The 121896-nt window shown below is 35.8% G+C and overlaps 1 protein-coding gene across 5 annotated transcripts; it reads right to left on the bottom strand.

The window, feature by feature from the left end:
• Positions 1 to 344: 344 nt before the first annotated feature.
• Positions 345 to 87102, bottom strand: Ca-alpha1T (Ca[2+]-channel protein alpha[[1]] subunit T). Of its 5 annotated transcripts, none has more exons than XR_015535285.1 (38): positions 85916 to 87102; positions 82418 to 82551; positions 80698 to 80795; positions 67380 to 67551; positions 57867 to 58149; positions 54223 to 54315; positions 52983 to 53161; positions 51028 to 51218; positions 48943 to 49256; positions 48452 to 48679; positions 46914 to 47064; positions 46108 to 46421; positions 45367 to 45518; positions 44536 to 44739; positions 29987 to 30143; positions 26090 to 26245; positions 25028 to 25177; positions 24355 to 24484; positions 23297 to 23478; positions 22715 to 22854; positions 22094 to 22243; positions 21257 to 21437; positions 20070 to 20307; positions 18690 to 18951; positions 17835 to 18027; positions 17319 to 17468; positions 17032 to 17193; positions 16193 to 16411; positions 15461 to 15653; positions 15088 to 15239; positions 14013 to 14122; positions 12710 to 12840; positions 12429 to 12578; positions 11702 to 11994; positions 10358 to 10595; positions 9706 to 9953; positions 6074 to 8374; positions 345 to 5302 (listed from the first exon to the last, which is right to left on the bottom strand). XR_015535285.1 is itself a non-coding variant. In XM_087349393.1 (37 exons), exons 1-37 carry the CDS (start codon positions 86009 to 86011, stop codon positions 7352 to 7354), a joined length of 7617 nt encoding a protein of 2538 aa, XP_087205519.1. In that variant the 5' UTR covers positions 86012 to 87102; the 3' UTR covers positions 345 to 7351. The 5 variants fall into 5 exon arrangements, 3 of the variants coding, with proteins under 3 accessions (XP_087205519.1, XP_087205522.1, XP_087205520.1); XR_015535286.1 differs by having other exon boundaries at positions 6357 to 8374; XM_087349393.1 differs by having other exon boundaries at positions 345 to 8374.
• Positions 87103 to 121896: the final 34794 nt, after the last annotated feature.

The following is a 121896-nucleotide window of genomic DNA, read 5'->3' as shown; positions in this document are numbered from 1 at the left end:
GATTGACAAATCAAATGATAAGTCTGTAAATGTACCTGAAACAATTATGAATGTATGCTATATACTCAACACATAATCTATCTGTCATACATTCTACCTGAAATATTTTATATTCAGCTTTATGAGCGTTTGAGATCTGGTATTTGAACTAATCACAAGAAGAAGGGTAAATAATACGATGATAAATTCTTACCAAATATTATCATGTTGCCTTAGTTTCTATAAACTATTACAAAATTAACAAATACTTATTATTGGAATTATCAGTAATAAGTATTTTTTTGTAATTAGGTGTAGAGTTTTAAAACATTTTAATATGTAACAATAAACTGTATACAAACCACTGTTCTCAAGAATGTGGTTTTTATTTCATTTCTTATTTATAAATTTTCTTGACTCTAAACAGGAAGTAAAACAAAATACAAGAATGAAACATAACCAGAATAGATATCACAGACGCTCCAAGTTTGAAAAGTACGGATACAACCAACCAACCAGCCAATAGTGAGTTAAAAGCAACAGATTATTTGGTGTAAAACCTCTGCTTGAAGGATTTTACTATTTTTTTCTGTCGCAATGATAAAGGTCTAAGTTGATTATGGGCAACCTGTATCTTGTTTATATGTTTTGAATAGACATAAAAACTTAATCAACAATATATGAAATAAAATAACCAAAATAGTTTAATTAGGATGAATGAAACTATCAGACTTAACAAATGTGGGTAAACTTGTGCAATACAAACAAACAAACAAACAAACACACACACACACACACACACACATATGAAGAATATGCTACAATTCTTTGTCCATAGGAACTTTACTCTGAAATGTCTCAATACTAACATTATAATGGTGGCTCATATTCAACTGGCCAGCTGTATAACTCTACAATTCTAAAATCTGATTTGAATGGCTTTCTTAATTTGCCAGACATTAGTGAGGTTTTACATTTACAAAGTTTCAATAAACATACTTGAATTTAATCCCAAACACAATTCCAGGAACACCACAAAATCAAAAAAGTTGTAGAATTCTCAATCTTTTCCCACACATATCTTGTGCTGTCATGGCTGACTTTGTTTTATTCATAAATACCCAGAAAACTGAAAGAGTACAAATTATCAAAGTACATTCACCAAATACGAGAAGACAAATATCCAAAAACAATGTTATAAATATGAGCATAGAAGCCACTGTTACGACACAGTCAGGTCTGGTATGAAAGGAAGAGTCCATTGTTTTCTGAGTCATTGTAACACTGCGAGATTTGGTGTAATTGTTGGAGCTTTGTGCTTAAGTCGAATGTCTTCTAAAGCAACTGTTACTGAACCTGAATCTTAAGTGTTACCTATCCAAAATTATTTCATAATATGGCCACCTGATGTCTGTGACATGAGGCACAATCCTTATATTGCGTATCTTCAATATAGTGTAATTTTTCTGACAAAACAAATTGTAGGTTTGAACTGTATCTGCAAACATGGAGTATAAACATATTTTATAATTGCAATTAAAGTGTTAATCAACAGATCTGTAGAAAATTTATAAGAGCATTTTGATGACCCTTTCTCAAACAGCATCACTACTGCATAAGTAAATTTTTGAAATTCAGATGTTACACGTGAAAAACAACATTGGATTGATCAGATTTGTAATCATTTCTAAGGATCCAGGGGCATTAGGTTCTTCAATAATAAATTAAGTTAATTTGATGAAAGAAATGAAAAGCCAGTGTTATAAGTGAAAAACAATAGTATCTTGGTAATTGTTCAAAGAACTGCTTGAAGTTACAAGCCCAACAAGTCATACAGAAATGTGAATATCGGAAAGAGACGCAGGACAACTTGCCAGTTGGATTCCTAATTTACACTCAAAGATTTAATTCGCAAGTTCCATCAGTTAAGATGCAATTTAGAGAGAAGTTTCACAAACTTACTATGCTGAAACAGATCTTAAAATTAATACAAGTTAAAACCAGGCTAAGATCTTGATGACTCATGTTCAGTTCCTGACAGGGTATCATATTTTTCTCCAGGGGATCTACACAATTTCCTATTCAATGAGTGCAGGGGGTAAAGTGGTCAAGGCATGTGATTAAGTGCTAACAGCAGCTTGTAATGTCTCATAACATTTGCACAGCGCTTTGTGCATGAATTGAGTGTCTTCTGAGGACCAATGCTACCACACAATCTGGTATTTTGTGATGGGTACAGCCACTGAGGTTAAGAATGTATGAAGCTACACCTCCATTCCCCTATATGTCTTCTTTGATGTGGAATTTAATTAAGCATGGGGATAAGATTTACTTTAGTCCACTTTAACCCCATCCTTAAAGTCAACTTGTCACACTAAGCTTAATAGCTACTCCAACAACAAAAAAATTTAAAACGTGAAAAGTAGTCAAACTCAATGTTACACAGATATAATTAGCCTTTGCTTTTGTGTTTTATGCTGACATTACAAAGCACATCTATTTATCACGCATTATCTTCATTACTTCTGTTAAGAGGCTGGTAGTTATATTTCTACTGCTGTCCAGTGTTGAAAACATTATTGATCACAAACTTGAAATTCACTGTAGAGAAATACAGTACATACAGTGGTCTATACTACTCCTTTAAATGTAGTATATTGTCAAAGATAATTTGAATGTTCTCTCTAGTTGCTTTGTTCTTTTGTTGGGAGGTTTATAGACGTAATGGACCACTTTGGAGAATACAACTGGTAGATGCACTTTGTAAATTAAATCACAGTAAATAGCCATGACCTGATTAAAGATATTATTGCTGCTTAAGATTGAGAAAGCAATAACAATTTCATAAAACTGTTGCACAGATAAAACAATTTTACTCAGGCTTCCAAAATGTGGAATATTCACACTATCAAACTACATTAGTAAACATGGAGGTGACCTTATGTAGACATATAAGATGGCTTCATAAAAATAGTTACAATTATAAGAAGAGTAATTTTGATATTATTTATACTGTCTGGTATGTTTATAGTGAATAAATGTAGGTTTTGAAGAGAAAATCATCTTAAAAGTGAAACAAAGGTACAACTATATGACATGAAGTAATCTACTGAAAATCATGAAGGCAAATGATATTTAACAAAGATACCGTTGTACCAAAGCACCGTGTAGTTAAGGCAGACGATGTTCTATTACAGACTCTTACTTATTTAACTGTACATTATGAAGAAGAACAAGTGGACCTAAAACTTGTTTCACTATTACCTATGACACAATTAAATGTACATTAATTGTAAAAATAACTAGTCACATAAATTATGTAATTACACAGAACTGAAGATCTGAGGGACAATTTGAACTCTGATAGGTACAGTTTTGGTATCATCAGTCATATCAAAGCCACAAAATTCTGTATAATAATCATGTAGCACATAGTACTATTATAAATTTAATAATCATATTGCTTTGCTAATGACTTCATTTGAAGTGACGATATTTTTAAGTGCATGGTACAATGAAATCAAAGAAGTTACTTCAGTGAAACTAAATTCATATGCATATAAGCTACAGAACTAATTTGGTCTAAAAATACAAAATCATGACATCGGAAGGTTAACTTGTTCTAGAGCAGGGGTTCTTAATCCCTAGCTTTTTTATATCTTTCATGAGGACTACACGAATTTTTGTAATATTGTATCCCCATGTTTAATGAATAAATGCATTAAGTTAACTAACATTTATGGAAAACTGGGTAATACGTGGACCCATTTCCAATATTAAGTTAGCCATAACTGCGATAACAACATCTGTAATTTGGCAGACTGTATGTGAATAAGAAAATATGGATGTGGGCCCAGGTCTTAAAAAGTTGTAAACCCCTGTTCTGGAGTTACGACATATTTGAGGAGTAACTTATGAAAATGATTTCATATTTTTGAAGAAGAAACCATGTTAAAGTATTGCCTAGTTACAATGACGAGTCAACAGTATAAAAAAGAAGTTGACAGAAAAAAATAATAGCAAAGCAGAGGTTTTACTGAAGTACTACCTATAAAATATGTATGTTTCCAGAGTAGAAGACAGTCCTGCCTGAGTCGGGATTCTCACTTTTCAAGTACTTTTGGAATTACTTGTAATTTTTGGGACAGGCTCACTGACTTCACAATCATTCCTGCGTACAGTCAAATGTCTATAAAATGAGAAAATTAATGAAGGAAAATCTTTTGCAATAAAGTAGTGCATTACTGGGCAAGATTATCAAAATTAATTTGCACACACTAATTCATTTCTATTGGTCCTAAATTAAGTCTACTCTATAAATGAGATTTTGAATTTTCAATGTATTTTGCCACATATTTTACACAATAACTATTCTTCGTGGATGTCAATTTGTTTTAGTAAATTAATTGTTTTTATTTTTAACTACAGTTGTTTGTGAAAAATTAATTTTATTATAAATGATTTAATCTACATCTCACTGCTGAAACAATTTCATGAAATAAAATTTATGGAGTAAATATGATTTCTTCTGTTTAAGGAGTTTGTTAATCCAAAACAAGAGTTAGCATAGTTAAGCAGATTCCTGATTTATGCAAGTCAGATTAAATACTCTTACTTTTAGAATTATGTTGATTTTCTTTTATAATGTTAAATCTGCAAATACTCATGCAATAGATCTTTAATGTGCTAGTCTTATATTTTACGTGGGTTCAATCATCCTTTCATATCATCTTGATGAATTTAATCATATTGTCTATTCCACAGTCTGCACAGAAACCAAAATAATGAAAGTTTTTTATTATTATCTTCAAAATTTCAGTCTATGTATTTTTTCTGCCTGGATTCTGTGTGAGAGCAATATTCTCACATCCAAATGGGTTTCAATTTGTTAAAAAGTAAAAACTTTCATAGAAACAAATTTCTTCAAGTCATTTCCCTTTAATTAAGAAGTATATTACTTTCATAAGTTCATACAGGGTATACACAAAAGAATGGCGCGGTTTCAAAAGTTAATAAAAAATTTCTCACCTTACACGGGCGCAACATACACCATCAGCGGCGGCAACTGTCCAAGTTTCTCATGCGTTAATTACAATCCTTCAAACTCATCCCAGACCCGGTGTAGCATTTCCGCTGTAATGACCTGCAGTGCATGCGTTATCCGATCATGAAGTTCATGGATGGACGTGGGCAATGGTGGTACATAAACGCTGTCTTTAACGAACCCCCAAAGAAAGAAACTGCACGGTGTCAGATCTGGCGAACGGGGTGGCCAAGGGAGAAGATTGTCGTCTCCATTTGCAGCAGCACGTCCGATCCAGCGCTGTGGAAAAACACGATTGAGAAGCACTCGTACATTCCTGTGAAAATGGGAGGGAGCTCCGTCCAGTTGTAGAATGTAATCGTCATAATTGGTATTCAGTTGGGGTAACAACCAGCTTTCCAACATGTCCAAAAATGAGTCGCCAGTCACAGTTGCACCATTCTTTTGTGTATACTCTGTATAGTTTAAAATCCATTTTTCTAATCAGCAGTTACCTGTTTAAATCAGAGTAAAAGATTTATATTTTCCAACTTCTGCAAGCAAAGGACCCAGAACTCACATATTCATACACTGGCCACAACATTTCTATGTGGACAGGTATTTGTTTCCTAGAGTATCCTATACTGACTTATTATTGTGCGAGCACACTATTTTATGAATTTATCTAAACATCTTAAATTATTTTAATAAAAAGTGTAAAAAAACAATGTTTAATAATAGAGCATTTGACTGTCATATAATTTGAAAACTAATTTGTAAAACTGGAACTGTAAAATCCTAAATACTGTATGTTATAACATGGTCCCATAGCCTGACCCAATGCAGAACTCTCAGAAAGGCATTTTAAGAGATTGTCACAATTTGAAATAGTTCTATTTGGAATAGTCCCCTACAACAATACCCACAGTTTCCTTTAAAAGACACAATAACTTTAAACTAGGAGGCAATTAGTGGTTACTCAAATTGCCAAGGAGCCAAACCTAATTATATTCAATTTTAGGTTAATGAAATATTGATTTTGGTTGAGGTTAGTTCATTTGAGAAACTCACAGTTGTTTGAGGTTCCTTAGAGATTACATATATATATGCTGCTTCTGTCTTTAACTATGGTTGAAACTATGCTGCAGATGATGTCCATTAAGTATGGAACATTAACGTTTTAACCTTACAACAGTCTTTTTTTTTTAAATCATAAAACATTATACCACTATTACCAACATATGGAAAGTAAAATTCTCAATTGGTAAACTTCTATGTGTACCTCAGAATCAAATCACATTAAGATGTCAAACATGCTGAAATGGATTAATTTGTATTTAAAAACATTATTTACCTGTGAAGATGACTGTCTTGTGGGTTGCAGTGCTACTTAGTCTGGTGGACATTCATCAATGTTTCAAAGATTTCTGCTGCCTCCATCATCATCATCATCTTGGCAATGATTACCCTGATGAAGGAAGCAGGAAGGACCTGTGAAACGTTTTTAAACTTCTACCAGAGTACATGGCATTGCAACCCAGAAGATTGTGATATTCATACTCGGCACTTGTCATTATGTTTGGTTCGACTCCCTGGAACTGATGAGATGACTGATATAAGAGAAGTTTTATGTTCAATCATCAATTCTTCTGCACTTTAAGGTTTACCCTCCTTAACTGATTAATGTAGGCCTGACTAAGGCAACAGGCAAAGAAAGTTTACACTGTAAGATGCAACAGACAACTCTATCATTGGGAATAGGGATAAAAATATTTTGTGAAGTTAACAAACTTCCTAGCACTCAAGACAATGCAATAATCACAGAATTTTCTGCTGCTGCATACATGTTTGTATACACACACACACACAGGACAGATAATTAAATTAAAATAGTTCCCAAGACCAAGTCACATTTTCAGTTGAAAGTTTCTTGCGAAAAAGAACAAATTCTTCTAAGAGACACAATGTTGTCTGAAAATTTTTCATTTGAGGTTTATAGAATTTATCTAAATTGTAAGCTCTATTTTGTATGTGTTTAATGCTACCAATTAAATAAGTTGTGAAAGGGGTTTGTGTGTCTAAGATTTTTCTTTTCCTGAATTCCTACAGCAATGGCATAACACCACATTGATCTTGCTGGAGTGGGGTGGGGTGGGGGGGAAATTGGTCAACTTATATAATATTACTGAACATTAAAACTAATTCCTCCATTTCCAAAGTCTAAATATACACAAAAATAAAAATATATGTAGTCTCTAATTATCTGTATAATAGACCAGTCTCAACAGCAATCAATGTTTCCTCATGAAACACGCATTCACTGCACGGGAGTGAATTTTATTTTTTCCATCACTTGTCGGAACTTTGTGATAACGGCAGCAAGAGCTGCTCCTCACAACATTCCTCTGATGAAGCACTTGCTACAAGCCGTTCTTTAGATCCATTACGTTCATCACCAAATGCCTGTGCATTGCTTTCACCTTCTCCTTGCTCGTCAGCATCATCAGCTTGCACTGAATACAGTTCACTACTCAACTTCATGTCCCTAACACAGCCGATCACCTGTCCTTCTACATTGCTCATGTCAGCCTCTCTAACCTGCTGCTTTACATGGGCAGGAACTGCTATCGTCTCAGCACTGGTTTCAAGGGGTGACTGCTGTGTCCAAGCATCATCAGGATCATCCTCAACTGACAGTTGGGAGGAACTTGGAACTGTATCTGTTTCAGATGCATATGGCTGCGTCGTGTCTGAACTTGTCTGTCGAGGATTTGTGTCTCCACTAGTTGCGTCTGTATCCGGTGGAACGTCAGATGAAGATCCACTCGCGCTTCTCAAATTAAACAAATTCTTGGGTGTAGATTCAAATCCTGTTTCAGAATCAACACTTAAATTTACAGTGGAAGTCCTTCTTCTAGGAATATCTTCTACTACTTCGTCGAGACTATCCCGAGTATCAAAGTCTGTTTGTCGATCCTCATCTGGTGTGGTGCTGGCAGACCTCACAGAAGGAGGTAACTGAAGGCTAGTTGTCTGTGTGGCAGCCCTGTATGGTGGTGGGACCAACATTACAGCTGGGGAAACACATTCTGGCGACACATCTTCAGAAGGAGCAGCAGATGATGGACTTCCCAGAGTGATGTCAACTCCTACCTGTTGCTGACTATGCGGATGCAGCCACAGTTCATGTCGGCTGCCTCGGACACTCCCGCTGCTTACTAGCAATTCAGAGAGATTGAGTCGCTTTGTGCTACCCATGTCCCGTAGCTGGAGTTTTGGAACAGATAAAAAACCTGGACCTGCTGGTGGATCACTTCCAACTCTTCTGACTCGGGCTTTCTCTTCTCTGTCTTTTGAAGCATCAGGAAGCAGCTACATAAAAAACAAAACATTCAATATTATACACCTTCATTGCGACGTAAGTGGGAAACTGAAGAAACATTAACTCTGAGAAAAAGAACTGAGTTTTAGCTTTGTTATACAGAAATAGGGCATTTAAATGCCTTCAATACATGTATTATGGGGCTGGCTGTCTGATTTTAAGTTGGGGGACTTAACTTGTAATTGTATTCATATTGAGAAATGTCTATTATATATGAAAATATTAATGTTCAGGTATTGTAAAGAGTTCTTGGGTGAAAGTATACTGCCAAATTATATAGTGCTTTGTTTTAATAATGTTGTTAAATCCAACTGATGACAAAAAATAATCTCTTTGACCACTTATATTGCCATTCTGTCCCATGTATTGAAGCAGCCCACATGCCAAATGTAGTCACTGACAGTGGGAAGTTTTTGAGTTCTCTCATTTTCATCACAAAATTGTCCTTTTGCTGGTGGTATATGCGCATCTGTCAGTATGCATACATCTCACTTGTCTCCCCAAATCTTTGCTATTAAGACACCTCTCACCTTAACACGTATGTCATGCCCTTGAGTGTCTCATCATCGTCTCTTGGCATTTCTTTACGATATTGTCTGACCAGTTAACAGTTCTGATGTGCAGGTCATAAAATAAAACTGGACAACAGGAAAATATGGCCAATCCCTTCCATGATCTTGGTGAAATGTTCTCTGACACGTGTAAAACTGTCAGTCATTTGTGTTACATTTTGCCTGTCCTTTCTAAAGCATACAGTCATACAGTGTAGCTAGTCATGCCATAACTAACTAACTAGATGGCTTACCGAACCCGAACGTTCATCACCGAATTAACCAAAGCCCTCCACCAGACCAACAAAATCCAGTCTCCTTCAACTCCTATCCCCCATAGATCCTGCCTGAGATTATCCTCCCATCTATGTCTAGGTCTCCCCAGCGGTCTCTTCCCTTCAGGTTTCCCAAACAGTACCCGGTGCACACCTCGTCCCATCCATGCGCGGTACACGCCCCGCCCATCTCATTCTTCTCGACTTAATCACCCTGACAATATTGGGGGAGGAGTACAGATTTTACCTGGTCCTCCAGGTTGGGAGTTGGGCGTAAGGCCAACAACCTTTCACCGTAAAAAAAGCATCGTTACAAAAAAATTAACAAAAGCATCGTCATGTCATACTATTTGTACATCTGGTGGTAAAGCAGGAAACCACCATCGGTTAAAAGTGTTACTGTGGCATGCCAGACAAAATACTTTGTGCCACATTTCAGGTATATTCACAAATACAAACATTGCTCCAGACACAGCACACTGAAACATTATTCACCCAAGCGCTTCCTTCATCTTGTTGTCGGTCTGGTCGCCTTTCCTCCATATATGACAAATTGTAGGCGGCTGTGTAGCCTGTGGCAGGGTACGCTGGAGGAATGCCTGGAGGGAGAAGAGCAGCATCTTGGGAATGAAATGTCTGTCGTCTCCGTGAATGGCGCTTGTAATGACTGCTATGATAATAGCGATGGAAATCCCCAGAGGCGGATGATCCACGTCTTTTCTCACAGGGCTGCAACATGATGTCTGTAAGAAAAATCAAATTGTAGTGAAAGTATTCTTCTAATATTTTCATAATATACACAAACATAAAATACAATGTCCATTTTCCTGACCTTTTACATGTTTATATGCAATTTAAAGATTCAGTGCAAGCTGTGGACAGTTTTTGTGTTCATTCAGTTAATCTACCATTGGACGTCTCAGAAAGGTTCTTAACTGAAGAGTCCCTCTGATATTCTCTTTGTGACAATAATGCAAACATGTAACGTAATGTCCTTGATATGGCTATGTCAGTATAAGAGGAGCCACTGTATAAATTGGCACACCACAATAGTAATCTGGAAGCTATAAAACTGGTTTCACATACCACTACAGCCCTTCACACATCAAATGTGAATCGTCCTTAACATGCGAACATTTACACAAACCTTCCTGTGTGTCCAGACTTCCACAAGGTGACGAGAATGTAAAGTTGGCCGGTAGAGAAAGCACTTTACTGAGAGGCTTCTTCATTTGTTGCTGTTCCTGCTGCTGTTTTTCATGATCAAGTGACATCTCCAGAGCCTGTTGCAGACGCAGTTCATCCTCTTCCTCCTCCAACACCTCCACTTGCTCTGCTGCCAACTCACGTTCCAACTCTACCTCCATGTCTAACTCGTCCTCCATCTGCATTAAAATGTCAATATAATAACTCCAATCTTTGCCATTTTATTCTTAGTCAGATTTCTGGTTCTGACTGCAATGAGTATGAAAATGATTGTCCTCTGGGATGTAGTCCTGTAGAAGTTTAACGACATTTAAGGCATATTTGATGCCTCCATCATCAAGGCGATTACCCTGATTATGGAGGTAGCAAGCACCTCTGAAATGTTGGTAAAAATCTACCGGACTACAGAGGGCAGTCATCTACATACTCAATTCTTGTTCACATGCTCAACTTCCACTGAGAATTGGGTGAAGACAAATTTATAACCTCAACTGAAACTTTATCTGTGGGAATGCAGAAAATTTCCAGCTCTAGTCGTAGTCTATGTTAAGCCGTAGGTTCCCTACGTTGTTAACAGACCATAATTTGGTAACTTTGCTCTCTCTCTCTTTGACTTTATTATAAGGACAGTCTGTACAAGTTAGAAATATTACAAGTTACATTAAAATTCTAGTACTGATTATTCATTAAACTTTATTAACTGCATTATGGCTTATGTGAGGGTGAAGCCAGCGAAGAGGCCTGCAGTTAAGGAGTTTAAACTGCCTACTCACATATGATAAAGGTTAACAGTACTTCAGTTCCGCGCCGTAGCCGCGCTGTCCGAGGCATAATGCTTCGGACCGGTGATATGGAATGCGCACTGGTTCGGGTCTCGGGGTATAAGAAATTTTCTCATGAGATTTTTGACCAGTGTATGGGACCAGTGCCAACCCAGCATCGTGAGGAAATTGGGGAGCTACAATGGGTAGCGTAATCTGGTCAGGAAAGGTAGCAATGGCTGGGGGTTCGTCGTGCTGACCACACGTCACTCTATATCTGGTTGGATGATCGTTCACCTCTGCTTAGGCATGTGAACGTGAGGCCAGCAGTCAAGCTAGTCAGCTTTGGCTCTCTGGAGCTGTTACGCCACAGATTATTATTATTATTATTATTACTCGCATATGATAAAGGTTACCAGTAATTCACTGTCCATATTAATTTTAGAGTTATCAATTGTAGCATTCCTTAAAATTCAACATAACTTATCACTACCAGTGAAATAAATCTACAGATTGTCACTTACATGTTTATGAGATTCCTCTAGGTGCTTCATCAGTACAGCCACAACAACGTTGACAAGAACAAACTGGGCCATGAGAACAAAGATAACAAAGAAGATAGGAGCGATGACAGTCGACACGCAGCAGTTACGAACGCAGTCTGCTTCATCGTCACAGTCATCGCGGAGGGTGTCCTTCATGATGCCATTCCAATTGTCTCCTGTTGCTACTCGGAATAATGTGAGAAATGCCATACCGAAGTTGCTGAAGTGGGCATGCTCTCCAAGACCTTGACATGGATATTTTTCGCTGCATTCTACATGGAATAATGAAGAAAAAGTTACCGTAGAAACATTTAAAATCCAGTTTAAGACAGATATATTCTTAAAAGTAAAATCGAGGGACTTACAAGAATCTTTACATTTTTAAATGCTTTTTACGATCACCGATTGTGAAACCGAGTAAATAAAAACCAATTACAGAGACGGGGACCTGCTCAAAGCTCACAGTAATGTGTGACCTGACAGAAATACTTCATAATTAATGTGAGCTACAAAGAATATGAGGATCAGCTGACTACAAGGACTTTAAAAGCCTAGATACTATTTAAAATGAAAGTTTGAAGCTGCTAAGAAGTTCGATATTTGGAAACTGACATATCTATATAACATGAAAGTTATTTAAACAGCATAATGAAAAAGTAAGGAAAAGAAACTAATGTACATATGATATTATTATATAGCCACTGACCTAGTCTGCCAAACAGCTCAACTCCAAGAGCAGCAAAGATAAAGAAGAGAAGGAAAAACAGGAGCCCAAGGTTGCCAACCTGTGGCAAAGCCTGCATCACCGTATCCAGCAACGCCCGAATACCCTTTGCCATCTTCAGCAGCTTTAACACTAGAAGACAGAATGATTATCACATACAGGTACCAAATAAAACATTCAGTTTTCAGATTCGACTGTCTCTTACACAGTGGGACAATTTTTAATATATTATTCATCAACATCATTCACTTTATTGCACTGACCTCTAGCTATTCGCAACACCCTCATCACTCGGATGATTGTAGGATTTATTGGAATGATCTTAGATTCTACTTCCTCAAGAACAATGCCAACAATCGACAAGATCACAATGATAACATCCAGCTGATTCCACCTAAAAAGAAAGTTTTAGAATTATTAGGAACGACAATTTAAATTTCCTTTTTTGTGACCAGTCCCATTTCCTTTAAGCGATCAAACCATCTGATTTTAATATTTCTTCTGCCTCATGTGTGAAACATTTAGTCTTTTATCATTTAACCCTACAGGTATGTTCCACACTTAAGTGAAATTCACCTATTACATTCAATAGGACTGTTTACTTATACAGGTAGCCCTCGATTTACGCAGGGGATGCGTTCCTGGACGAACTGGCGTAAATTGAAACTCTTTTTATAATGTAAATCAATGGGAAGTCAATGACATGCGTTCCTAGCACCCAAACATTGACGAGTAATACAATGACATTATATTTAAAGCTCTGAAATAACGTAAATAAAATAATGGGAATTTTAAAAATATATTTTATACTTACAATCGGCAATTCGTTGGTCCCCGCGATTGACTGCGATTGTTTCATGTGACTGATATGTACAGTCATCTCTGCTGTTATGCGATAGTTGCATTCATGTAAGACCTATAGAAAATCGCGTAGTAAAAATAACCCCGGTACCTCCGCAGAGATTAAATTAGTCCTTTGAAAGTTTAAAGCGCCAGGAATGAAATTGCATAAGAGCAAACTCGCATATGCAAAAGTTTGCATTTCACAAACAGCTTTTACCGATTCATTGATCTCATTGGAGCAAATTCGCGTAAATGAAACATACGTAATTGCAGAGATGACTGTATTTATAATTTTTATTCAAAATAAGCGATGTGAGAATTACGATTTAGTATAAGAATCTGTACGAGATACATTGTAAAACTTTATAAATAATAGTATTTTTTTTTCATTTCTTGAATTGCTGGTTTCAAAATCTGCGTTATTCTGAATCGGCGCAAATCGAGGGCTACCTGTATAATGAACAAGAATCTATAAGCTGTTAGAGAAATCTGTATTTTAAAGAATTACAAACTTAGTTAAGGTGCTGTTTATCTGATATGTACACAGATGGACTGGGAATCAGATGACATGACAGACACCTTGGAATTTGGTACAGAGAGCAAGAGAATAACACTCAGACTTCAGCCTTACTAATAACTAAACACAAATAAACATTAAAATTAAACTGTGCTCATCTAAATATAATTACACAGGAATCATTGTTTAACAAAAGTACTTCTTACTTGTCTTTGAAATACAGGTGAAGTCCTAAGGCTACCAGCTTCATTACTGATTCCAAGATGAAAACAGCAGTAAAGAAGTAATTGAAGATCTTCAGTGCATATGTCAATGCCTGTATGGAAATGTCGAAAACAAGATGAATTTTATTTTGTGATTCAGTATTACTGTTATAATAATAAGCAATCACAATGGCAGGCTCATTGGCATTTACGTAATAAAAAACTGGTGCAAATTTATAGATCAGTAGCAAAATTAAAACGTATTTTGTTAACTTAAGGAGAGACAATTTCTTCGTCTGCAAAACTATTGCGAACATGTCCAAGTTTATGAAATAATGTCTTCTTAAACAATATCTTTTTGTCAAAATTCAGTTTCAAAGCTACAAATGATATAAATACGAGGCACGAAGATGGTTGCCGTCTAAGATCACAGTGCCACGCAGTCTTGTAGAAGCACCTCTGAAACGCCAGTGAACTTCTATCCGACTACACCGCACTACAACCAAGAAGGCAGCCGTCTTAACATTCACCGTTTTAGAAAACTGAAAATATCATCGAGAAGCATTTTAAGAAAAAGAATAACAAGAAGAATTGAATGAATCCGCATGAAAATAAAACTAACAATCTTGCTTCCTACGAAACTACAGTACATGTTGATGGGTTGCGTTAGCTTAGTCAGCATAGCATCTGACTGCTGACTGGATGACTGTGGTTTGATCCCCAGCAAGGACAAAGGATTTTTCTTGTAGCCTCTGCACCCAGCATCCTATCCAATAGGTAATGGGGGTCGTATCCCTGGAGGTAAATTGCAGCTGGGTCATGACACTGACCACACACCCCAATATATTGACAAGGTCAAGAATGAATAGGAGCGATATCCCCTCTCCCCTCAAGAAACTCCATGGCATTTAGTGCGACGGTTTTGCTTTACAATAAATGTTCGACTTTAGACTCTCTTCCAGTCATTACATTTTTCTACATAGAGCGTTGGTCCTAAAAGCTGATACGTTATTAATAGTGTACTGAAGATTAGTAACAAATCATCGAGTATATATATATACATAGTTATAGGGCATACCTTGGGCATCAGGTAGAATTCCATAGCCATCGTTACAACGTTGAGACCAATGACTGCAGCTATAGCTAAGTCAAAGTACTTGGAGGTGACCACATTATGAACCATCAGCCTCGAATGCGAATAATTCGTATAATACGGCGGCTCGTGCATTTCTGAAATCGGACGCAGTGGAGATTAATCATAATTCTGACGCTACTAAAACTATTAGAAATATCCTTACATCTGATAGCAGTGGTTAGCATTCTGACTCCATATCTTAGTCCAGAGGAAAGCTGATCGATCCAATGAAAAGTACACACGCTCGTAAAACAGTTGTCGCATAAAACATTCCGAATAAATGAAAGATATGGTTATGTAAAATGGAAAAAAATACTTCGTCTCTTTTTCTCCATCTGCTTGGCTCTTTTGGCAGCACGCCGTACCCTCTCTTCCTTTTCTTGCTCCTCTCTGCAGCGATGAAAATTCTCGACCACAACGCCAACAAACATGTTGAGCACGAAGAAACCCACCAGAAGAATGAAAGCGATGAAGTACAGGAGTCGCCACTCAGAATAGTTCTCTATTGGCTGAAAACAAGCAGATCATCCGATTAATATCTTCTATTCTTTTTACTACTAACATTTCAGATACAATACTGACTTTCTTCTGGGATTGCCTATTCAATGTGGTTTAATGTATCTCAGTATGTGCTCAAGTCTGTATATTCTAGTGGACAATCACATTAAAATAATACTAAGGTCATCGTTTAAATATTTTTTGCTATGAAAAAGGTCTGTGTAGACAGGTCCTTCACTTTTTACAACCACGTTATCATACAATTCTATTCTGTTCTTCATAATTTAAATTGAAGATAAAACAATCTGTCTGTACTTCAGCATTTAGTTGGTGGTACCTACAGGGTGGGTGGGAAGTAAGTAGGCATTGAGAAATGGTTATAACCTCTATATTTCCAATGCATAGCGATTATTTAATGCCTATTTACTTCCCACCCAACCTGTAGATATGGCAGCATTGTCAAAGTATGATCATTAAGTACAGTTCAAAGAAAAGATGTATGAGAATAATACTACACGAAAGATTGATTTACTGCGCGATGAGTACGTACCTGTTGATCCACACCAACAGCATCAAGACCAGTGTACATTATGTTGACCCAGCCATCGCGAGACGACAGCACAAACAGTGACATGAGAGCTTTCCCAAGGTCATCAAAATTGTACTTTCGGTTGATCCACACGTTTCTGCTATCTGCTTCGCAGTCAGTCCTATTTCTCACATTCTTAATATCTGGTCCCTCGCAGTAATAGAACGCACCTTTGAACAGCTGTGGAATCAACGAGTATTATTTGGCCTTTAGTATCTGCACGTATAACCGTGAACTATGTAAGGTTAAGAAGTTTTTACTGATCATTGCATGAATTTTCATAGCTATAGAACATATCTGGTGCTAAAGAGCAGGGACATAATTCTCTGAAGTAGTTTTGGACAGTTCGGTGTTGAAAAATAATGAGCAAGAATCACACTAAGACCCTGGCCACACGACCGTGCAAAGTACGTCCGTTGCAATGGACGTACTTTTGTACGGACGTAGGTGAGGACACCACACGAGTGCACTATGATGCGTCAGTTGCCCCAATGGAGCCGTAAGAAGCCGTTGCGTTCTGTGGTCTTGCCTCTTCATAATTCTATGACGGACGTCACGACGTGCGTTAAAACGGATGTACTTTGTACGGTCGTGTGGCCCCAGCCTAAGAGGTCACGGCCATTCTCACTGTAGTTAATAATTGCTTTACATTTTTAAATACAGAAAATTTGTTTTGTTGAAATGGGTTAAATTGTTTTAGGATACTATTCAGCGGTTGACTTGTTCAATAGTGGGGATCAAAATAGGGGTTCTTTCTGTAAGTTAGTTAGTGAGCAACTGAGCAAGCAAATGCGACTCACCTGAACACCTAAAATTCCAAATATGATGAAGAACGTACAACAGATGAGAACAATGTTTCCAATAGGTCGAAGAGAAGAAAGTAGAGTCTGGACCACAAGTTTCAGACCGGGAGCTCTATTTATCACACGCAGAGGACGTAATGATCTTAATAGTCTAAAAACCTGCAATTAAAATGTTTTTGAATATTTATTAACATAAAAGTTCTTCTCACACACACACACAATTCAGAAGTATCTTTCTAGAATTTCTTCTCTCAAAACCTGTATTCCAAACAAATTTTACTTGCCCTGAGAATGTTGAATATCCGTGGGCTACCCTCTGATACTAGGGACATGAGCAAATCAATTATGGAAATTATAACAAGTGAACCATCCATTATATTCCACCCTGATGTGAAATATGCCTCTCGCCCATACACCATTCCAGCAGTGATCACCTGGAAGAGACAAAACATTTATTCATGAATCAGCAGCAGCATTTTACAAAAATTTATCAGTTTCGCACTTTCGATCAAAATTAACAAAACATAACATTTCTTACGAGAATAAAATACATTACTATTCTAAGTATCAAACAGATTTACTATGAAATTTAAATTTCAGTTTCACCAAAAGTAATATTCAGTACTGGGCTGATGAGTTAAGTTTTCATTTCAAAGGTGAGTATTTTGAATTTTGTATCAGAATTAGGAAACTGAATGGATATAACTTTTGTTATGACTCGTTACAATTACCTCTCCTCAGGGAAAAATATTTGCAAACGCAATAAATATCGAGAATCACATTTTGTATAGGTACACTACCTTCACAAACATCTCCATGGCGAAAACTACTGTGAAAACGTAATTGGCAGTGGCAAGAAACATGCGTTCCGTGCTGTCCGGTGGGATGTTGGGGCGTTCCATTGCCAGAGTGATGCAATTCAGGGCGATAAAAAGCAGAATCATATTGTCAAACCATTTCTTATCTACTAGTTTTCTGCACATTATTCGGAACCTGTAATTAACAAATGCAATAAGCTATCAAAAATGTACATACATTTGAATGTGGTTCTGAATATCTATGCAAATGAGTGTTCTCAAAATATACAGAAGGAGGTACTTAATACAAAAGTAGGCTTACAGCAGAACACAAAATAAGGCTTAAGCAATCTTACATATTTAATTTAAATATAAGCAAACACCTCCATCACATTAGTAAAGACTTAAACTTCAGTTACATTTATCTGAACTCTACCTATATACATCTTGTATCTCAAAGATCCATTTCAATAAATTTAAAATGTCAGTTTCAGGTGCCCTAAATATATTTTATCACTTAGTGTTCCCCATGAATTAAACATTTTAGAACCGTTGCAATGTGCGAAACATGGTTTGATCCAATGACGTCTGTAGTACTGTATTTAATGTAGCTCTAAACAGCTTACAGGATTGGTTTAGTGTTCAAATTATTCTACAGAATCTGTAACTCCAGAAATGCGTTTCTTCTCTTTAAGCTTAGTTTGTGCTCTGTTGCGGTTTTAAGAACCTTGAAATATTCTTGTTTAATTTGACAAATTTAATTAAAATAATATAATGGCAATATGAAATTTAAAATAACTACAACTACTGAAGAGCCTCTAATTCCTAGCGGAAAGAAAAAAACAAAACAAAATATACCTGTTGTGAGGCGGAAACAAGTAGAGTGAATAATCATCCCGTTCCTTGAGGCAGCCTCTTGGCTCAAAGAACATGAAGATCTTCTTGAGAGCTGTTGATGATCCTGATCCATTATTATTTTCTACAACAGTTCCAGGATTTGAACCAGCTCCGGCTGGATTGATTATTGTTGAGCCCTGACAGGAACCTTGTTGAGACATCACAATCACAGAGTCGTCATGCATTTGCTTCACCCTTGGCAATGGCGACGCCTCTGCCATAGCTACAACAGGAGTGAGATAAATCAGTGAACTGAATTTCAACTGAAACACTGGTTCTGAGGCTACTTTTACAAATTATGGAACACGTAATTATATGCAATTTGCATGCACATACATTATGTGGTATTGGAACAAGAATGAAAATGTGCACTCTTCTTTGGAGTAAGTAAAGCTGTCCCTCTACACGCCATGTAGGTCGTTTGGGGGGAGCGGAGGTATAGCTCCTACTTTCTTGACCTCGGCACTAGATGGGGGGTGAGTGGTCGGCATCACGCCCCGGCCGCGTTTTGCACCCGGGAAAGGATCCCGGTACCCATTGGACAGGAGGCTGGGTGGGCCCCAGAGCTGATCTGGAGGAAGAGGCTAGAGGAAAAATCCTCTGCCCCTGTCGGGGATCGAACCCTGATTGCCCAGCCCGTAGCCAGTCACTATACTGACTGAGCTATCACGGCTCCTCTTCTTTGGAGTACACAAACTTTTAAAATGTCATCTTTGAGACTTCTCTGCACTCACTAACCATGATCTTAATATATTGTTAATACAAAACTACTGATCACAGCTCCCACTGTAGCCATGTGATATGATTTTAACGTTGCTTTTTTTTTGGGGGGGGGGGGATATGGTGGTTGCAATTGAATGAAGGAGCAAAGAGATGGATGAATAGACAGGTACCTGGGTTTTCACTCAAGAGGATTTGAAAAGTCTACAAACCAAAACCTTTTTTACCCCATTGTATTCTGAAACGTTGTTATTCCTATTAAATTGTAGGAAAAGGGTTAAGACAGATCTGCAAAGGAACTGGGACGTCCTGCTACAGTCCACAAGTTAAATTAAGCATGTGTTGTACTGTATCTAATTTGAAAAGTATAACAAATTTTTGAAAATTTGTCAGCAGGCACAACTGTGAACCACTTGAACCACCTCCAATAAAATTATTGGTTCAGGCATTCATTTAAAATGTTAAATTCAATTTCAAAGTTTGACAAAATTATGAACTTCGGTTCTCGGTTTGTTTTGATATTGTTTAAAGACGTAGTTAGATAAGAAGTTTCAGGCAGGTTTTGGCATTAGTAATATTGAACTTTTGACTCCTATCACTGGTTTATAATAAGTACTCTACCTCTGGCAGTTAGGTTGTTGATGGGTTTCGTACTGTCCTCATACTGAATGGAGCTGGAACGTGTACCTCGTCCTCCATTGTAAACACTACTGTGATATGAAGATAAGGAGTTCTGTGGTGTGAGTTGTTGGTGAGAAGGGAGATGTTGCTGCTGTTGCGACGCCTGCTGTGATTGTGTCGGCTGATAGGCGCTACTGGAGAGAGAGTTCTGTCGGGTAAGAGACCCGACCCATGACACCTGTAAATTATTCATACCTATCATTAGTTATTTAATTACTCTGCTGATTTTGTTATCAGGTGAAACAAACCAAATAAATGTTATTTCTTACAAGATCAGATCAGCAAGTTAGCTCAGCATCTAACATGAGTGACTCATTTTAAGAATTAATCATAATTGTGGTTCTAAATATTTCTTTTTGTGGTGAGAATTTTACAGAATAAGGTTATTTATAAAATTAGTGCAGTAAATACATGATATATGGCGGTAAGGGGGCTATATTAATTTTCATCACTATTAGTAATACTTAAGACAGCTGTGATTATGGAATATTGTAACCAATAACAGTTCAGATACAAGCCAAATAGACAGTGGTGATTGCTCAAAGACAGATGTCAGTGTATGCATGTACCTGTGTGCACGCATGCGCACACCAGGCTTTCGTGGCTGGTGAGAGAGGAGACAGGAAAAACCAGGGGAAAGGAGGAAAGAGGAAAGTAGATGATATCTCAGGAAACATGATAAATACGTTCAGCAAGAAAAACATGTTGCAACGAAATACTGATAATGAAAATAATAGGATAATTATAACAAGCAAAAGGAATGCTAAAGACAGACTGTCCATAAATTGGCAGACAATTTGAAAATTTAATGAAAAACTTATATATGAACTTCTGTGACCACGTACGAACAAACTTGAATGATGTGAGAATGTTGTGTAGTACGTAAGTCTTTTGTATGTGATATTAAGTACATGCTCTTAAAATTTGCAAGTAATTTATAGACAACCTGCATGACAATGGAATTACAAATACCCTACTTAAAAATATTTATGACAATATTTGAGATAAGGCCAGAAATATTACAAAAGTAAAATTTTTAAACTTAATTTTAACTTACACTTTTAAGTACACAAATTATAATTACAACTGAACATATTTTTTCACACTGAATACAGTTAATAACATACCTGAGATAGCGGACAGTAACCAGGAGAGTCACGGCTGCTCCGGATTGAGTTCTGAGGGCTGAGTCCTTTGCTGCTGTTGTTATTGTTGAAATGCCTGTTGTTGTTTGGTGTACCCTGAGTATCATTCCGGATGGTGCCAAGAAGCCCTCCATTACAGTGTGAGTGGTCCCCACAGTGGCCGCTAAAACAGAGAATGAAGAAATTCTCATTTCTACTCAGGAGAATTTTGACGTGTCCGCAATAAGGTGTGTCCAAACTAATGTGATCAACGTAAAAATCACTGTTATTTAAATTGACTCGTTATTTACGAACTGCTTAATATTTATGTGTATGAAAATAACATGTTCATGCAACTACACTCGATCGCATATTTTATTTGGATGCTATGACAGTAGAAAAACATTAATTCGGGCAGAGTTACCTAATATTTTTGTTTGCATTTCATCCAGTATACACAATTTTAAAAATGTTCCAAACAGGTCACACACCTTAATAAAATATAATATTTTATGGCATGCATAACATTAAATTTGACATGAAAAATAATAATAATAATACATAATATATTTGTATGTAGTAGAGTACGTTATTAGTCTGTGATAACAAACCTCAGTTAAACTTTATCATATGCGAATAGGGGATTTAACCCTGTACTATCAGACTTTAACATCTGGCATAATAATTTAGCAGTATACCAGTGTAAAAAATTTCTAGCTGAATTGTAAATGAGCTCAGAAGCACAGATGATAAAGATTAAAATACATTACTTTGCCACATGCTTTATATGAATATGACTTAAGTCCAGAAAATTTGGAGTATTACAAAGTAGATACTTACGGAGGGCTGAGGATATTATTGTTGTTGAGGATAATATCATGGTCACCTAACTGATCTTGTTGGCCCATTTCAGATCCACCACATCGTGACTTTCTTCTCAATGAAGGTCGTGACAGCTTCCATGAACAAACCCTCTGGATGCGTGGTGTGCTGTAAACAAAACCAAAGGTGGTCATTTCATGTGGAATTACTGCTTTAATTTGCCAAGAGAAGGAATAATTCTTTCAGTGACTTACTGACTTTATTCTGTTACTTTTCAAACAGATAATAAATTATGACTTTTCTTGTGACACATATTATCATACAATTTTATTTCATAACAACAAAAAATTCTGAAAATGTCTTTAAATATTTGGGAAGTACAGTGAGATATTTAGATAGCAGAACCATGAAGTGAGTTTATGTTTTATGAACAAGCCCACTTATGTAGGATTTGAAGTTTCCACAGAGATGAGTAAGAAGATGGCGGTCTTCTGGGTTGTAGCACCGTGTAGTCTTGTAGTAGTTTACCGACGTTTCAGAGGTCATCCACACGCCCACATAATTCACAGAAGAAACAAATTAAACTGAAGTAGAATCTGAGACCAGCTTCAAAGGCACGCAGCCTGACATACAGTTTACCTTGGCAATGTGTCCCTGCGACTGCTGACTGCCACGAGGCTGACACGCCTCCCAAGTGTTGGTGTGGGCTGACTTAGGTTATTCACTGTGAATTTATTGTTCGGAGGTTTCAAGAGTCCAGGAATGCTGTGTTGTGATGACTGTAACAAAGGGGGCTAACCTCAGTGGAAAAGAGCATTACCATCACTTAAAAAAAAAATAACAAAGAACTTTGAAGGAAGTTTTATTTCAGATTTTTTTTATATAAAATTGTGTCTGTTCTTCTGCCTCACACATACTACATTCCATTAAAATAATAATAACAGTAATAAATGTTAGGATAAACAAGTTTGAGAAACACGGCCTATTATACTCTGTTATCTGAAAAGTTTATATGGAAGCTTGAGAAAAACCACAAAACCCTAGATTAAACGACTGACTTCGAGAATTGGTCCAAGCACTTCTAATAAAGTTAACGAGCATGGATACAGATTATGACCATTCAAGATAAAGGACTGTTAGGTCAAAGAACAACACAAATTTAATTTAATTTATAACAAGAGAATTTGTATTTTCAAAAGGATTTATTAAAGATGAACTTACCGAAGCCTTACTTACCATCGAGCGGTCTATGGAATCTATGGAAGTGGAGCTGGCATAGAGTGCAGGAGCCATCAGGCGGTTGTTGAAGTCCCTCATAGAGGAATCAAGAGTTGTGTTGGGAGAATCCTGCGGAGTTGCCACAGTGTGCGTGATTATAGGCTGCTGGCACAGCATTTTGCTCTCTGCAAATAATAAAGATGATACTCCAGATCGTACCAGTGTTTCGCACACTTTTCTCCTTCATACACTACACAGAATGACTGGAATATGCATATTTCTTATATGACATGATTAATAAATGACAGTCCTATTTAAACATTTATAATATAACTGGTTTCTATCCTTCACTGCAATGTTATCAGCTCTGTAAAATAAATATTTTTTTTGCAATTTTTATTTCTGAACAACCCGTACAACAAGAACAGTCAATCACAGGGGTACGTATTCTTTTCAGAGTGTGAGTCACATCATAAAATGTGATGAATTTGAATTTTGGTGTCCAATAGTGCATTATATGGGTATATTATTTGTAATTTACTTTTAATTCAATTGAATTAGTTCCATCAATTAAGAAAACTCAAAGGCATTGGCAAAATTTTAAATTTAAGGAGGATAGTCGTCCTTCAGAATATGATAGGTGCTCAAATAGTCAAGAAATTCCCTGCCTTCTACAGAACCTGAAGGTTCATTACTGTATCAATAACAGCCCGTCACACAGTCCTATTCTGAGCTGAATAAAACCAGGTACGTAAAGTCCTTTTTGTTAATGAGCCAAGTTTGTGAAACCAGCTTACATGAATATACAGGATGGTCATAAATTATTTACCACAATTCAAGTACACACAAAACACAGAGTATACGAGATACAGAAAATTGGTTCGGCCGGGCAATCAACTAATACAAAACTTTTTCAGCTGTCTTCTCCAACAATGCAATCCGATTCACGATATCCCTAAAACTTTGTGATTTATGTAAGTTTTAAATGTGGTGAATAATTTATGACCACCCTGTATATATTTCTTTTGCAGAACAAGTTAAATTATAGGTGTGTTCCTTACCTTTCTGAATATTGCACTTTGGCTCGTAATCACGATCCAGATCTTGTTTCTGCTTCCAGCTGTTCTTTTCACAATGCCCATTGTCAGTTTTCCTCAACTCTTCTGCACTTCTCCATCTATTCTTCAGCTCCTGAAAATGGATAATACACAAATAGGGAAACTGTAACACAAAACTGATTATATACCTCCTTGTTATGAAAATAAAAGGGAATTAATCTGTTCACAAAGTCATGTTCAGAAAGAAACTGCCTAAACTGGATCCAAAATTGATACTAATATGAAATGGCACAGATAAATATTATGCAAATTCTAGATGTCTGTGTCAACTTTCACTGCTTATTTTTAACAAACATTAACAAAGCAGGCAAAAGAACAACGTAGATTACACACGAGATTTGCCAGTTGACCGACGGAAGTCATTTTACGAGGCAGAATATAAAATTAAGATGAAAACAAAACCACAAAAGATAGAAAATGAAAGAAATAAACACACAAGCTAAACAGCGGGAAGCATGCGGCATAACACAGTTGACATACACTTCTTTGAAAGAAAGAGATATACAAAGATCAAGAAGTGGATGGTCATAACAATTCAAAGTGTTTTGGACCTCAGAAGGAGTTTCAAAGTTTCCAAAAAATTGCACTGGTTAGTCAGCAGAAGTAAGGAAACTACCTGCGTTCCTGCGGTGTAGCTGTCGGATTCTGAACTCGAACTTGATCTTGATCCATCAAAGCTGGAAAAGTGATCACTGTACTCGCATTTGTGTGCCTGCTGTGCCTGTTTTGCCAACTCCCGCTGCTCCCGTTCGCGGCGCTCATTTCGCTGAAACACGAAAGAATTTCCCTTGTAAAAATTCTTACTGTGTTTAGAACAGTGTTACCCAAAGTTGGAGCTGCAACTCCCTGGGGGGTTGTGAGGCTCTTTCTGTTGGGGGGGGGGGGCACTGTAAAATTAGCCAGAAACAAAGATTCTGAAATTATTTCTAATATTAAAAAGCAATAAGTCAATATTAATTCAATTACAAACATACAATTTAATAGAAAAGTATTTCATAGGTAAACAACATAAGACACACTGATAAGAATTATTTAGAATTGGTACATCATATTTTATGGCATTTTTGTAAACTGGGAGCCTCAGACTTTTTTATTTATATCAAGGGAGATTCACACTAAAAATAATTGCAATTAAAATTACACTTGCTTGTGGAAGTAAAGACTGCAGTTTTAAAACAACTTATTAAACTTGAATATTTTTTTTTCACCAGTCTTACCACAAACACAGTTTAGTTGATCATAACCTGTCCGAGCATGGCGTGCACTTTTCCTTGAGGGCACTAGTGTTTGTTTTTATGTGTACAGGGATAGGGGAGAGAGGAAGGGGGTAAAACATATCAGCTAATGTCACCTATGTCTTCCATCAGTCTGTCACAAAAATTTGCATTTTCCTTAGCGTCAGGATAATTACAGATTTTGAATGAGTAGTGGCACATCTCCACAGGAACTATCGTTCACTCACTATTTAAGTTACTGGAACAAGTTTACAGACTTACACGTAGCCAAAGATTAGTGGCATTTCTTAAACATGAAATATAATGTCTAAATTGCTATGACCGAGTCACAGAAGCATCATTTGTAAAATCATGTGCACGACACGATGGCGAGACTGGCAGTCAGAAAGAAAATGTCTCACATTCTGTGACTTTGTGATAATTAGACAAACTTCATCACATACCTCTGAAGAGAAGCCTTCTACCAAGATGGCAACTAGAAGGTTGAAGAGAACGTAGTTACCAAATGTCATAAGTGCCACGAAGTATAGCGCGGCCCAGTGGCTCGTCTTCTCCATTCCATTAAACAGCACGACGTTCCAATCTTCTTGGGTTAGGATCTGTTAGGAAACAGATCACAAGCAACCTGTAGAGCTGCCACATTTTGTACATTGTCTTCAGATGACATGACCACAAAATTATAAACTGTATTTTTTAATGCTGTCAGCAACATATTCTAGTCAGATGGTGGTAGCAAAACAGAGATGTCCCTTACGTCCAAAGCCATTAAACTCTGTTATGTGGCAAAATATGGAAAAATAGGTAAAAGTTATTGAAAATCGTGTTTCTAATCTGAATTTCTGACTGAGGATGAGCCGTTGCGGCTTCCCTGGTTTCCTTCACTGCTGTTTCCCCTTTCACTGTCATTTACAGGTGGCAACGTGACAGTAACTTTCTCGTACTGGTAAGGCAAAGAGTGTAATGTCATTAACGGCTTGTCCCAGGTAAAATATTCAAACACTTGAGATCAGAAACACATAATTTACAATAAAGCCTCACTCTTTGAATTTCTTTTACATATTCTGTCAAATAACATGGTTATTCTATGGTCAGTACTTGCGGGGCACTCTGTATTAAAATAAAGAGTTGATTGTCGTCTGATAGACATCTGTCTTCAATGACTTTAGATGCACGGCTGTTACATGGAAGGAGACCTGTGTTTAATCTAAGATCGACAAGGCGATATGTATGTCTATATTAGAATATCTAGGAGATGGGTATTCAAATCCTGTTTCGTGTCTGGTTTAAAAATAGTGTTTACTTCAATCAAGAGTAGAGTTTATCGAAAAAATTCTCACAATATTATGTTTCGTGTTCCTCCATTTAGTTGGTATCATTAACCCTTAAAAGCCTAGTGGTAACTATATGTACCACCGGATTTAACAATAAATAAATCTGCAGTTTTAATTTATGGGTTTCAGACTATTCTCACTGTAAACGTGAATTACTTCCTTGAACAGTATTAGCCAACTAATCTTTGTAATGGTGAAGAGCTGTGTTTTCTTTGCGGTACGGACTGAATTTTTAAACATTTAGACGAGCTTCAAAGGGTTAATCTTTATTATATACAATCTCGTGTAGAGGGAACTGGGTATTTGAAGGAGCTTTCGTCTAAACACGCGTTTGTTATCGGTTTTTGCAATACACAGAAACTGTTACAAGAAATGTAATCAGTCCAATGGCGAGGGGATTCTTGGAAAAGTTGGTAGATATACAGAATACATCATCGTGAAGCTCACAAAAGTATGAATACTAAAGTTGAAGCAGGGGGTATATATAATTACTATTGGGCTTAAAAGGGATAATTATCGAAGTACAGAATGTCTCTAATTCACATAAAATATAAGTTTATATTGTTTTTGAAATGCAAAAATAGGTTCAGATTTATCGACTCATTCTAATTCAATTCGAGTTGTTTCTGAACTTAATGGAGATTTAAAATTTTAATAACAACTGCCGTACCAATTAAACAGATGGAGCTGTGTTGACTGAATGCAAGCTACTAATTTAAGTCTAATAATTTAATTTAACTGATTGTTACGTGTCTAACCAGGGTAATTAAATTTAAAATGGATGAAAACTGACGGTAATAACATTCCGTAGGTCAGATTAGTATGCTAATCTCTTACGAACAAGCGTTGAAGCAATCTGCTAGGAAGGATTGTGATGTTCACCTCGCCTTGGTATTCGTTTATAATTAATTTGATTATTACAGAAGATCTTTTAAATATTTATTATCTAATTAAAATGACGCTGAAAATAATTACTTCCTCATGTACAAATATACCACGATAATTGTTATATCAATTAAATATTTTTTTATTTTGTGTGAAATAAGTTTTCAATAATTTAAATAACATTTGAGTAAAGCCTATATGTAATTTGAGACAAGTAAATTATTTCAATTATTTGTATCAACTGGATATTATTTAAGGTTGATATTGGTAAGCAGTAAAGACAAAATGAAGGACTTAACAATAAACACCCACGTAGTTTCAAACCTGTAGCTACGGAGAGTTGTGAAACAAAGAACAACACAAAACTTTTCGACGATTTATAACACGATAATTAATGACCATATCATTCCGCATTTCGTTAATCAAATCCACTATACGGTATATGAGAATTACATTTTTAAGTATTTTTGAATTTAAAAGAATGTCCATCAGGGCTAACGTACCAACAGTACGATTAATGATTTCAGTGTAAAATCTGAGGTAAACAGGGACAGATATGTTTGGAGTTCTCTGACTAAACTTCCATTCTATTATCCCTTCATTGCTCAGTCACTTTACGAAATAAAATATTCCAGGAACACCGCACATCGTTAATAGATGATAGGAGAAAGATTACATAATATTAGAATCAGCCTCTTTCCAGTGTAGGGCCCGCTCAAAATGGAAAACCATTTATTTTTATATGTAATTTTTAAAAACTTGCACCACCATCAATATGACAACGTGGTCCTGTTTCGACTATATTGACAGCTAAATAAATGTGGTAATTTGCTTAATATGAATATTATTTCAAAATTATTAAAAGTACAATTGATCATTTTTGTCTTCAGACATTTCAAAATTGTTCTCTTGCCAGCAAATGGGATGGCATTATGAACATTCTCTCTCTACATGTATCAGATAATACACTATGACGATTTTTTAAAGTGTTTATATATGCCAGGGTTCTGAATGATTTTATTGGCGAAAAGTTAAATAAAGATATTTTATTTACACGTAAGTAAAACGATGTGACCATAGAATTTTTTTTTAAATTCGGTCAAGGTCATTTAGGTGGACTTCGCTGATCACGAACATCGAATTTACAAAAAAAAAAGTACGCCTACACGAATAATTATCACACAACAGACTAATGAACGTTCAGAAATATCAAGTATTTCAACATGTATCAGGTAAAGAATTTTAAATTTATGAAGCATCTGGAAAACAATTGTTACTTACAATATTTCTAATTGGAATTGTATCCCAACATGCTTATTTACATTATTTTATTATGAAATTTATGCAAGGAAAACAAATTTTTTTATATTTGTTCCACTTTTGTAAGGGACAATTTAATTTCAAAATAATTTGCGTTTGCATTTCAACACTGACTGTTTAGGCAGAGTACTGTTAAAGCCAAATGAAAATCTCGAGACAAGTTGTAACCTATTGAGATATAGACGTACAAGAACAATTCTATCCTGTATTGTCATTCCTTGCTAGAGTTGACGTCACTAACACAAATTATACTTTTCGGACTATTATGTATCAGCTTTTGAAACAAGTATTTTTGCACGAATAATTGTTCTTTGTTCGGAAACACAAAAATGACATCATTTATGACTTGCACAAAATTCTCCTGACATGAATTCAAGAGAGTAATACCTTTTTTTACGAATGCATAACAACATGTTACAAAAAATCAGTCCACAGTCCTACAAGAGCAGAGTATTCCTTGCTGCTTATAGAAATAAAAGTATTTGGACTCATATAAAAATGAGGAACAATCTATTCCATGCACGAAACACAATATAACGAAACTTAGTAAACATTATTTACTTCTAGTAAAATTTTAAAAGTTATTTTGTCCGGAACAAAGTCGAATTAACAAATTTTTGAAATTTCAAAGAAAAAAACAAACAAACAAACTATATTTAAGTTGATAAAATAACCAACATGTTGTACAGATCGGTTATTACTTCTTGAATAAAATAATTACGTACTCGACATACAACTTAATTTCTATTGATTATATAATCTAGGCGATCTGTGCAGATAAAAATGTAAAATTCAGCGACTTACCTGGAAGACCGTGACGGTGGCCCAGAGAATATTGTTAAAATGTTTCCTATCACAAACGCACTTCGGGTGACGATTGACGATTTCGTCACAATTACACTCTCTGGATCCATCTGACAGCATGCAAAACTTACCACCAAAGAGGTACATTCCTAAAATACTGTAAAAAACAAAAAAACAAACAAGTTCTCCACAAAATATGATAAAGTGTGAAATTAACGGCCAACGGTTACTGTAATTAGGACAGAGAAAACAAGAATGTTAGCTAGAGGAGAGAAATGAATAAAATAAATAAGCATCAGCAGTCACTAAAAGGTAAACATCATTCAAACTCCGTCTCCTGTCAGCTCATGGTTTCTGCAACAACATAACCTAACTTATAATAAAGCGTCTGTGGTTTAGATATACACACGTAAGCATAGCTATACAAATTGGTCATGCCCATTGTAAAGTAACAATACGTGTAAAACCACACACAATTTCCGAACATACATCTGATACAATAACGTGAAACAATTTATTGCAGATCAAGATTGTTCTAGTGCTTATGATAGCCGACGTAATTGTTGAACTACGCATGGAAGTTTACACAGACGTGTACAATGCCCAACGTGTTACATTTATATTTATTTATATAGCTACACTTAAACATGGATCAAAATGAAACTTGTCATGTGCATTGGGGTATTACGGTGTGCATTGTCTGTGTGTTTTTTTGCTTAAAATGCAGCCATGTACACTCTAAAGGATCAATGAATATCAATTTGATTGCCCATGATTAAATACGTCATTCCATTTCACAACAGAAAATCTAGAAGAAACAAATTTTGTATTGTGCAACACATCACAATTTTTAAACTGATTTACTGCTGTGACGAATTTTGATTATCAATATTTTAATGGAAATAAAAAAATTAAGAATAGTAATTAAGATAGACACAGGCCAAATTCAAGTTTTCACAACAATTAGAATTAACGAAATGTGTAACAAGACAGAACTTATTTGTCTATCAGTGTCTATAACGCGATAGGGCACTCCAATGTAATAATGTTTTCAACGAATAAAAAAAACCCACTTAAAATTATTCTATTCACAAAAAAAATATTAATTCTGTAAGTTTTGAAACTTAATACGTAAATGCCCATTGTTTTGTAAATGAAGTTAGTTTTCACATAATTTAAAAAAACAAAAACACATTAATACATTTAAAAGATTCAAAATAAGCCATTTTTCATACAAAATTATAAATGACACACGCAGAAAATAACACAATATCGGCTCTTAAATGAGTGTTTGTTTCGTGTCAATGAACACCACCATCTTGTCACTGCCTTCATAGCTGGAATTAAAATGGACGTATGTTTTCAGGACGTCTGCATATCTAGGGGTGTAAATTGCGTGTTTTAAAGTTAATATGCTTTATAAAATAAAAATTAAACACAAGTGAAGATACTACACAGTTATTAACGAAGGGAATCAACAAAAACATTACTTTCAAATGCTGTATAGATCCTTTAAAGATCGTGTTATTCTACAGTAACATGGACGGAATAAGTGAAAGGAGAATAATAATATCCAAATTCTTTTGACTGACATCTGCACAAAAAAATATCAAGAAACATATCCATCAGACAAAACCGGTTTACTTTTAATTAACATTTCCGAATTTTTAATATCGACTTAATTCGACCGCATATTTTTTATTTTTTTATTTTTTCGTAAAAATATATTTTAAATACGTTAGATAATAAATTACTCACATTTACGCGAATATAATACTAAAGTCTTCGGAATAAATACAATTTTAACTGAGTCATTCATTATTCACATAAGGGAATATTTAAATTTCATTCCTATGACCTCGTATACCAAGTCAATAGAACTGGAGATTACATTTTCATTTATTCCGACTTCTCTTCAGAAAGACAACAAACAGCATCATTGTTGCAGCAGACAATAATTAACAATAATGTAGTCCACACAGAATCTTAATTCTGAGCTAAAATGTTATTTAGTTAGTTGGAATCTATGTATTTTCATAAAACACACATTAACGAAAATGTATTAATTCGTACCAGTGACAAGTAAATGCAAAAGACATATTTTTTCAAAATAATATTATAAAAATCTTAGTTCTAAAACAGAAAGCTCAGCATAGAAATATCAGTAGTCATTACAATTCCGTTTATTTAAGCTAGATGCCTCTGTGTTGCTGAAAATAAGTTATACACATTGTTGTGTTGGTATACCAACACAACAATGGCCGAGTAAACAAATTTCTACTAATTTGTTGGCGACGACGACAAATCACAATTTTTTTATAATAAATAATAATAGATTACTGAGCTTTAAGGTTAGTTAAGAACAAACAGAAAAAAAAACATTATAAACATAAATAACGGATCCTAACTGCGTTTATTTAGAATTTAACACACGGAAAGAATGGCGAAGAAACGATCTAATGAAATATCAAAAGTGGTGGTACTGTGTTTCGCGTTTCGTATTCGGGAAGCACTGGTTTCAAATCTGAACCCCAAAACCGTTAACCTGAGTGACATTTTTCCTGATTTTTCCAAGTCCCTCGATTCAAATGCCTAGGTATTATAGCCTAAACTAGGCCACAATCGCTATCTTCCAGATCCCTTCCCATTCATTATTACAATAATCATCCTGAACATTCGAAACTTTCATCTATATACAAATGACTAGTTAAATAAACCTGATATAAAATTAACTATGTGACCAATGAATCAGTTGAAATGAATACTGAATGCCATTCTCGTTTTAAAACGAGATTAGTTTATTTTGTAATTCTGTTCAATTACAATCAGAACCAACTCCGCTAAAATGTAATTATTGTCCAAAATGAGCTGTTGTTTCTATCTGTTTTATGAGAGTAACAAAAGACAGTGTCGTCTAGTCAAAGTGATGTTCGTAATATTACTTCAAAAACTATTATAAATAAATCTGAAAATGTAAAGCAGGTTTCCTGCTTATACTGAATATCGTGTAAATTTAAAGTTCCTCAAAACTGGAATCGTAATACATGAACCATAGGTAAAAGGAAACGATTTCGTTGCAATTTGTAGTGCAACTGTAGTAGAACACTAATTTTAAATACTACTATAATTTCACTCCAAGAAACATATAATTATATTTGAATTTCGTAAGGAATTATATGAATGACGAATACCTTTCATATTTTAAAAATAAAATCATTAATACCACTGTGTTAATTTTCATTTTGAATTAGGAACATCATCACTGTTACAAAATCTTCTAGAGATTTTTACGTAGATTATGAAAACCGTGATCACTTTGACTAGACAGGTAATTGCAAAGGTTATCTGATGTAGTAAACGTACGTTTGTTCTACGTCATACACTATTCACATGAAAAGTCACCACATGAACACAATACTCAACAACACAGCTACAAAGTAATCTAAATTACACACAATCTAATGGCAACACACAATTTCTAGGTTACTACAAAACACCAAAGAGTACGAGTCCAAGTTACATTTTAAAAGTTTTAATCTTCGCTTGTTAAAAAACAGACAAATAATTTGATTCAGTTTTATGCCATATTGTCTATTATTATTTATTTATTTAGTGTTCTGTCTGACGACAGGTCCATATGAACAGGATCCTTCCATCCTTTTCTCGGACTGGGACCTGTTCATATACGTTCTTGGCAGATGATCCAGAAGTGGTTTGCCATTGCCTTCTTCTGTGTGTGAATGGAGTAATTGTTGGGATGCCACGGAGGAAAACTCCGTGTTGCCTAGACCACGGCCTTGCCCAACACAAGTTATAAATTCGGGCACCGCCGGGAATCGAACCCGAGACCCCAGGATTACAAGGCCAGCGTTCTAAACGCTAGACCACCCCATCTTATTATTATTTAGTGTTCTGTCTGACGACAGGTCCATATGAACAGGATCCTTCCATCCTTTTCTCGGACTGGGACCTGTTCATATACGTTCTTGGCAGATGATCCAGAAGTGGTTTGCCATTGCCTTCTTCTGTGTGTGAATGGAGTAATTGTTGGGATGCCACGGAGGAAAACTCCGTGTTGCCTAGACCACGGCCTTGCCCAACACAAGTTATAAATTCGGGCACCGCCGGGAATCGAACCCGAGACCCCAGGATTACAAGGCCAGCGTTCTAACCGCTAGACCACCTCATCTTATTATTTATTTAGTGTTCTGTCTGACGACAGGTCCATATGAACAGGATCCTTCCATCCTTTTCTCGGACTGGGACCTGTTCAGATACGTTCTTGGCAGATGATCCAGAAGTGGTTTGCCATTGCCTTCTTCTGTGTGTGAATGGAGTAATTGTTGGGATGCCACGGAGAAACCGGGGAAGCCCCCGGAGGAAAACTCCGTGTTGCCTAGACCACGGCCTTGCCCAACACAAGTTATAAATTCGGGCACCGCCTGGAATCGAACCCGAGACCCCAGGATTACAAGGCCAACGTTCTAACCGCTAGACCACAGTGGCAAGTATTGTTTATCATACACCGCCAAAAATATTTTCTGGGTTCGAATCCCACTCAATCCATGGATGTTTTTTCTGTGTTGTGTTGCCCTGTGTACAGGTAGAGGCCTTGCGACGGGCCGATCCCTCATCCAAGGAGTCCTACCGAATGTCCATAGATCGAGCCAACGAAAAGTTGGGACCCGCAGTGCTCAGGCACTTTAAGAACGGGTCGAACCCAGTATCCAGTGTTCTAGTAGCCATTGTAAGGCGAACAATTCATCGTCTGGTAATAAAATTTCGGTACACACGAAGTCTTTGTCTCTGACGAGTTCTCAGCTGCAAGAGTTTAATATTGCTATTGGTTTCATAATTTTGTACATGCATTTTCAATTAAAACAATTTACAATATAAATAATGTGCAATGTGTCCGAAATGTAACTTTGCTCCGCGACATATTTTGTAATGATTTGCTCCTGAGGTTAATACCTTGATCTGTTACACATATATCAATATGGCATATTAATCTTGAGAGCTTAATAGCCTCACGACACGAATGTCTCGTTTAAACAACAATAATCAGCCTTGGACAAGTACTGATTTCTAAAATACAAAGGACAGTATAAGTAGTCAGAGGTATTTATTTTTAATTAGTTTTGTTTTCGACGTATCCTGTCATGTGTAATATAATCTTGATTTATTTCATTTAATGGTTTACCAAAGATATTTAAGTCACTGGATTTAACTTTGTAATAACGTTTTATAGGACGGGAATGTAGATTCAGAGGCAACTTGTAGAAATAAAGATTAAAAATAAAATAAAATGAAGACCTTTTCATATTTTTGGCGTGTGTTGAAATGAGAAAATGATTGTATATATGAGTAACATGACAGCGTTGTACTGATTTGGATTATTTCTACATATTTGAGGTTATGTTTTATCACACTTAACCTGACATGCAGGTCGTCAGTGTGGTCAGAGAATTTTTAAAAAAAAAATACAATAAAAAATACTCTGTATTATGTGACAGAGGTGACAATAACTTGTTTAAAATTAAGGTAACAATTATTTGTTGAACTGAACAAAACGTGAAAAGTGTATGGCAAGCATTACTAATATTTCATACGAAGTTTCCCGTAAATTTTAAAAACAGATACCGTTATAGGGTTCGACATGTAAAACTTGTTTATCCATAATTTGTTAAATATTATGAACTTAAGAGCGTGTGAGAGTAATTTATGCTAAAGAGAATACACAACTTTCTGTCACGACATGAAGAAGTTTTTATGTAAATAATAATCACTAAACTTAGGTCCTACAATTTTTATTTTTCAGCGAATATGACATTCGTAATATTCTGTCACAAACTTGTGTTTAATTTCATTTAGTACCCAGGACAATACTAGACATTTCTTCAACGCAGATATATTATGTAATTTTGTAAATTTATTATAATAAAATCAATGGTACTGTAAAGAACTTGTATTTTTAATTAAAAGGAACAAATAGACACACTCTTACTTCCGACTTCGACTGGTAGTCTTGTAGTTTAATGCCATATTCGGGGTATATTTATATAATTAATTCGCACTGAAAGTGCTATCACATTTTCATGATCATTCTACTAAGTAACTTAATATTAAAGGAATTTATAATGATTTTTTTAAGGTTTTTATAATGATGTACACTGAATATTTGATAATTTTCGTATAATTTGTGCAAAATGTATTCTAATAAAATTATTTTGATTCCAATCGACAGCTATAACAGGCCACTACTGACAAATACTTTAGAGATAAAAATAAAATCATTTATTAATTATCTGAACTCCAAAATTTGACAACATATTTCTCCGAAAACAATTTTGAAGTACTACGCGGTACGACAAAAGAATATTATCACTTCCAGTGCAGTGCAGAAATTTGAAGAATAATTGCTGTCAATACTAAAAACACAGATCGGTATCTTTTTAAATAAACTGAAGCTAAAAGTATTCATGCAAAGGAGCGAACAATTGAAGCTGCTGGTGCTATGAAGCCAATAAAAATTCAACTGTTTTGGGTGGCGTGAAATGACCCAACACCAAAAATATCTTACAGCAACTTAAACTGAAAAAGGCTTCACAGATATTCTTTCAGAACGTCCTCAACTATCATAAACTACAAGCCCCTAAACAAATGTTCCACGTAGCCATTTATATTACGTAACTTAAACGTCAAGCCGATTATTTTAATAAAGCATCTTTCAAAACAGCAGAGTATGAAAGCAGCAAATTAGGTTGCATAATCAGTTTTAATTTGCTTGGCAGCCACTGAATATTTAACTGTTTCTTTCTTCTAATAATCTCTTGTCACAATCATTTTAAATGAAAGAGAAATAGATACTCAAGGATAATCAGAAATAATGGCAAACACTGGACGCACACAAGACACGTGGCCTACTAACACGCACTACTAAAAGTGTTACATAGCAACAGAAGCAATACAATTAAACAAATCAGCAGCGTTAGTCAAATCGAGTTATTTAAAGAAAAAGAATATCCAATATTTACGCAGTCGCACATAAAGTCCACAGAAGATTAAGTGCAGTGACCAAAAGGCAAGGACGTCGATCAGAAAATACGCGTGACCTGTTAAAGTCATGATATTCTACAAGATGCAGTGTCGACGAGCGATGTACAGAGGACCAAGTACTTTTGAGATTTAAAATGAATTTTAGTGGAAATATTAAAATGAAGAAAGATTCTATGTCCAAAACTTCAGAGGATGTTATATTTCAAACCTTTATTTTTTGTGACACAATGAATGACCACCACAATGTTAAAATTCTGTACAATAACACAAAATAAAATTACAAATTCAGATTTTGTTAAATTTTTAACTCCCAAGGGACAACTGTTCAATAACCATAAAAACCTAAAATCCTGTCTACTCATTAACAAGATCAAAGTTTATGAACGAAAGCATTTCAGGACAGAATGACAAAAAAAGAAACCTAAGAAAATTTTGTTGTGTCCAATGATCGTGATCCCAGCGTTGTCGTAACATTACCTCTCATATGGACTTTACATCGAGCCCTTGTTATATTCTATTGCGATATAAAGCGTTACTATTTTAAGAAGCGATTCATACTTGGCCCAGCATTTTTGCTAAAGGATAAGCATAAATAAGCTATTGTTAGTGACAAATGCGGGTTACGTGTCATAGCGAATCGTGATTGTAATTGAAAGCAAATACGAACAGGTAAGCTAAGCATGATTGTAATAAGCAAGCAAAAAAGTTGAAAAGTTAAAAATAGAGGAAATTCGACTGATTACGTCATGTACGTGGGCTATACTGTAAGACCATTGGAATGAACAATCCATAATAATTTTATATTATAAAATTAATATAATAATTGTTTTGTCATACTAACTATCGCTTTTTACGAAGTTATGCAAACTGAACGTGCACATATAAAATTAATTTTCGACAGCATCGTAATATTAAATGTTTAAAAATGAGGTCACTGACTTAAAAAAATTAATTAACAGTTTCATGAAGTAATTTTCAGTTTACTTTATTTCTTTCTGATCAATCGTATCACTACCTTCTCATCACGAGCTGCCCAAATGAGAATCGGTACAGTCTATTTATTTACCGGAGAGGTCTCGTTAAGTATGTAGTAATTCTAGGAATATTTCTCTAAAAATTTCGAAACAGTTTTTAAAAACACTCAATATTTCATTTGGATTAATAGCGGCATTATTTTTGAATAGCGCCACTGTGACGTAATCAGAAAACGTTCCGACCGAGTAGCCATGCTTACTTTGGTACGTAATAAATACAAGCGAAGGACTAGTTCCTATGTTGGTTGTATACATTACCTGTTCTCTTGTGAGAGACTGATCTATGACTTTTGACTCGTGACACATGATGGTACATGTGTCGTCTATGTGCTGATGAAGATGATAAAATCTCATACAGCGCTGTTACACATTGACAAGAAGTGTTTTAAATAATGTGTATCTTTCCAATTTAAACATCTGAATGGCTACACACATTACGTGAAACACTACCAAGTTAACAATTTAATACGTATGAAATTTGTCACGTAATTTCTTAACTGTGTTCTGATTCATTACATTAAATGAAATGTTTTGTAATAACCGATAAACGGATACTTTAAATTAAAGAATGAAATTGAAATGTCATGAAATTCTTCAATGAACAGTCAAATTATGTCAATTTTCTATTTTACGTTAAGTCTGTACGTGCATGTTAAAATTTACAAAACAAAAGACCTTGCACCAAATTCTTTCGATTGTTTAACTATATCTGACATTTCTGTGAACACTACATCTACTATCTTCAGAGTAAAAATATCACGTGATGCTCGAAAGAGATTACTTGCTTATAAATTGATTACTATAATCCTGCAGGACTGATAAAAATATTAACTCTTCAATTCATTTTTAAATTAATTCTGCTGAAATTGTGCCAGCATGGTTTGTTATATGAGAAAATACAAATAATTCCAGTTTCATATCCTTGTTGTTACAGTGTCTGAAACTGACTCAATTAATTAATTTCTAATCCTTGTACACAGAGTTGGAAATTTTCTTTGCAGGTACATAAATTTGTAGTAGCTTTGAAATCCAGTCTTTTATATACGATTATAGAATTAGGAGCCTCATGAATCATACACTTTATAGAATATTATTGGACTACAAAAGTAAGGCGGACGAGGTACGCGGGGCAATGAAGCAGATACGAAATGTGTAAAAAAAATTAATAAAAAGTAATGAATAAAATAAATCGCTTGAGAGTTCTACGTATAGATTCTCAGGTAACGTCCAGTGGCAGACTGTTATAAAAACAGTAATAAACCATCAGGTTCCATAAATGACAAGGAATTTTTAGACAAGCTGGGAAACTAAAAGATTCTTAAGGAAGACTCTGTCTCAAGGAGTAATTAATTTATTACTAAATCAAAGTTTGATGTTAAGTATCAATGTTGCCTAATAATTACTCTAAAAATAAATTCAAAGTTAGAATAATTTATTACGTGTCAAACTGCTATAATCCGAGGTTCACCGTGTAAAGATACAGAGAGATGTATTTTGCGCTCGTACGTGAAATATCTGAAAGTCTGCAGGTTCTCGATAAAAGAAAGAAAGAAGAGAAAAATGAAGCAAATTGCTTCAATTATTCAGAAGTGACAAATCATACGTGTAAACTGTAAGGTAGATTATCAATGGCAACAGTGCTTTATTATGATATATTAAATGATAAAATATATTAGAATACAGTAAGCTATGTAATGAACGAAAAGGTGACGAATTATACCTGAAACACTGTGACAATGGCCCAGAGAAGCGAGTCAAAGTTCTTTCTGTCGCATATCTTTGTTCCATCTGCTTGAATTTCACAGAATCTACAACCGAACAGGTTCATGCCGAGAATACTAAAAAAAGAATAACAGTTCAAGTATATAATAAAAAAAATAGTAATACAAATTGTGATATCTGATCAATACTTCTTCACAAATAAATAAAAATGTGACAATATTTAAATGTTAAGTACTTTAAAATGTTATACTTAACTATCATTAAATATGTAAATGAGATGTGTAGCGGGTAAATTTTAATAAAATTAAATTTTATCATTATTTATTTTCTTCCTCATGAATTAAAAATTACTAAAACATAAAACTGGAATAATAAATAAAAAAAATGTTACAGGAAATTTATTTACCTGCTGAAACACTAGTTTAAACCAAGATTATTATCATAAAACATAGCCAAGAATTCCAGTATTTTTATTTGGAAATTTTAGTAGTTAATTTTATTCATAACTATACGAGCATGTCTTCTAAAAGTAGTATAAAATAATGTGTGTTATAACATAAAAATGTCCTTACTTATTGCTTTTAAACCACCAAATCTAATTGCTCATTCTCGTTATAAGAAGTAGATGAAAGTAAAAGTTCTCATTAAAAAGTCACAACATAGCATCTGTAGAAGAAAAATGAAGTGGTGTCTCCATCCAGGTTGGCAATTCAAATACATACAAAATGCAAACTGAATATTTTTTACCTCATATCTACAGTCAACACAGGAATGTATATGTTCTTGTTAATTCACGCTGTACATAATTAAATTTTCCATTCTGAAAATGTTTGCAAGTCCTCTATATAAGAAGCCATGTAAACATTTAAATATAACGTTCAAACAACTTTCCACAGTTTTCGAATGGTCGGAAGTTACAGCTAACCACTAATCTCCATCTAATGCAGAGATTATGAATGCATGGATCTTTGACTCCATGACATAGGAATTAGGCTCAGGTCCAGGCCTATATTTTGTAGAAAAGTATAACGGAGTAATAGAACAGTCACAGAAACTCAATAACACATTTATTTTTGTGAACCAGTATAGGAAACTGGTCCAGGCGGAAGTAGAGATTCTCCTTGGAGATGTGTTGGGATTTTTCTGTCATCAGGCCCTCCGGACAGCGGGAGAAGTGTTAAGCGAAATTCCCATCTCTGAATAATTCCAGCACTTTGAATGCATGGACCCTGCATATCTGCACATGTATTCATATCATGATTTTTGTTAAATGCCTAATCTGTCAATTTTAATATTCAATTATGTAATTAATATATACGTAGTCTAAACATCAGATGACATATAACAATACACTGCAGATGAACGGAAGTGATTTTGCAAGAGCCGAATGCGATTAAAAACATGTTTGTATTTTAACATCACAATATTTAAAAATTATTGAGAATTCTAATAAGTATTGGAAAGATGTATATTGACTGCCGACCGGTTTGGCGACACCAATAGTATAATACAAAGACATAAAGACGAGACCACAGAGAAAGACAGGCAGAGAGAGAGAGAGAGAGAGAGGGAGAAAGTGAGAAAAAGAGAATGGTATGAGAAAAGGAAATGGTAAAAAGACAGTTTGCAGATATGAAAGATAAACAGTTAAACAAATGAGGAATTAATTACTCTGCATGTCACCCCTGTCACGTGAGTTTTGAAAAGCAGATCGAAGCTTATGGGGGAAGTAGCCTAGTGTTGTGAAGAAATGAATAACATGATATTCCTACTTGTGAGAAAGAAATAAAACATACAAAGTATCCATTTCGCCATCTCCCCCCTTTACAAAGCATTGCATGGCATTTAAGACGTGTTTCTGTTTTCTAATCAAAGTCAAAATGTTGTCATGATCAATGAGAAATTACGTTGCACTTAAACTGAAACTTTCTTTGGTACTTTATTTCTTCTATGTAACTAAAAATGGCACTGCTTTGCATCTGCATTTGGTACTGACTCTGGTTTGATTTGATTTATGTCTACGTACGAGGACTATCACTTAGCAATAAAATGCTAAAACTAAAGTTGCCATTTTTATTTTTATTCCAGAACTTTAAAATCAAAGTATAATGTGAGGTTCTCAAGGCAGTGAGTACGAAGATAGCTGTCTTCTGTGTTGTAATACTGTGTAGTGTGGCAGGTTACCAAAATTTCAGAGGTCCTGAGCCAGTAAGGACCTCTGAAACGTCGGTAAACTTCTACCAGACTACACACGGCTAGAACTCAGATGACAGCCATCTTAAAAAAAAGAAGCATTTTCCGAAAGGCCGAGTACACACTGAAAGCTGGCAAGGATACTTTAAAAATGAATTATCTTACAAATTAACCAGACCTTGGGAACGTGTAATTTACATGAAGAATGAAGATTCAGTATGAATCTGGGGTGTAAATTTTGTCCGCTTAAATGTTTAAGATCGAACAACGGAATGAATAGACATCCAGGGTACAAAGTGCTCAATCCATTAAACTCTGTTTCCAATAAGGTACAGAAAGCCCAACATTTTCTCTTTCTCCAATCAGAAGGATTTTATATGTCTATACCGCAGCTACATGGGTAAAATATATTTTAAAATGCAACACATAAACGGATCAGAATTATGTCCAACTAAAATGCAATAAATGTATATCTCAAAGATTTTTCTAGAAAAACTGACTGTAATATTGACTAACAGGTTCTACTGTTATGTAGTTTTTAATTACATATATGCGTGCAAACTGCAACACTACACTCACGAGGCAATGCGTCTACAGTACTCAGAAAAATAAAAATTTTACACAAGTTTAATGAAAGCCATTTAGACTATCATTCTTCTAAACAAGCATTGCATCTCCTGCACACTCACTGTCTTTTGAATTTCTTTTATCCCAAATATTTGCAGATATACTACATGTTTAAATTTATGGCAAAATGAACTATTAAACACAAACATTTTATTTTTTAATGAAAATTATATTAAGATTTTAATAAGTCTATCTCGGGGGCAAAAATTAGAATAGTTGGTTATGTTTGAATTATTTGTTACTATCTCCTTTCTACAAATTTTAAATTTAATTTAATGTTTTATTCATATTCTATGTGAAAGATTATATAAAATATTGAACTAATAAATAAAATCCTCAATAAAACTATTGAAAATTGATTGGTATGAAATGATTCATCGGTGTTATATGATCGTAGAGAACTGTGACATATAAGTAGTCACATCAATATATTTATCTTGTGCCTAAGAAATAAAATATGGATAAATAGTTTTATTATATTTTTTATTCCTTACTGAACGTAGTTTTAATGGAATGACATTTGCTACTGTCAGAATATTTTGATAAAATAAAATTTCCCACATAAAATAAATTTGAGCGTTCAAGTTAAATAAAAATATTACGTTCTGTACGGTGAAAGTTTAGATAAACACTGGAGACAATTTAAATACATCAAAACTAATATTTACCATTTTAGCTCATGTCAAAATATGACAAGTTAAAATATGATAATGTGTTTTATATTTTCAACGTAAGATTTAAAGGAATAAAATACGTTTATTTACAATAAAAAGGTTTCAGAGGACTATAATAATATGACTATATGGAAATATTAATCTCTTCATGGCTAATGCAACTAAGTTTAAAATATTCACCACTGAAAGTCAAATAAGCAGTACAGAAAAATATTAAAATAACTATAAAGGTATAATCACGGAAGAAGATTAATTGTTCAAAACTGCTAATAAGTACATATTTTTCATCTGTTGATGGATTTTTTTATTATTTTCTACTGTGGCATCACAGAGCATTTGATGAAATTTGTTGAGACAAAAACAAAATTTGTCAGACCATATTCCTTTCATAAGTTGAAAAAAAAAAAACCTCTAAAAGTGATTGCTTTGGTTACTGTGCTGAATATATGTTTATTTTGTTTATAATACATGTCACAATTAAAAAGAAAGATATGATGAAAAACAAGTGATATTCTGTGTATGTGATATCCATCAGCCTCTTCAAGAAAAATTCAGAATAACATCTAAAATTTAGCTGCTACTTTATGCATCTCGACACAGAAATACATATTCTCAGGTTATGCCATACTTGACTGTTAGCGTACGATGGAAACAGTTACAAGGGGTGATTAAAAAAACGTTGAATCTATTCCAGAACCAAATTACACATTTAATAAAGTATCAGCACAGAAACTTTCATCTATGATTACGTATATCTGCGTCGATGGGCAAACGACTTAAAATCTCTGCCTATCCTTATAACGTAATAATGTCGACTGTCATGTAAATGGCACACGATGCAGAAAGGGTGTAAGAGTTTCTGTTCTTGCAAACAGGGGTCCCTTGGGTGTAGTAAAATATGCAAACATAAATAGAAAACTAAGTACTTTAATTTGTACTGCATATTGCTGGATCTAATATGATTTAAAGCACACATTTTTTGTAAATGCCTCTTACTTGAAAGATGTCCGCATATTTTTGGTTTACTTTTATAAATTGTAAAGTTATTAGCCATGAAGAAAATGGTGACATTCCACTTACTGATCTCGTCTCACACGCATTTTCAGGAAAGGGGGGAGGAAAGGAAAAGGGAATACAACGACATGACAACGACACAAAATCCGTCACGGGATACACTGAACACACGATTAAAATATCTATAAACTGCATTAAGATAGAAAATCCAGGAGCAAATTCATCTTACCTGAATATGAATATGAAAAGGATGAGCAGCGAGAAGAAGACGGCAACATTGTCCATCGTCCTCAGCATCACAAACAGTTGGCGGCGAAGATTCGGCATGAACCGAACTAACTTGAGGATTCGTAACAGTCGGAAAGTTCGCAGGACGCTGAGACCGGAGCTGCCTTCCCCATCGCCCAGGTACGTCTGGCACATTTCTATCACACTAAGTGATATAGAAAAATAGGTCTTTATTACATAGAACAAACAACAATTTAACATGCAGCAATAACTGATTAATATATTGCCGTGATGACGAGGGTAATTAGAGTTGAAACTGTATACGTCTATATTACAAACACATGACTTAACGAAGATTTCTGTCTTCTGGGTTGTTACGCTGTGTAGTCTGGTCGATGTTTACCAACGTTTCGGAGGTCATACTGCCTCCATCATCAGGGCGATGAGTATGAAGATTTCTGTCTTCTGGGTTGTTGCGCTGTGTAGTCTGGTCGATGTTTACCAACGTTTCAGAGGTCATACTGCCTCCGTCATCAGGGCGATGAAGATTTCTGTCTTCTGGGTTGTTGCGCTGTGTAGTCTGGTCGATATTTACCAACGTTTCACAGGTCATACTGCCTCCGTCATCAGGGCGATGAATCGCGCAACAACCCAGAAGACAGAAATCTTCGTACTCACCGCTGTGAAAACCTCAAATCTTACATGTCTTAATACATACAGGACATTACTTTTATCAACGCACTCAAAAATTCTTAAGATCCAATTAACACAGAATGACAAGAAACTAAAGAGGAAAAATACCATGTAAGGTTGTGATAAATAAAGTACGTACCTTAACACAACGATAACACCGTCGAAAACATTAAACCCGTTGCTAATGTAAGAGAACGGACCTTCGGCAACAACCTTGAGCACCATTTCAACTGCGAATATCGCCGAGAATACGATGTTGCTGATTTCCACTATCACAGTAAGCCCATCTGGCTGGAAAATTAAAGACGAAAACTCAATAGAGACGAAATGTTATTTTATCATAACACGTCGGGTACGTTTAAGGTTAGGGGGTTTTCTATTGTCATAAAACCTGAAAACTTTGAAAAAGACTTCGGAGTGCAGCTATGGTTAACATTCCGTAATTTCACGCAGCTAACCATCAGCTGGACAGACGATGAGGTAGTTTATTTGTTACAATGGATTTCAGAACCGCAGATCTGTTAAGGGGTGTCCTAACTAACTAGATGGCTTACCGAACCCAAAGGTTAATCACCGAACTAACCAAATCCCTCCACCGGACCAACAAAATCCAGTCTCCTTCAACTCCTATCTCCCTTAGATCCCGCCTGAGATTATCCTCCTATCTACGTCTAGGTCTCCCCAGCGGTCTCTTCCCCTCAGGCTTCCCGACCAGTACCCGGTGCACACCTCTTGTCCCATCCATGCGCGCTACAAGAGGGACGTCCTAAACATAGCTGCGTCTGCATGGATTAATTAACACCAAACTGTAAACTTATTTAACAAACCATTTCATACACGGACTGAACAACGGTAGTGCAGCCGCCATAATTGACCTCACCTGATTGTGGTACTCAATTCCCATGCTCAGGGTGTTGATGAGAATGGCGAGAAGTATCCCTTGCTGGAAGTACTTGTGTTCGACCACAGCCTTGATGACTCGACGGATACCCCTGAGACAAGAGCAACAACAGGTAGAGATCCACCTCCATGGTACCTTGCCACCGTGACGCCGGCGGTGCCTCTTGGAGACTCCTCCCTCCAGTATCATGGCCCAATCTCCACCGCAGGGCTGTTCGCTGCAACACAACTCATGTTCTGGACTGTTGCACCACCTGTGAAAGCCTTCTTGGTCATCTCCGAGAGTTTCCACACCTGGAAAGAACAAATTTATATCCTCTGTAAGTTATTTTCCAAATGCCTCTTTTTAACTTATCTCCTTCAGGAAAGAAAAAAATGGCAACTTCTGAACCATCTCACTCATTTTCATAAAAGTTGAATGAAAATTATGTCATTTGACGTTAGAATGACCTTGAAATTAATTTGCTACAATTGGTAATAATAACATGGCAAACATGTGAATTGGTTGGGTGGGAGAAACATTACTGCTATTATAGGGTCCTGAAATTATGTATGGTAACTTAAAATGGAAAATATGCAAAAATTTGTTAAGATAACTTTTTGTACATCATCAAATTCTGTAATTACGATTAGAATTTGTAAATTATTGAAACAGCTTTCCCGTATTTAAAGGAAAGTTTGTATCACATACATTCTTCCCAGAACTTCTTGTTCAATTTTTAAACTAGTCTGATAAATGACACTGAGAGTTATAATTATATTAAAAAGCTCTTTTTTGCAGTTTACCTCCTTTGCTGAATGAGGAAAAGAAGGAACCGAGTCCAAGCTGGCCAGTGGGCAGAGCTGCGCTAAGGGCCCCGCTCAGAGCCAACAGCTCCTGGCAGGTCATGGCTTCAGTGCCCATCATGCTGCCTCCGACTCCACCACACTCCACAATCTGCAACCACATGAAACACGGTTATGTACACTCTTAAAGGACATGTATCTTATAGTTCATTCATGGTATATCCGAATTCAGATTTTTACAATCACTAAAAAACATAATACAAAGAAAATACAGTACTTGTGGGTTATCGGGACACATCGCTTTAAAAATAGATTAGGTTAGGTTAGGTTAGGGTTGGGTTGGGTTAGGTTAATGTGTGTGGATAAATGACATATACTTGGAAGTTATATTTTATTTAAATAGATGACAACTAACCTAAGCCAACCCTAACCTAACCTAACCTATTTTTAAAGCGATGTGTCCTGATAACCCACAAGTGCTGAAAATACATATAGCCCTACATAACATAACATGTTTCATTTGATAAAATGCCAAATTTTAATCAAATCACCTTTTTTATCTAATCAGTACTTACAGAACACTGCAAATCAACCATCACTTACATTCATAGATTATCATTATAGAATAACCGGGTGATAATCATTCTGGTTGTTCTTTATGTTATCAAAAATTAATAGAGGACAACTCTAGTTCAGAAGCTGAGTCACTAAACTATAAAAGAAATTATAAACCAGAAAGTTAATTAAACTGTGGTCACATGAGCCTCAGCCAGTTGAATGTAGTCCACATTCTCGTACACTGTTCAAGATCCATTTTAATATTATCCTCCTATCTATGGTGCGCTACTTCTCTCAAGTGGCCTTTTTCCTTCACATTTTTAAAGCAAAATTTTTGTAGACTATGCAGGACTCATTTGTCCCACAAGTGTTGTACGTCCCATCCATCTTATCCTCCGTAAGTTGATGAGGTGATGATTTGATTAGTTATCACGTACTAATATTTTCCTCAGTACCCCATTATCAAACACCCCAAATTGACATTCTTTAATTAAAATGTGTTTGTACTTATTTAACAAATCCAGCAGTAGTTCGGGTTTGTAACATCCGGCGGCATGATGATTACTGAGCAAGACTGGAAAGGTGCACTCTTCGGAGTACACGGACATTCTAAAGGCATTCTTCACGCCACATCGTGCAGGTTATTACAGCTCTCATGTGATCCGTACCCATGGCTGTACTTTAGGTGATTCTTATGCCATCTGAAGCCACTATTGCATCCCAGGTAATTATTGCATTTATGCAACACGTGGTTTTTTGTTGGGTAACAATGACCTGTTTTCCGTGATGTACAACAATGGAACATCCTGGATCACTTTTGTTCAACAACAACAACGCAACAAATACCTCCGGTCATGCAAGTTCTGTTCCTAGTTGAAATAATATACACACACACTGACGGCTCGACATAGACTGGCCAGTTAGTTGTGTTCTCTCACGCTGGGCGCTCCACCTGCTCACATAGACCGAACACCACAAACCTGTTGCTGCGGTGCTATGTGCTGCCCCGCTGCGGAACTGCCAAGTACTGGCCATAGATTCTCGTCTCCGGTCTGAGTCATTTTCTCACTGGAACACACGTTCTTCGTTGTCTCTCCGTTACCGCTGGCTCCACCACCGTGAAACAGAACCACGTCACTAAACATGACACTACTCGGCCTCCTTTGCTGGTTGTTCCCCGCTGGGCTTAACAGATTCTGAGCTCCGCTCTGAAAACAAGTTTCGGTGCCCGAAGTAGGATTTGAGGTTATGACGTCGGCGAGTCAAGATGGCTACCTTCTGGGTTGCAGCGCCGCGTAGTCTGGTAAAAGTTTACCGAAGTTACAGTGGTGCGTGCTGCCAGACTAAACGGCCCAACATCCCAGAAGACATCTTCAACCTGAAACCTCATTTGTGTTTTGTATTAAGAGCATTGCAGCTTCAATAATTAAAATACCACAGACACTTAAGAAGCGACATGACGGCTACTGACCTCAGTACCACAAGCCGGTTCTCCCCATCCGTTCGACGGAGACGCAATTCTCAACAACCCGCCTGCAAGACGCTTCGGGCTCGCCGTAGGGTCAATGTCAGTGACCTCTGGAGTTGCTCGTGGAGCACCCGATTGGCTTCCTGCCGTATCCGTCGTGACAGTGGGAGGACCTGGAGGAGGACCTTCGGCGAATGAAGTCACGACCGCAGTCGAAGAAGCCACGTCTCTGGTAGGCTTGGCCGCGTGGCATCCGTGGTGATGGTGGTGGTGATGGTGATGATGCAGATGGTGATGTAAGTTGCCGCGGACGCCACCTAGATCGTAAATACCAACTTCCGTTCCAAGAATGTTACGCAAATCAAGGACATGCGCAGTCACACATTTTACATGCCAAGGACAAGAATCCACAGCGCAGTGAAAACTTTCAAGTTAAGGACAGAGTGCGCTGACGTACGTCAATGTGACATCATCGGACGAAATAAATGTGCGTAGTATAGTCGGCGCAGGAGCGAGTCTCTTGTGCGATAGTATAATGCTGACTGCGCCGAGGAGCTTATCGGACTGAACGCCCAAACAAAAGAAACACACTGACCGTGCCACCTCAGATACACAGAGTAGGCCCGTCCGCTAGCTCCGCTAGCGTCTCCACTGGCCAAAAAACTACTGCGCCGACTATACAAATTTTTCAGTTCGAAAACTGTCAGGATGTTTTATTTTCAAAACGACTAAGGTCAGGGACATAAAAGTCTCACGCAAACCGACGTAAATGTCACCAGATAGAATGCGGATAACTAAAAAAGACAGTTAATCCATAGCTGCTTGTATTATCCGGTTGGAACAAAAACAAATGAATGATAAGTAATACAAATGGCGCATAAACTGAAAGTAATCACTGATATCTACTAAGCACAATAATGATTTATCGATTAAAGATATAACACACATCATTATTCGCTCTCAATTTTTTTGTCTGCTTTTATAAAACATGAGTTTGAAATATTAAGAAAACAACAACGCTAACCTCAAAACCCGCAAAATTACGTAAACTGGAAGCAGTCATAAAAAGTACTAAACGTGAGAATTATTAAATCGTGTTACAAATCTGGGGGCTCACAGAAAAAGGGGGGTTACACCGTAGAGCATGTTAAAAGGATGCAGACAGACAGTAATGGACGGGCCTGTAAGGTGTCCTTCGCTGACGCGGAAGCCTGAAGAACAACTAATAATTCATTGAATGCATGACAACGTATTGACCTCCGTTGTCGTCAGTGTAATGGCCTGGATAGGATTAATGGACAGTTATCTGACAATTGGTGGTTGTGTGTATGTAGATATTTGCAGGCAGGAAGTGGGGGGTGGGGGGGAGGTAGTCTGACGCCACATGCAAATTCATGGAAATGCAGATCCAACCAGTGGCCATAAGCGGCTCCATGGAGATGAAACGACGTAGGGTAAGGTACGTAACATTTTAGTCGAAAAATCTAAACGTAAGATACCACTTGGGAGACCTAGGTGCAAATTTTAAGATAATATTAAAGCAGATCTTAGAAAAAAATACGATATACAGGTCTGAACTGGATTCGTCTCGCTCATGATAGTCTTATCTAGGGAATTTATAAAGACGGAAATGAGTCCTCAAAGACCATGGAAGGGCGAAAACTGTTTTGAGTATATAGAAAACCATTAAATTTCCAAGAAGTTCTTTGTACCTGTTTTGCATGAACCAGAACTATACTTTATAAATTAAATGTAGAATAGCACGTATTTTTGTTTAATGCCTGCAGCTCCCGCCCACAAACAGTTCTCAACAACAGACGCCCAACGTCAGAAAAGGATCAATGGTGGGAACAAAACCGCGCGTTTCACGCCCGTTAGAAGTCAGCGGCAACGGAATCACAAGAAGTACAGCATGTTCTGTCCGAACCAAAAACATCATTTCCAAGCGGCAAAACTCTGTCTCAGGAAATGTTTTTGGTCTGCATAAAACAAAAGTATTTTTTCTACCCTTCTGCCCGCCAAGATGGCGAGGTAGGCGAAACACACGGGTTGGTCCCGACCGCCGCAAGCGAGTCGAGATCTCCTTACCGCTTCCGTTGTTCCCATTGGCTCCCCTGTACTGGTGCAGTGTAATGGCGCCCACAACCGGGGCTGCGAGTCCTTCGCCAGTCTGCTGCTCGCTTCGTTTTTGTTCTTTCAGCTGCTGCGCTCTATACTTGTAGAGTCGGTACTTCTTCAGCAAGCGTCGCTTGTTTCTTCTCCACAGATGAGCGACGTATCTGAAACACGTGAGCGCGCACTCTGCCTGATTTCAGCATAAACAGACCTGAGAAAGGGGTAGTGACGTAACATCGCTGATTCTTGTTGAACACTAGGGCTGCATACATGATTATTTTGACGTACGTTTCATTCACATCCATTCATCTCAAGACATGTGCTTGCATCATAGACTGTAACTTCATGTGGATTTGTAGGTAGATACCAACGTTTCGGAGGAAAATACTACCTCTGTCTTCAAGGCTGAAGTGACGATGTCAGGAATTGTATCGAGTGTATAGAGTTGGAAGAAGAACCAGGCAAGGCGAAAGGAAAACGAAATGGCCTAGGCCAATATTATTTCTTTCTTCTTAAAAACTAAAAACATATTATAAATTTTCGACGAATTTATACAGAAGCTGTGAGATGTACTACAAAGCCAATCCAAATCGAACGCCGTTCTCACGTTCAAGTTCATACTTTATGACGAACGAGGGCATTGGTGACCGAGTCATAGTGGTACACTTAATGTAACCCTGAGGACAGAGACGATATTTGCCACCGAAACGTTGATGATCACGGACAAGACTTACCCACGAGACCACCAGTTCTGAGCAGATACGAAGTATGCGGTCTACTACGGCCTTAAATCTTGCTACCACTTGTTGCATACTTGCTACTTCCGGAGCAAAGGACGCTGGGTAATATAAATGGTCTCGCGTGAGGCGAGTTATCGCTTTTAACTCGAATGCCAGTACTTAGTAATTACGCTTATTATAAACGAAGGAAACTTATGAATGTGTATTTGAGGCGACTCGTAGCTGGTTCGACGTTTTGGGGAACGTTACACGGGCGTCTTTCGACATCCGTATTTCTCATTTGAGAAAACAAATGTTATTACCCTACACATGTGCTCTATACATGTGAAGGGCCACGAATTAAAACTAATTTTACTTTTCATAAAGGTTAGATTACAAAAGTGCAATATTCTCGAATATCGGTATAAATATTTTAATTAAATTCCACTCGTAATAAAAAAAGAACAGGGCTTCAGATAACACAGCATGAATTAAATGTTTCAAAATATAACTGTATGACGTGTTCGCGCAACGAATAGAAGAAAGTGTTTGGTACTGTTTATTTTGTACGAGTGAAATGAGATATTTTAATACGGATAATAATTCACAAAGAGGACAAGTTAAATTGAGTATTTAAAACAAACGAAGGCATATGAAATATATGACGAAATATAAATTTGTATTGGGGTGTAAAATTCTGATAAAAGACACAGAATTAGATACCGATCGTAAAATAAAACATGATAGAAATAAGAAGGATTAATTAAATTCGTAAATTAAATTAAAGCTAAAATTAAAACCATAGTAGAATGAACAAAAAATAATTTCGTAATTTTTTCCTAGAAGTGATATTAGCAGATAAATAAAAACAAATAATACTAACTTTCATTTATTCTTATCAGAAGTTTATGGAATTTTTTTTCTTTAACATTCGCAAATAAGCTATGAAGAAACACACAATTTTTAGTCGAAGGAGTTAGACGTAACTTTTGTTGCAAATCCGAAATATAGTGCTATTCCGTCACTGGAAACCCTCTACACGGCGTTATAATTAATACGAATAAAATCTAAATATTCAAATTTCAAACATTAAACCTGATTGCGGAGAAAACACTAAATTTTAAAAAGTTACTCCCAGTAAGAAGCACGAGGCTGTAAGTGCAGACCTAGACAAAGTAACAAAAGCGAACAGAAATATTTCGTACTTACTTAACGATTTCAGCGTAACACGACGTGGGCTCGGAGTTATTGGTAGAAGACGCCAGAGTGCTCGTCGAGCGAAAACGCTCTCGTTCCAATCGCATGCGTTCCATTTCTCGCTTCTTGGTCTCCGAAAACTGCGTAGCGATGACCACCAGACACAGGTTAATCATGAAGAACGAGCCGATCTGCACAAATATGGCGAAAGTTACTTTCGTAAAGCAAACCGTGTTACACAATCCTTACGCAAAACACTAATTCCAATTTTATATTAATGCGAAGGTAGCCTGTCTTCGTCTCTACCTGTGCCATCAGCTGACAAGTATTATTCTTATTTTACCTAAGTTATTTTGCATAACTTTTAAAATTCAAAATGTGAGCATTAAAATTCCCAAATAGGCGGATTTTTAATGACGACTTTAAGCAACTGTCTTGTTGGTAATACCGAGGGTTTAAAGTTAAAAATTATTATTTTGCAATAGTAACGTACGGCATTACGACGATGCCAAATTTAATTAATTTCCTTCCTGTTTGTTTGTTTTAAGCCCAAAATGGAAAAAAAGACGTCTAAACGGGCATCAGTTCACCATGAAAATGGTAGCTAGTGATGGATAATATACTTCTGTAAGACGATAAGCCAGAACATACAATTCTGAGTAGAGAAGCCGTGGAATATGTGTGAAATATTTGGAATAATAAATTTCTGAAGGAACGAATAAAAAATACTGCGTGGACCAAATCAGTCTTTTGATAACGAAGAAGATTAGAAAATATATACAAGAAGTTACAGAACTTGTGGTACAAATACAGACATTTTATCTACACGCTTCAGTTGGAATTTAACATTACAACACGCGACAGCGTGATCCTGTAATAACTTATGGAACAGTTCGTGAGAGAAAACCTTTTTTTTTGAATTATTTACAGCCCGGAACAAAACAGTGGACTTTGTAATTCTCTTTTGCGAGCAACCAAGGAATTACGTGTTCTTTAGTGTAACGAGAGTAGATGAAATAATTAGCACAGGAACAAAAACTCAGCAGAAACTTCAAGGAAAACGAGACAGACAGACTTAGATGGCACACAAGCTCAAACTAGAGGGCTAAGAACTCCCAATCATTAGATATAATCGATTTTTAAACTTAATTCTGGGAGTAAACAAATTGCAATTTATTTCTAAACTCCAAAGTAAAACTTCATATGTTATTGAAAAATGTTGGCAGACCGCCAGATTATAAATCGCACTTACCACAATCAGAAGAACAAAATATATCCAGTCCCAAAAGGAATGAGCATCTTGGACGTAATACATAATATCGGTCCAGCCTTCTAAGCTGATAACCTGAAAGGAGGCATCGTAAATCATGGATACGTTTAAAATAAACACACAAAAGGCAAAATTCTGAAAGTAGATGACCATTATAACAGTTCAGTAATCTAAACTTACTAAAAAAAAATTCTGAAAACATGAACCAATAACGAATATCTTAGTTTGAAAATCAGGTCTTCAGGGTTTTTTTTAAAAAAAACGTTTTATCGTAAATTTTCTTATTATAAATAATTTAAAAAAAAATTGATTTAACTTGACTTTAGTTTAGTATAACTGCGTCATATTGTGAATATTATATCAATTATTTGTTTTAATCCGTCTGATCACAATATAATTTTTTATTTAAAATTTCTTATAATTAAGATAATAAAATATCATTCATGTTCCATACCGATTGATCGATTTACATTTCGGAACATTTACACAACATGTTTCGGTTTTTATAAAACCATCATCAGGTGTAAAATATATCTAAGAACTTAAAACTCAATTATGATTGACTTTAGTTCGTCCTGTGATGGAGTCAGCGTTTTCTACCGGACCCAAACTGAGTAGGTGCTCCCTGACTTTTCGTCTGAGGTCGGAAACGAACAAAGTTCCCGGAATTCTGCGTTTTTTTTTTCCTTCAGAATACTGCACCGAGGGCGAAGTACGGAAATTCAATAATGCCAAACACTGTTCACGCTGATTAATCGAAATTTATTTTATTGCAAAACACACATATATATGTATATATCAAAATATGTTGCTTATAAGAGGCTTTCGAAAACCGGTAGTTGTAAACGTCACCACTAACAAAAACAGAACATATCTACTTCATATATGTATGACCGGATGTTTGCGATAATCAATAGCATTACCAATTACTGTCAATTTACCCTATCCATTGCAAACAGTGTAAAATGCATTACAATTACTAAAATCCACATTGCAGTTGTCACTACGAGAACGCATGTCATCACGAGTACGCCTGTTTATGCATTGTGATGTTTGCACGACTGAGACAGCTATAAACCGACTGCCAGGCCCAGAATGCCAAATACAATCTGCCTATTTTGATCGATCGACTGCTTAATTACGCGATATTACGGATTAACTCTGCCAATGATATAATTTGACCACCACAAGTAAATTAATAATTTTGTGTTTTCTTACGTCCTAATAAGCAAATACGTAATAAATTTAACTTCAGTATTGAAGTACGAATTTTGGTTTTCGGAGGTAATGTCGGGTATGAGGTTGACTAGAATCTCGAATTTAAAATTCCCCAGCATGCTTTAGAACAAAATTCGATTTTCCTCAAATCACATCCCAATATTTCTGTTCTAATACACTTCAACGTAGGAAAGCGAGAAAACACGATATTTTCTACCAGATTCAATTCAGACGACACATTTAGAAGTCCTTCAGTTTTACGGTTGGTAACCATGCCAATAATCTTTCAGCGTTATTTAATTATTTAGTGTTCTGTCTGACGACAGGTCCATATGAACAGGATCCTTCCATCCTTTTCTCGGACTGGGACCTGTTCATATACGTTCTTGGCAGATGATCCAGAAGTGGTTTGCCATTGCCTTCTTCTGTGTGTGAATGGAGTAATTGTTGGGATGCCACGGAGGAAAACTCCGTGTTGCCTAGACCACGGCCTTGCCCAACACAAGTTATAAATTCGGGCACCGCCGGGAATCGAACCCGAGACCCCCAGGATTACAAGGCCAGCGTTCTAACCACTAGACCACCTCATCTTATTATTATTTAGTGTTCTGTCTGACGACAGGTCAATATGAACAGGATCCTTCCATTCTTTTCTCGGACTGGGACCTGTTCATATACGTTCTTGGCAGATGATCCATAAGTGGTTTGCCATTGCCTTCTTCTGTGTGTGAATGGAGTAATTGTTGGGATGCCACGGAGGAAAACTCCGTGTTGCCTAGACCACGATCTTGCACAACACAAGTTATAAATTCGGGCACCACCGGGAATTGAACCCGAGACCCCAGGATTACAAGGCCAGCGGGGTACAAACCCAAAAACTGTACAATATCTCTAGAAAAAAAAAACCAATGATACACCAATGTTAACACGGCAAGGCGACGTGTTTAATACAACGCGGAATTTCTTGGCCGTCCGAATAACTAAGAACTTCTGAGAAATGCTTTTTTAGTTTCTCACAGCGACGGGGAATAAAAAGACTTTCAGATATTGCCTCGTGTACTCTCGCCCTGATGATGGAAGCAGTAAACACCTCTGAAACGTCGGTAAATTTATATAAGACTACACGGTGCAACAGTTCACATTAAGTGAAGTGGTCTTTAAAGCGGGTTTATAACTGAGCCCAGAATAACATTTCATACGTAAAATATATCACAAATAATTTTAAGCAAGATTAAAAACAGTAAATTGAGAAGGTTAGTTAATGAAAGCGGTCGTGACGTACTTCGAAGTTACGTTCAGACAATAAATTATAAAAATCAAGAATAAAGCAATAAGTTTTCTAACCAAGGCTCAAATTATGTATCTCCTAATAAAATTAAGAGGAATTAAGCCTAAGCAATGCGACTTGATAAGAAAGGCAGACGCGATGAGTGAAATGCGAGACATTTATTCATATCATCTTGTCACAGAAAATAAAAATAAATTAAATTTCTAAATCGCGAGTTCCAAGTGGACTCGACTTTCCTAACCAGTGTACTTTTAATCCACAAAATCCCCTAAGGAGTAACACCGTATAATACACGCACGGAAATAAGCTCTGATTACGTCCAGAATATATTTTACTTTTTTAAAATAAATTCTTCTTTGATTTCTTTAATGAGATGCGTCTAACGATTCACGGATATAAAATAATAAAAAAAAGCTGTCACATCTGTTATCAGACACTGGGGACAAAGGAAATGTATCTGTTTCACAAAAATATACACTTGCTGTTAACTTTATGATATAATATTGTTTTTCCTTCTGATCTCATTTTAATTTGGAGTCATTTCCATCTGCACTGGCATTTTCAGTTATTATCACAAATATAAAATAATGAACCAGATTTAGGGGTAACATCTCTGCGTGTTAACATTGGTTCCATTGAGTCTCCTCATACAAGGGCCACTGACCTACAATTACACACCCCTTTCATTTTTATAATTTCTGAATTTTATTTATTGTTTATTTAACAGTGCATTCAGTATCTAGAGTTTATAGTATCGAATGAATATACCTTACGAAACAAAACAAAAAAAGTCATACATGGAAAATTATATAATACGTGCTCACAATAAAAATTTAAATTGAATAAAAATTTTCTTGGATATTATCCATCGTCTAGTAAATATAAAACGTAAAACGACGTTTCGGAGATGGGACTCTATCTCCGTCTTCAGGGATTAGCTCTATCTAGTGGGCCCAACTGAGTAGGAACCTGAAGACGGAGATAGAGTCCCATCTCCGAAACGTCGTTTTACGTTTTATATTTACTAGACGATGGATAATATCCAAAAACATTTTTATTCAATTGACTCTTCACCATCGTCAAGAAGTTTTAGATTTAAAAATTTAAATACTGTACTTACAAGAAAAATGGCTACCCAGGCGAGACCGATGTTGTCAAAAGAAATAGTTCCCTGGAAAGGGTTATAGGGCGAAGCTTTGCATTCGGTGTAGTACTGGTTCCAGTTCACACATGACTTCTCAGAGGGAGTGTTGGTTGCTCCTACAATGGCGCTGTCATTACACAACATGTCCCCAACTTTGAAATGTGGCAGGTCATTACACTGATGCATGCCGTTGTCTTCGAGCTTGGAGCATATATAATCGCGATCCTGTTCCATATATGTGTAGTAGGATGCCAGTGGCCTGTTTCAAGATGAGAACAAACAAAATATATTACTGAAATCCTTTTATTGTTTTATTGAAAATCGCAAGTGGAGTCATACCTGAATCATGTAATATTTGTTCGACGATAAAATTTTAAAATAAGTTCGCACTTTTCTTTGTAATTTATTAACTTGTAGTTTATTTAACGACGGTGTTAATAACTCAAACTATATTGCGTCGGATGATAGGTTAGTTCATAAATAATTAATTGGTAAGAATATTGAAGGATGATTTTATTTTTAGAAAATTATCGTTGTTTATTCTGATAATCGAACGAAACCCGTAAACAGAATGGGTGTGCAACACGCAGAGCTATTTAATATTAAATAAAATGGTACACGTAGTTACCGATGGGCTGTAAAGTTACGTTCCATAAAAGCCCATTTTGATATGTTAAATTCTTTTCTCGCCATTTGTATTTAATTTTCTAGTTACTCATACACTCCGTACACCACCGTACATATCTATCAGTAGAGAGAGCATTATTAATTATCTTATATTCATAACTTTCTATACGCTAGAATTATATTTTTATTCCTTATTCGAGTTATAAAATAACGAATGTAATGATTTCTGAAAACAATTACGCAAATGCTTGTCATTATAATCTTATTTGATGTAAGAACTAATAATTTCCGTCATGTTACGATACTGAAATAATAAATTATTATTATTATTAATAACCATATTTTGGGGACTAATTTGCTCATTTTAATTATATAATTATTGAACGGAAATTATGTTATTTATAGTATCACATTATTTTGTGTCATCTGAAATGGAGTCATACGTTCTCTACGCTTCTCGACCAGAAAAATTGCCATTTTAGTATATGTTGAGTGAAGGAAGAAGGACCTTAAAACATACGAGGAAAAGATAATAAATTGACACGAAATAGAATTTCAAATTTTTAAGAATTTTTTTCATTCTAAGAGGACACGAAAAATGCATTTTCTCGGAGCAACTGAGGGCACCTAAATCATGAAGATATTAACGAAACACTGGAAATAAATAACTGAGATAAATAACTATCAAAAGAAATGGATAGAAGGTTGGGGAAAAATTCCTAAAAACCGAGGGGTAGGAGACGTCCGACAAGGAGATCGAAGGAAGAGTTTTAATCCTCGTGGATGAAACAGACCAAGAGTCTAATCCATAATGCTTATATAGATGACGAAGTTGATGAAATTTGTCATCTGCTCCCTCAGGAGAAAGATAATCTTTCATAGCCTATATGGACTTGGTTCTAAACTTGACAGGAACATAGAAAACACGTGTTTGTTCTTATATAGTTTATTTTAGATTAATGCTTCTGTTCATATAAAAACACACTAAGAAGTATTTTTGAGGTTATTAAATTTCACTTAATATGAGTTACAAAATAAATTTGGATGACTGGAAGCAACCACGAGCTTTCTGTTGGTTGATTAAAATTCTCTGTGCACCATCCAAAGAAAAGCGCGATTGATTATTTAAGTTTTCAGAAAACAGATATTATAGATTGTAAGGATTTAGATTCTCATGACGGTGAAAACGCGGATTGTGTCCTTCTAGGTTGTGACGACGTCTAATCTTACAGGTGGTTGCCAAAGTTTCGGTAAAACGTTGGTTACCACCGCACGGCGTCAGAACCCAAAAGGACACAACCTGGACATAAAACTTTGTAACTTATGCCTACAAAATTTATTACGAAATCCTCTTTATAATTATTACGTAATTTACGTAAGCTACGAGTAAAAAAATCACAGAACGAGGGCTTATAAATCCATACATTCAATGTAATAACAACACTTTAATCGTGTCAGCGCTGTATACATATATGACGCAACTACTGCGTCACTATCCCCAGCGTCATCTGTCTTTGTCAGTATGTTTGTTTAGAAGCCTCAAGGCATGTCGTTCTATGTAATTTCCAGAAGCGTCTCCTAAGCGTGCTGGTGGCATCTGCTCCTGTATGAAAATTATCGATATTTCTCGTACGTGACTGTCTGTCTGCTTCTGAATTCGAATTTCATCTTCGTTTCGTATCTGCAACCCTAGTTTTGCATTGTTCCATTCCATCACTATACAATCTTCATGTTTCCTTTTCATTAAACGTTGTCTACGGTTGGTAGAACTGTCTCTCCTCTCACCGTACGAGGGACATTAAAATTTGGAAAAAAAACAATTTCGAATCTTTTTCAAATCTTTCGATTTTATTGAAAGAACCATCGCTCTGAATCGATTAACGAGGTGGTAACGTAGCCCGAAACAGTGGACAGGTAAATTGGGAAGATTGTGAGGATACTATGTTGCAAATTGCCCATTGTCCGACGTTTCGGGAGTCGGCGGTGATCCCATCTTCGGACGGTTTGTTATTATTCTATTGACAAGTGTTTATAACGCTTTTGAACAGCGTTATTCAAATCGTGGTATATGTTCCTGCAACTCGTAATGATGTTGATCAGGAATACCATTATACTTAGTGTTTATTACGGTCCGCTTGAACAAGAGATAACGGTATCAGGGGTTATAATAGGTGGCGAAAAGTCGTAGCCTATTTTTAAGATAATATATTAATGCTAAAGATAGATATTTTGAAACTTTGTACGAGGTTCGTACGATTTAAGCGTCTTTTATGGTGGTAACATAACTGATGTATCTGTCGGTTACTGTTGAAATGTTCGTAAATGCGTGTCTGTATGTGTTCTGATTATATTACACTGATCATCATTAGAACATGCTGCAAACCACAATTAATAAATAACAACATTAATACACATGTACAAGGATATTCAGATGTTTCTTTCATCCTCTTGCTTAATTTCTGTAAGAGAATATTGTTTTTAATAACACACAAGCAGAAACAAAATAGAAACACAATTCTTTCAAACGGTTTGTAATTCAAAGAATCCTTAAAAGAGTAATTACGAACCTTATGTAAAATCATATGCTTGTAAGGCTTACACTGATAAATAAATAATATTATACATTTTCCGGGCAGAAAACTCTATATTGTTAATACTAAACATTTATATGACTTATTCATTACACATGAATGATGCAACATCACATGAAATATTTGTCTTTTGCAAACACGTAATTTATCAAATGCAGATCATGTATTTGTATTATTGTTTTGTAGGAAGAAACCCCAAAAGAGTACACTCAAGAATGACATTTAAAATTACTTCAACATTATGTTTCAAAAAAACTGAATTGTATTGATTCGCACTGGAATTTACTAGGGCGTATGTACGCATGTCTGTATCGGGACACCCCCCCCACTAAAACAGTAACGAGATACACTTTAACGCAGCCAAGAGAACATTTCATTAATGTAAACATTACAGACAACTAGATATCAAAGCAATGCATTTTTGAAACTTCAAAAAATTGGATATAAAATATTGTAATTTTTTAAAGAGTACAATTAAAGGTACCAAATAGCTCCGAAGGCTAAAACAAATACATTTTATAATATTTGAAGGAAATAAATATTTAATAGAAACGCAATGAAATACCAAATAGTACTTTGTAATAGTAATTCCGCCAGACAATACGTCTGAGATCTCGATAACATAATGCATAGTAGTTAAAACGTGTCTGTCTGTTTCGTATCGCAGAATTAAATGTGGACTTGAGTGCAGTCTAAAACGTTTATAAGAAACATTTTTATAGAACGATTAATCAGATACAAGGAAATATAACTTAAATCTTTTTGAAGTGTGGTATCGTTTGTAACATTGGATTTGTAGATGTGCATGAAATTACAAAGAATACACTTCAAAGTGTATAAGTACTTCTTTTGAGTAAACCTAATCTACTCTCGTTACAAGTACGTACACAGTGTAATGTCTCACATTTAAATTCCCGAGTGCATAATTTTTTTTAAAACATTTAGAATTTATGGCAATACGGATTTCGAAAAATATACTGAGAACTACAGTAAAATGTAATGACGAAGAGTAAATTTAAAATAAATAAGCACGTATGAATTTCCTTGAATTGTCTTTATTATAATAAGAGGGAATGAAGTGATTCAAAATGTAAGAATTAAAATAACCGACAAGAACACGAGATTCTCATGGGGGAAAAAAAAAATCAGATGATCCTAAATGTTAGATAGTTACGTGTATGTATTCAAAAATTTAAACCAGATTTCCCGAAATTTTAATCCGAAAGCCTGAAAGGAGTGTATCACTGTATCAAACGCATTCAGACAGTAGTAAATCCTTTAAAAAAAACTCCTATTCATAACTTACTAAAACTGTGTTACAGTTTTCCCATCATGCGTCTAGATCTTATGCATTAAATAAACTAATACAAAATCTGTATCACAGCTACAGGCATTTGTTGAGATCAGACAGGGGACACAAACATTGCACAAATATTATCACTAACACACATTAACACACATCACGATTACCATTATCAATTAGCAGACACATGCTTTCTCTCCGCCTTGTGTACATCAACGAAAAGTACACGCAATTTAGTAACGACGTGCTGAGAACAAACAAAGACGGGTTCAGTGTTCTCTTATACAGGAAATTCTATTTGAAGAATGGATAACTATAAGATTCCATTTTCTTATACCATTACATCCAACAGTGAAAATAATTTTAATCCTGACTAGAAAAAAAAAAAACTCCCCACCTCTGCATTCAAATCGTTCCTTCTGGTAAAAAGAAAGTTGTTATTAAATTAAAGGTTTCTTGTTGGTGAAGGAAATGGAAGTTTTATGTTCCTGTAATTTAATGCGATATATTCTTAACACGAAGAAAATTACGTCCTTATGAAAAGGAAATAAGCAATCGATTATATTATTATTGGCCTTATATAGTTGTTGTCAACCACATAAATAAATTACTTAAATTTAATTACTATCAATTACTTTTGGTTACTCAATTCCCAATCTTAAAACCTGTAACCGAGAAATAACTGTTTCCTGTACACCAGATTGTAATTTTAAAGATAAAATCGTGCTATTTGCTACGATCTGATTTTAAATATAGGAAGTGTTGAATTACTGGTGAGTTATAATTATGAACGCTGATCTGAAAGATGAAATTAAATTTGAAGCTTTGTAAAGGATGAATTGCAAGAAAAGTCAAAACGTGTGTTGCAAACAAGAAACAAATTGATTAGTAAGTATATATTGTTTAAATCTTGTCCGTCTAAATCACAATAAATTCTTATTAAATATTAAAATATTACAATAATTAACATTTAAAATATTTAAACTATTAAATGATGTTCTTTATCGAAATATTCGATTTACATTAGACCATTTCGATAAAGAACATCATTTAATATTTTAAATGTTAATTATTGTAATATTTTAATATTTAATAAGAATTTTATTGTGATTAGACGGACAAGATTTAAATAATATATATTTATTATATCACAATATGACGCAACTTTACCATCTCATGATTAGTAAGTGTTTATGATAATGAGTTGTAATAAGATTTATAACTTATTAAAGAACGCTATAGAATCAAGTTAAGTTAAAATAATTTACAGTTTCATTCAACCCATAATCAATATAGAACTTTAACACGCAAATTTAAATAAAGATTACAAAAAAAAAAAACTGTATCGAATTCTAATTAACGTGAATTTTATACATTTGATCTACGTAGTTCGAAACTTCTACATATGGTTAATGAGAATTGAAGGCAGGAATATCAGTAACTGTGTTTTTATGTAGATGGCGGAAATTACATATTAAAATCCCAGCAAAATGATTGATTCCCGTAGGCCACATTTGAAGTACTACATGAGTAATGACTGAAATTTTAAAATATTAATTTGGGATAACTTTATTTGTGTTTAATTTATTTTTGAACGATTATTTGTTACTTGCGAATGTATCGTCCGTATTTAGAGCTTTAAAACTTAATACGTCGTTCATATTTAAAAAAAACCCCAATAAAACCGCATCACCGGGAAACACAATTTGTTTTGGAGAAAAATACACATCGATTTATGTCGAGGAAATCTCAGATAGCCACTGAACTGTCTAAGCGCTGGGTGACAACAGTTCCAAATTCCAGTAGGGCAGGAACTTATTATTTTGTCTGACAACGAAATCACTCAAAATACTCTTAAATTCTACCTACATATCACAAATTACAGATCAGAATAAGTTTAAGTCCGGCCGTCCGAAATATCTGTATTACAAGCTGTAGTGGTTTAAACCCTAGTAAGAACGAGGTGTGAGGTAAATTATTTAATATCTTACGGCTGATTAGTTAACAGTTAAAAACTCAATAATTTCGAAAAGCGGGGAAATTAATTTCCTTTTCTAATATAATTATGGTAGGCCTATTTATAAAGTTAATCAAATTATATTGTACGATATTAATAGCCTCATTACAACCTTTCCTTCATTTTACCAGTAGGATGATGAAATAAATTAACACAGTACAGGCAAATACCATTTACAGAACATTCAATCTGCTTAACGTTGTCTGATTCTGTATCCCATTAAACAAACGAAAGTAGCCAACGAGATTACAGAACATTCGAGCAACATATCCAAATCAAGTCAGTCAAATCAATCAATCAACCAACCAATCCATGAGTGAGGAGTCACTGTAAGAATTGCAGTCAATTATCCTCTAGAACAAGAGTGGTAATAAATCTAGTGAAGGCCAGATTAAAGAGTACAGAGACAGAAGAGTGCATTTTTTTTTGAAATTTGTGTCTGCTTACAGAGTCACTCTTACTCGTATCGTGAACTGTTCCATAAGATCCCTGCAACAGAACGAAACCAGCGTGATGTGACGTCATCTTCAACAGTGCTGCAAGAATATATTCTCGTGGACGGCGATGCGGACACGGAGTATTGATTTAATGCTTTTAATATAAAATTTAAACATTCTACAATAAAAATTAATACCCGTAACGCGTGTTGTAACCAGATGAACCGGATTTTCTACTGCATGAAGAAATATCTGTCACAACTGCTTCAATTTTCAAGAACAAGGTGTCTAACACACGTTATAATGTGTATAAGATTCAAAATTTTACATTAGTAAAATTATAAAAGTACTGAAAACAACGTAAATGTTTTGCGATTTTAAATAATCTTATTGAGATACACAGAATGTTTTATATATTAAATTATAAAAAAAATTCTTTAGTTAAATTTGTAACTACTAAATTTACTGTTAACTGAGCAATTGGACAATATTATTTTTGTACTAGAACTATATAAAAATACATGGACAAACACTAACTTTTATCCGCAAATTTATTACTCGACTGCAATATTACAAATTTGCAAAAATATTAACTGAAACTAGAATCTTGTATGGCTCCTACATTAAAACCTATCCAGTACGAAAAAAAAAAAATATATATTTATTTTATTTCAGAAATTTTTATAGTATCCGCCAAAGAACATAAAATAATAAAATTGTATCAAAATAAAAATCTAAGCCAAACTGTGATACAATTTACTTATTATTGTTAACTTTAACATAAAACACACAATGGCCACTAAACTAGACAGACATCAACTATATAACACGATTAGTGAAATTTAAAACATAGCCTACCTGTGGATTTTATAGTGTTCAATGGGGTAGCGTGTCTCTTGGCTTCTATTTATTCCTTCAGAAATAAGTTAATGATACATAACGTTCCACAAAGACGTTTCGGCGACAGGCAAACTAATCGAATGCACATTGTGTCGTAATATGGAATTAAACAAAATAAACTCTTAAACATTTGAGCACAAAATGGAATCTCATGAACGAATTATAACTTTTATATTATACACGTGGGATCTGAGCTTTTATCTAAGGATAACATTAAACTGGGAACTAGTTAAATTTCTAGGTTTCCATTTTTTAATGTTGGAACCTAAAAAAAAAAACCTCCTCGTGTGACAACAATAACCATCAAGAACAACAGTTAATAAAGAGATTGTGCGTCATGACAATTGTTAACCAGATGTAGAAGGCAGTGGTTTACGGTTAAGTCATGCAGACAACGAGGTCGAAAATTTCTTAACAGGGATACAACAGCAAATGTTAAAATTTATGTATAACACACACAGTCTTACACAGTATCTCATTATTGTTATTAATAAAACCGAAAATCTCGTAAAAATATTATAATGGAAAATTTACGCATAACACACGATCGTGAACAATACATTTTACCTATAAATTTTGTGTTAAATACTGTTTACAAATCAAGAACTTAAAACATGGCAAAAGACTCTGATATTATTCCCCAAAAATTTAATTTTATTACCAGAAAATAAAATAAATAAATAACACTGAGTCTAACATTAATTATATAAGTTTCCAATCAAAATGCTCTATCTTCTTATATATTAAAATACGTGATTTGTCGTCGTCAAATTGAAATCTCGGAGTATGGTTAATCACAGTGTTGTTAAATCTGAGTTGGTTCCATTGAATTCATCGCTGGTTTCGTCCTTTGCCACGATAAGGGTAGATATGTACATTGGGACAACGGTACATACTATTTGGAAAACTGGCCTAAGAATTGTTTTGATTATTTACGAAATATTTCTTGCACAAGTTTACTGTACGTAAAATTAATAAAAAAAAAATAATTAGAAACCCGAGAACAATTCAGAAGAGAAATTATAAATAAGTTTTTTTTTCTGTGCATATGTACTATATTTATAATATAATGACGTGCTAAAATATAGTTACAAGAGTTGAAAATATAAGTTATTTGTTAACAGATCTATTTATGAATAAAAGTTCAACTTTAAGAACAAGAAGGATATAAATAAGATAAATTTTGGAAAAAATAAGGTATATACAGTTACAACAAATAAATACAACATATAATAATGATAATAATAATCAAAGCTCAATGTATAGCATTCGAAAGATATCAAAACACAACAAACAGAAAGCCCTTACATATAGGCTGGGCAGTAACGTAAAACAATAAATTGAACATTATTTGAGAAAGTAATTAGAAAATCGGTTAAATCTCATGCAACACAGAGCATAATAATCTGTAGGAAAAAAAATAACGTAAGAGAAGTAACACTTGATTTTTATAGCGATATATGTTATTATAAATTTGTGGATATCGAATATTTTTGTACAAACCTTTCCCTTATCTGCATGTCTCTTGTTTCACGCTGATGAAACTGTTGCGTTACGAGCTGAGCAAGGCATACAACACAGAAACGTAAAATTTTACGAAGAAAAAAGACTCACCTGGGGTAACTGATATTGGGCAACTGCTTGAGATAACAGCGCTGTCTGAGAATTCCTTCCCAGAGTTGAACGCCGACAATTCCGAAGATGAAGAACACGAAAAAGCAAAGCAGTAACACGTTCCCTAGCATCGGGAGTGTATCTAGTAACAGCATCACTAATATCCTCATACCTGAAACATAAGAAAATGTCTTTCATAATTCAGAAAATAATCGTCTTTCAACGTAATTACAATTTGCGTCATATTCACAAGCAGGTGTCTTTTTAAGTTTCTACTGAATTTAAAAATTATTTTCTGATAAAGCAATGGGAATAATATTAGGAATTATTTATTTATTATTTATTTAGTGTTCTGTCTGACGACAGGTCCATATGAACAGGATCCTTCCATCCTTTTCTCGGACTGGGACCTGTTCATATACGTTCTTGGCAGATGATGCAGAAGTGGTTTGCCATTGCCTTCTTCTGTGTGTGAATGGAGTAATTGTTCTGATGCCACGGAGGAAAACTCCGTGTTGCCTAGACCACGGCCTTGCCCAACACAAGTTATAAATTCGGGCACCGCCGGAAATCACTGGAGATAAATTAAGAAAAGGATGGACAAAAATATGGAAATTGGAGCTTCGTAATTTTTTACCTTAACATCAACTGGGTGATGTGATGGGCTGGACACAAAGCACACATGACAGAAATGATAAACGCGTACCACAAAATATTTTTTTTGTCAGAATGAAAGGAATCACGTTATAGATTCTTGCACAGATAAAAAGATTTTATTACAAGTTGGGAAATGTATACATGGCGTAACAATTCCGACTGTCACAGACATTTTATTTTGCGATCTTTACGAATACCGCCCATAACGTTGTCTGGGGGTCCATGACCTTTGCGAAGGAGGGGTGTCTGGCTGGATGATGTCTTCGCAACTGCGGATTCCCAATCCCAAGATAAAAATGGCAAACAAGTTACCCATCTAATTATGGTAATCAAAGTCACTCATCCTGAGATAAACTCACAAGTTATTTGTGTTCTTATGTGACGCCACTAAGACTATTCTTTGAAATGAATATCAAAATGGACTGACGATTTTTAGTAAAACATTCCAACATCGTTCTAAATCAAAATTGGAGCATTCTTCCTTGCATCCTTAAGCTGTATTATGCTCACGGAAAGACAGAAGGACAAAGCTATTTTAATTCGTTCTCGAACACCTGAGCGACAATGTCGTTTCCTCCAGGGGGACTCTACACCATGGGGTTAAAGCATTACTCAGTGTTTCAGGCAGTGAACGAATTATGAAGTTTCTCAATAATCATCATATCACTACAAATTCATAAATGTTTTTTATAATAATTTTAAGAGTTCGAAACACGAAATTTCCGACTAGGAGTGAACATTAACGTAATATGGTAAAGACGAATGCAAATCTACTTTTTCATTGTATTGCCCGAAAACGGAATATGCGTACTGTGAGATAAAGATAAGGATACGGAGACAGAATAAGAAGAAGATACGGGATTATTGAATTGAACAGAGCGGAGAATGGAGTACGCGCTGACAGAGTAGAGCTCACGTGACAGACAGCACTGCATTGTACGTGTGTGCTCTCTGATCTCCGAATGTTCCAATACAGAAAATTAAGTCTACTATACAATAAAACGAAAATCCACCCAAAATACCCTTCTTCGTACAATTCAGTCTGGATATAAATGCGAAAGAATATAAAGGAGTACTAAATATAATTACATTATTAAAAAATAACGCTTGTAAAATATCTTTCAGTAGATTTTCTTATAGAAGGATCTGACGTAAAATATTTCTTATCCATTAACTAACGTTCTTATGTCAGAACAAATATATAACAGCCTATATTATACGTAAGTCAAAAGTAAAGTTTGTCCCACTACACGCCATGTAGGCGCTTGGGGTGAGAGGAGGTAGAGCTCCTCTCTTCCTTGACCTCGGCACTAGATGGGGGTGAGTGGTCAGCATCACGCCCCGGCCGGCTTTACCCCCGGGAAAGGACCACGGTGCCCATTGTAGAGGAGGCTGGGTGGGCCCCAGAGCCGGTCTGGACGCAGAGTCTAGAGGAAAAAAAAATCCTCTGCCCCCGTCGGGGATCGAACCCCGGTCGTCCAGCCCGTAGCTAGTCACTATACTGACTGAGCTATCCCGGCTCATCTATATTATATGTACCTGTTTAATTTTAACAATTTGTTTAATTACGCTGTAATACATTTCTTATCGTTTATTTAGGCTATTTGTTTAGACAATTATGACCAAATTTTAATACGATCCCCTTAATATAAGAGCAGGACCATGGACATGTTAATTATGTATACAATATAAGCTCTTGATAAAGGGTAACAACTTATAAATCAATGTTACTCTAAGACACACAGAGGAGTCGATGCACACAATCAAAGATTTTTAATCCCATTAATAACAAGGAGTACAATTTTGGGAGGATAACAAAGCAGGTCGAGCCTCTGTCGGCAGATTTAAACAGGTCTAATCTAACCTACAATAAAAGTTAATAATATTTAAACTGTTGAGAGATTTATATCATCGATTAAAGTGAAAGTTAACGACGGACTTACGCAAAGAATTTTGCTACGCCACTGAATAAATAGCATTCTCTTTGCCAAGTTCATTCTGAGGAATGAAATTGAGCCAAGAAACGCAAAACCATCTGTGATTGATGGCGCTGGTTTCAAGAGAGTTTCGGCGTTGCGTGGCTGACGAATGACGCAATCAATTTCGAAGTTTCTGTGTATCCTATGAACCCTGACTCAAATTCCCTTTCCTTGCTTTGAGTCTGTATAATTCTTTATACAGCTCTTATAAAGGTATAACCTCAAAATCCGTATGAGTTTTCTGTGGTGCTCGCTCAGATGGATTACACTTCTAAACCCTTGTTCTGTGCTGCACCAATCCTGTGTATTTTGGAATGAGATGGCATGAAAAGAGGCTAGCGGATGTAATTATTACTACCTCTTCTCGCAATGTAATGACGACAATTATGTAAAAATATAACAGACAAAGGAATATCTATCATTAGAGTAGCTAATAACAGATAAAATGATATTTAATTTTAGTAAATGCTATCTTCTGTGAATTTATTAAATATCAATATTTGGCGCAGAGTACAAATTGTGCAGTTCAGAACTCCTACTTACGTAATTTTCTACACCATCCTTAATTTAAACTTTAACTTAAAATATAAAGCATTTTTTAACAACTTTTACTTCACAAAACAAACCTTAGTGTTAAAATATCACATCATTAACTTTACTGGCATCCGTTACATTTTCACATTTAAAATATTAAATATCAGAAATAACTTTACAACAAATTTCGCTTCAAATTAAAACTTAAAAACCCGAAATCGGTTTTCATAAATTAAGTATCGATATTTATTCTGTGCGAGATATATCGACTACGAATTCACGACTCGGTTTCAGGAACCCCTTTTGTAGAAACTGTGTACGCTGAGTGGAGTATTAATACGGATTAAGATAGGAAAAACTTTGCATTGTCCAGTGTAGTCGCATATGAATGCGTATTCAAGTTATCTACCGCATTCCATCATGCATATTATTAGCCAAGTTTGTTTCACTATTTATAATCCTACACATTAACTAATCCGTTGCTCTCCCTTTTATTGAGAGTGCAGGGGAGAGAACGGAAATCACAGTTGGCAGTTGGAATTTTGTGCACCGGAGGAAAACAGAAATTCTACAGTGGCAGAAGACGACTGTGTGTTTGAGAGAGGTAAAAGTGGGAGTGAGAGGATTTGAGAGCTGGTGGTAAGTAAAACCTAAGTCCCACTACTGAACTTCACTATTCTCCAACTTTTTACATTTCGCTTGTCACTAAGACTGGAATGGTAAGGGTGGAGTTCGCATCTTTGTCTAAAAGACTTCGCGTATTTTTATCTCTTTCTTTTATTCTTAGAATATCCAATCCACGAGAGTCTGCATCCACGCACCAATGACCCAATGCACATCGGAAACTGCAAATCTAAGAACGAAAACGCTACTTCCCCGTAAGTTTGCTTTAACGCAATTAATACAGACCAAACTCGGCTAATAAATAATCTTCCACAAAGAGATAACAGGACAGTCACAGCAATTTTATGTCCAGCACTAATATTTTTTGGAGATAGTAATTAAATGTTGTATTCAATGTAACTAATTAACTCTTCAAAGCTGGATGGTAACTATATGTACCAGCTGTTTAACAAACAGTTACCAACTGATATTTATAATGGTGAACTGTTGTGTTTCCTTTACGGTACGGGCTGAATTCCTAAATATTATTCAGATTAGTTTTGGTTTTAAAGGTTAAATTATTAAACTACATACAGTAGACTCTTTCTTTAGAAATTGAAAGCAGGAATTTAAAAAAAAAAGACCCCTATAGAGAACCGGTTGAATGTAATCCACACATTCACGCTACGTGTCTTAAGACCTTACGAACTCGTCTCTCCATATACTCACACGAAAATGTATATATTACGAGGCGCATCCACAAAGTAAGTTTCCCACTCGTCCCACAGCTAGCAAACCTTATATTGCGCGAAGCGACTGTGCGTACGTGATAGAGCAATGACGTAGCATGGCGCATGCACTAACGGCACTTCCCGCGTTCTCACAGTAGCATCGTTGCAGCTGTTGAAGATGGAGGTTCTTATTCCAGCTCCCGCCGACTGTGAACTGCGGTCAGTGATAACGCTAGGCCGCACACGGCTCGACGGACAGCAAGTCTCCTGCAGGAGTTCAGCTGGGAGGTGTTTAATCATTCACCCTACAGCCCGGACCTCGCTCCCAGTGATTTCCATCTTTTCCTACACCTCAAGAAATTCCTGTCCGGTCAGCGTCAGCGTTTTGAGAATGACAGAGAGGCGGAGATGGTTGTCACACAGTGGTTCCAATCCCAGGCGGCAGACTTCTACGACACAGATATTCAAAAGTTGGTCCCACGGAATGACAAATGTCTCAATTCCGGTGGCGAATATGTTGAAAAATAGCTGGACACTTGCTGTATCTGTTGCAATAAATATTTCCATGAAATTGTGTTTTGTTTCTGTAAACGGCCCCAGGGAAACTTACTTTGTGGACGAGCCTCGTATCATCTTAAAAGAAGCAGATATGAGGGTGTGGACTTGATCAATCTAGCTCAGGTTAATGCCCAGTGGCGGGAAATTATAAACACGGATTAACTCAGAGTTATCAGTTTTCTTATTTTAATATTATCCTATCATCTACGATTAGGTACATTTTATCTAAAAATATGCATTTCGAGCGCACTTTTTCCTTCACGCTTTCGAACCAAATTTTCGTACGTATTTCTCATTTCCCCATACGTTCTACGTCACCCGCATCCATTTAAAAATTAGTTTATTACCGACAAGAGAACACAAAGCATCTCCATAACAAAGACCAATCCGTTGACGTCGTTTAAGGAAATAATCGCAGTTTGCACTGAGAAACAAACGAAACAAATATATACCCGACTTCGTGAGTAAAATATAGTGTTACAGACTGCTAAAGTACATGGCACATGAGTTACAAATTAGCTTTAAAAGCTTTAGCGGACAAACAGTCTGTTACGAGAGTAATTCTCTGCCATATATCACGCAGGGTAGAGATGACAGGCCGATATACAACAGATGGAACGAGAGACACAATCAAACAGGTAGCCACAATGTCGATGAAACCGAAGACGGGTAGCCACCGAGTTGTAAAGACGGATGAGGAATGACATACGATCAAACAACAAGACATGGTAGGAAGTCAACCAGGACGTGGTTGATTAAAAACACACAAGTAGCCGAATTTCATTCGATAAGCTAAGGATGTCTAAATTTCAGTTTTGGCTCTGTTAATATATATATATATATATATATATATATATATATATATATATCTATATATGGAAGAAATAAAAACATCCTCTAAAGTTTAGAGGAGATTACTGCCTCTATCACCACCCTGATGAAGGCAGTACGCTCATCCGAAATGTCTCTCAGTATCTACCAGAATACTCGGTGTAATATCCCAGAAAAGAAAAAAACAATTGTCGTATTCGAAGCTCGTCGAAACATTATTTAAGAATTTTGTCCGTACCGCAAAGGAAACACAATACTTCACCATTACAAAGATCAAGTTATTAGCGCTGTTTAAGGACATAATCTCTGTTTACACTGAGAATTATACTAAAGCCATAAATGTAAAACGAAGAGTTATTGATTGGTACATATAATTACCACTGGGTTTTCAAGGGTTAATTTAAATTCATCGTGGCAAATACTGATTCTCAAGATTCTCTTGCAGCATCAAGAGAAATACTTACATCGTTCTTGTCCGAAAGTGTTTTGTATGTAGGTCATGTGGAGGGGGTTTATAAAAGGCGTTTCAAAGGTGTGATCGAAAGGGGAGCAGCTGTTCTGACTAAAATTCTAGTCCAAATTTAACCCCAATATTTCTGAAACATAAAACTGAAGTATCCTTTCAAGAAGACTTTTGTGGGGATTGAGGTTAGAAGATTCAGGCGTTCATGAAGTCTTCGCTTGATGGAGTTGTCTGGTCAGTTAAATGTATCGCGCGTTTTACAACCGGAGAAGAAGTCTTTGATATAAATCAGATAAAATGATAGATGGGCCTCAGAATCAGTGCAGAAAAATTCCTGCCCATACCGGGTACTAAACCCCTGGCTGCCCGGCCCATAGCCAGTCACTTCACCGGGTTACCTGCGTAGGTTTAAGGTGTTAAGAATGTAATTTTGAGGAAGACACGAAATATGTCGAATACTAGCTACTTCATCGAAAACTTGTAACTGTTAAAAAAGCATTTCCTTTGATGAGGGTTAAGGTTCTCAAGGCGGAGAAGATGTCCAAGTTGGTCTTCTGGGTTGCAACGTCTTGTGAACTTGTAGCTAGATATCGGCCCTGAAGATGGATACAACATGTTTAGCCGAAACGTTGATAAATGCTTACGAACACACACGGTTTTACAACACAAAAAACCAATATCGACATAAATTATTTTATTGTCCTATTGGGACTTTTGCTGTTAATAACTTAGTTAAGCAAACAAAATATTCATCAGACATTTTCGTAGTTCTTTAAGGTTGAGGAAAATACTGCAATGAAGTTTCCATAGACGTCCTCTAACTGTAACGATGGAATTAAACATATTTATGAGGTACGTGTAGCTTGCCCCTTCGCCCAACCCCCAAGCTGTAGGACCACCCCTTGTCGGCTATTCGCTTGTACTACTTCAACGTTTTCTCAACTACCCTCCATATCCGGAGGCCTTTTCGACTATTTGCAACATCAGTTCAAGGGATTACCATTATTTAGTACCATCTGTTAATAGAATTACAATTTTGTAAGAACATTAAAACCACAGGGCATTAGGAAGTTCTAATCTCTGACAGCAACGTAATTTAAACAACGTACACCAAAAGAGCTTTATAGTCAACATTAAAATGCATCATTAGAATTATAACGTGTCTACATAGAGCACTAACCTTAAATAAGTACTTTAAATTAACAATTCAGTCCTTTGTACATGCTTAATATCGCTAGATTCTGGCACATACTACCTAATGGTGTTATTGTCCAGTCGTGTTTCATGTAATAAATTATATGCAGTGAAGAAAATTTTATGGCTTCATTCTCGGTCTGCAGCTTCAAGCATTCAGTGCGTGACGAACCAAAATTTCTTCACACCTTGAACACGCAATTTCTTGAGTCTTTCTGCATACTGAATTAATTAATTAATTAATTTGCAAGGCTCATAACAAAGGATTTCGCGACAATGAACGCAAACAACCACACTACATTTATTTCGCAAGTTTAATATTCTCGTACTATTCAAAAAACGGTAAGCAGAACAAAGACTGACGTTGTCCTCAGCTACCACGGACATATCGAGAGAAGTTTAAAAAAAATAAAATAAAAAAAAAACTTAAGAATCAACGGCTCAACAAATTTGAAACAAATTTCTACAAGTCGAGTAGAACACTACAAAATTTGTGTACAAAAAAAGACGTTCGCTTGATTCGTTACAGAGAATATTATTTTCATTTTGATCCAAACAAACCGCGATCACAAATTTCACCGATCTAAGTACGCCTAATCTCATTTCATTACGCACTTTTCTTCAGTTACCTCTTATTTTCCGATCCATATGTTCTTCTTACAACAGCAAAAAATTACAGAGGTATATTTCGTGAATTAAATTTCGATTTATTACTGTCGTTCGATTATTTGTACATTTCTGTCAAATTTTTCCACTGATTTATTAACTATGTTTATTCAGTATATATTTATTTATTATTTCAGTCTATACACAAAATTATTATTAAAAATGTTGTTTGTTAAAATTAAAATTTAGCGCTTTTCATCGTTATTACGATGTTACAATTTCAGCGCTTATTATTTTACGACATGTTTCGATGCTATTGCATCATCCTCAGGTTTTTATTGTTATTTTCATCTTTAAAATATATTCCTATAATTTTACAAATATATATTTTCTACGACAATCTCCAAACTCATTTTCATATTAATAATTAATAATTCGAATGTTAATTAATTGTTTCACAGAATAATGAACAACTGACCAAAAATATGCAAAACACTACGAAGATCGAAAGGAATACCTACAAAAAGAAATCTACAAAAACAAATAAAACAATAAATGGTTGCATTAATAAATATATATTAGTTTTAAAGATGAAAATGATAGTGAAGACCTGAGGATGATACAATGGCATCGAAACATGTCGTAAAATAATAAGCGCTGAAATGTAACATCGTAATAACGATGAAAAGCGCTAAATTTTAATTTTAACAAACAACATTTTAATAATAAGTTTCTGTATAGACTGAAATAATAAATAAATATATACTGAATTTCAACACAGACATGACGCATCTAAACTACAAACTATGTTTATATTGATTCCGTCTTAAACTCTGACACTGAGACATGGACACACACCTACTTTCTTCAGCGTTGATTTCTCCACCAGCCTCTTTATTAATATCTGATAGGCTTAAATTTCAGTGAATGTTTTCGTATTTATGTATCAGTTCATCGTAAACTGCGACACTGCTTTTAATAAAATCAGACAAATAATATTTATAATGCGTTAGGTAAAACGTTTCCCAAAGGCACAAACGTTACATATACCGAGTTCTGCGGTTGCTTTAGGAAAACTGAGTTTTGGATTAGTTTGGACAGGGATGTTCTAAAAAGATTCTAACACTGACAGCTCTACATTTGTGTTTCCACATTTTTAATTTCAGATGTATTAAGCTGCTTTCATTCAAGTTTTCCTCTGAGTTATTTTTAAAATGAATGCAGCGACTGGTTAAAACATAATCTTTCTTTGTTATTTCCCTTTTATCATGGAATAACATGGCGTATAAAGTAGATGAAACGGATTTGGAAGTGCATTAAATTATTCATCCTTAATCCTTCTAACTCTTCGTGTTTCCATTCTGCCCAGCAACTTTGTAAGATCGATTTAAATTTGAGTTAATGTGGGTCTCGTTCCAATGTACAAAGTCAGTGAAAGACCGACAACTTCTTAATTTAATTTGTCTTCTTGCTGTGGTCCCCAAAATATTCTAACTTCAAGAAAATGTTCGAAGGATTTTAGAAAAAAGTTGTCTCCAGTTTCTATCAAACATGCGTTCAAAATTTAACAGTTTAATATTTTACCGACTTCAATATATAAAATTAAACTACTGGGATACGCGCTCTGATACAGGATAATTCCAAAATACCTACGTTTCTTTTTCGAAGAATCAAACCAATACGAACTGCGTACACCACCCGAAACAAACTCGAAATGAAGGCCACATTTAATTATGAACGAAAATTAAAACGTCATCATCTTTTCAAATACACTGAATACGTTTACGTCAACACGAATTTCTTACAAACTACTCTACGATTTACAAGTTAACTTGTAAGTACATAAATACAATAATTCTTTTTCATAATCTTATTTTGTTTACCGATAAGTTCTTACTTCCTTATTCGCAAGAATTTTTATCATTAAAAGTCGTACATAAACGGAAACACGTACGAATTTTATATTCTTTCAGTAAATAAACTATAAATAATCAAATAAATGGTAAGGCAAATGAAAGAGAATTACAAATTTCTCGTACATATGAACTGCTCAATGATACGTCGAGCTCAAGAAGAAACGAGGCCATAAAACCTGAAATGTTTCCTACCCTGCAAAAATCACGTTTCTTTCCCTCTCCAGACGTATTACTAAGACGGTTCTGATTGCACGTCAGTATATTGTTATAAATGACGCGAGAGAAATTTAACTCGGCTCTGCAGGGGATACACATGTACGGGGGTTCAAGGTCTTGTCGCTGGGAAAGGAGACACGGTCATCCATTTTCTTAGCGGCCAGTTTTTGTCAAGTGGTTCTGATATATCGAGGTCAATTGAGGCAGATGTCAAGTCGGCGTGTGCAAACTGTGTTGCCCGTTCAAAGGTTCCTGTCCACGTGACGGGTCAAGGAATGCTCGCTCTGGTCGGACATCGATTTAGTATCGATCCCTTCCTTCCTTAGCTTTCTTCTTATAATCCCTGGAAACTATAAGCTACACTCCGATAATTCCGGTCACAAACTTCGGAACATTTACGCTTTTAAACGTAATTACTCAACGCTGGCGGCTTAAACTCCACAAATAATGACCCCTTGGAAAGAAAGAAAGAAAGAAAGAAAGAAAGAAAGAAAGAAAGAAAGAAAAGAGAGAGAGAGAGAGCCGAGAATAAAAATACAAAATAGAACTTCACGTTTTCACTGCGGTGAATCTGAAAATGGCTGTCTTCTGGGTTGTAACATCGTTTAGTCTGGTAGACGTTTACCAACGCTTCAGAGGTCCTTGCTGACTCCACTATCTCAAAAATGCAAATGTTTTCCTCACTCATTTTCTTGGAGAACTTAGAATTCCTCAAGTAGTGGGGTTTAAAAATAGTGTTTTTCTTTAAATTACGCATAAATCCCTGGGCGGGGTATAAACCCATCGTAAGGTATCTCCCTACACAAGATAACGCGGCACTCGAACTTACGATAACAGTGTTGAAGTGACCAAGACTCACTCACCACTACTTTACTGCGATCTCTCAAAATGTATTTTATACAAAGAAAATTCAAAACGACAGAAATTTTTATTTTCCTCTCTACTAGTAGTAGGGCTACATGATAAATTAGAGCGGCCTCGAACATAATTTTACATCTTATGAAACAAAAGAACTGTCAGATATTAATATCGCAGTGAGAAATCAATATTCTAATTCGCCTATATTACATACATTTTATAAGAAATGAATTTTAAAAAATGGAAGCAAGTCAACCCATTTACTAGGGTGAATAAACATATTCCTTAATTAATTTACTGGGACAGCTTTTCCCCCAATCCACCGCTGCTCCAAATCCACTCACGTGACATCTGGGGGCTGGACAAAGCGTCCGTCAGCGGCCACAGTGCCACGGAAATATTGTCTCACCCCCATAGGCTTAGTTCCACCCATGCATCTGAATAAAACGACGGAACTGTCTTGACGACAGCGTCGAATCTAAGGCGAAATTTTCGGAAAAGAGAAACATTCATTCCACATAAGATAATCCTCAGTGTCTTAAGATTATACGATCCAAGCGGACAAGAATAATAAGAAAATCCTCACTCCTTCATCGAGCAAAATAGATTGTTTGCCCAGATCAACTCCCCATAAAGGTTTCCGTAAGTTTTCTCGTCTTCTCTTGACATTTCGCTTCTTATATATCTCCTTTCTTTATCTCTCTTCGTCTTTTCTTATTTTCCCCACAAGTGAATTTAGCGACTGTCGTCAGAGAAAAGAAAAATACAAGTTCATGCGTTTCTCCGCGTGTCCAATCCGTAGGACTCGACTCGATTCTGTGTCTCTGTCGAATATGATTTGTGCACTTGGACGATGAAATTTAATAACAAAATAAAATAAAAATCGACAATTAGCGACAACAAACTACTTGCCCTAGAATGAATATTCAGTGAGATTTTTACCAGTACTTTAAAGCAACACCACGAAGAAAAGTCCTCCTTGAGACGATGGCAACTGCTCAGCTGGATATTATCCGCCTCTTACAAGACTCCGATCCCCTGTTACATTATTTACCACAGCCCTGGATCGTTCAATTTCGTCTTGAAGCCCCACTGTTTGAGCTGTTTGTCAGAAACTGATTGATAACACGACAGAATATCTGGAATTTGTAACAAGAAAGCAAGGAAACGGATCCCAGCGACTTACTAGCCACTCAAATATGTGGAATGGGCCGTGTCCGACTTCGTCCTACCCTACAAAAAAGTAAATCTCAAAAGAAATTTTTGGGCAGAGTCAACAAAATAAACACAGCACGCTGAGCTGTCACATGTAAAAAAAATGGAACTCATAAGTTCATATAATACGTCTAAGTGAAGCTGACCATTTTATAATTTCTATATTATTTATTTTTTATTTAGTGTTCTGTCTGACGACAGGTCCATATGAACAGGATCCTTCCATCCTTTTCTCGGACTGGGACCTGTTCATATACGTTCTTGGCAGATGATCCAGAAGTGGTTTGCCATTGCCTTCTTCTGTGTGTGAATGAAGTAATTGTTGGGATGCCACGGAGAAACCGGGGAAGCCCCCGGAGGAAAACTCCGTGTTGCCTAGACCACGGCCTTGCCCAACACAAGTTATAAATTCGGGCACCCCCGGGAATCGAACCCGAGACCCCAGGATTACAAGGCCAGCGTTCTAACCGCTAGACCACCTCATCTTATTATTATTTAGTGTTCTGTCTGACGACAGGTCCATATGAACAGGATCCTTCCATCCTCTTCTCGGACTGGGACCTGTTCATATACGTTCTTGGCAGATGATCCAGAAGTGGTTTGCCATTGCCTTCTTCTGTGTGTGAATGGAGTAATTGTTGGGATGCCACGGAGGAAAACTCCGTGTTGCCTAGACCACGGCCTTGCCCAACACAAGGGTAAAAATAAAATATAGAAATACAAAATATCCTACTAGTGGAGATTTTCATGACGTACTATTCGTGGTCACTGACCAGACAGCCCTTTGAAACAAGCATATGGAGATCGCATAGAATTTAGCATCTAAATTGACTAAATTCTTTAGAGAACCTCGATTAAAAATTAATTGGGTCATACCTAGCGGTGCAGGTACATTTATTTCCCTTTTACTATTAAATATCCACTGTGTTCTACCACAAGGTAAACAAAGAAACTTACTTGGTATTCTGTTTATCGCTCGCAAGGGTCGAAGCACGCGAATTGTTCTTATTGCTGATAGATTCATATTTTCCACGTTCAGACAATACTCCAAGGCACTGAAACACACAAATATCGTATACGGACACCTCCATGTTGTATAAATCCATTAATAAAGCTTGTATGAGTGAGTATTTAGGACTTCCCTTCAACCTAATACCTAGAACTTAATAAGTTTCCTGTTCATTAAACGCCAAGCATTACTTGACTCAAGTCCCGCTCTTATAACTGGAGGTGTAGAGTATTCAAGAATATTAGAAAGGCGTAGTCACTCTTTGACTTGGAGAGACTGCCCTAAAATGACATACTATAATTATAAAGACATTTACCTTTGAATGTATAAGATAGTGTAATTGCGTCATATTGTGAATATTATAAATAGTATTAAAAATATATTAAAATTGGCCGTCAATCACAATATAAGATAATTAAAAGATTAAAATATCATTTTACGTTCCTTATCGAGTACTCGATTTACATGTGGAACATTTACGACATGTTTCGGCTATCAATAGTGCCATCATCAGGTGTTATGTTATAAACTTTTTAACAGAATTACTGAATTTTACTGATTTTTTAATGATTTATAGTTTTCATTTTTCTTATCATTTTCTCGTCCTTCATATTGTATCTTCATCCGTTGTTGTGTCACATGTCGTAAATGTTCCTCATGTAAATCGAGTACTCGATAAGGAACGAGAAATGATATTTTAATCTTTTAATTATCTTATATTGTGATTGACGGCCAATTTTAATATATTTTTAATACTATTTAAATAAATCACAATATGACGCACCTACAATATCTTGTGAATATTATATCAATTATTTATTTTAATCCGTCTGATCACAATATTTAAAATTTCTTATAATTAAGATAATAAAATATCATTGATGTTCCATATCGATTGATCGATTTACATTTCGGAACATTTACACAACATGTTTCGGTTTTTATAAAACCATCATCAGGTGTAAAATATATCTAAGAACTTAAAACTCAATTATGATTTCTGTAGTTTTTTGGTGATGTTTCATTACGTTTGTTTTTACATTTTTGGGCGAAGGTGTTGTTTTTTCTTAAATGTTATTAGATGTACATATCGGCCAAAGATAACCTATTCGAAGACACTAGTAGTTCTGGATATATCGGGACACTCACTCCTACATCTTTGGCCGATATTTACATCTAATAACATTTAAGAAAAACAACACCTTCGCCCAAAAATGTAAAAACAAACGTAATGAAACATCACCAAAAAACTACAGAAATCATAATTGAGTTTTAAGTTCTTAGATATATTTTACACCTGATGATGGTTTTATAAAAACCGAAACATGTTGTGTAAATGTTCCGAAATGTAAATCGATCAATCGATAAGGAACATGAATGATATTTTATATCTTAATTATAAGAAATTTTAAATATTGTGATCAGACGGATTAAAATAAATAATTGCTTTGAATGTACGACTGCATGCCTTTCGTAGTACTTGAAGTATGAAGACATTTTAATTACTTATGCATCTAATCTTCCCATGGGCATTAAAAATATCAAAATGCGTACATTTTTCTATTTTTGGAAGTCCATGAGGAAATGACTGTGCCAATGAACATATGGTCCTGACATCTGGTAAATGTTGTAATAAATGTGAGATTTCTGATTGTGACAGAAACTTACCCCGCAATGACAATGAAGAAGTCTAGTCTGTTCCAGGAGTCTGCAAGGTAAGTTCCCTTGCCGTACACCCCCATCGCGACCATCTTGATTGACATCTCCAACGCAAAGAATGCGAAGATGAAGTCGTCGAAGATCTGGGGAAAAAAAGAGCAACTTACGGTGTTTGGTGTTGACTGTACGATGCATTTGGGTTCAACAAGGTATGTAAAGTGACATTTTGTGAAAATAAAAATAACTTTTGGTGATGCCTTTCTACTGGTTTGTGACGCCGTCCAGACTAGCAGGTAGACGTTTAAGAGAAAAAAATACTGTCTGTCTACTCCATCTTTTTAGCCATGAAGATGGAGACAAGTTGTTTATTCGAAACGTCGGTATTTACCTACGAGTCTACGCGGCGTCACAAACCAGAAGAACATCGCCGTCTTTAACACCGTGAGAACCTCAAATCCCAGAAAAAAAATTGTTGCCCAAGAACATAGGTCGATTGACATGTATAAAATATATTAATATAAAAGCAGTCGAAATAATAAGACGCAGGGATGCTAACTCGTCCACAATTTTCTTTTTCTTTTAAATATAAAGTTATAAATAATACATGTCCACTTCAAACCTTGTAGTACTTTGTAATATAAATTTACATCAGACGAATAAAATGCTTGAAATTAGCCAATGATAAATATATTTCCCACCTGTTTCAATAATAAATAAAACTTAATTTTGTATTTTGAGATTCGTGGGATTTCCAGTACAAGAAGGATAATTTCCTTAAACAGCATTCCCGGTTTATCTGTGGAGAAGTGTTTTCTTTGCGGTACGGACTGAATTATTAAATATCTAGAAGAATTTCAGCTTTTAAAGGCTGATTATTACAATGACATAGCTGTAAGCTCAGGATTCTGTGTTAAAGAATACGAAATTAAACATGTGACATTAATTCATAACCGTGTCTGCGAAATAAAACATAGGAAAGTGGAATTAAGTTTGAATTTTTCGTGTTCAAACACAGCCATTAAATATTCGCTACCTTCAAATAAACTACTGCACAACAAGAGTGGGACATGTTGAAAAATAGGATTTCCAGGAACTACGGATTTTAAATACGAATTTTTTTAATTTTAATTAAATTAAAACAAAATACCACCAACATAAAACCGCAGGAAGTTTGAAATTGCGGGTTTCAGTTTTAACTTGCTTTAAAACTAAACCATTCGTTTAATCAGTCTGTAGCCACACAAATGTTCGGCGTTATTAGTGAAACACTTGCATAGCGAATCAATTTTAATGTAAATATACATCAGCACTCATTACTCTGTGGAAAAATCTCATTAAACTCGAAACATATTTTCGATAATGGTTTTCAATCTATTGCTTGAAAGTAAGACAGACATTAAGTGTCGACCGGACTAATCTGGCTCAAAGGCGTTCTTCAGAACAATTTCATGAACTTTCGCTTTCCACAGAAAGCGGGGAATTTCTTGATCAGGTGGGGTTATTCAAGGCGTTTGGACAGGAGATAGAATAAGACAGAATAAGGTATATAAGTATAGTAATCGCAAAATACCATTTTCTTTTAAACATAAATATTTTCGAAGTGTAGAAATTTGGACCGATATAGTTCCACAAAATATGTTATAAATACTTTTTCTCTATGACTCACTCCCAGTGTACCTAAAGTTCATGGAAATACAATTTAAATGTAAGTTGTGCTGAATAATAATGTAATTTTCATCCCAAAACTGGATGGAATCATCTCAATTTTAATCAAATATGTCAGTACGGAAACCAATTCGACACAGATTGAATTTCATGATTCGAGACGGATCGACATACGATGTGGTTTATTTGCAGGCGAAACAGCTGTGTGGTCAATTTGATTTGGATTATTTCAATAACTGGCTGAAGAGTGAACAAATGAAAAAGGGTGGGGCACATGGGTTATTTAACACGCAAGCCAGAAATGAGAAATGCGTATAAAATTTTAATCGGAAAACCTGAATGTAAAAAGGACTACTACTGAGAGGAGAGAATAATAATATTGAAAGATTATATTAAAAATACGCTGTCTGATTGTATATTAGATTCATGTGGTTCAGTTGTTTACTTGTGGACTTTTCCCTTGGTCCGTGAAGTGTCTTCGTAGTAGCCTTACCATGAAGTAGGATTTGAGGTTTTCACGGCTGTCAGTACGAAGACGACTGTATTCTGGGTTAGAGCGCCGTGAAGTCTGATTACTCATCGCCCTGGTGATGAAGATATCAAGAACCTCTGAAACGTCGGTAAAATTCTACCAGACGACAAAGGGCTACAACCCAGAAGACAGTCATATACGGATCTGTATTAAAGTACGTAAAGCTTGATTCGGCTCGCTAACAAAAATTTGTTTACCCCCGTTATAATGTGTATTTATGTGAATTCGTGGTGGCGTTATTACACGTGTTTGGTGCAGCTTTAAATACTCGGTCGTAAATCTGCGTATCGCGTATACAGAGCGCAGGTATGAATACTCCAAGCAGTCTGCACATTCTTTCGGTAAGACGAGGCGTTATCTAGCAGCTCCTGAAGCTAGGAATAGAACGGCTTCCTGAACTGGATTCAACCGGTCTGCAAGATTTTTAAGAATCGTCAAACTTTCATTCCAAATTGAACACTTTTTTTTGCAAGTACGCAGCTGATCACCTGGTAAGAGAGAGAGAGAGAGAGAGAGGGGCTTTGAAGAACATTTTCCTTCAGCATTGCGTACTCCAGAATAATAAAATGTGTTCTGTTAAACATTACTGTTAGGTTATGAGAACGTAAAATTTAGTCTGATTTAAAACACTACGTACGAATCACAAAATTTGTCACAATTCTTCAACACTTCTAATACCAGAACGTTCCATCCATCTCCAAACTGAGCTGACAGAAATGATTCCTCTCACAGCGATCGCCCCATTCTACAGTCGGGGCAAATACGTACGTTAACTTGCGAGCAGTAGAAAAACAAACTCGTATACTACGTAAATCAAAGACGTTACCGACACAGGAATTGATACAGAGAGCTTCAAAGCGATGTCGCTGGGAAATAATATTTACAGCGTTGGCAATATAAGCTGCTTAAATGCGTATCCTTCGAAACATTTTATCATCTTGTCTTTTACTTGAACGAACAGAGTAGTCTTAACTACGATGCATAATGCCAAATCATGCGTGCTACAAAACCACCAAAGGGAAATTGTGAACAACAGAATTGAATATAATAATTGTAGAGTATATAAATGGTTAAAACTTTTGCAAAAAAATATCGGAAAACCGAATTCCTAAGCTGCTCTATGTATGTAATCGGGAGGGTAGAATATTCCAGGGGCGTTCGATAAAAAAATATGAATTTTTTTTAATCCTTTTAATCGGGACACGTTAAGAACTGCGGAGATAACGTGACGACAAAGAAATTACATATAAAATAATCGTTATTAATAAAATGACAGCGGTCCAGTTAGACGGCGTGTGATGTAGACTCACCTGTAACAACTTGCATCTGTTCGAGTCGCAGCCATTATCGTCCAGGCACGGCCGATACATGCCGAGGGTAACGCAGTTCAGCAAGATAACCAGCATGCTGATTCGCTCAAACCACGTGATGTTTGAGTTAAGGAAAAAGAAAATGACACACACATTTCCACAACAATTTAAACACTGCTGTAAAAATTTTACAAGTTAAATGTTAAATACAAAACCATTATTTCGAAAATATGATACACTGAGGTAGGCGTATCAAACTCCACGCCTAATAAGGACCCCTGAAAAAGAGGAGACCGTTCGGGGGGCGGTAAATATTCACGTCGTTAAAATACGTTTCCATCACTAATTTCTTTTTCCGGGCCGATACATTTGGCTAGTAACTAACGTTCTACCTAAATGTATGCCCCTTGAAAAGCTTACAGTAGTTCAGCTATTGAGGAAACAATCTGTCTGGCATCGAACTCAGACTCCATATAATCGTGTCAGAACAGCAGTCCGCTAAAGGATTGGATCTTGGACCAGATGAGGTTCTCACGACGATAAAGATGCTGTTCTGGGTTGTGACGTCATGTAGACTCTCAAGTAGACGCCAACGTTTCGTAGAAACACACTGTCATCATATTCAGGGTTGAAGTGGCGGTGGTGGGAAGTGCATACTTTATACACGACAGAGGAAGGAGAAAGTAGGAGAAATTGGCCAGTCAGTTTCGAGGAAAGAGGGGACTGCTCTCGCTGTACCTCATATAAAACACGCGCCTCCATCAGTACAAATTCACAGTTTACATCTTACACTCGTATTAGGCCCGGGGCCAACAGATGAGATACAAACCAAATGCACAATATTTTGACATACCTGATGAAAATCAGGTCTGTTATTATGGGATGTCTGCGTTGAACATTGTAACTGACGTTGTACGTACTTAACAGGCTGTCGAGTTCATTTTGTTGTAGTTGAATTTAAAATAATGTTTCCACAATGCATCTCCTATCACACATGTCCGAACAAATTCCATGCTTCATAGTGTTTGTTATTCATAAATGTCATTGTTCTAGTTGGGGCACAGTTGTTCCAAACAACACAACTGAATTAACAGATAACGCGCTTAACTCCAATGCTAGTCGGAAACCCTACATAATGAAGACTCACAAGTAGATAAGAAAAGATCATATCAGGAAATGTGGAAATGTTATTTTAAAAAAATGAATAAAACTTAATTTTTTTAAAAATTAAACCAGGTAAAAATTACAGGACACTTTTTCATTAGATTATTTAAATTACTGAAGAATATAAATATATATATATATATTAAATCTTGTCCGTCTAATCACAATAAATTCTTATTAAATATTAAAATATTACAATATTTATCGTTTTGAAGCTTTATATAATTATATACACCTGAGGATGGTTCTTTTAGGAACTGAAACATGTCGTGAAACATGAAAAATGATGGTCTAATGTAAATAGAATATTTCGATAAAGAACATCATTTAATATTTTAAATATTTTAAATGTTAATTATTGTAATATTTTAATATTTAATAAGAATTTATTGTGATTAGACGGACAAGATTTAATATATACTTATTATATCACAATATGGCGCAACTTTACCATCTTATGAATATAAATATAATTAAAAGGTATTTAATACTTTAAAGCCAAATGGTAAATATATATGTAACCTTTTTTCTCACATAGAGTATTTATTACTTCCATATGATTCTTGAAAAAAATCGTGATTATTTCCTCAACCAGAATTACGTATCTGATCTTTGTAATGGTGACCCGTTGTGTTTTCTTTGCGGTACGGACTGAATTATTAAATAGTTTTTAGACGACCATTTTACTAATTTATATCAATAGTGCCTATCCCTACTCCCCCAACTTTCTCTTCTCTCTCTCTCTTTTTATATTTTACATTAAAGAGTAAATTTGTATATTTTTAGAAAATGCATCTGTGTTTTATTGGGTTAATAAAGTTCCGGGGCAAGTATCCTGATAAATCCGGCATAAAACTGCAAATTAACTACAATAGTCCCGTCTTGATGGCCGCATATCCCCGATTTAAGCACATCCGGAATTCTACTTCAAGTAATGGGAAGATGGTGAGAAGTTCTCAAATATTTAGATTCACAAGTTGCGTGTTATTTCATAATCCCACCTTATTTGTTCATGTAAGTGCTAACAATCTTTGTAGGAGTATGTGTGGACAATACCTTATAATAATACAGATTTGCGGTTTGGTTAATTAAAATTAATTACAAAATAAAACGTCTACAACTGCTTAAAATATGAAGTGAATTATCACACATTTTTAATACAATAACATTTTTCAAGCTCTTGCATTGAATTTGTTTGATGTGTGGATTATAAAAATATCCAGGCGTATGGCCTTGGATTTGCTAGCATTCAATTGGAAAAAGTTTAACTGAAGTTCAATCACGCATTCAGAAGAGATCTAACTCCTGCGTAAGTGAACGCAGACAATACAGAGCAGACACAGGCCTACTGTGGCGGCAGCTGGAGGAGAAACAGCAAAGCTAAATAAAAGCTCCCGATAATTACTACAAAACAACACATTCGTTCAAAAAAATAAATGAATGATAAATAATATAAACTATCAGACGTCAAAATAAATATGGGTATAAGGATCTGCAACTCGTTAATTCTCCGAAATCTTTTTTTTTTTTACGATTGTGAATAAAGGCACATAAAATACAAAAAACAAACCGAGTATCACCGCTTCTTACATGATATTTACAGGACGGGCATTAAAAAACGGGTGTGATTGTGTGTGCAGAAAATCTTTTGGGGGCCAATCAAAATTAAAAGTTTAAAAACTTTTGGTAGCCCGAAATTGACTGTATTGTGGGATATTTTGCCTTGTAAAAATTTACCGACGTTTCAGAGGGATTTTCTGCTTCCATCAGCAGGGCGATGAACTTAGATCAACTTCTACGAGACTACACGACACAGAATCTTCGTTAACTGCCGAAGTAAAAACCTGAAGTCGAATTGAGTCAGATTAGTCATTGGACTATATCGTTACTAGGTCATGGGCTAGAAGACTGGGGTTTGATACCCGGCAAGGGCAGAGACTTCGTTACAACCACTGTAACCCAGACTGGCCCAGGACCTCACAGAACATCCTGTCCTGCCCCCGGGGCTTTAACCAAACCATTCACCTTCATGTAGAACTAATATTAAGAAAGCTACGTCATACGTCATCATGACCTGTTGTTTAATTAAGCACTAAAGACTTTGTATTTTAACCTACTAAAATTTAAAATCTAACCTAACCATACTTTTGGGGTCCAAAATCAAAGAATCTACCACTTTCACAAAATTTATAGAGACAGACGATGAATTTGCACGAAATAAAAAACGAAATACAGACGAACTGTAAAGAGAAACGAAAGACGACGGCAGACGAGATTATTAGAGGAATAAAACCTGATCGGGTTAAGAAATCAGCCAAATTAATTGACAGTTCGAAGATTAATTGTACAACTATAAAATAACACTGCAATTTTTTTTAAGTTACTGCCTGTGTCATGTGACTATCTATAGGTTGACCTGACCCCTGTGTAGACACAAGGGCATAATCCGATGGTCAATACTGCACATGTTGATGTAGGTCACACGAACATGCCTCATGCGTGAGAAAAACTAGGCCTACAGATGATTTCGTGAAATTCGTGCTACGCCATTTGGCCTGGGAAGTACAATACTGAAACTACTACACTGGGTTGTAGCTGAATCCATACCCAACATAATAATCAGCCCTGAGAACCTCGGTTGATCTCTCTACCAACGACAGAAGAGGATAGAACCGATAGGTCCTCCGTGGTCGTAAAAGCTCCTCTGACGTAACTCAGCTTGCGAGCTCCGATTTAGCTCACTTATACTGTCTAGACAGAGAACTCACAGACACACTGCACTGGGATCATTCTGACACACGAAGATTTCAAAACTGACACAACTTATCGGAATTTTAAAAGCCTGCATTATTTAAATATGAGTTACACAGAACTGATGCCGACTGTCACAACTGAAAGGCGTATAAACACCAAGGCAAGCCTTCGTTATCCGTCGACTCAGAATCCGTAGTTTCTGACATCCATCGATTATTCTTCCCACGCCCCCGTCATTCGCAAATTTGTTCTATGGATAGAAATCCCTTTGTTTCGCAAACCCAAAATTAGCTCATCGACAATATTTTCTTACATATTTATTTTACGATAAAATCAGTCGTTATACGTGTACAGTCAATTCAGAAAGCCAAGAGGCCAAGAATAGTCAAGACTAAAACTTCTTGACGATGGTGAAGAGTCAATTGAATAAAAATTTACTTAGATATTATCCATCGTCTAGTAAATGTAAAACGTAAAACGACGTTTCGGAGATGGGATTCTATCTCCGTCTTCAGGTTCCTACACAGTTGGGCCCACTAGATAGAGCTAATCCCTATCTCCGGACCTTATTTTGAATAAAAATTTTCTTGGATATTATCCATCGTCTAGTAAATATAAAACGTAAAACGACGTTTCGGAGATGGAACTCTACCTCCGTCTTCAGGTTCCTACACAGTTGGGCCCACTAGATAGAGCTAATCCCTGAAGACGGAGATAGAGTCCCATCTCCGGAACGTCGTTTTTTACGTTTTATATTTACTAGACGATGGATAATATCCAAGGAAATTTTTATTCAATAGTGAAGACGTTAAAAATAAAATTCAAAATTATTGGACACCAAGCGATCAATATTTGACAGAAAATGAAGATGTTGCAAAACCAAAAATTTTCTTAACAAATATACATAGTTGTGTGTGTTTGTGTAAAATATGTATATATTTAACAAATTGTTATTACAATGCTCTGTACCAGGGGTTCTCATCCTTTTTCGCTGTCGTACCACTAATTCTAACTTAACACATTAAATATACCACTAACCAAATACGTTCAGTGAAAACTTATTTATGTTAATATTATCTTTTGATTTTCTTACTTGGTTCGCGTACCATAGGTTGAGAAACGCTGCTCTATACTGTGCTTATTTATTGCATGTTCAATAAGCCGGAGCGTGAAGATGGCGATTCATTTTTAATAGAATCTATGGAGCTTTACCTTCGTTTGCTGCACACATCTTTATGGTCTGGTGCTTAAGTACAGAAATAACGTGAGTTTCTGGTTTAAAATTTCAAAGACGTTACCAACACGAAAATACGATCGTTAAAGAGGCACCAAGATTTTTCACCTTTTCTCGCCCCATTTTTAACCCTTCCTTTTTGCCTACTTCCTGGTTTGGTTTTATATTTTGTTTGTCTTCTGGACTCCTTTCCCCCTCGTAAAGCAACGGTGCACTGGCAAGCTTTCCTCCTGCTGGATGTTTACTGGCTTAAAGTCAGAAAGACTGACGACAAAATAAATAGAAAAAAGGGTAATCCTCTTTGCAGTAGTTCGTCTTCTATCCTCACTTCCCTTTCTGTCCACCTACGATTTCAAGCTTTATTCTTTTTATACATAGGTCTGGACCCTTGTTTTTCGAAAAACACTCACAGTTCGCTTCAACTCCGAACGTCTGTCGTATTAAACACTCAGCCCCCCCATCGTTGTCTTCAGCTTAGTTAATGTGATTTCAATTTGGTTAAACTAACTACAGTTTTGCTGAGTCCTCAGACTGAGCCACTATCTAAACCTCTTTTAGTTTACCATTCGTAATATGGTGACTATATATATATTTAAAGATCAGTGGTAACTATACATACCACCACCTTCATAGCATTAAACAATTATGCATTTTTTCCCACAGAGTTTACTTAAGGGTTTTGTATGATTTTCAGAGTAAATAGCAATTACTTTTATAAGATATTTGTGTGAAATACAATCATATTAGTGACATACGACACAACAACGGATGAAGATACAATATGAAGGACGAGAACACGATAAGAAAAATGAAAACTAAAAATCATTAAATATCAGTAAAAATCAGTAATTCAGTTAAAAAGTTTATAATATAACACCTGATGACGGCTATATATAGCCGAAACATGTCGTAAATGTTCCACATGTAAATCGAGTACTCGATAAGGAACGTAAAATGATATTTTAATCTTTTAATTATCTTATATTGTGATTGACGGCCAATTTTAATATATTTTTAATATTTTTAATAGCAATTACTTTCTTAAACAGTAATGGTAAAGAAAGGTGTTTTCTTTGAGGTACGGAATTAGTTTATAAATATTATTCTAGGTAGATAGCAAAGTTTCGGAGAAGCATACAACATCCTTCTTCAGAGATGGAGACTCTGCTTCATACAGCTAATTCGTTTTTATGTATCCCTTGCACAGCTACAACGCATATTCAGAAATATGAGCTTCTGTTCAAAGATAATTTTATTCAAATTGGAGCAGTTGTGTCTTCTATAGATTAAAAAAAAAAATAATTTTCTGGGTAATTAAATTTCAAGTCTGTGTCGAATTCAAGTTTAGAAACTGGTGATAAAAATAATTTTGAAACAAGACACCAATTTCAATTCTTGAGCTTACAATTTGAGTCACCATAGCGACTCAAAACTAGCCGCGATGTATTAATCAATTTCAATCCTTTCGCCTGCAGGATATACGTCCAGGGATGACAAGCTTCGCTGTTCGTCGCATTCTTAAAGCGTAAACAAATGCTTGTCAGTCTTCTGATAACATTGCGTGTACATCCTACAGTGAAGATTAAGTATCATCAAAGGGATTAAAGGAGATATACCAGCATCGACACACCGAATTACTAACTCCTGTCCCCTTTAGTGACCCAACTATGACGAAATTATCTCTTTGAGATTTCAGGTGACCGTCTTCTGAGATATTACGCCGTGTAGAGACAGAAGTTTATCGACGTTTCTGCTTCCATCATCATGCCTGTCATTGCTATTTGCATATCGCAGGGTATAAAACTCATCATTTCTTCTTCTGTACAGCCCAAAACAATCCCTTAGATTTCATTATGCTGATAACGTTAAATAACATGTATAAATCACAAAGTTCCTCCTGGTATAAAATTCTTATATCAATTCTGGGCATCCCTGTAGAAGTATCATCATTCACGCTCACCAAGAATCACCAACATCATCATCATCATCATCACGTCGGTTGAACGGTTAATTAGAGCTCGCTAATGATGTCTCGTTAAATTATACTCGCAACTTTAATGTGTCTGAACAGCACGAAAACTTGTGTATTCCATTCGTTGAAGTAAGTCAGCGAACTTTCTCTCTTTTTATGTACGTTACAGATGACTCTGACCTCAATGGAGACTTAAACAGCGTCTCGTGAACCCCATGTGGCTCCCAGTCTACATTTAAACCAACAGATTTTCGAATTGAACAAAATATAGACGTTCAATAAAACGTCTCTTCGTGTTTGAACATCGCATAATTGGCCGAGCCAGAATGATTATTATATGTATTACTTATAATTTTATGTGTATAATAAAAATAATAATTTAAAAAAATATATGTAGGACTTTTCTTGTTCCGTCTGTTACGAGGATTAAAATTGGTCAGCAACTTCGTAACTGAGCAATTGGACAAAATAGTTTAAGCTTTCGTGGCGACTGGAGTAAATACAATCTTCTCGGGCAACAAGCCGTGTGTGGGGACAAAAGCACGACGTTTCGGAGAAAATCTCCGCCTCCGTTATCGGAGGGACTCAGGCATCTTGTCCAAACTGACGTGGCTTGTTTACCAAGAAGATTTTATTTAATCAGAAAAATGATGGTACTTCTGATATGTAAAAGTAAAGTAAAGTTTGTCCCACTATACGCCATGTAGGCGCTTGGCGGGAGAGGAGGTATAGCTCCTCCCTTCCTTGACCATGGCACTAGATGGGGGTGAGTGGTCAGCATCACGCCCCGGCCGGCTTTACCCCCGGGAAAGGACCCCGGTACCCATTGTAGAGGAGGCTGGGTGGGCCCCAGAGGCTAGAGGAAAAAATCCTCTGCCCCCGTCGGGGATCGAACAGCGGTCGTCCAGCCCGTAGCTAGTCACTATACTGACTGAGCTATCCCGGTCGTCTGCAATGACTTTTATCATCAAATGACAGTTAAGAACTTTCATGTAAGGGCGATGTGGATAAGTGGTATCAAACCACCTGCGCTAACTCATCCACATCAGCCAGGAAATACTGAGGAAAATCGTGAAATCTACTGTTGGGGGATATCTTATCATCCATTTTAGATCCGGACACGAAATGAAGGAACGAATTAACTGACATTTAATTCTAACAAATTCGAAGTAGATAAAAGAACTGCTATTAATAAATCTTACCCATTCTGAGTGATTTGTAATACCTGAGCGACTGTTTGCTTTGGAGGAAACATTCTGCTCCATGGAGTTAGTTATAAATATATTCTATATTTTTTACTTTTAAAAAAAGTTAATGATAATTTATTTCTTGGCTTGGAATACCAAAGAAATTTACGAGATCCCTTGCGACAACAGAAGAACGAGAATCGAGTTATTTATTCGTCGTTTCCGCATTTAAATTGCGTCGCTTTTAACGTGACATCAAAGATGTGCATACGAGACAATAATTCAATCTGAACAGTTAACCGCGGCAGCGGAATCAGTTAATGAAAATTTTAAACTTTAAAACTCGTGTGGTAAGTTAACGTCTACGCTGTGAACAGAGAACTAGCATTAAAACCCGAATAACCCTTGACATTACACGCCACATACAAAGCCATAAACAAGCATTTACTTTTCCTCCTTGTTACAACACAGAACTCTGCCATTAATCTGAAACTAGCTGTGTCTCTGTATTCAACACTTACATTTATTCACAGTTAAATTTTTCATTTATTCTTACGTTTATGAATAAATATGCGTGTATATATTTAATTATATGACTGGTTAGGAAATGAAAACAGGGTTTTGACTCTCGGAGGTGTCAGGCACTGTCTACGGAAACCAGGCTTGCTTTCCTCTTTCGTACTTTGACTCTTCTGAAGCCAAAGTCATCAAAATTCTTACAAATAATCAAAATGTTTTGTTCATTTGAGAGTAATAACGTAAAACCAAGTACAGAAATCATTTTATAAAACGATTGCTTGAAGTAATTTAATTAGAACAAAAATTTTTTGTTAATATAAAAACATGTCCCATACCACAAAACACAAAAAAATTAACGTTCCTGGCTTGCAAACACTGATTTCCGAATTGCCAATTTACCATTAACTTCAGGTTCTGAAAATAAAAAAAAATATCATATCACACATATTTATATTATTTGCGACTCACAACGAACAAAACTTCTGAATAAAAATAAATCGCTTTATGCACTGGATTTTACATGGCTTCCAAGTTACGAAACAGCGTTGGGCAGACACGTCTATAAAAATCGGAAAGGAGAATGAGTTGATAATGTAGACCGACGTAAATGTCAGATCTCAGCACATAGAAGTTCATAAATTCGCTGTTTAATAAATTTACTTAGAGTGAAACAGAATGTAAAACGTATTATTCCAACATGCAGGACCACAGAGCGAACGCTGGTGGAGTTCGTAATCAGTTCCACGAATAAAATAACTTGATAGCGTGCATTTAAACTTTACGTAAACCTCGGTTAATGTTGGCATCTCATTTTGTAGAATGGTCAGCACGTGCACCAAAGATCCGTCAGTCGGAAACAACGGTTGTGGCTTTGTATGAAACGACTGACCTGATCCGGGCAACAAACCGCCAGACGTTTTGCGTGCATTTCGAATGTCATCACGTCGCCGATGAGACCGCATCGGCAGCTGTCTGCTCTCTTTAGCCACAGCCAACTGTCAAGTCGTGTAAGTGTCGTGACATTATTAACTGCTGTCATTTGACACACGCCCTAGTTTCATACAATTCAAACTTGACGGTATTTTTTTTTTATATCTGGAACAGGAATGAACATATCAACATTGTATTCTCGCAGAAATTAAGAACACATTAAGTTCATGGAGCGGTGTTACCATTCGGTACATACATTTGCGTCAATTCTTGTATCTGAAAATGAAAATATTAAAACACTATGATTTTGACTGCTGCCTTTTATGAATCTGAATGAAATCTGGCTCTCGCCACACCAAAAAGGAAAAATAAAATAAAACCCACAGACTGAGGGCGCCCGAGTATGAGGATATGAGAAGAATATTTGAACTTAAGCCAGAATAAGTGAGTGGACGATGGAGGAAACTGCATAATAAGAGACTTGATATTTGAATTCTTCGCCGAATAACTGTTATTATACGTAGCCCGGCTTTACAGTCTACCAAAAATTCTACCCCTTTCCCGGCTGAATAATTAGCACTTAGTGCCTAAGTAATACTTAGCAGCACTTTGTGCTTAAATAATACTTAACAGCACTTTGTGCCTAAATGATACCTAGCAGCATTTAGTGCCTAAGTAATACTTAACAGCACTTTGTGCCTAAATGATACTTAGCAGCACTTTGTGCTTAAATAATACTTAACAGCACTTAGTGCCTAAGTAATACTTAACAGCACTTTGTGCCTAAATGATACTTAGCAGCACTTTGTGCCTAAATAATACTTAGCAGCATTTAGTGCCTAAGTAATACTTAGCAGCACTTTGTGCCTAAATAATACTTAGCAGCACTTTGTGCTTAAATAATACTTAACAGCACTTTGTGCCTAAATGATACTTAGCAGCACTTAGTGCCTAAGTAATACTTAACATACTTAGTGCCTAAGTAGCACTTAATAGTACTTAGTTCCTAAGTAAGAACCTCCATGAACCCACAACTGTTTCATGACGTAGTGGTTAAGCAGAACAGAAGCGTTTTATTTTTCTTTACTTTCCTTTATCATGGATTTTACGGATGTGTTTAATACGGATAAGAAAGAGGAACATCAACGCACAGAAGTGAGTAAACATTTATTTTTCTCAGATTTCTCCCCGATAATCGGGGTAGCTGCCAACCCTGGGAACGCAGGGCTTGCTAGACATTAACACTGTTTTTATCAGAATGAGTGGTTTGTGAATGGTGACTGGAAGCTTCATTACTACTGAATAGCGTTGATAAAGTAACACGCTTTTAAGTACTTAGCAGGATTCAAAGTTACGTTTACTTGGGTAAAGGCCAAAGACACGCAATATTTAAACATCTCAACTGATTTAAAATATGAAATGCTTAAGCAGATTTCGGTATCTGCGAGTTGTAAGGTTCATGTGGAATTAAGTCGAACTAATGCTGAGGTATCCGTGTTCGAATCCCATAAATGACTTTGAAATTTGTGTTTTCAATCACTGCATTCACTGAAATCCCTGCAATTGTGATATTTTGCTATTCCAATATTCAAAGACAGGCGCAACACTTCGCTTATTAAGATGAGAGTGAAGTTCTTTCCAGGTGAAGATGGGAATAGGAAAAGTAGATTCGGGTTAAAACTCTGATAAAGTTAACTTGCCTGCGAAAATCATCTTAAGTGTCCTAGACACTTTACATTCGAAACAAAGTAAGGTATTCCTTATTAAATACAGCTTATTCGCCAATAAATTCATTCATTACAAGTAAAATCTGAAGCATAATAGCGAATAGGAGACGTTTGGCAGTATATTACGACACTTTGCTGATATGGAATATTGTTAGGATGACGAAATCAAGGAAAATTGTATACATGCGATAAACTGAAATCAAGACGGAATGAGAAATGTATAAATTTTATTTGGAGAACCTACAAGGAACAGACATCATGAGACACCAAGCGTAAATGAGAGGAACACAGCGTGAGGCTATGGACTACATTTGCATTACTGATGTCAGAATTTACTGACTTTCTCGTGTGAACTTTCCGTTTCTACGAAAAGCTGCGAATTTACTGACCAACTGTGCATTTTTTTAGCTTCATAACAATAAAACTCTTTTGAAGCCAAAGCTCCTCTTAACAAAAATTTAAATACTTACTTCTCACCTCACCATTACAAAGATCAATCGGTTAGTGGCGTTTAAGGAAAATAATACTGAGAGCAAAGTCGGTGTTTACGTAAAAATGAAATTGCAAGCAACACATAAAATCTGAGTCCATAAGAATTTCATCGTCTGCGCACGAATACACTGCAAATCCAAGAGCCGAATTACATTTTGTTGTCAGTTAAAAATTTACACTACTTAAAGATAATATTGAAACAGATTATTTTGAGGACTGTAGACTGTACAGTAGGAAAGTAAGCTTTATGAATTATATCTAAAAATTCCTGTTCTCGTTCCACATAGATAAAAATAAGTGTGGTGGATTCAATTACAAATAACTCAAAGAACCGAAGACTTATAAAATAATAAAAACTACGATTTCACGTTGGCGAAAATTGGTACACAGAACACTAAATGCATTTAATAATTTAGTAACGTAAGATTAAAAACTATTATTACAGTGCACTATCAACAAAATGTCCATTGCACAACAATTTTAAACCAAGATTGACAAATTCATCAATACATGTTTTAACACGTATAAACTAAAGACAGATTTGTGGAGGGGTTTTAATCCCATTTTGTCATGAAGAACAGAGGGTGAAATTCATGCTTAAATTATCCAATTACACATAAAATAATGAAATCATGTTTAAAATCAGTCACTCAATTCGTTTTACTATCAATTTGTACTGGGCATCACTAAAACTCATAAATTTTAATGTTATGTTCTGTTTACAGACTAAATCCGCTTGTTTTTAAGCATGGGTAAATCATTAGGAATTTTCATTCCTTAATGGAATTTTATATTCGTTAATTATTTAAGTTATCTTTTAAGCGGCTTAAAGTCATACCACAATAGCTTTGAATCTTTCCCATTCTTTTCCATTAGCACAACGCTTAATAAAGATTAAATACTTAAATCGCCATGTACTGGCACTTTATTGGACTCATGATTTTTTGTTTTCTTTAGAATAATATCTTTTTGTTTCGACCATTTTTACTACCACATTTAAATTCTTCATATTGCACTACTGCTAATTCATACGCCATTATTTTTACAGACTAACTACGTTGATTAATTTTATTTCAATCAAATTATTTTATAAGCATTTCATTAGTTTAATAAAGGTGTACAACCAGTAAGAAGAAATATAAATCGTGAAACGTAAGTAATTTCTCTTATAAATTCCATATAAAAATTAAGAATGTATAAAGCATTTATACGTAGAACTGAAAATGATTATTGTCATTGATACAATCTTGTGTCAGGGAGACATTTACAGACATCATAATGGTTTAAAAATCCTGTAGATTTAAATTATTAACGAAATTTTAGTTGGAATCAATTGCAACTTGAAGCAGTAAGAGTGTCCATCTGTTTTATGTTACCGTTTATTAATTCACGATAACATTTACGCTAATAAAATATTAAGCGAATAAAAATAACGTAATATCCGGTGCATCAAATGGATGGATTCCACTCACACACGATTAAATGTTCATTTCCGGTTTAGGTAGCCGGATAAAACACTGGAAGATTATCGGCTTACTTTTTTTAACACAGTGAAACGCTATATTTTTTTTCCGAACAGTACTGAACAGGTTACCTGGTCTGCAGTGCTCTAAAATTGTGCGCGGAAAGTACCTGGTTCGAAACTCTGTAGCTTTTGTCGGACGTCTACCGAGGTTTCAACGGAAAGATTACTGTTCTGGGATGTACTCCTCAACCGAATGCTATCATAAACCAGCTCAATCCATACCTAACCCTAGCATTCTACTTATTAAGGAAACCTAATAGAAAAATGTACGCTGGCATAATGTATGAAAATTGTATTTGAATTATTTATCGTTTTGAAGTTTTATATACGAAATTATATACACCTGAGGATGGTTCTTTTAGGAACTGAAACATGTCGTGAAACATGAAAAATGATGGTCTAATGTAAATCGAATATTTCGATAAAGAACATCATTTAATATTTTAGATATTTTAAAATGTTAATTATTGTAATATTTTAATATTTAATAAGAATTTATTGTGATTAGACGGACAAGATTTAATATATACTAATAGAAAAATATTAACCTTTCATGTAATTTATTAATTTAAACGTTTCAGATTAAAATTTTATACGCATGTCTCGTAGATCCAATGAATTCTACATGCCCACCTCATCACACCTTCGTTTATTTTATTACAAAATGCGTTGTTAGGCTACTTGGAATTTTAAGAACTTCCAGTCCGATACTGTAGAGATTAATGAAAATTCTGAAGCACGCGAGATAGTGAAACAAATTTGTTGTCAGTTTTATTGACATGAACAGCACTACGAAGCAAATATTGCTGGATAATATGATTTCCAACAGAAACATGCAAATGTAAGATGTTAAGGGCCATAATGTTTACTGGATAAGAGGCAAAGAGGGGGGGATAAATGATGACCCACATAACAAATGTAGGAGGATATTTCGGAACGACCAAAAAGCTAATTGGACAGTGGAACATCACACAGCAATAACTGGCTGTGGTTGAAAACTAAGTTCGCTAATGCTAATGGGGTTTTACTGCTGGAACTTTGCACGCATAGTACTCAGTGAGAATATTTTTCGATAATGACTTGCGGCACTGTTCATAAACTTTATGACCAGGAATTCGAGAACGGCCATTTTGATATTGCCCGTTATCATCATAACTCGTTTTACGTGAATTACCTTTTCGCCCTAAGAATTTCCTGCCATCCGGTTTGATTCATGATTACCGCCACTATACGAGGTGCGATCGGAAAGTTTCCAGACTGCGCGTATAAAAACCCGTACACTTATCTCAGGTATTAAATTCATCCATCACCCTCGAAGTAGTTCCCCTGGGAGTGAACACAACGATCCCAGCGCCGCTGCCAAGCCTGGAAGCATCCCTGGAAATCTTTCTTTGTCAGCCTGTCAAAGATCTTGCAAGAACCGACCCCAACTTCCTTTCTAAGCTCCGTGTGACTTCTTCCTCTTCCCAAAGATGAAAATTCAGCTAAAGGGAAGGAGATTTGAGACGATAGAAGAGATTCAGGCAGAATCGCAGATGGTGCTTGACAGGCTGACAAAGAAGGATTTCCAGGGATGCTTCCAGGCTTGGCAGCGGCGCTGGGATCGTTGTGTTCACTCCCAGGGGAACTACTTCGAGGGTGATGGATGAATTTAATACCTGAGATAAGTGTACGGGTTTTTATACGCGCAGTCTTGAAACTTTCCGATCGCACCTCGTAAGTCGATTCCATTTTACAAAACGTGTTAAGAAGGTAACTGTCTTCTAGAATGTTGGGCCCTGGACATAGAAGCACTAAGCGCCTCTGAAACACCAGTCAGATTATACAACACTACATCCCAGAAAACAGAAAACAGTCTCGTAAAAATTCGTTCTGAGAATCTGAAAACTCACAAAATGTATTATAATCGATAAAACCCATCTAGATAAAATTGATTTATAATTTCCACGATATGTTTTGTCTGCGCACATTGGTGAGGTTATAAAAAAACAAGTCCATTACGGTTAAGTAGCCTACTGTGACATATGCATTAGCGGACATATTGATCCGACGTAATGGAACGCTATATTTGTGCCCTTAAAACATGAAACAATTACAATTAAAACATTTTAAACAAAATAAAAGCAAACCACGCGGCTATTTCCAATTCAACTGTTCTTACGTCGAGATCGACAATCGCTCAATTTCATACTCACGGGCTTACTACCAGTTGCATTTTAATTAATTTCACTTTTAACGTTCCAAAATTTAATCGTTGAAAATTAAGCAGTAAAGTCACTTGGACGACGGATTCTGAAAGGAAATACCAGAATTCTGTTGAAAGCACTCAATATGAGGCATAGGGCAAACAGAATGGCTTCGGATAAAGTTTTCCTTCGTCTTACACCGCCAGTCGTCATTCAACATTAATTCGTAACACTTCTAATGTGAAGCAGGTTTGTTTGGCAGACACGTCATGACAACCAGAATGAATCAACAATTAACAACAAGCAGTTCTAATTTACGACCACTTCCAGTACCAAGCAGAAGATGAATGGATAACAATCAGATGAATGTTATTCGTTAGAGGAGAATACTTTAAGGATCTGAGTTGGCCGGAATTATCTTAGGATCGTTTTCAATGGCTCTGGTATTATCGGCATTAAACATCCGGGTTCTCTTTACCGGTAATTATTTGGACGGAAACCTTCGACAGCTGTTCTTTTGAAATGTTGCATTGTGGGAAATGTGACGTGTACTGAGCCCCAGACAGGAAACCGAATTTACGCAAGGTCTTTCGTGAACATTTTACAAATGCTTATATGTGTTTCTGATGCACATAAAACGGTGAAATACATCTGATGACGGCGTCAGTTTGAAGCTGACCGACGTTTCAGAGGTACTTATTACCTCAAACATTAGATGTGGATTTCCAGAGTGGAGATTCCCCACCCTAGGAATCCAAGACGTAATCTGTCAGAAACAGCAGTGCCTGGCACCGATATCACCTTCAGGGCACGCGGATATACACGAGTGGGTGTCGAGATATTGAGAAAATCCGTTTGCGTGGAGTTGTTTTCCCCTACATTACCGATCCTGATCAATACGAAATTTTTCCTAACCTAAAATCATCAACTGCCACTGACATCTTTGACTAAATGGTCAACGTCAGTCTTTCGCCCATGAAATATTCACATTTTCTCAGTTAACATATTTCCAGTCTAATTCCAGGGCGGATGAATATTAATTTGTTCTAGTAACTGCCCTTTTTATACAGAAAGGTTTGTTTAAAAGTATAAATACAACGCAACTTTTTTTTTTTTGTATTTTAAAACCGGTTTAAAATCTCATCATTATTTTTGTGAAGTATGGATTATTATTTATATCCGACATAAATTGTAGCTTTCATGTTTTATCCGTACTGACGAACTCGAGCATTAATAAGCATACAGAAATTCTTCTGTAATCCGGGCGCCAGACAAGAGACTCGACCAAATATCTCAGTAGCCTACCCAAAACATGGTAGTGTGACGTCATTATATAGGCCATCAGTTTAAAAAAAAAAACTTGACAATTTTTTTTAATAATATTTATAATGCGATGAAATGTAATAAGGTGACAGTGTGAAGTGACTACTCTAAAAGAAATAAACATATACACTTAATTAATTTTTTTTTATAATCTGTAACTGTGAATTCATTTCGAATTAATTTTGGTGTCGTTAAGGAATAAATTCTTTTGTCTGACACAACTAACAAGCAGAGGTAAGGTTTCCTACGCACTTACGTCTCAAAACACATATGTGAATGTCCTATTCGAGAACAAACAATCTCCGAACAGCTGTCTGTCTGTCTGTTCTGTAGATATATAACACGATAATAGCGAAAATGAATACGGGGATGTGAGCACCGTATTACAGTGTACGTACCCCAGTAGCAGACATCAACAAACAGATATACACAACTACACAGCAGTTTACATATATTAGCACTCCATCTCCAGAGAAACAAATAGAAGTGTTTATACAGTCCTGGGAACGTAGCGAAGCGTAGTACAGTTGCACTCACATCTGTTTCAACGTTTACTCTTTACAATCTACGAACTTCGGAGAAAAGATACACACGTTGTTTTAAAATAGGTCAAGACCACTTCCTTCTCAATACTCCAATAAATTGATTCGTTGACGTAGGATATTCTTCACTCAGCCGAGGGGTATTCAGATGTTATGAGGACAGAAACTTGCAGTTTTCAGTAGAAAGTGCAAAATTTTTAATATTATCACGAACAAACGAAAATACATATACAAAATATAAATAAACCTAATTTTCAGGAATTAAGAAGAATATTAAGTTCGGAAGAATATTGGTTACCATTTCATATTATTCGAACCGTAACTTCTGTCTAACAGCTCCAGCCAAATCACAACTTATTTGTTGTAAATAATATATCGCTATAAACAATTCACTACACTTTCATTAAATTGTAGGTTCTTAGGTATTTTAACAAAGCTGTTTCAAATACAGAAGTCACAGGCCTATATTGTTTAATGCTATTGTCAGATGACCTTGGATTTTGGAGAAAGGAGTACGTCATGATAGCTGGTAGGTCGGGCGGGTTCCGAATTATTTTAATTTTTTATTTTTATTTTATTATTAACTGCAAATGGGTTTTTACCCGGTGGCAGTGGTGTTACAATAAGACGTACAACATTCTAAATACGACGAGCTCAGAACTTTTGCTAAACGTGTCTCGCCGGTATTTCGTTATGAAGCAAATGGAAGAATTTCCTTTTGTGTGTTAATCTGACTGTTATTAAATAAAAATCAAGGTTTAGGTCACTTGCTTCGTTTTTGAACTGTGTTTCTCCTACATGATATAACAGTCCCCTTTATGCATGCCCTGAGGTGTATTACGTATAATGACACTCGCCATGCAGGTGAAACTTACTGTGCTTATTATACGAACTTTGGGTTTTGGTCTGTGTAATTATTCAAGGGTGTTTGGAACTAGGAAGGTGGTAAGTTTGACCTGGTCTCTTAATCCCAGGGGATTTAAAATTAGTGGACACCATTATTCTACATGATAAGCCCTGACCTCAGCTTTTGTTGGTAACAGTGTCAGACTTGCTGAGAGGTTACCAACTGCAGCGATTCAACCAGGAACGATAACACAGTATGACTATTTAATAACACACTCATCTCAAAAATGTACAGAATTATAACTTTAACTGTATTCTTTTGCATGAACCTCAAATTTATAGTCTGTCGTCCTAATGGAGAACCTTGAATGACAAGAGTTTGTGAAAAGGGTGCTGAAATGAGAACCTATCAACCCAACAAACACATACGAACCTAAGGACGCAGGCATTACGCCTATGCACAAATCCAGGTCAGGAGCTACGAATCTCAAGAAAATTCGCATCTATTTATTTGGTATTTGTTTTATATTTTGGTTAAATTCGACGTCTGGCTGTCGTGCTTTGGTGATAAATAGCAAACACGTCTCACTTCATTACATCGCGACTATTCCGCATTTCCTGGTGGTGGGATCGCTTCACTGGGTTCGAATCCCATTCAGAATCAATTCCCCGTGTTATACACCTTTGGGGATCCTGACACAGTTCATCAGCGCGATGACACACAGTGCTGAGTGCAGTAACCAGAACAATCCCTACCCCATCTACGTCATATCAATTAATTGACTTCGATGCTCGGTTATAATTTTAGTCATCTTAGCAATTTTACTTATGGGAAAAGCTTATTCAACTTCATACATTTTAAAAGACTAGTAAACTGCCAGTTAAGAATGTTGTAAACACACGCATTCATAAATATTATGCATTAAGGACCAAAATCCCTTAAGAACATTGCCATGGTAACGGTTATAACAACAGACACGTATTTTAAATATTTCATAAGGTCAAACATCCCTTAACAGTGTTGACTTGGCAACGGTTATTGCAAGACAGAAACACATTAGTAAATATTATCTCATAAGGTCCAAAATCTCCTAAGAGCAAATATAACTTGCACGTTAAATAATTATTTCTCCTTCCAACGTTTGTCTGTTATTTATGAATAGGAACCGAAACACAAAACTGAGAGCTGATTAAGGAGGTCTGTCTCAATACGTGTGAAAGATATTTACTTCGAAGTTCCCCAGAAACCTGGAAGTATTAAATTTTTGTCAACTAATTCTGATCACTGAAACACAAACGTAACACAGAATAAAACGCATGCAAGACTTTAATTATTGAACCACAACCAAAAATGTAATTCTGTTTCAAATCCCATTTATTAATTTCAATGTTAATTAAAACGTGTCGCAAAAAAATAAACTAATAATTGAACAGGGGTGTCCGTCACATGTGGCCTTGTATGAAACACGACAACTGCTAAGATTCTGGTAGTGGGACAGTTATTTTTTTTAAGATAAGAATTCCTCGCAGGCGTCAAAAACTTTCATCAGTTATGTGAGTTGCTAAAGTGAAGCTTTGCTAAGAACGTCATGTTTAGTTCAAACATGACGTCCGGTTTCTATAACAAAGCTCTACACAGTTTATACACAAAATCCTCTGTTAGAGGATTGTCTTTATGTTTCTCTCAGCCTCTAGTGTATTTGCTAACGGACTATATAAACTATTTTAGTGCAAAACCGATCTATGTCTACCTACGTTCTCGTTCCTTGGAACAAATTAATCCATAAAGCGATAACTATATAAGGTATCATATCACGGAGATAAATAAATATCACTGCTTAAATAGAATATATATTTAGGCTACTCTCAAGTGTCATAATATGAAATTTCACTATTTCAGCAGGAGGGGGCTAGTTGTTGCACGGTGTATACTGACTATACCGTGATATGGACAGACGGGGTTCGATTCCCGTCAGGAACAAATTTCCTTTGCAGTCATAGCGGCCAGACCACTTACGGGTCACATGGGGGAGGCCATCCACAGGGGGTAAAGCGGTCGGGACACGAAGCTAACAACTGACTTACAACTACTGCCGAGGTGACGTAGTGCTTAATTAAACACCAGGGCAAAACCTATCTTTCACTTAATTTAAGAAAACCCCCCCCATGCCAAGAGACGACACTTCAACCAGAATTAAACAACATTATATTCAATTACATTGTCTTTTTATATTTTTTAAAGTTTTACAATTATATTAGTGTTCCCTAAGTGGATTATTTGTTTTTATTTATATTTCTTCATTTTTTGCTCTGTGTTAATATTGTTTCTATTTTGGGTTTGCCTGTACTTGGCAGTTACATTTAATACTGTACATGTATAAGTTTAGATAATCCGTTTGTGTAATATTTTTAATTATTATTTCACTATTATTGTATATATTATCAGTGTTTGCCTGTTATTGGCTTCTTGCTGTTGGCAAACACGTAAATAAATTAATTGAATTGAAACTTTCTAACCAGACACGTTAGATATTTAATTCTTAACAAATTCTTGACATCTTCTTTTAAATTTACATTCTTACCAACGTCTTATATAACAGTTCAACCCCATAAACACAGCTTATTTTTATTCAGTTCAGAATCTTCCATTATTTTAAAGAACACAAAAATAACTTTAAGTTACGCTTATTCCTACTATTAAGCACCATCATTGGCGAAAAACAATATCACACATATTTTAGATTTATAGCCAATGCATAACTTAATGTAGGCAGAACGTAATACATTTGTTCCCTGAAGTACGATGAATTTAAATTCAACTGACAAACATGTTTTACGCTTCAGCTGAACACAACGCGAACGCGTGCCAGTCAATGTATGTTTTATGTACACGATTTATATTCCTTCTGTGCAGACAGAAATTACCCATAAATTGATTTTTTTTGAGATTCCGAGAATTTTTTACACGCATGTTAAAACTTATTTAAGTATAGGCCAACTGCATTGCACATGATACAAAAATAAAGTCAGACAACTCCCGATGGAAACTAAGATAATTTTCGCTATTAATTTAATATCCCAGTACAGCAAAATACATTTGAAACGCAACCCTAAATACTACACGTGATCCCCTTCACGAACAAAACCACGAAACCAATGGCACAATCGATTTCTTGCAGTCGACACACTGTTTGAAATCGGAACGGCCATAATTAAAGTTATTTTATAGCTCGATGAGCTTTCCACAGAGAAACACTCTTTGTACCTTAAAATGTTGCTACCAGTCGGCGCACTGTCGTCTTATTCGGCACTTCTTTGTAAGGACACGCTCTGCTAAACGTTTGACGAACACAAGAAACGATTTCGAAGCGAAGAATTCTCGATAATAAACACGCTTTCAGGTCTTGAATACGCCATGTTCGTACCTGCACGGCTCCTGCTCAACTGACATGAGCAGAGGCCTAGCGATCAGGGTGACCTTGAGTCGAGTGTCGCACGGGGTTGGGTTGCGTTTTAAATGGCACACCCTGTATTATTGAGGAAAATAATGGCAGTGCATACAAACCACAATCTTTATATTATTTTATTACTGAACACGCTTGAAGTAACAAGAGGCACATGATCTTAGTGGCGATATGAACTGAAACAGATGTACAAGATAATATAATCATATTAATTCTTACGTACCGAGTTTCGAGTTGGTTTGTCCTGTTCGTTGAAAATAAAAATTAATTCTAAAACTCTGTACACAAATTGACGGTCCACAGTTAAACACCATCAACATCGACAGAACAGAAACAATGCATTGAAACAATTTTTTGTAGCCTGATGTACATATTTAACGTCACCTCAGGCAGATGCTTCAGTTTATTTGAAATTTCAATTGCCGTGATACGCCTACAGGATTCTGTGTAAGGATTTCTCTATTCTTCTCGTAACTGAATCAGAAAATTGTTAGTAAATTTATATCTAAAATATGAAAGACAGTTATTTCAGCCAATTAGGGCTAGACGCCTTTACCTTCTAAAAGACGAATAGTGGGAAGGTAGAGTTTATAACAAACAGCCCCTGGGAATTGTGAAGAAGGCAATAATAATATCCAGCCACCCTATCGATTCCCGTACCAGAATTCCATTTCTCAAGCGATGTTTATTACGACTGAGTTTCTATGACGTAGATGCTCCCCGTTGTTATTCTTTAATCCAATTCATAATTTTCCAATATATATTAAAAAGTTCATACCACGTTCAATCTATCTGTTACCAGTTCGTGGAAAGCAAAGTGAAGATCCTAGTAGCTATTTACGTGCTGTGTGAATATTCTCAAAAAAATATTAGTCTTTATCATGGACTCAAATATTTAAGCTTTAAATACTGAAAGGAAATTTACTATACGAGGATTATCGATTAGTTAATAAACTTACAATGACTACGAAAGGTACAGCTAAAGTGAACGTAGTTTATTCTGGAATAAAAGCACGTGTAATTTTTAAGAGGGTCAGTTTGAGGTCACACACGCTTTCAAAATAACCTATTCATCAGCACCTGACGTATAACATTGCGAATAAATGTTAGGAAACATGGAAAAATATTGAACTAGAAATCTACACCGACGCCGAAATAGTCTTCAGATGACGATTACGTGTATTACGAAAATTACGCCGACATCTACGTCTCGGAATTAAATTTGTTCCGAAACTAACAATACGTAAAGCAAATTGATAAAATGACCTGAACCTGTCTAACCTAATCCTACAATCTAAATTATTCTAACGTATAACAACCGAATAAAACCGATGACGTACCTAGCCATAAACTGACTCAATACAGAATAACATAATATTAAGTACTTTCTAGATGCTAATGAGCATAATTAACAAAAAAAAAGACAATTCCAGGCCAAGCACGCATTTACCGACAAAAATCGATCATCCCCAGTGAATAAGTTAACGAATACATTTCAGAATACATTGGGGACACCGAATCGATACCGAATTTAAAGAACACACCGACGACGAAGTTGGCTTTGTTAGATGAGGAATAATCTTATTCTAGATAAATACAGTCAAAAGAAACACAAGCTACGTATAAAACCATGACGTATACTGGAAATGATACAAGAAAGAACAATCAGACATGGCGTATCTGACGCATTCTTAGTCATCTCTGATTTATTCACAGGGAAATGTCAGAAAAACAATAATATACACAATACTATTGATTTAACTTATTCTTAGTTTCAGCTATCTAGAATATAAAGCCTGAATTTCATAATGAAATTTGGGAATGTAAAGATTTTTGAGGAAGAGACACAAATAATACTGATATAATTATAAAAAAAATTGCAAATCACTACGGTATATTTATTATTTAGTGTTCTGTCTGACGACAGGTCCATATGAACAGGATCCTTCCATCCTTTTCTCTGACTGGGACCTGTTCATATACGTTCTTGGCAGATGATCCAGAAGTGGTTTGCCATTGCCTTCTTCTGTGTGTGAATTGAGTAATTGTTGGGATGCCACGGAGGAAAACTCCGTGTTGCCTGGACCACGGCCTTGCCCAACACAAGTTATAAATTCGGGCACCACCGGGAATCGAACCCGAGACCCCAGGATTACAAGGCCAGCGTTCTAACCGCTAGACCACCGTGGCTCTCCACTACGGTATAACGGGATTAATTAAGAAATCAGATGGGCCCAAATTCTTATGATTTAAGACGGTAAAAAAAATCAAAGTTTAGATAATAATTTCCAATTTACTTCGATAAGGCCACCCATAGCCCTGATGATGGAGACTTCACGGACCTCTGAAACGTCGGCAAGCTTCTATCAGACTGAAAGGCGCTACGACCCAGAAGACAACCGTCTTCGTACTCACCGACTTGGAAACCTCAACTCGGTTCGCTTTGAGGTTTGTTTTTCCTTTCGTCATACGTATGAAGCACGAGCGAGAAATGAAATGGACTGAATTGTGTTTTCGAATAAAACCCCAGTGTTATCTGTGTACGGACTGAATGTTTTCATGATAACGAAATGTTCGGTCGTGTAACCTATTCGCTCATACTCCCTCGCCGAATAACCTGGTCACAACACAAAGTAAACAGTTGCGGGTGAAATCTGTTCTCTACCTGTGTGGTGAACCGGATACGAACGAAAGGCACAGCGGCTTTCAAAAGGGGGTGGGGTGGTGGTGAGATACAGCAGTGTTTATAAGCCGGGGTCCGCGAACCCCTGACGGCAAGCGAGCCCAGTACATTACACAATTCAATTTTTTAAGCTGTATTACTGTAATTTCTATGCCTTTTTAAATACTTTTTAATTCTACACCTCAGTAAAATCATGTCTAAAATACAACACTAAAATATCTTAGTTACTCCATATTCTGTTTACTAAAAACGTAAGGGATAATTTTGTGTAGAAGAGTTTGAGAAATACTGACATAGAGTAAACAGCTTTTATTAAAATGCAAAAAAGATATGTTACTCTACTATTGGTTAATTTAGCGACGTTTCATTCGCTTAGAAGATAAAAGCATTGAATGGTAGGGTTCTTACAAATTAGGAAATGAGAAACTGTAGAAATCGGACTTGTCTTTTTGCTGTATTTGATTGGACGAATCCTGTTTCCTTGAAAAATATTCCAACGATGACAACTTCAAAGTAGAATCACATGGGAATGAACTTGTTCATAATGTATAAGACTAAATAAAACGTAATATATGATATAATATATTACAGAAACAGGCTTGAGAGTTCCTGACTAAAAATGTAATATTTTCTAATCAAATCAATTGTAAGGGTTATAAGAATAACGTCTGTATTTCTCAATCAAATTACTGAAAAAATTTTTGGGCGTAAGTCCAATATCTAAAGTTTTTGAATAAAACATACTTTTACTGGTGTACTACCATTTTCAGTTTGAATATAGAGCTGCTCACAAGTTACCATAATTGTACGTCTAACTCTGAAGACTAATTAATTAAATTAATTTGAATAAAAGTAAATAGACCATTAAAATCAAAAACAAATTTAACGATTACCGCAGTTTAAAAGTACAGAAAATGGTGTAATTAACATCTATAAATTGTATCGATAAATAGACTTGTGACCGATTCTGTATTTTCAACAAAACTTAGGGAATCTACATAGAAATTATTTCATATTACACTAAAGCACTATCAGATTCGAAACGACTGTCAGTCCACGAAGTGCTTGAATCTGGGATATGAGGCGGGACTTGTATATTTTGGTTGATGCTGTGTTATTGTGACAATATGGTTAAACCCTACTTCAGGTAAGAGTACAAATTTATCGAAACCGATATTTGGCAGCGTAGTTATACTTTGATTCAGGTAGCTTCAACCGGAGAATCAGGTGATGATGTTGTTTGCTGTCTCAGGTTTCAATACGAGGGATGCTGAAACGTTCACAGCGTCTCATATGAGTCTCAAGGTACAATACCGTAACGGAGTTTAACTGCGTTACGGTAAGAGGAACATAAATCAAAGATAATGTTTAACAGAGTTTAGATTCATATGACATTCGCGGATTTATCTGTAGTTCAGTTAACTCCGTGGTACAAATGTACAGATTGTGTGATGCCGAAACTCGTCTAAATAATATTTAACAATTTCGTCCGTACCGCAAAGAAAACACACTTCACCATTACAAATATCAACTGGTTAACGCTATTTTAGAAAATTATCACTGTTTATTGTGAGAAAAATTATGAAACTCATAAATAAATTGTGTGTGTAAAATGTAGAGCTATTGTTTATTAAAGCAGGTGGTACATATAGTTACAATTTAAAATTTTAAAATATTATTAACTACTACTTCCGAATTCTGTAGGACGTCCGTTCGTACTGGTTTATCCTAATCGCTTCGGGGTTCGGATTTCAGGCATTCTTCTCAAACCTTCTATTGACGATAATTTCCAATTCTTCTCACCGGAAACGTATATCTGCTGTCTGCATTTATCTTTATTCTGTCCTTAGCAACTCACATATGGATCAATATAATATCAGGGGTACGGCAATTACTACATAGGATTTCTGCAAGCCCTGCTTTTGACATTTCCAAGAATTTTCCGTATTACGTCAGCACAGAATCGATAAGATGAAATTGTACGTAAAATTACAACGGCTGACTATCTAAAAAAAAAAGAGTGCTTTCAGAGACAGAGCTAAGAATATTAAAAAAAAATCTCAGCCTCTTTTAGAACACAAGGATTATATTTTCACAACACCCAGCGACTTTGCCCTGTCTTGGGCCAGATGAATCCAGTTCAGAATTTCACAAGAATTTCTTTCTGCTCCATTTTAATATTATCATCCTATTTTCGCTCAGGTCTCCCTAGCGACTGAATCCGTGTTCTTCGATAAAAAAAATAACTTGCTATAAACGTAAAACTGCGTTTTCAAAAATGATTAACCATCATTAATAAAACATTATAGTAATATTACAGTGGAGGCCTCTTTAGGGTAATACCACGCCGTGCTGCTGTCTGTGGTTACATGCCTCGCGGTCGATCAATGTAAGTATACAAGCGAGGAAATTGAATAAAGGTACGAAACACCGTATTTCTGATATTATTATATTTCTGTGCATATAGGCACTAGGCTCACGGAAATGAGAAAGTGTTACACACTCTCTCTTCCTTCACATGATTTTGACAAGATTTGAAACAGAACACATATGAACTCATCCTTCCAAAACGTTCGCCTTGTTACTTAATATTATAGGCTTAATTCATGAGTTCAGTTTCAAATAAAAAAAATAGCGATTTAAATTTACAGCAACATGTTTTAGGATATAAAAATGGTTTAAAACGTAACATATTTTTCGAAAGATCTATCAGTTTACAAAAAGTCTATACCTTTTAAAGGATTCAAGAAACTGCAAATATCTTTTACGAAAATTGTAGGTATACATTATAGTGCTTACAAGACCAGCCTCTTCTCTGGACCAAATCTGCTCTTTACTCTATAATTAAGATAGCCTAAACTTGATGAAAATTCCGTTGTTCGATCTTGCTGTCGTAATGTGCGATAGTCATTTAAATTAGTGTTATATGAACTTTCGAAGTTTGCAATTAGCAGTCACAGAATTGGTGTACGTCTCGAATTTTATTTACCGAACAAAATTCAATGAGAACAACTCAGCATTTCCTCCTTCCTCCCGTCCCATTGTCTGAGGGAAATTCAAACTTCTCAGACATCAATCAACACACTTCTTTATACAAAGTTTGCACTCTGAGTTCTTTATTGTTAGAATGAAACTGTCTACCAACCCTCAGTAATTTTCAACCACTGGATTAAAGGTTCTCTGGTCCCATGAGCGAGACAGCGTCTCGTCCCTATTAAATTAAAAATTCTGAAATATCCTGAACTTGTTCTACGACTTTCAATGTTGTCAGCCGCGCGGTTCTGACTGGAAGACTTTTGACGTAGGTCCAGTTTGGGAATTGTGTTTCAAACCTCGTGAAATAATTCTTTGTCTGAGCCACATCCGTTAAAAGCTCTTTTTTCCCCTTCTCATTTCATTTCTATTCTTCCACTGTTCTCTCTCTACGTTCTTATTTTTTATAAGAAAATCTCCTGTTTTATCCCAACCGTGAATTATGTTGACACGACCTTATGATTCAACGATGTGTCCAATTCAAATCCCCCCAAAACAATTTATTTAAAATCCTTTAAAACTTGCTCGTAGTTCGTCCAAAATCAGTGATATTTGATTAAATCCAACATATTTCTTCAAAATGTTAAGATACCTTACGAATTTTTCCATTCCATTATCGTATGGTCTTATGCATAAATTTTAAATTATTGTTGAATATATTATCGATTATTAAAATCATTTAATGTTAATAGAAAATAGAGAAAATCATGTAAAATAGACCCAAATGGAGCCAATAAAAAATACAAGTTTAAAAAGTACAAGATAATTAATAAATTACAAGGAGAGTAACTGAAGAAGCCAGGGGGAAAAAATAGCGAAACACATTAAGGAATTAACATTTTTAAACATGAAGTATATAAAATGTGAAGATATTTTCAACAAGACACAAAAATTTTATACTTTGATGTATTCTGCTAATGGAACAGCCATATTAAACGTGTCAGTGTTACCACTACTCAGAAGACAATACAAAAAAAGTCCCAAATGTGGGAAATATAATAACCTTTACAACCGTCATGTTTTTCACACACATCTGAGGAAAGTAACTTTTACTATTCTCGCTGACAAAGTATAGTTCGAAATGTTCTAGATGACACACTGACAAACTCTAAACGACTTTTGTTTCACAACAGAGGGCTAAACTTCTGTGTGTATTTCCAACACAGTACACAACGGAACAAGGAAGCTTTGTAAGGGGAAAAAAAAAAAAAAAAAAAAAAAAAAAAAAAAAAAAAAAAAAAAAAAAACAAACATTCACATAACCATTACTACGTGAAAATACAGCATTTCAATACTTCCATTAAAATACCTTTTGTGTCACCCCTAGAATAAGCTTACACTTTACAACTTCATTAAATTCTAATTTAAAACCCCTGCTTAAATTACAAAAGATATATTTTTAACTTGCAATTGCATTCCAGCAACAAAGATAGTCATACAAAAGACGATAATTCATCCTTTATTCATGTTTTGTGTACCAGCATAATACAATGTGTTTCCTGTATTCCGCCCTAGAGGTCTCCAAAAGCAAAGGATGCATTTCATTAATCAACATTGTAACTCTCCACCGAAATCCTACAGACGTCTACTTTGACCATGCAAATTAATCTGCTGTTGTCTAACGCTATGAAATCCAGTGTGGTAACTATATGTACCACCCGCGTTAACATCCGACTATATACTTTTACCACAGTGTATTTTACGAGTTTTCTTTTCATTATCATATTAAACAGACGTCATTTCCTTAAACATTCACCAGTTGGTTGTGTTCCTCGGAGTGAAATTTTAAATTTTAAATATTGATATGAGCTTCGTCTAAAGTATTCACCAATGCAGTCCTCCCACGATTAATGTAAAAAATATATACTAAAATAAAACTAAATGTAGAATTGAATACACAGCGACAAGCAAGTGTTTAATTCATGGAGTATATGAAGCACTTTAACTATAAAGCCGATTTACAGTTGAAATTGTAACAGTAACAAATTAACTACAGTAAATGTGGATTTGACGGGATGTCCTTGCGGTCTAATATAAATTAACACACAACCCGATTTAAGCTGAGATTGACGGAACTGCCCAAAGAAAATCTCCTCTCGTGAAGCGAAAACTATTAGCGTGAGCTTATCTTTCCATAAACTTACAGTTTATTTAATGACACTTTCATAGCATCGAACGAGACTATGGCAATAAATAATAAATTAGAAATGTCACGCAAGGAAGTGGTCGCAGCCTAGTTAAAGGTACTGACCCGGCATTGGGAGGGACTGAAGAAAATCATAAAAACCTGTCAGGATCGCCGATATCCGGGCCGAGACTCGAGCCCAAGACCTCCCGAATACGAATCAGGTGTGCACAAAACCAAAAAGTTTTGAAAATTTTTTTTTTGAAAGTGGAATTTTTCAAAAAAAAAATTCGTTTTGTGCGCTTTTTGGACAATTTCCAGCGTTTTTGACGTAAATACGTCTATATTTTTAGGGTCAGTGTCATTCGGCAAAAAATGAAACGAAAAAAATTGACTACTCGATTACAACACCTGGCGTGCGAATTATCGTAATAAACAAAGTTAATGAACTGTAATTAAAACAGGGGTGAAAATTACCATATTTTACGTGCTTCTAGTAATCAGTTTGCTTTAGTTCATTTTATTATGACAGTAATAATAAAAAATCAAACGTACGTAACTAACTCCATGGAGTAGAATCCTTCTAACAGTCGCTCAGTTGGTCTAAAATTCTCAGTCTTTTATTGTATCCGAAGGTACATTACCGTATTCAACTATGTAGTTACACGAATCGTTTTACCGAAACACAAAGTCTAGGAATATTATGTAAGATCTTCCACGATCGACAAAGGGCAATAACCTTGCAAGTTCGTAGTCCAGCCAATTTATACTCTTCCATTCGCGTTCACGAGAAATACCATCTGTTACCTCTCACTTTTCAAACAGCCAGGAATAAAAATCCCGTGTTATGCGGACAATTCATAAATAATTTTAAATGTCTGCTGTGCATATATTAAAGCAACTGTAATAAAAAGTATTGAATTAATGAACATTTGTTAAATGATTGATTTGCATGAAAAAAAATTTCTTCCAAATCTGACGCCTACGAGGTGCGATCGGAAAGTTTCAAGACACGACCCATTGCGGACTCCCCCAAATGCTTGCTTTAGCATTTCATAGGTTTCCGTAGCCGTTTTGGCGAGTCTCTGGCAAAATTTGATGCACACGCCATTCCGAAATCGCAGGAGGGTCGGTGTAATGCACTACCAAAACGCCCGTAACTAAGAAACAAATGCTAATTCGATGATGCCGGCTGGCACACTGATTCACTATGAATGTAGGCCGCACCCCCTAAAGGCAGAAGCTCGTAATACATCTGGTTCGCCCTCTATTGACACAGTCTTGAAACTTTCCGATCGCACCTCGTATTTGAAAAAAAATGATAATTTAATCCATTACCTGCGTCATAATTATTTTTCTAGTACTGGGATTACAATAAAGTATTTATAAAATTTATAATATTTATTCAGAAGATAATTTTCGCGTGCTTTCCTACGGAATTTCATAAAAAAAACAGCTTTATACTGAGTTTCATAGAAATCGCTTACATATTATGAAAAAGTTTCATAGCACACTGCTTTTATTTATTTGAATTATAATAACAAAAAACATATTTAATATCCCACATAAATCGAAATATGACGCTGAACCAGATATATAATATACATCGATAAACTCAATTTATTTATTTATAATTTATTTATAATGATAAAATAATGAATTGAAAAAGTCGTGACCTAATTTAAACTCAAGTATGAAAGACACTCAGTCCATGTTGAACAATTTTAAATCCCTAATCTACGTGACTGAGGTATTGATTTCAACTTTGGAGTCCCTTGCTCCCAGAAGGCATGATAAAACATTCGATAAACTTTTATGAACTTATGGGTCATGACGGATCTACAACTGGATCGATTAATCCGAGTGGCCGGTAAAAGCGAAGTCCTAGCTGCTAGTATTTTGCTTTTGTTACTGTATTAGGAAAGTATGTACGAGGCCAGATACAACGCAGTTCCATAATACGACCTGATGGCGCCTTCGGAGTCTCATGAATTATTGAAATCTCAAGCTAACAAACTCTGCTGTATAGAAAGGTTCGGACTGCTTACTAAGTTCGTACAATAAATTCCGTCCTTTACATTTTTCTCATAGTCTATGTCCGTACCACTTCTAGATTTGTAACGACAAATTTAATGGTTACTTGTATATTTTTAAAATGCAGTCTCGTAATCTGGGGGGGGGGAGAGAAGAATAATTTAAAGGTTGAAGACAAAGCTCTCACAAAAAAAAAACATTTGAACCAAAATAAAAAGAAAAGTGAGAAATTTAAGCAGTCACATAACAAGGGAATTAATTATTTATACAGGTTCTAACCGCAACGCTGGCCTTGTAATCCTGGGGTCTCGGGTTCGATTCCCGGCGGTGCCCGAATTTATAACTTGTGTTGGGCAAGGCCATGGTCTAGGCAACACGGAGTTTTCCTCCGTGGCATCCCAACAATTACTCCATTCACACACAGAAGAAGGCAATGGCAAACCACTTCTGGAACATCTGCCAAGAACGTATATGAACAGGTCCCAGTTCGAGAAAAGGATGGAAGGATCCTGTTCATATGGACCTGTCGTCAGACAGAACATTAAATAAAATAAATAAATAAAAACAGGTCACCTAGTGTTGTAAGGACATTGAAAACTTATATAATACGATGACTTCAACATGTAGCATGGATGGAGTTTATAATAAATGCCTACAACATTTTTCGTGGGGAATAATATTGGAAAGATACCTATCGGACGATCAAGCAGATAATATATTGAATTCTTATACATTCTTTCGGCAAATATAATTATATTTATGCTGCATATTTCATCACATGTGTTTAAATACGAAGCCAAACAAGTCTGAATCAAAAGAAAATTGAATGTCATTAAACGAAAATGACGCACCCCTTTCCAAAATAATTTTGGCGTATGTTAGTTATTAACAACGCTAATTAACGGCAATCCTCACCGAGCAGAGAGCAACATGAACGCAGGAAACTTCCCTGTTGATCGGGGTCACCAACTATTGATTTCAGATGAGTCACGGAATGTTGGTTCAACCGTTACAAGTGTCCTCTGTCAAACATGCTCGCTGATTCGGTCACAATTGTGTTCCGTGTATATTTGATGCGACAATAGTGCGAGGAATTGAAGGCGATCGTCTCGTATAAAAACCTAAACCTAAAACATCCCAAATTATCTCATTAATTTAACCACAAACCTTAAAAACAGTTAAAATGTATGTAAAGAGCTTAAGATTCTTGGTTTCATTTCTACGTCACTATTCACATACTCAGTTCACTGTTCATTTACAACAACAATATGTTTCGGTCCAATGTGGCCATCATCAGGTTGAATTCCGTGCTTTTATGTCATTGCGCTTGGAATCGTATTACCTCTTCCTGATGCCAAAATATGATAAAATAATAAGTTAAAACACTTTAAATTAATTAAAACAGCCAAAATGTTAATGAAATTACGGGTTCCATGAAGGACGGAAAATTTATTTACTTGAGTTACTATCTGTTTCTCAAGGATTGATGCCTGACGTTAGCTGTTGTTTTATGATTACAAATTTAAATCAACTAAAACACATGTGGGGTTACATTTTTATTTCCCGGAGATACCCAGAGTTAGGTTTTATGTCCATGCGTGTCCACGAACAAATTTAAATCAACTCTCACGAAATAAAAATTCTTTTATAACTTTAAAAGAAACATTAGCAATGTGGAATAGGGAAAAATACGATTACAGACATTTGCCAGTTAAGATAAGTGAGACAATGTTACAGACAAATCAACTAAGGATTAGAAGATTACTTCTATGGAAAGGCGATGAACGCTTCAACTGGACCGATGAACAGAATCTCACGAGAGGAAGCAGCTTCAACATGATCCAGCCACGTGCCACGACTTAACAAGCATTTGCATACAAGTGACTTCCCTGGCGACCTAATCAGCAGACGATGTTCTTCACGTATTGTGCGGACGCTAGGCTTTATAACACATCAGACACTTTTGTTACCACAAAATAATATAACACAGTCTGAGAGTGTCTCAGAGCAAAGTGTTTTGTAGATAATATCAGACAGGATGAACAGATAAAATCACAAAAATTAAGATATTTATACGTCAGGAGTATAAAATCAATGATGAGATTGGTAGAAAATGTAGAAAAATATTAAGGTATTGAAAAATTATAGTACAATTTCAGTTGGAAAACCTGAAGGTAAAATATCACTCGGAGAACCTATCTGCACATCGGAAGATTGTCTTAAACTGGCCAACAAAAACAGGTAATGTGGTAATTAATGTCCCACCTGCTTTAATAATCAATAAATCTGAATTTCGTACTCAGGGTTTCTTATGATTCTTACTCTAAATAGGGTTTATTTAGAAGTCTGCCAACTTCATACTTGCTGACGTAAGAATATATCTCACTTGGTGGAATAATATTGAAGGATATATGGCACATTAAATAAGGCAAGTATTGGACAAAATAGTCTTACCCGGAGAAAGAAATATTGCATTTTTGGACACCTAGAAAAAAGTATTAAGAAGGGCAAATTAAATTACTGCTGGATGTCCAGCGAACAGAGAATATTCTCTCTGGCAACGTAATACGTTTTTCCATCTCCTTCAAGAGATGGCTCGTACAGTTTGTCTTCCTCCTTATCAAATTTGTAAGATACTTCTCACAAATATTTTCGCTCTGAACTCCCAAACACTGGTTACGAATACTCTCTACAGAAATAAATATTTATACAAAATTTTGCTGTTTGCACAATGGTCACTTTTGTTTGATGGAAATTCTCTGAAGGCATGTTCGTGTACCAGACTCTTAAAATACGAAGTAAGTAAATCATTGCATTTATAACATGCCACAAACAGTAACGTCTTACTTGAAAACACAGCAAAATTTCTTCTAGAAAGAACTGTTAAAATGTCTCCCTGTTCCCGGACACAAACTTTTAAGTTACGAAAAATAAATGTGACGGAAGATACAGAAATAATATTAAAAAAAAACAAATCTTATGTAACATTATATTTTACGTAACTTGTATTTATTTGTGATTTATTTAATGACATTGCCAATAGCTTAGATTATATTACATCGAACTTTAATATGAAGTAATGAATAATAAATTTAGGAGAAGATGGAAAGGAGCTGGTTTTAATTAATTAAATTTACGTTATTCCACAGACTGCGCCATTGTTGTTCGTAAAATTTATAAAACGAAGTTCAATTTAGAAATAAGTAATCGCGTTGTAATAAAAATAAAAGTGTCAGGGCAGTCTTGCACTCTTTTCCAGGTCAAAGGAAATATAAATAAATCATGACGTAACACAGCCCTTGTTGTTAATCAAAGAGTCTTCCTTGAACGACAAAATCTCAATAAATGCATATAATTAAAATACACTCATATTTGCCAATTGAATAAAAAGTTACTTGGATATTATCCATCGTCTAGTAAATATAAAACGTGAAAACGTAAAACGACGTTTCGGAGATGGGACTCTATCTCCGTCTTCAGGTTCCTACAGAGTTGGGCCCACTAGATAGAGCTAATCCCTATCTCCGGAGATAGGGATAGAGTCCCATCTCCGAAACGTCGTTTTACGTTTTATATTTACTAGACGATGGATAATATCCAAGGAAATTTTTATTCGACGGAGATAGGGATTAGCTCTATCTAGTGGGCCCAACTGTGTAGGAACCTGAAGACGGAGATAGAGTCCCATCTCCGAAACGTCATTTTACGTTTTATATTTACTAGACGATGGATAATATCCAAGTAAATTTTTATTCAACTGACTCTTCACCATCGTCAAGAAGTTTTAGATTTGATACTCATATTTGCAATTAAAACAAAGTTATAAATTATTAAAAAACTTTTGGTTGTATGTATTTCCATTGTGTGTAAATCTTTAATAAAACGTTAAAATGTATAGTTTACTATTACACAAATATTTTATTACTGAAACAAAATCCTCCCTGTTTATAACCAACCAAATAATTTCGTATTTTGTCTCACGTCTACACTGCATAGTTTTTCTGTTTCTACAGAACGATAATTCATACAGACCTACAGTATTTGGCCAAATGATGCCATTACCTCTCCCCCTTATATTACACAGTCCATGAAATCACCTTTTAAGAAGTTCCAGGTTGGCGTACCTTGACTTCAAAAATCCACTGGGGCACGACGCGGACCGTTCAGGTAATCACTGGTCTTATGTAAATGGTGTTTTGAAGTTAAAACAGTCCAAGCAATTGCTTCAAGCACCATGTTAA

The sequence above is a fragment of the Zootermopsis nevadensis genome, unplaced genomic scaffold, assembly GCF_977971745.1.
Source record: "Zootermopsis nevadensis isolate Lab colony 2312 unplaced genomic scaffold, Znev_1.0 Znev_ptg000016l, whole genome shotgun sequence".
NCBI lineage: Eukaryota > Metazoa > Arthropoda > Insecta > Blattodea > Termopsidae > Zootermopsis > Zootermopsis nevadensis.
The sequence above is the reverse complement of the archived record's forward strand: the minus strand, read 5'-3'. Positions and strand labels throughout refer to the sequence as shown.

Coding starts and splice junctions, on each gene's coding strand:
- Ca-alpha1T (XM_087349393.1), bottom strand. CDS start 86,011: ATGCTGGTTATCTTGCTGAACTGCGTTACCCTCGGCATGTATCGGCCG. Junction 46,422..46,913: donor TTCCTCATTCAGCAAAGGAG/GTAAACTGCAAA, acceptor TGTTCTTTCCAG/GTGTGGAAACTCTCGGAGAT. Junction 8,375..9,705: donor AAGATGAAGGAAGCGCTTGG/GTGAATAATGTT, acceptor TTTTTTATGTAG/CTGCTTCCTGATGCTTCAAA.